This window comes from Carcharhinus amblyrhynchos, chromosome 26 (assembly GCF_965287045.1).
Source record: "Carcharhinus amblyrhynchos chromosome 26, sCarAmb.v2.hapA, whole genome shotgun sequence".
Classification (NCBI taxonomy): domain Eukaryota; kingdom Metazoa; phylum Chordata; class Chondrichthyes; order Carcharhiniformes; family Carcharhinidae; genus Carcharhinus; species Carcharhinus amblyrhynchos.
Window position 1 is genome coordinate 3,329,217 of NC_137349.1, and position 144,179 is coordinate 3,473,395.

The following is a 144,179-nucleotide window of genomic DNA, read 5'->3' on the forward strand; positions in this document are numbered from 1 at the left end:
GGATTTTGGCAGTGAGGGAATGGTGATAAAGTTCCAGGTCAGGATGGTGTGTGTGGGCTTGGAGGGGAACCTCCAGCTGGTGATGTTCCCATGTCTCTGTTGCCTTTGTCCTTCTAGATGGTAGAGGTCATGGATTTGGAAGGAATTTCTTTGGCCTTAACAGCTGTTCTTCTCCAACATCTCTCAGTTCTGATAAGAAGTCATCCTGCCGAAATGTTAACTCTGTTTTGCTCTCCACCAATGCTTCCTGATCTCTTCCATGTCCATTATTTTTTGTACTCCATTTAGTTAGCCTCTAATATACATCATCACTTAAAGTATAAAGAAAGTATCAGAAACAAGTACTCTTGTCACATGCAGAAAGGACCAATATAAAGATTTGCCTTGTAACAATTATCTTTGTTTATGTCCTATCTCCACAGATGAGATCACATAATCTATTGATTGATATGATCATAATATTTATTCAGGGAAAGCAAGTGTGAATACTTCCTGTCTGATAATAAAGAAGTCAACATTGTCATCACATTGGACAGCAAAAATATCTGCTCTAATAAACCATCTAATCACCAGCCAGAATCACCTGTCTGTATTTATTCAACAACTGAATCAATTAAAGCAACTGTTCCCCTTGGTTGAGGGTCAACGACGAGGGGGCAGAGTTTTAGGGTGAGGGGCAGCAGATTCAGAGGGGATTTGAGAAAACATTTTTTCACTCAAAGGATGAAGGGAATTTGGAATGCACTGCCTGGGAAGATAGTAAAGGCCAGAAACCTTACAAACCTTAAAAAAATATTTTGGTGAGCACTTGAAACATCATAACATTCAAAGAGATGGAACAAGTACTGGAAAATGGGATTAGTGTGACTTTAATGGTACTTATTGACAGTGTGGACTCGATGGGCCAAAGGGTCTTTCTTACTCTAACTTACATTTATACCACCCCTCTAAAGTAATAAAATATCCCAAGGCAGTTTATTGGAACATTATAAAGCAAAATATGATCCCAAGCCACATAAGAGATATTAGGGTAGATGACCAAAAACTTGGTCAAAGAGATAATTATTAAGGAGTATCTTAAAGGAGGAAAGTGAGGTGGAGTGGTGTAGTGAGGGAATTCCAGAGCTTGGGACTTAGGCAAAACACAAATGGTGGAGTGATTAAAATCAGGAATGCTCAAGAGGCCAGATTTGGAGTACAAGGTTTGGTGGTGGAAAGTGTGGAACTCTTTGCTGCAGAATGCTGTGGAGGCCAAGTCATTGAGTGTCTTTAAGACAGAGGTAGATATGTTCTTGATTAATAAGGGGATCAGGGGTTGTGGGGAAAAGGCAGGAGAATGGGGATGAGAAAAAAAAACCATCATTGAATGGTGGAGCAGACTAAATGGGCGGAGTGGTCTAATCCTGCTCCTATCTCTCATGGTCTATTTGGAGGTGATTACAGAAATGGGGAGGGGTGAGGCCAAGGAGGGATTAAAAGCAACAAGAAGAATTTTAATATCAACTCGTTACTTGACCAGAAGCCAGTGCAAGTTAATAAGCACAGGGATTGATAGTGGAATGGGTCACAGTGTGAGTTCAGTCATGGGCAGTAGAGATTTGGATGACCTCAAGTTTTCAAAGGGTAAAAAATGGGAGAGAAGCCAAGAATGCTTTTGAATAATCAAGTCTAGAAGGCTTGAATGAGGGTTTCAGCAGCAGATTAACTGGGACTAGGGTGACCTCAGGCGATGTTATAGAGGTGAAGTAGGCTAGTAATGGTATCGACATGAGTTGGGCAGCTCATGTTGGGGTCAAATGTGCCACAAAAATTACAAACAGACTGACTAAATCATATGTCATCTGACTTAATTGTAAGTCTACATAAGTGCTGTTTGCTTGGCTGGAATGGCCTGCTGCCCAGGGAGTTTTCACTTTATGTGGTGGAGATCGTGTGGATTCTCTGATGATTCACTGTGATTCGAAGCAACTGTTAGACGTGGGTTATTTGCAACCCATACATGGTAGGGAATAAAGGAAGGGGTTCCATTTCATAAAAATCTAATTACATTTTGGAACTTTTAGCTACAAATGTGAAATGTATTTTAAGGGGAAAGGCCAACCTATAACAATCAAATCAAAATGTCTCCATGGAATTCCTACAGTGCAGAAAGAGGTCATCAAGTCTGCACCAAATCTCTGGAAGAACATCCCTCCTTGGACCCCCCCTCTATTACCATAGCCTGCCTATTTACCATGGCTAACTCCCTTAACCTACACACCTTTGGACACTAAGGGGCAATTTAGCATGGCTAATCCACCCTTACACTGCACATCTTTGGAGTATGAGAGGAAACCCATGCGGACATAGGGAGAATGTGCAAACTCCACGCAGACAGTCACCCAAGGCCGGAATCGAACCCAGGTCCCTGGCGCTGTGAGGCAGCAGCACTCACCATGTTGAATTTGGCGTTTTTAACCAGCTACTCCCAATTTAAAAGTAAATTTATAGTTTCTGATCCGGTTTTAATCTTGTTAGTTGCACCTTCAATATTTGGCGGGATGCTCTTTCAGAGGTTAGGCACAGACTGGATGACCTCTTTCTGCACTGTTGGAATTAAACATAAGAACATAAGAAATAGGAGCAGGAGTAGGCCATCTGGCCCTTCGAGCCTGCCCCGCCATTCAATAAGATCATGGTTGATCTGTCGTGGCTCAGTTCCACTTTCCGGCCCTCTCCCCATAACCCTTAATCCCCTCTCTTATCAAAAACCCATCAACCCGCTTCTTGAAAATATTTAGCGAGGCAGCCTCCACCACTTCAACGGGTAGAGAATTCCAGAGATTCACCACCCTTTGAGTGAAGAAGTTCCTCCTCAACTCCGTTCTAAAACGCCCCCCCTTTATCTTGAGGCTGTGCCCCCTAGTCCTACTGTCTTTTTTGAGCGGGAAGAGTCTCTCCACCTCTATCCTATCCATCCCATTCATCATCTTATACATCTCAATGAGATCTCCCCTCATTCTTCTAAACTCCAACGAGTACAAGCCTAGTTTATTCAGCCTCTCCTCATAGCTCAACCCCCTCAACTCCGGTATCAGCGTTCTATGAGGATGTGTCTAGGGCTGTCGATAGAGGAGAGCCGGTGGATGTGGTCTTTCTGGATTTTCAGAAGGCGTTTGACAAAGTACCTCATAAGAGGTTACTGCAGAAGGTCAGGGGACTTGGAGTTGGGGGTAGGGTGTTAGCGTGGATAGAGGATTGGTTGTCAAATAGGAGGCAGAGAGTGGGGGTCAACGGGTGCTATTCGGATTGGCGGATGGTGACTAGTGGAGTGCCCCAGGGGTCGGTGCTGGGGCCTCAGCTTTTTACCATTTATATAGATGATCTGGAGGAGGGAACCGAGTGTAGGGTGTCGAAATTTGCGGATGACACCAAGATTGGGGGAACGGCAAATTGTGCGGAGGGTGTGGAGAGTCTGCAGAAGGATCTAGATAGGCTGGGCGAATGGGCCAGGAAATGGCAAATGGAATTTAATGTTGGCAAGTGTGAGGTGGTCCACTTTGGTAGGAAGAATGGTAGGAAGGACTATTACTTACGGGGCGAAAAACTGCAGCAGGCGACGGTGCAGAGGGACCTCGGGGTCCTTGTGCATGAGTCGCAAAAACCCAGCCTGCAGGTGCAGCCGGTGGTCAGGAAGGCGAATGGGATGCTGGCCTTCATAGCGAAGGGGATTGAATATAAAAGTAGGGAGGTCTTGCTGCAGCTGTATAGGGCATTGGTGAGGCCGCAGCTGGAGTACTGTGTGCAGTTTTGGGCACCACACCTGCGCAAAGATATTTTGGTCTTGGAGGGAGTGCAAACCTCTGCAAGATGTGCCAGATCATCGATACGGATGCCAACATCTCACAGGTAGCTAGAAATGAGTTAAAGAAAGGGCTTAGGAGAACTAGGAGAGGGCATGAGAAGTCCTTGGTTGGTCAAACAAAAGAAAACCCCAAGGCTTTTTATTCTTATGTGAGAAATCAAAGAATGATCAGGGTGAGGTTAGGGCCAGTCAAGGATAGTGGTGGGAACTTGTGCATGGAGTCAGAAGAGATAGGTGAGGCGTTGAATGAATACTTTTCTTCAATGTTCACTAAGGAGAGGTGATGTGGGTATGCCGGCGTTGGACTGGCGTAAACACAGTAAAAAGTCTGACAACACCAGGTTTCAGTCCAACCTGGTTATTTGACAATATAAGTTCCGCACACATGAGGACGGTCTCAACAGGGATCTTGGGTTAATGTCGCACTATCTGTAACCCCCGTGACTTGCCTGGGTTTGCAAAACCTCACTTACTGTATTGTCTGGAGACAATACACATCTCTTTAAACTGTGATCAGTGCTCCTTCCACTCACATTATCAGCCACTTCAGGTCTTGAACAGCAGGTTAGGTGTAAAGATTCGCATTCTAATCAGTAATCTCTAAACTGTCTGTGCTTTATATGCTCTGTCTGAGGCCAGAACTCTCCATTCACCTGACGAAGAGGGTGTCCCTCGAAAGCTTGTGAGTATATTATCAAATAAATAGGCTGGACCAAAACCTGGTGTTGTCAGACCCCTCACTAAGGAGAGGGCCATGTTTTTGAGGATGAGAGTGTGATGCAGGCTGATAGGATGGAGGAGGTAGATGTTCTGAGGGAAGGTGTATTAGCAATTTTGAAAAACCAGAGGGTCGAAAAGTCCCGTGGACCAGATGGGATACATCCTAGGATATTTTGGGAGGCAAGGGATGAGATTGTGGAGCGTTTAGCTTTGATCTTTAGGTCTTCACTGTTTACAGGGATTGTGCCAGAGGACTGGAGAGTGGCAAATGTTGTTCCTCTCTTCAAGAAAGGAAATAGGATTGACTCTGGTAATTGTAGGCCAGTTAGTCTTACTTCGGTGGTCAATAAGTTAATGGAAAAGGTCCTGAGGGACAGGATTTATGACTATTTAGGAAAAATGCAACTTAATCCGGGATAGTCAGCATGGATTCGTGAAGGGCAAGTCTTGCCTCACAAATTTGATTGAATTATTTGAGGAGGTAGCTAAGTGTGTGGATGAAGGTAGAGCAGTTGATGTCGTATACATGGATTTTAGTAAGGCGTTTGATAAGGTTCCCCATGGTAGGCTCATGAAGAAAGTAAGGTGATGTGGGAGAGGAAATTTGGGTGATTGGATAAGTAACTGGCTATCTCATAGAAGACAGAGGGTGGTGGTGGAGGGAAAGTCATTTTGATTTGGTTGTTATAGGTTGGCCTTTCCCCTTAACACGCATTTCACATTTGCAGCTACAAGTTCCAAATTGTAATCAGAGATTTTAATGAAGTGAAACCAAGGACCTTTTTTTCCCTACTGTGTGCGGGTTGCTAACAACCCGGGTCTAACAGTAAGTGGAACGTACTCAGTTTAATGTTTTTGTTCATCTTTATAATCTTGTTCTGTGTTGACACGGACATCCGCTGCGTTGCAATGTCATTCCTGGGTTCCTGTTTTCTAAGTTTTGTGAACTTTTGCCAGGCAGTTATTGGCCTGAATCATCTCATAGCATTCATTCATGCAACCACAAATTGAACAGAGTGGGAGTGTCACAGATTCTTGGCACTTTAGATCATGTCAAAACTCTGGCGGTTTCCATCCAATCCGAGACTTTTTAAGGAGATAGGTCCTTAATTTTTCTCTCTCCTTTTTAATACTGGGGATTTATAAAGTCGCTGAAGGGTGATGACGGTAGATGTGGAGAAGGAATTAAAGGGTCAGGTCTGATCTCTTGATAGGTCGGTGGCTTTTTGAGTTTAGATTTCAGGGAAGCCTCGCCTTTTGAGGTGTTTGGGTGAGTTTTTCAGGGAAGTTTCGCGTCCGGCGGGTCCTGGGTGAGTTTCGAGTGCACGGAAAGAAAGGACTCCCCAAGCCGGCTATGGCTTCATGTTGGCGACGTTTGTCTTTCTGCCGCTGCGTCTGCTGTCTGTCCGAGGATGAGAAAGTGGCGTCAGACATCAACAAAAAAATCAACAAGGCGTTACAGCAACACAAACAGCAACGGAAGAGGGAACTCAAACTCCTGCTCCTAGGTAAGCGAGAGAGAGAGAGAGAGAACACACTGTCGTTCATACAACCATTTCACCCCAAAGACTTAAAACGCTTTCATCTGTCCAATTAATCATCAATAATGCTGCTTAATTTATTTATTGGTGTCACAAGTTGGCTTACATTAACACTGCAATGAAGTTACTCTGAAAATCCCCCAGTTGCCACATTCCGGTGCCTGTTCATGTACACTGAGGGAGAATTTAGCACAGTCAGTGCACCCTAACCAGCACACCTTCTGGTCTGTGGGAGGAAACTGGAGCACCCGGAGGAAACCCTCACACACACACACACACACATGGGGAGAACGTGCAAACTCCACATAGACAGTCACCCAAGGCAGGAATTGAACCTAGCTCCCTGACATTGTGAGGCAGCAGTACTAACCACCCAGCCACCCAGAGGTACTTTCAAAAGGAGGTTTGAAATGTCAGCTGAACTCTTGTTTTCCTAATACAGAAAGGAGTTCTGCCACAAAGTAACTAAAAGTTGAAATGTAACGCGGTTATATTTGAATTTTAGACTTCTGCTTTGCAGCTGAGAAGTTGCGTTCCTGTTGTGAAAATTTTATGCTTGTGGGCAAATGCAGTGCAGTGAGTCTCAGGGGATGTTTATTTATTAATGTCACAAGTCGGCTTACGTTTACACTGCAGTGAAGTTACTGTGAAAATCCTCTAGTCGTCACACTCCAGTGCCTGTTCGGGTACACTGAGAGAGAACGTGGCCAGTACACCTAATCAGCATGCCTTTTAGACTATGAGAGGAAACTGGAGCACCTGGAGAAAACCCATGCAGACACAGGGAGAATGTGCAGACTCCGCTCAGACAGTGACTCAAGCCGGGAATGGAAACCAGGTCCCTGGCATTGTGAGGCATCAGTGCTAACCACTGTGCCACCATGCCACCCCACCTTGGATGGTCCATTCACCCCCCACCGTCCCCAATTATAACATTATTTTTGAATGGGTGGCCAACAAAAGGTGCCACAAGAAGATAAGAATTTCCATTCCTGCTCAGTGAAAGGCTTTTTGAAGTGTAGTCACTGTTGTGATGCTGGAAATGCAGCAGCCAATTTGCACACAGCAAGATCCCACAAACAGCAGGGTGATCGTGACTGGTCTTCTTGGGTGAGGGAGAAATATTTAGCTTGGGAGGTTTGCACTGACAGAGCAAACAATAGCCTTGGTTTATTGTCTCATCTGAAAGACGGTACCTCCAAATCCTTTTATTTTCTTCATTATTTAATGGGTGTCACTGGCTAGGCCAGCATTTGTTACCTGACCCTAATTGCCCTTGAACAGACTGGCTTGCTGGGCCATTTCAGAGGGCAGTTAAGAGTCAGGTAAACTGCTGTTGGTCTGGAGTCATTTGTAGGCCAGACCAGACAAAGTTGGCAGATTTCCTTCCCTGAAGGACATTTATTAACCATTCTTAAAGTTACAATGCTAATGCGCAAAGTGGGCCAGGCAAACACAAGTCCATTCCCTGCTTGCTCCAAACACCAAACTGAATTTTCTTCTCACTGGGAAGATGGAGGTTGAGGGGCGACCTGATAGAAGTCTGCAAGATTATGAGAGGCATTGACTGAGTGGATAGTCAAAAGCTTTTTCCCAGGGTGGAAGAGTCAATTACTAGGGGGCACAGGTTTAAGGTGCGAGGGGCAAGGTTTAAAGGAGATGTAACGAGGCAGATTTTTTACACTGAGGATAGTGGGTGCCTGGAACTCATTGCCAGGGGAGGTAGTGGAAGCAGATACAGTAGTGACGTTTAAGGGGTGTCTTGACAAATACACGAACAAAGAAAATTACAGCACAGGAACAGGCCCTTCAGCTCTCCAAGCCTGCACTGGCCATGCTGCCCGACTTAACTAAAATCCCCTACCCTCCCAGAGACCATGTCCCTCTATTCCCATCCTATTCATGTATTTGTCAAGATGCCCTTTAAAAGTCATTATCCTATCCGCTTCCACTATCTTCTCTGGCAACGATTCCAGGGACCCACCACCCTCTATGTGGGGAAAAAAAATCTGCCTCGTACACCTCCTTTAAACCTTGCCCCTCTCACCTTAAACCTGTGCCCCTTAGTAATTGACTCTTCCACCCTGGGAAAAAGCTTTTGACTATCCACTCAGTCAATGCCTCTCTCAATCTTGTAGACTTCTATCAGGTTGCCCCTCAACGTCCCATAGGATGGGAATGGAGGGGTATGGTCCCCGGAAGGGTAGGGGGTTTTAGTTAAGTCAGGCAGCATGGTTGGTGTAGGCTCGGAGGCTGAAGGGCCTGTTCCTGTGCTGTAATGTTCTTTTGAATTCAATTCATGGTCCCCACAAGAGAGACAAACCAGATTCAAGTTGACAGGGTGAGGCATTGCCTCCCATTTGGGCTTGATCCAGCACTCGATCTTCGCCAAAAGGCTGAACCAGATGGGTACTTACAATGAAGATGACAGTTTCATGACACCATTGATGAGATGAGCTTTACAATTCCATATTTAGTAACTGCATTCAAATTCTCCCAGCTGTTGGGATGTTCCCAGAACATTAGCATGTACCTTGATGACTAGTCCAATGACATTACCACTGCTCCACCACTTCATCGTCACTGCACAGGGTGTGTTAGCCTCAGCTGCGTGCTCAAGTCCCCAGAGCGGTGCTTCAATTCATAAGCTCTGAGACAGAGGCAGGAACGTTACTCACGGAGCCACTGCCGACATGTTACTGCGTGAATGTTGATGTGAAAATATTTGTGTAAGGCCAAGTGCCAGGTCCTGGCCCAGCCTTACTGGAATTAAACAGAATGAGATCGCAGAGGAGGAACTGTCTACAGCAATCTATCGACACTATAACCCTGTCTGGTATAAAACCACATGATAAAGATTTGATTTATTATTGCCACGTGTTGGGATACAGTGAAAAGTATTGTTTCTTGTGTGCTATACATACTGTTCATAGAGTACATAGAGGAGAAGGTCAGGAGAGCGTGCAGAATATATGTATTAGTACACAGTGAAAAGTATTGTTTTTTTGCACACTGTACAGACAAAGCATACTGTAAAATAAAGAAGGAAATGAGAGAGTGCAGAATGTAGTGTTACAGTCAGAGTTTAGAGAAAGATCAACTTCGTGTGAGGTAGGTCCATTCAAAAGTCTGATGGCAGCAGGGAAGAAGTTCTTCTTGTGTCAGTTGAAAAGCGATTTTAGACTTTTTTGTTCCTGATTGGAAGACAGAGTGTCTGAGGTGTGTGAGGTTCCATTAGATAAAGGGCACTGCTGAACCCGCTCCCCTGTATCTTCTGGCCTCACTGGTGGCGAACTTGGAGGTGGGCAGGACGTGTAATTGGGATGGTGACTTACCTGAAGCCTCCCAGCCATGCCAGAGTTACGTTCTGGGTGGGAAGGCCCAGGATCAGCCTTAAGTGGCCAAATAATAAAAATTTTCTTCGAGCGGGTTTTGATTTTTTTGGAGCTCTCTTCCCCTGAGAGCGGTGAAGACAGGATCAATGTATGTGCTTACTGCAGAAGCAGCTAGCTTCCTGACTAACACACCAGATCTGCCATGATTTAGTTGAATGGTGGAGCAGGAATGAAAGGGACAAATGGCCTATTCCTGCTCCTAATTTGTATGTTCTAATGTTCGTATATCTCACTGCTGCTGGTACTAACTGAGCTGCAGGTGGGCCTGTCAGGATGTACCATACACAACAGCTAAAAGGATGTGACTGGCTCACCACCTTCTGGGTTGGTGGGGGTTCCTCAATCAAAGGCACCCACTGGACTGAACAATGGACAGGGAGGGTACTTGTGAGAGCCACCCTCCCTGCCCTTGCTGTTGACTCCCATGTCTCCTCACAACATCTACTCTGCAAAACCCTCTCTGCTTTACTTATGTGTCCTGGGTCACCACTGCCTGTCCTTCCATCAGCAGCCACTGCCTCCTGGTTGGCACTGCTGAGCACAAGATGTGCTTGCTTCTGATTGGCTGACAGTATTCGGGCAAGACTTGGCGTGGAATTTTCCCATCCCGCTCGCCACAGGAATTGTAGTGGGCGGGACACGGATCGCGCAAAGGTCCGTTGAGCAAGGGTGGGATTTTCCGACCCCTGAGCTAAGTGTGATCAGAAAATCCCACCCTTGGGGTTGTGATTCCAGGTTAAGGCCTGCTATTGGACTCTGCAGTGCCTGATGGGCTTGTGGTTTGATAGGCCTTCCCAAACAGAGGCAGCGTGGGTCTCACCGGCTGTACAACCGGTTGGCAAGATCTCAACAGGATTCCGCCCATGGTATTGGATTTTCTTTTATTATTGAATCGAGTGGAATACACCCACCAGTCTCACATATTGAAACACATTAATCCACTGAGAAAATAAAGCTCCTTATCCTATAATGAGCAAACATTCACCTCCATGCTGGACAAATTGAGGCGAGTTTCCCTTTAGTTTGTATGGAAGGCAGTCAGGTACCAGTCTCTCATCAATAGCTGCAGCATAGTTACAGGCACAATTCCTGATCTCTCCAAGAAGCCAGATTGGAGCTTCGCAGTCCCATTACAGTGGGGGCTATTGGTTGTAGGAAGCACAACTGCCAGCTGTAACAGACTGAGGTGCCACACAGCTGGGTACCTGAGACTGTGGTGAGAAAGTCAGTTGAGCAGAGGTTTTCAGTGATTGTTTATTCTTTAGACACAGCGCTGGACTGAAACCCCTGATGAAACAGACATTTTCATTTCCTTATTTTGTTTCTTTAATCTAGTCACTTTTTTTTAGTCTTATTGCATATCCACATAGTCGAACTCTGCCTTTTTAGCCAGAACCTTTTGTTTATCTTGGAATATTAACCTTTAGAAATCCAACAAGCAAGAATCTGTAACTGCTGCAGAGTAAGCAAAAGCTTTAATTTTCAAAATATCTGATTTGTTTGGCTTCTCTCCACCACATCCTCAGGCCTTACACTCAGCCTGGGGTGTGGTTCCATGAGCGATCTCTGATATTTCAGTCTTCACGGCAGTGAACTTTGGCAGCAACCTGATGGGGTGGGAGTCACAAAGTGAAGCCAGACCCTGCCCAATGTTCACATGCATTTCCCAGCAGTGGAGTAGGGAGGGCTAGAGGGAACAATGAGAAACAAATGTTGGACCAATTTCCTGTCCTGTGTGGACAGTTGAGGCCATTTGGAATAGTCTAACAGCTGTTTGAGATAGGATTAGCTGAACTCAATCCATACTGGGATGAGACCCTGGCATCAATAACTCAATAATTGGGTTTTCAACCCTTGCAGATTTTCCTGCAGTGTTTTGGATTAAAAATTTAATCTCCTAGAGACAAATGCGAGCAATCTGAGAGGGTGGCACAGTAGTTAGTACTGCTGCCTCACAACACCAGGGTTCAATTCCCAGCCTTTGGGCACTGTATGTGTGGAGTCTGCATATTCTCCTCGTCTCTGTGTGGGTTTCCTCCAGGCACTCCGGTTTCCTCCCACAGTCCGAACGTCACGCTGATTGGCTGCATTGGCCACACTAAATTCTCCCTCAGTGTACCCGAACACGTACCAGACTGTGGCTACTAGGGCATTTTCACAGTAACTTCATTGCAGTGTTAATGTAAGCCTACTTGTGACACTGAAAAAGATTTGCTCCATTTTCTGGTTATATTGTCGATGTTTATGGCATAAGTATCACCAGAATTATAATTATATGTTTTACATGATCTTCCTGGTTATTTGATGTGGAGCAAAGTTGAACAAGGTACAGGGTGACAGTGTGCTCAGGGTGACCCTGGCACAGGCATGCTTTAAGCACAGAGTGGTTTCTGACATGTGGTTCATTCTATGTTTGTTTTATTTGTGCTTGGAATATTTGTACTTGCTAGTTAGGGCAGTATTTATTGCCCTTGAGAAAGTGATGGTGAGTTGCCTCTTTAGACCTGTGCAGTCAGTGCGTGTAGGTACACCCACAGTGCCATTGGGGAGGGAGTTCCAGGAGTTTGACCTAGTGACAGTGAAGGGATGGCAATGTAGCTCCAAGTCAGAGACCATGAGGGTAGATGTGTTGGCGAACTGATGGTGGAAACGCGTGGGGGTCAGTTGGGCAGAGCAGCTGAAGGTAGGAGGCCATGTGATGGATACCTCCTGGATTGCGTCTGTGTAGAGTTGGCAACCTAAACACCACACCTATGCCATGAGCCAGATTCTGCTATGAAAATAACAGTGTATCTTACAGCGTTCACCACTGTTCACACACACATTTAATGGCAGCTCTTAGCAAGCACACGTATGCAATTAAATGGGAAAATTAGAAGTTGCTGTCTAAGGTAGTGTTCCTTGATGTGCTCTCTCTAAATGGCACCTCATCATTAGACTTACCTTGCAACTGTATTCAACGATGTGCAGTTGTTGTTCTGACATTGTAGATAGGGACTAAGAGGCAAAGAAAGTTTGGGTTAGTCCAGTCCAGCCTAATTATACTTTTAATGGTGCAGTGAGTCTTAATTACTGCCCAAAAATTTCCCTGACATTGAAAATTAAATTTTATAAATGTGGGCCAAGATACTCCCAAAAAAATTCCAAGTCCCCAATTCGCATGAAAACAGGAGTAACTCTTGCTGATTTTTTTTAGTGTGATTTTCAGATTAAATCTCCCAAACTCTGGGCATCACACAGTGCCCTAGCGGGATTCTCTCTAAAAATCAGTGGGCAGAGCCTATTCCCGCCTGAGGTTGGCAGCATAGCACTGAGCGGGCCACTGTATATGTCAGAGTGGAGATCGGAGCACGCATACTGGCCCTGCATTGTCACTCTCCAGATCACTGGCCAGCCCACCATCACTAACTTGCCCTCACCCAATCCCCCTCTCGTGAACTTTCCTCCCGGCAGGCTCTGATCTCCTCCCCAAACCCCCCCCAATCTGGCCAGTTTGAATTGTCCGAGCTCCCCCTCACCTCGCAGCCCTGACCCCTCGGCAGCCATGATTCCCCAACCAGATGGCCAGCTCCGATTGCCATCTTCCCTCTGCCTGTGATCCAAATACAGAGTGGCAGCGAGCACCCTCCTTTTTTTCCCCCCCCCCCAACTGTGCCCCCAAATGTCCCTTTTTGTCCCTGCCCCCTTTGCACTGCCTAATGCCCAGTGAGCAGTGCCAGGGTGCCCCTTGGGCAGTGCCAGTTTTGAACTTCTATCAGCACTGAGGGTGGCCAGGACACAGAATATACCCTGGATGGGGGACTTACCATCACCACAGACCATGCTCCCCACCCCCACCCCTTACCTCTGACCTCCTGGGGGGCCTCAATGGATTCTCTTCACTCCAGGGGGGTTGGCCATCTGCTGGCTGAGGGGTGGGGGTTGGGGGTGGAGACACACCAGCGGGCCTGGAGATTCCGGATTTCCATGTGGTAATCAGCTTGAGCCGATTTATGGTGATTTTCTCTAGAAACCTTTGGCTGGGAGATGCACGCAGGTCATGGCGCCCAGTGGGGAGCTGGCTGAATGGCCTCCGCTGATGTCTCCCAGCCCACAGCATTGCTTGAGCAGAGCAGCAGGCTGTGAGAATTGCACCCCATGGAATCTCAATCTTGTAGTTTCTAATTATTGTTGGAGATTTTAAACTATGCAATTAGTATTTAATGAAATTCTACTTTGTCTTTTTTTCTCTCTCACTCTCATTGGGGAGGGAGTAGCACCGTGGTGTTGTCACTGGACTAGTAATCCAGAGACCCAGGTCAATACTCTATGGCAAATGGTGGAATTTGAATTCAGTAACAATCTGGAGTTAAAAATATAGTGACGACCTTGAAACTATTGTTACTGCCGTGCAGTCTGGTTCACATGTCCCTTAGGGAAGGAAATCCACCATCCTTACCTGACCCACAACAATGTAGTTGATGTTTAGTGGACTTACAAAGCCATTCAGTTGTTTCAAACCACTATAAAGTCAAGAACAATGAATGAAGCCAGATGCACCACCTGGCATCGATCTAAGCACCAGAAAGGATAAGGCGAACCCAGCCTGTCGACCCTGTAAAGTCCTCCTTGCTAACATCTGAGGGGTTTTGCCAAAGCTGAGACAACTTTCTGTCAAACCAGCCTTCCATCCATCGACACTGTCTACACTTCCCGTGCCTCGGCAAAGCAGCCAGCATAATTAAGGACCCTAGACATTCTCTCTTCCGTCGGGAAAAAGATACAAAAGTCTGAAGTCACGTACCAACTGATTTAAGAACAGCTTCTGCCCTGCTGCTGTCAGACTTTTGAATGGACCTACCTTGCACTAAGTTGATCTTTCTGTGCACCCTAGCTATGACTGTAACACTACATTCTGCACTGTCTCCTTTTCTTCTCTATGAACAGTATGCTTTGTCCATATAGTGCATAAGAAACAATACTTTTCACTGTGTGTTAATACATGTGACAATAATAAATCAAATCCAACAATCTGATGTAGATATACTCACAGGATCATGCCTTACAGACAATGGCCCAATTTTTACCGTTTTCATTCTAAGTGCTGAATCTGGGCACAATTCAGATCCGACTTGGAAATCTGCTCTCAGGTGCCCCCATACACACTCTGCCTGGAAAAAAAATCGCGGGTCTGAATCGTGTTGTGGGCAGGGCTTATCGCGCCCGAAACACTGTGGCTCTGATTGGAGCTTTGAACTGCGCATGTGCGATGAAATAAAATTGAAAAAACACGCCCTTAGCCACAAAAAGCAGATTAAGCAGCTCATGAGCAAAATGCAGGAGTGATGGCCCCCACAGACTTTGCCCCACCTCAAAATATAACTGTCCCCTTAGCCAACCCACCTCCCTCTTTGCCCCCCCCATCAGAGAATGATCCCATCTCCCCCTCCCCGCTCCCCCCCCAAAACCAGAGAATGATCAGACCTCTCTCCCCCCACACCCCTCACCCCACCAGGGAGTGACCTGGCCCCCCCCTCCTCCTCTCCTCCTCCTGCTGCCCCCAGTGTTCACATATTATTTAAGCAATTGGTTATCAAGTATCTGATAATGGATATTGCTGCAGGATGTAGCAGCAGTTATGGAAAAGCTTGTTCCTATTAGAGGAGCAGTTGTTAGGTGGTGTAAAACACTGTTAAAAAGACACACACAATTGGGGGCAATAGACACTGACCCTGTTGCCATTGGGAAGTTTGGTAATAATGTTGGTGATCCATTCGGCAGCTGGGAGAAAGGGAAAAATTGATTAACAAGGAGGGACCGAGAGGGTCACGGAAAGAAATGGGAGAAGGGAAATAACCAAAATGATCATGGATTCAAAATGTAATAATCTGACTGACTGATTTCTACAAATGGGAACAGCATCAACAATGGTCTTTAATCTCACAAGGCACTGTGATCTCTTGCTGAATGCCACTGCTGTCAGCTGTTTAAAGTGATGATCCACTGAACCAGAAATGTCAAGTCAATATTAAAATGTTTTATTTCAACAGTAGCTAAATCGTGACAAAAGGATTTTTAAAACATTAGGTGGTGGTTGCTGTTTTTGATAAAATTTAATTTGTCCTGGGGATCTTGAGTTTGGAGTGACTGTGACAGTGACTATTGGATAGCTGGAATATGTGAGCTTGATTGCGACAGCTTTTATAGGTGCTGTCAGAATGCACAAAGTTCTGAAAGGCTGAAATGTTTCAAGTCTGAACAGATAAATGTGTTCAGTATCGCAGATGGATTTAATTAATTTTTTTTGTTTATTCATTCGTGGGACATGGACATTGCTGGCTGACCAGCATTTATTGCCCATCCGTAGTTACCCCTGAACTGAGTGACTTGCTTGGCCATTTCAGAGGGCAGTTGAGAGTCGACCACATTGCTGAGGCTGTGGAGTCATACGTAGGTCAGACTGGGTGAGGGTGACAGCTTTGCTTCCCTGAAGGGCATTAGTGAACCAGATGGGTTTTTCTGACAAATCGACAATGGTGTCATGGTCATTAGTAGATTCTTAATTCCAGATACTTTTCATTGAATTCAAATGCCACCATCTGCCATGGCAGGATTCGAACTTGGGTCCCCAGAACATTAGCTGAATTTCTGAATTAATAAACTAGCGACAATCTCACCATGCTATCACCTCCCCACTTGTTAATTAGTATTCTCAGGTGAGTGAAAAGTTCACAGATCTTGCTGATTGAAGAAGAGACCCTTTTTCTGAAGTGTGAGGACCCTAAACAGGAATAGTCTTTAATACACTCCGCTGCACAGAGACAGAACTTTCTAAGCACAGCTCCGTGCAATTCTATAAAACACCCACTCACCAAAGACTCAATTACAGGAATCGGGGAACTCCTTGATTGACATGGGGAACACCCATCTACTTGAGAGCAACCAAACAAAGACAGAAAGTGCTGGAAATAGCTAGCAGGTTATGGCAGTGTCTTTGGAGAGAGGCACAGAATTAACTTTACAGGTCCTGAACGGTTTAAATTCTGATACAATGCTGTTGAACTGAAATATTAACTTTGTTTTTCTTTCTGTAGATGCTACTGGACTTGCTCAGTCTTTTCAGCATTTTCTGTTTATTGACTTTGGACTCCTGGTATCCGCAGTATGTTGCATTTGCCTTGAGGCTACTGGATTTGCTTGTTTTCTGTTCACATGTTTTGTATTTATTAAGTACCAGGAGCAGCTTCACTGCAGTAATCATAGAAACCCTACAGTGCAGAAGGAGGCCATTTGACCCATTGAGCCTGCACTGGTAACAATCCCACCCCATGCCCTATCCCCACAACCCCATACATTTACTCCATTAATCCCTCTAACCTACACATCCCGGGATGCTATGTGCAATTTACCATGGCCAATCAACCTAAGCTGTACATTTTGGAGTGTGGGAGGAAACCGGAGCACTCGGAGGAAACCCACGCAGACACGGAGAATGTACAAACTCCATACAGACAGCGACCCAAGCCGTGAATCAAACGCAGGTCCCTGGAACTGTGAGGCAGCAGTGCTAACCACTGTGCCACTATGCCACCCCAAATATTAAATATTATTAAATCTGAAGACACAGTTCCATGTGAAATCAAAGGGTACAAATACATGACCCAGCCCCCCTCTTGTGGCACAGTGGTTAGTACAGTTGCCTCACAGCTCCAGGGATCCAGGTTTGAGTCCAGCCTTGGTGTGGGGTTTGCACATTTCCCTGTGTCTGCGTGGATTTCTCTGGGTGCTCCGGTTTCCTCCCAGAGTCCAAAGACATGCAGATTTGGTGGATTGGCCACGGTAAATTGTTCCTTTGAGGTCCCAAGTTTAAAATGTTTATTTATTAGTGCCACAAGTAGGTTTATATTAACACTGCAATGAAGTTACTGTGAAAATCCCCTAGTTGCCACACCCTGGCACCAGTTTGGCTACACTGAAGGAGACTTTAGCATGGCTAGTGTGCCTAACCAGCACATCTTAGGACCATAGGACCCTACAGTGCAGAAAGAAGCCCTTCGGCCTATCGAGTCTGCACCAAGCACAATCCCATCCAGGCCCTACCCCCATATCCCCACATATTATTACCTGCTAATCCCTCTAACCTAAGCATCTTAGGACACTAAGGGGCAATTTTAGCACGGCCAATCAACCTAACCCACACATCCTTGGACTGTGGGAGGAAACCCACGCAGACACGAGGAGAATGTGCAAACTCCACACAGACAGTGGCCCAAGCCAGGAATTGAACCCAGGTCCCTGGAGCTGTGAAGCAGCAGTGCTAACCATTGTGCTACCGTGCCGCCCTGAGATGGATTGGCCATGGCAGATGTGTGGGATTACAGGGATGGAGGCGGAGGAGAGGGCCTGGGGGACTGCTGTCTTTCGGACTGTGGGAGGAAACTGGAGTACCCGAGGAAACCCACACAGACATGGCAAGAACAGAGCCTCACAGACAGTGATCCCAGCCAGGAATCAAACCCAGGTACCTGGCGCCATGAGGCAGTACTGCTAACCACTGTGCTGCCTTTAGATGGATTGGCATCAGTAAAACTTGGGTAAATTACTTTTTTCACCACGTGGATAGTAAATGTAGATGTGTGGGATTACAGGGATGGAGGTGGAGGAGAGGGCCTGGGTAAGATACTCTTTCAGAGAGTCATTGCAGACTTGACGGGCTGAATGGCCTTTTCTGTACTGTAGGATTCTATGATATTGATTCTCATCCCTCTTTTTCATTTCTTCCTTCTCTTGCATAATTTCTCTATCCTGTTTATTTCTAAATTAATTACTTACCCTTCTACAGGACTTTTTATTTTGCTGTTGATGTGTTTAACTCACCTTTCCATTGCAGCTGCAATAATTGCACAATACGCCTTAGAGCTGGATTAACTTCTGTTAAGAATGGTTCTATTTGTCTGAAAAATAGCTTTAAAGATCAGTTTCCCTGTCGGTTTGGAAGGTCAGCGAGGCCACAAAACCCTAATGGCAGAAGTGAACATTCAGCAAAGCAAGTGAATTTATCCATGGGCTGTGTTAATTATCACAAAAACAAATCCTGCAACTGAAAGTCCTTTAGATGTATTTGCAGATTGAATACATTTACCCAATATATTCTTTCTGAGACCACGGTGGGGACTTGACCTCAAAGGATATGTGGATAATAAATGCAGTTAAAACCACGGCGGCACAGTGGTTAGCACTGCTGCCTCACAGAGCCTGGGATCTGGGTTTGATTCCGGCCTCGGGTCACTGTCTGTGTGAAGTATGCACATTCTCTACGTGTCTGTGTGCATTTCCTCTGGGTGCTCCGGTTTCCCCTCCATACTCCAAAAATGTGTGGGTTAAGTTGACAAATACTCTATACAGACAAAGCATACCACTCATAGAGAAGGAAATGACAGAGTGCAGAAGGTAGTGTTACTGTTGTAGCTAAAGTGTAGAGAACAATCAACTTAGTGTATTCCAAAGTCTGGTAGCAGGGAAGAAGCTGTTCTTGAATCAGTTGGTACGTATCGTCAGACTTTTGTATCTTTTTCCTGACGGAAGAAGGTGGAAGAGAGAATGTCCGGGGTGCGTGGGGTCTTTAATTGTGTTGGCTGCTTTTCTGAGGCAGCGGGAAGTGTAGGCAGAGTCAATCAGAGTCTGGATTGTATGAGGGATTGGGCTACATTCACGACCTTTTGTAGTTTCTTGTGGTTTTCAGCAGAGCAGGAGCCATAACAAGCTGTGACACAACCAGAAAGAATGCTTTCTGTGGTGCATCTGTAAAAGTTGGTGAGGGTTGTAGCTGACATGCCAAATTTCCCTGGGTTCAGACGCTTCCCTTGTGGCAAAATTATTCCCCGATTGCTTGCCTGCCGGCAGCTCAGAAACTGAGTGAAAGGCATTCTGACTGAGACTGTCTCTCCTGTGACCATGTGAGCAAGAGCAGACATGTATTGGCAGCTATCTCACACAACCATCTTGAGCTGCTAAAGGAGTGTTATGAAATTTCTTAACATCCTGTCATCTCAAAATAGTTACTTTTTTCGTTTTTATTTCTTTCAAAATCACTTGAATTATGGTGCTCATGCAGTTTTGGTCAATGGATTTCTGTTCTTTGTCTAGATTTATAACATAAACATGAAAGAGGTTTAAAAAAAATCTAAATAAATGGAATTATCTTCATGTGCTGAACTGTACAATTGGTACTAGCCTTTAGACTTTGAAGAAAGGTTTGCATTTAGTTAGCACCTACTGTATCTCACAGAAATATCTCAAAGCATTCTGCATCTGTCACTATCATTGGGTCAAAATTCTGAAACTTCCTTCCTAACCGTGGGTGTATTTACACTGTAGGGACTGCAATAGGAAGGCAGCTCACCACCACTTTCTCGAGGGCAGTTACGGGTGGACAATAAATGCAGGCCTAGCCAGTGATGCCCACATCCCATAAATAAGTAAAGACATTTCAGGAACTCCTTTTCCACATCTCTGAAACAGCAGGAAGATAAAAGGGCCTGTTGACCTTTCTTTTGGGCAATTTTGATTGAAGTCGGAACGTTGATCAGGATTTAATCAGAGCATTCTGACCTTCGAAGGTGTCACGAGATCACTTTCGGCAGTACAGATTACACCGAGGCCTCATCCATATCTCATCTGGAAGACAGCAGATCTAAGAATGCTTCAAATCTTCCTGTATTGGAAAACCAGTCTAGATTATATGTGTTCAAATTCTGGTGGGAGACTTGAATCGTACAACCCTCTGAGTCAGGAATTTCACCAGCTGAAGCTAGCTTATGTACATGAAACACGCAATTAACTATTTTTTAGACCACAGATTCATTAGCATTCAACTTCTCCTATTTTAAACCTTTTTCGGTTCCTGCCACTTTGTGTGCTAAGGTCACGTTAACCTGATACAAGGCTCCGACAAATGTACCAAATATTCCCTTCATCATCATTGAGAAAGATGTCTGTTGTATAAATCAAACTGTAATGGATGCGACACTTGATTATTACTGTGCTTCTTCTCTGGCAACCCCTCAGGGTCGGGGGTGACTTGCTTCCACTCTGGGGAGGTGGGTTCTGCAGTGGCAGAATAGTCCAATCCTGGAGCCCCAGGTTTGGCAGGCAGTGTCCGATGGGGTGGGTAGGTGGGACACTCTGGATTCTGCACTCCTTTCTGCTGTTTACACTTGGCCTCCGCATGCTCCACCTGGTGACGCACCAGATGATCGGCACCTGGTTCTTCTCCAGTTTGTGTCCAGGAAAGCGATTCCCTCATGTCGATGGGTATGTTGTATTTATTTATTTAGGGAGCTCTCAGAAAAGCCTTGTAATGTTTCCTCTTTTATCTAGTGATAGCTTGCTATTGCTGTGTTCTGAATAGAGCACTTGCTTCACGAGTCTAGTGTCGGGCATGTGGAATATGTGGTCTGCCCATCACAGCTGGTCGAGTATGACCTGTGCCTTGATGCTGGGGATATTGGTCTGCGAGGGTGCACCTATCCTGCCAGTGGATTTTCAGGATTTTGCAGAGGCAATGTTGCTGATATCTCTCCAGGGGTTTGAGGAGTCTGCTGTACATTGTCCATCTTTCCGATGCATTCAGAAGGGTGGGGACCGTGAGCTTGGTGCTGGATCTGAGGCCTCGGTCTTCAAACAATGTGTTCCTCAGGCGTCCGAAGACTGACTTCAATGCGCCAGTGCAATGTTGAATTTCATCATCCATATCTGCGGCTGCTGAGAGGAGGCTCCTGAGGTTTGGGAAGTGATCCACGTTCTCCAGCTCACTGTGAAGCTTGATGGTCAGGGGGCAGTTTTGTACGGCAGGAGTGGGCTGATAGAGAATGCTTGTCTGAAGCCCATCCTTTCATTGATGATGGTTTGTAGTTTGTCTCTGAATGTGTGCAGACATGGGCATCATCTGCATACTGCAGCTCGATGACAGAAGTTGGGACAGTCTTGGCTCTAGCCTGGAGGTGTCAGACGTTGAACAGTTTCCCACTTGTCCAATACGTTAGCTCCACTCCAGTGAGGAGTTTCAGAGCAATGGAGTGGAGGGTTGCTGCGAGGAACATGGAGAAGATAATTGGTGCGATGACGCTGCCCTGTTTGACCCCAGTTTGCATTTGTATTATCATACAACAACACTGTCTGGTGTACAGGGCCCCCAGGAATCAAACACTAGCAACTGGACAACAGAAATGACTGATCGAGCTGGATGGATTTTAAGAGGACAAAATTTCCATTTGGATTCTGAATCATTGGGCTGAATTTGACCAATGCAAGTGGGCAAATGGACTTGTAGCGAATCAACAGCCTACTTCTTCTAATAGAATCCCAGCAGTGCAGAAGGAGGACATTTGGCCCATCGAGCCTGCACCGACAACAGTCTCACCTAGGCCCTATTCCCGTAACCCCCATCTGTTTACTCAGCTTATACCCTGGCACCACCGGGCAGTTTAGCACGGTCAATCCACCGAACCCACATCTAGAGCAAATCCCACACACACTGTCACCCGAGCTCAGAACTGAAGCTGTGTCCCTAGCTCTGTGAGACAGCAGTCTAACCACTGTGTCACCGATGCCCTTCTCTGTATTGGGATCGTAGCATCCGTGAGAAGAGAGTGTCTTTCCTGGTGTATCATTCCAAAGGCCTTCAGAGAGTGCGCTGAAATTGTAACCTTGAAGTACTGAACTGAGACGTATCCTTCTAAGCAAGAAGAAAGGTTACACAAGTTCAGCCAAGTTAACATCACTGAAGGAGTGTGGCTTTTATCTAATGCATAACTCTCATTCTACCAGATTTATCTTTTAAGAAGTCTGACAGGTTCTACAGGCGCCAACTGTTGCACATGCGGGTCAAGCAATATTCCAAGAAAAGTGAAACTGTTGAAACATTTTAATCTGTGTTATAAGAAGCACAGTGCTGTTAAAGTTGTGTTGAATGCAGCACATATAAGGATAAGAAGACTAGAGGCAGTCAGGTTGGAGATATCACTGTTTGTCTTGGCTCTCCATACCCTCCTTCCACAGTCAGAGTTTATGATAATACAAAATCAAAGTCCGAATTACATCCCCCTCTGTGGAATTTCAAAACCTCCCCCCACCCTCCCAGATCGGCAAATCATATTTCTATAGGGTCGTATTTTGTGTGATAACTTCACATGTGCTGTTTCTGAACCCATTTCCTGTCTCAAAGTTATGGCCAATTCTCAAGGGGGAAGGTCAAAGTGTCGCTTTTGCTAATCACTCCTCCACGGTTCAGCATTTTTTTTAAATAAAGGTGGTTGTTGCTGCCTTCCATACTTTTCAAAAAAATGAAAATTTAGGGAGTGAACGTGAAAATATACTTCGGAATAATATCACTGAAGTTTCAGTCAACTCCCTCGGAGCACAATGGACAGTCTGTGAAACAGGCTTGCAGGGAATCAACAACCAGTGTCTCAACTGTGTCAGTTTTTATTATCCTTGGAAAATGTTGCCATAATTTTTAAACAAGTAAAAGTGACTGCGAGTCTAGGAAACAAGTTGCCGAGAAGGTTTGAATCATCGTTCTATGAGCTTCAGTGGAAATAGCATCAAGCATGGCACAGTGGTTAGCACTGCTGCCTCACAGCACCAGAGATCTGGGTTCGATTCCCAGCTTGGGTCACTGCAGACTCTGCATATTCTCCCTGTGTCTACATGGGTTTCCTCCAGAAGCTCCGGTTTCCTTCCATAGTCCAAAGACGTGCTGGTTAGCTGAATTGGCCATGCTAAATTCTCCCTCAGTGTACCCGAACAGGTGCTGGAGTGTGGCGACTAGGGGATTTTCACAGTAACTTCATTGCAGTGTTAATGTTAGCCTACTTGTGACTAATAAATAAAATGAACCTTAAAAAAAAAAGCACAGTAATTGCCATTACCTGTCAATGCTGTTTGTGCATTGACAAGTAATGGCAATTACTGTGCTTTTTTTTTAAGGTTCATTTTTGTGTTTGTGGGGTTTCTTAGTGTTTTTAACATTGCTGCCACTTTCCCATACATTGGCCGAGATTCTCCGATCTCACCTGAGGCGGGATCTTCTGCGGGCAAGAACAGAAAATTTGGCATTTCAACCAAAACTCTCAGCAGCATCGGAAAATCCCAGCCGTGAATGAGGACAGACAGTTTCGGCCACTGTCCTTCAAATCAAAAATAGTTTCTTTTCTGTCAAGTATTTTGGAATGTGATCAATGTTATAGGAATTTGTATCACCTGATTGTGCAATGAACCAATGCTCAGGGAAGCAGCACCACATTTGATGGCAATCACTTTAATCCTGATGCGGGTGAACATCCACACTTCTCTGAGAATATAATGGGATTTTTTTCTTAATGTTCAACTGTACAGCACGTAATGAGGCCTTTCAGCCCATCATGTCTACACTGGTCCTTTTGAAAGAATTATTCAGTTCAACCCATTTCCCTGTTGTTTACCCTTTGCCCTGCAGATTTTATTCCCCTTTTCAATTATGTTGATAAAACTCCTGTGAAACCTTGGGATTCTTTACTACCTGAATCATAAATCCCTACAGAGCAGAAGGAGGTCATTTGGCCCATCAAGCCTGTACTGACAACAATCCCACTCAGGTTCCATCCCCATAACCCCACATATCTACTCTAGCTACTCCTCCTTACACTAAGGGGCAATGGACAATGGCCAATCCACCTAACCCGCACATCTTTGAACTGTGCAGGAAACCGGAGCATCCGGAAGAAACCCATGAAAGATTCAGGTCGATGGTATATATCAGTTTCCCAAGGCTGAGACCATAGAGTTACGTTATGTCCAGTGAAAAGTGGGACGCAGACGATTCTCCTCAATTAGGTACTCGCATTTTCAAAAATTGCATGTTTCAAATTTCATCCTGGACTGTTAATTAGAGAGAAATAGGCATTCATCCTTTGATTGTAGAAGGAATTTCATCCTCATTCCAATCATGGCTGGAATTTTCACACCTGTGGGATTCTCCTATCCCGCCAGCAGCGCGTCCCTGTCTGTGGGTTTCCGACAGCTGCAGGGTGGCGTCAATGGGAATTTTCATGGACAATGATGGGACTGGAGAATCCCACCGCCATTAAACGATGCGCCCCCTCCCACTGAGGGAAACACGCGGCTGGGAGGCTGGAGAATTCCTGCCCACATCTCCAAATCTGTACATATTTTTACATGTTTTGATAGCATTGATGGTTTTACCAACAGAAAGAATAAGCTGCTGGACACGAGGACATTGAAATAAGAACAGGAATTAACCATATGGCCCATCAAGCTCAATATGGTCCTGGCTGATTTTGGGTTCCAACTCCACTTTTCTGTCCCTTTCCCTTACTTCCTGGGGAGACCAAACTTCTGCCTATCCCAGCCTCCAATATATTCAACAATGGAGTGTCCTCTGGGGTAGAGAATTCCAAATGTTCGCCTGTCTTTGAGGAAGTTATTTCCCCTCATCTCAGTCCTAAATGATCGACCCACTATCCTGAGGTTGCACTCCCCTGTTTTAGACTCCCTGTAAGAAGTCCCACGACACCAGGTTAAAGTCCAACGGGTTTATTTGGTAGCAAAAACCAGTAGCTTTCGGGCTTCTGACTGTCAAGTGAGTGGAGAATTCTGATCACAAACAGAAGGTTGTAAAGACACACACTCGGTTTACAGAATACTGATTAGAATGTGAGCTTTTACAGCTAATCAAGTCTTAAAGGTGCAGACAATGTGAGTGGACAGTTAGACTCCCTGACCAGTGAAAACCAACACTCAGGGTCAAACCCCTTCAGAGTTTTGTTGGTTTCACTGCGATCACCCCTCATCCTTCTAAACTCCTGAGAATGTAAGCACAATCTGTTCAGCCTCATGGCATAGAATAAGTTTAAGTTTATTTATTAGTGTCACAGGTAAGGCTTACATTCACACTGCAATGAAGTTACAGTGAAAATCCCCTAGTTACCACACTCTGGCACCTGTTCAGGCACACTGAGGGAGAATTTAGCATGGCCAATGCACCTAACCAGCACGTCTTTTGGACAGAGCACCCGGAGGAAACTCGCGCAGACACAGGGAGAACGTACAGACACCACACAGTGACCCAAGCTGGGAATCGAACCCGGATCCCTGGCACTGTGAAGCAGCAGTGCTAACCACTTGTCACCATGCCACCATCTCACAAAGACTTTGGGAGGAAACCAGAGCACCCGGAGGAAACTTGTGCAGATACGAGGAGAATATGTAAACTCCATACAGGCAATGACCCAAGCCAGGAATCGAACCTAGAACTCTGGTGCTGTGAGACAGCAATGCTAACCACTGTGCTGCCACCCCCTTTATATCAGGCACCAATCTAGTGAACCTTCACAGTCCTGCCTTCAATGCAAGAATATCCCTTCTTAAACATAGAACATAGAACGCTACAGCACAAACAGGCCCTTCAGCCCACAAGTTGCACTGATCACTTCTATACCTACTAAGCCATAGACCTATCTATAACCCCCAATCCCATTAGATCCCATATACTCATCCAGAAGTCTTTTAAAAGACCCCAGCGAGTTCGCCTCCACCACCACCGATGGCAGCCGATTCCACTCACTCACCACCCTCTGAGTAAAAAACTTACCCCTAACATCTCCTCTGTACTTGCTTCCCTGCACTTTAAATCTGTGTCCTCTCGTAGCGACCATTTCAGCCCTGGGAAATAGCCTCTGAGAATCCACCCTATCTATTCCTCTCAACATCTTATAAACCTCTATCAGGTCGCCTCTCAACCTTCGTCTCTCCAGGGAGAAGAGTCCCAGCTCCCTCAACCTATCTTCATAAGACATGCCTCCCAATCCAGGCAACATCCTTGTAAATCTCCTCTGCACCCTCTCAATAGCTTCCACGTCCTTCCTATAGTGAGGCGACCAGAACTGCACACAGTACTCCAAGTGGGGTCTGACAAGGGTCTTATAAAGTTGCAGCATTACCTCCCGACTCCTAAACTCAATCCCTCGATTAATGAAGGCCAGTACACCATACGCCTTCTTGACCACATCCTCCACCTGCGAGGCCGATTTAAGAGTCCTATGGACCCAGATCCCAAGATCCTTCTGCTCTTCAACACTGCTAAGACTCCTACCCTTGATATTGTATTCCTTCATCCCATTGGTCCTGCCAAAATGGACCACTACACATTTATCTGCGTTGAAGTCCATCTGCCACTTCTCCGCCCAGTCTTGCATCCTATTTATGTCCTGCTGCAACTTTTGACATCCTTCCAGACCATCCACAACACCACCGACCTTCGTATTGTCGGCGAACTTGCTAACCCATCCCTCCACTTCCTCATCCAGGTCATTTATGAAAATGACAAACAGCAAGGGTCCTAGAACAGATCGCTGGGGCACTCCACTGGTGACCGACCTCCATGCAGAAAAAGACCCATCCACAACCACTCTCTGCCTTCTGCAGGCAAGCCAGTTCTGGATCCACAAGGCCAAAGCCCCTTGGATCCCATGCCCTCTCACCTTCTCAAGAAGTCTTGCATGGGGGACCTTATTAAACACCTTGCTGAAGTCCATGTAAACCACATCCACCGCTCTTCCTTCATCAATGTGTTCAGTCACATTTTCAAAGAACTCAACTAGGCTCGTAAGGCACGACCTGCCCTTGACAAAGCCGTTTTGACTATTTCTGATCATTCTAAACTTCCCCAAATGCTCATAAATCTTGTCCCTCAGAAGCCTCTCCATCAGCTCACCAACCACTGAGGTCAGACTCACCGGTCGGTAATTTCCTGGGCTATCCCTGTTCCCTTTCTTGAAAATAGGAACCATATGGAAACGTGGAGGCCAAACTGCATACTTCACTTCAGATATGTTGAATATGTTTAAGTCACGGGTAGATAGGTTTCTGATAGACAAGGGAATTAAGGGCTATGGGGAGAGGCAGGAAAGTGGAACTGATCCACTTCAGATCAGCCATGATCTTATTGAATGGTGGGGCAGGCTTGAAGGCCTACTCCTGCATCTATTTCTTATGTTCTTATATGGAGTGGGATCTTCTGGCTATTCATGCTGGTGAAGTTTTCCACTCTCATTGATGGCTCACCGCCACCGCAAGCTTCCTGGCAGCACGGGGTGGATTCAGCGGGAAATCCCATTGACAGCAGCGGGACCAGAAGATCCCATCACTGGCCAACGGCGAGCCACCTCCTGCCACTGGGAAACACATACAGAGAGCCTCCCTGTATATGTGAATATGGGAGTATCAGATCCACTGGCATTCCAGTTTCTGACTTTGTACCTGAAGCACTCTAGAAGTGGAATAGAGTTTGTAAATAAAGGGAATCTGGTGATGGAGCATCGACCTGTGAGGGGTTATAAAAGCAGCCAGCATAATTAAGGACCCCATGCACCCAGCACACGCTCTGTTCCATCTTCTTTCATTGGGACAGGGATACAAAAGTCTGAGAACACGTACTAACCGATCCCTGGAACAGCCTCTTCCCTGCTGCCATCAGACCTTTGAATGGACCTACCATCTATTAAGCTGATCTATCTCTACCCTAGCTATGACTATGTTCTACACCCTCTCCTCCCCTATGTACTCTATGAACAGTATGCTTTGTCTGTATAGTGCGCAACAAATAATACTTTTCTCTGTATACTAATACATGTGACAACTCAAATTATTTCACCCCAGAATGGATGATTCAGGCTGATTTAATCTGGGACAAAATTAATTCACGCTTGGAAAAATATGGGCTTATAAATGAAAATCAACATTGATTTATTAAAGAAAAGTTGTGTTTGAATAACTTGATTGAGATTTTTGCTGCTGGAGCAGAGAGGGTTGAAGGAATGGTGTCATTGTATGTATACACATTTCCAAAAGTCATTTGAGAAGCCCAAAAGATTCAACATTGGGCCTTGAGGAAATGGTTTTCGTCAGAAAAATGGCGGCAGCACTTTCAAACTCATCTGCTCCTGATCCACCTATCACCATATTCAAATAGACTTGGAAACGGGCAGGCTGAGTGGGCAGGCAGGCTGCCTGGGGTCTGCAGGACCCAGATGCCAGTGAGAGGGGTGTTTTGTTTTTGATCATTTGTGGGTTTAACTGGGAAGGCCAACATTTGCTACTCATTCTTCAGTGCTCTTAACTGAGTAGCTTGCTTACTTCATTTCAGAGGCAGGAATGTAAGTCTCGAGCGCATTTCTGTGGGTCTGAAGTCATGTTTAGACCAGACCAGAGAAGGACAGTAGATTTCCTGAGTGAACCAGATGGATTTTTAATGACAATCAGTAGTTGTAATGGTTGCCATTACTCTGTGAATTTTTCAATTGCAGACTCAAGAAATTAACTGCATTTAATTTTCAGAGCTATTGTGATGGGATTGGGACTCTGGTCTCCAAATCATTAATCTAAGCTTCAGGATTAATATTGATCCTCGTGCCCAGTTCACAACTCAGGAGTAGATGTAGTGCACACTAACCAGTGGCCCTTAAAGAAGTTTTGCAGATTGCCCTACAGAGCTCCTTTCAGAATGACTCCACCAAAGTTTCTTGACCCTCTGCTGCTTCTGTCATTTGGCACTCCATCTCACCCCCCTTAAGTTTGCTTTCCTCACTCTCAAACATTTTGTTTTTCAGTTTATGTTGTTTGCGCATTTTGATTTCCGTATCGAGCTTTGCTACTTTGTTCTGGTTTTAGTGTACAACATCTGCTTCTCATTTCATTTCAGGGCTGACTTTGATCTCTGGCATTTCATTGACCTCTGTCTTTCCAAATGCTTCTCCTTTTCATAACACCGTAACTAGCCTCTCCTTTTCTCTAATACCATTGGAACATAAAGTTTATTTATTTGTCACAAGTAGGCTTGCATTCGCACTGCAGTGAAATTACTGTGAAAATCCTCTAGTTGCCACATTCTGGTACCTGTTCAGGTTCACTGAGGGACAACTTAGCATGGCCAATGCACCTAACCAGCACATCTTTGCACTGTCGAAGGAAACCAGAGCACCTGGAGGAAATCCACGCAGACACGGGGAGAATGTGCAAACTCCACACAGACAGTGACCCGAGCTGGGAATGGAATCCAGGTTGCTGGTGCTGTGAGGCAATGGTGCTAACCATTGTGCCAACATGCCGTCCCAAAGGGCGAGATTCTCCGGCCTCCCAGCCACGTGTTTCCTGCCGATGGGAATGTGGATGGATTCTCTGATCCCGCAGCTGTCAATGGAAATTCTCACTGACATCACCCCATCCCGGCAGGAAACCCATGGACGGGGCTGCGCTGCCAGCTGGATGGGCGAATCCCGCCAGCGTGAACGGCCAAAGAATTCAGCCAAAATCCTTCTACAGACAGATCAAAGGCCACTTAGTTCAACAGATGCTATCCCTTTCCTGAGCAAAAACTACACCATTTCTCTCCAGATCTGGTTGATCCCTGAGCCCATTAGCACAATTCTTCTTTGACTGTCCTCTAACTTATTCCATTTGTATTATTGTTTTGTTAAAGACAGGCATTGCCGATTTCTTTCTTCACTCTTAACCTTTTTAATGTTTGATTTATTATCCCTATTATTTGTACCCTTCATCAGATTCAATTTAACTCTTTCTTGGGATGTGGCCATCACTGGCAAGGTCAGCATATGTTGGCCATTGCTAACTACCCCTTGATCTGAGTGGTTTGACAAGACCTTTGTTAGAGGGTAGTGAAGAGTCAACCACATTAAGGTGTATCTGGAGTCACATCTAGACCAGACCTGGTAAAGGCAGTAGCTTTCCTTCCTCAAACTGTTTTTATGACAATTGATAGTTTCATGGGCATCATCCAGGAGGCTAGATTTCAATGCCACATTTTAATTCATTGAATTTAAATTCCACCTACTGTTGTGGTGGGATTTGAACCCATGTCTCCAGGGCATTAGCCTAGGCCCTTTTCCCCAGTCTGCCTGAATTGCTTTTGCTAATCCTAAATTTCAATTAGATCATCTTCTTTTTCCAAAAACATACAGGGTCAACTTCCTTACTTTCAACACCCGACAACATCATCGTTTCCTTCTGTAGAGAAGTTTATTTATTAGTCACATTAACACTGCAGTGAAGTTACTGTGAAATTCCCCTAATCGCTACAGTCCGGTGCCTGTTCGGATCAATGCACCTAACCAGAATGTGGGAGGAAACCCACCCAGACACAGGGAGAAGGTGCAGACTCCACACAGACAGTGACCCAAACCGAGGTCCTCGGTGCTGTTAGGCAGCAGAGCTAACATCTGTAATATATTTTCAGCTCCTGCTAGTCAGGTGGCTAAGTTCAGAAGTTGGCCACATGAGGAATTGCTGGCACATACTGGCAACACAACATCCTCTGGCACAGCAGATTGGATCACCAATACCTCATTTTACCCAAATGCTATTCTAACCATCTTAACTAGAGATTGTGCAGGCCAATTAGAAACAGCAGAACTGGTTTGCAGTTCAACAAATGATGGGTATAGAGAGTATAAAGCTAATGGGAATTAAAGAAGCAGTTTAGCTTTGGTGGCTTGGGTCAGTTGAAACAAAACTGGTTCCAGTCCATTAAACTTAAAATCAGAACCAGAACAATCAGCAAAACTTGCACTGTTCATGACACGGTGTCATGGTGGTACAGTGGATAGCACTGCTGCCTCACAATGCCAGGGACACGAGTTCAATTCTGGCCTTGGGTCACTGTCTGTATGGAGTTTGCATGTTCTCCCCATGTCTGCATGGGTTTCCTCCTAGTGCTCCAGTTTCCTCCCACACTCCAAAGATGTGTAGGTTAGATGGATTAGCCACGTGTTGAGGTTACAGGGAAACAATGGGGATAGAGTACCTGTGTAAGATATTCTACCAGAGAGCCAGTACAGACTCAATGGGCTGAATGGCCTCTTCTGCACTTGGCGTGACTATGATTTTTTTTTGGCCAATCCTTTAGAGTTTTAAAGGCTTTGATAATTGATATTTCCAATTCCCTTCCCTCACCGAATGGTGTACTAAGGCAGACTTTCATCTGTTTCCATAGCTAGTAATTCTCAGAACAGGTCACTAGTCGGTCACCAGGGGTTTGTAGCCTGAGAGGTGTCAGGCGCGGCAGACCAGGAGTCTCTTCCACTCTCACCATCAGCTATCAGCATCCTCGGAAGGATTTGGCCATGTTATGAATACCTCGTGGCCATCAAGTACTCGGGTGGGTCTTGAATCTGGAGCTTCTGACTCAGAAGAAAGGATTCTATCCACTGCACCAAAAGACTTCCTGCTGATCTCAGTGCTGCCCCAGAATAAACCGAGGAGTTTAGCGTGGTCAATCCACCTAATCTGCACATCTTTGGGCTGTGGGTGGAAACCAGAGCACCAGGAGGAAACCCACTGTGTAGATTCCGCATAGACAGTGACCCATCTGGGATTTGAACCTGGGAGGCAGCAGTGCTAATCGCTGTGCCACGGTGTCGCCCCAGAGATTGGTCTCAAGGTATAATCACCTCGGTTAACTATAATCATTTCATTTTAGACTAGGGAAAAGTATTACTGGAATTCAGTTGGATTCACTTTTTTTGATACAGAAATAAATTCTTTGTTTTGAAATGATCCAAACTGAAGTTTTTTTTAAACATCCAAACCCATTAAGTTCTGGCCTTGTTGCCCGGCTGACCCTGTTTTGACCCAAATTTGCTCTGATCATTGGTGATTAATTGGTTGTATTTGAGGACAGACTGGTGTCCAGATGTTGTTTGGTTCTTGGGTATGCAGTGTGTGGCTGATAGGTATGATGATTGTGATTCAATTCTTGTGTTGTTCTGCCGGTCACTTTGTGTCTGAAACAGTCTTGAACAAGCGAGATTGTTACCAATGGCAGTGTTATTGATATGATATCATCTGTTGGACATCAGTCAAGAAGATGTAGTTAGAAGCTCAAAATTCCTGGAAACTTACTAAGTCTTTCTTACTATGAAGTGATTTGAGTACTCAGTCTTTGTGACTGGAAACATCGTCATCTCTGACAAGCTTAAGGAGTCATGATATGGAGATGCTGGCGTTGGACTTGGGTAAACACAGTAAGAAGTCTCACAACACCAGGATAAAGTCCAACATAAAGTCCAACAGGTTTATATGTTGGACTTTAACCTAGTATTGTGAGACTTCTTACTAAGCTTAAGAAGGACAGTAGTATCACTGGAAAGGTTATTAGACTAGTAGGTTTAGAGGCCCAGCTAAATACTATTGCCAGCTTATTTGGGGCGGCACGGTAGCACAGTGGTTAGCACTGTTATCTCACAGCGCCATGGACCCGGGTTCGAATCCTGGCTTGGGTGACTATTTGTGTGGAGTTTGCATGTTCTCCCTGCGTCTGCATGGGTTTCCTCTGGGTGCTCTGGTTTCCTCCCACAGTCCAAAGACATGCTGATTAGGTGCACTGGCCTTCTTAAATTTTCCCTCAGTGTACCCAAACAGGCGCCAGAGTGTGGCAACTAGGGGATTTTCACAGCAACTTCACTGTAGTGTTAATGTAAGCCTACTTGTGACTAATGAGTAGAGAAATAAAAAAAAATTGAGAGATGAGTTCAAATTCCACCGTGGCAGCTTGGGGGGGATTTAAATTCAATTAGTTAATTAATGTGGCACAAAATGCTGGTCTCATTCTCAATAACCATTATAAAACTACTGAGTTGTGGTAAAAAACCCAACTGGTTCACCATTGTGGCTCAAATAAAGAAATCTGTCTTCCTTACCCAGTTAGACCTACTTATGGCTCTGGAATTACAGCAAGGTGGTTGACTCCTGACTGCTCTGTGAAGCAGCTGAGCAATCGACCTGAAGGGTAATTAAGGATGGGTAATAATTCATGTCCCAAAAATGAATTTTAAGAAAAATTTCAACCTGCTGCTGTAGCCGTTCCAAATTCAGCAAGGGACTCTTCTTCTGTTATTTATTCTCAGAGGCTACTTCATTTTCCCCTCTTTAGTTGCCCGGCAGAGATTTTACAGTTGAATGATTTGGTAAGCATCACTCCTGAGGGGGTATAAAGTCAACCATTCAGCGTAGGAGGTGGCACGGCGGTTAGCATTACTGCCTCACAGCGCCAGGGACCCAGGTTCGATTCCAGCCTCTGTCACTGCCTGTGTGGAGTTTGTATTTCCCCCCCATGTCTGCGTGGGTTTCCTCTGGGTGCTCTGGTTTCCTCCCACAGTCTGAAAGACGTGGGGGTTACATGCATTGGCCATGCTAAATTCTCCCTCAGTGTACCCAGGCATTCACCGGAGTGTGGCGACGAGGGGATTTTCACAGTAACTTCATTGCAGTGTTAATGTAAGCCTGCTTGTGTCACTAATAAATAAACCTCATAAATTTAGATTTAGAGACACTTGGAAATCAGGATGGATAGAGGTGACAAGCTGCCTCCCCTGAAACTCTTTAATGTTCCAGCTGGGATCTCTGGCAATTTGAACAGCGTAGTCAAGTTGTTTGGCCATTTTGTTTGGTGCAAATCCCCAAATTAATGAACTCATAACCTGGATGTTGCGACTCAGATACCAGAACAGATACGCTGCTGTACCTCTCCAATCCATAGAATAGAATCCATGGAATCTTTGCAGTGCAGAAGGAGGTCATTTGGCCCATCAAGTCTGCACCAACCACAACCCCATCTAAGCCCTATTCCCACAACCCCACATATTAACCCTGCTAATCCCCCTGACACTAAGGTCAATTTAGCATGGCCAATCAACCTCACCCACAGGACACCAGAGCACCCGGAGGAAACCCACACAGCCAAGGGGAGAATGTGCAAACTCCACACAGACAGTGATCCAAACTGGGATTTGAACCCGGGTCCCTGGCACTGTGAGGCAGTAGTGCGCCACCGTGCCACCTCCATTCACAATGATCCTTCTGGTGTATATGCTGCTGAATACTGACTCTCCAGCAGGAAGTATTATTTGAGCTTCCAGTCAGAACCACAACTTCAAAAACAGCTTAAACACAAAGCATCTTTCCTCACATTTCTGGTCAACAGTGAACCAAGGAACTGAACTGTTCCACCCAGCTTAACCAGCAAAGTAGTTTTGGTATCATCAGCCAGTCAGGTGGGAAACTCCCAACAAAACACACTGGCTGGATCTCATCAGGCACGTTGAAGATAAACTCTCATTGTGCTTGCTGCCTCCATAGCATTCTGGGTTCCTCTTACTCTGTATTATAACGTTTGCCAGGGAAATTGGGTTTCTGTGTCTAGTCTGTTTCTGTTTATTGTTTGCTGCTAGTTGGTTTAACAAGACAAAGACACAAAAGTCTGAAAACATGAACCAACAGACTCAAGAACAGCTTCTTCCCTGCGGTCATCGGACCTTTGAATGGCCCTATCATATATTAAACTGATCTTTCCCTGTAACGGTAACACTACACTCTGCACCTTATCCTTTTCCTCCTCCCCATGTACTCTATATACAGTATGCTTTGCCTGTACAGCACTCAAGCAACAATACTTTTCATTGTTTCCCAATACATGTGACAATAATAAATCCAATTATGGCCAGGATTTGTAGGATGGTGGGGTTTTCTCTCCCATTATTATGAAGAGTTGACACATCCCCATCGACACGGTGTGTCCAACAGTGATTTCACGCTCCAGTGAGAGTTAATTGGTCGGAGGCAGGCTTTCTGCCCCTCACTCGGGAAGAAGACCCGCCTTAGAGAGCTGCCGGCCAATCAGCTCATGTCTAATGCAGCAGCAGAAGCTTCAGTGGCCAAGACCAAGCCAGCAAGCAGGCCCCAAAGCCTAACTCCTAGGATTGTTTTTTATCCCTTCATGGGATATGGGTGTCACTGGCTGGCCAGCATTTATTCACCATCCATGGGGGCAGTTAAGAGTCAACCACATTGATGTGGCTCTGGCGTCAGATGTAGGCCAGAACAGGTAAAGATGGCGGATTTCCTTCCCTAAAGGACATTAGTGAACCAAACAGGTTTTTATGTCATTTGATATGTCATCGTTAGCCTTTTTAAATCCAGATTTTTATTGAGTTCAAATTTCACCATCTGCCATGGTGGGATTCAAACCCAGGTCACCAAGGCATTACCCTGGGCCTCTGGATTACTAGTCCAGTGACAATCACACTATCCACTGCCTCTCCTTCCAGAATCAGGTAAGTTCGGGCATCTCAAGGTGGCGAGGCTAAGGCAGGCCTGGAGGTAGTGGGTGCTGGGCAAAGAAAGATTGTCACATTAGTGTAAAGGGTGGAGGTGGGTGGAGGCCTTGTGGTTTTGTTCCTGCTGTAACTTTCTTTGTTCTTTCTGGAAGGGTAAGGGATTTTAGTTCAGACTGGCAGTATGGTCGATGTAGGCTTGGAGGGCTGTTCCTGTGCTGTAATTTTCTTTGTTCTTTGTTGTTATTGGATTTTGACACGGGGAGGGGGAGGAGACAGTAAGTTTAAAGGGAAGCTGCTAATGGAGGGCCTCTTAACCTACCTTCCCACCTGAGACCTGATCCTGATTCATTTTTGGGTTTCTCTCATACCCTGGAACTCCTCTGGCCAGCCTGAAAGGTTGGGTGGGAAATGGCACTCCCTCAGTATTACACCGGAGTATCAGCCTGCGTCTTTGTGTTCAATACAATGGAACTCAAACCCACAGCTTTCTGACTGAAGTGAAAGTGTGATCCACGTAGCCACAGCTGGGAACTCCCAAGCTTGAGGCCTAGGCAAGGAAAGAGACACCACAGCCGTGGTTCGTTGAAGAACAGCCGCTAGACTGTTGTACTCACCTGACTTTGACCCGCAGGGTGTTAGGCTTTATCATTGCTAATGGTAATTGATGCAAGTGACCATGATTGGTCAGAAATGCATCCACAGAATGAATTTTTTTGAGGGAGGGGTGGAAATATACTTTTGGTAGTTTTGAATCATCCAGTGCAGAAGGAGGCCGTTTGGCCATCATATCTGCATCAACCACAATCCCACCCAGGCCCTATCCCCTTAACCCTTTGCATTTACCCTGGCTAGTCCCCTGACACCAAGGGGCAATTTAGCATGTCAATCCACTTAACCCGCACAGCTTTGGACTGTGGGAGGAAACCGGAGCGCTGGAGGAAAGCCACGGAGACACGAGGAGAATGTGCAGACTCCGCACAGACAGTGACCCAAGCTGGGAATTGAACCCGGGTCCCTAGAGCTGTGAGACAGCAGTGCTAACCACTGTGCCACTGCAGGATAGAACAAACTTATCATTTTTCACTGATATTGGGAATTTATTAAATAAGATGTTTTTAGGTTTATTTCAGGAGTGTTTTCAGAAATCAAGTTGCCAACAGAATTCTAGCTTTTAACCATGGGAAGAGAGACCTGATTATCATAGATATCATTATCATTTTGAAAATCACAAACATCTATTTTAGTTAGAACATATTCTTCTCAAATACCACAAGTCTGAAGATGTACAGTAACGTGTCGCAACCTGCAAAATCATCTCCGGAGTACTTGAAAGAAAATTATTTAAAACACGCACGTACCATAGAAAAACATACAAACCGTGCTATCTAATATGTCTGATTTCTTAACTTGAAATAAATGAATCATTGTCACGCGGTGGAAATTTGTTCCCTCACACAATGAATTTTTTGGGTGGTGGGGCGGGAGGGGGAGGTTGTTAGCCAGCCACAGATTCAACAGTAGGGATTGAACGAGGAAAAGTAACAGGGGGCGATGTGGTAGAGTTGGTGCATGGGGCTAATTGGATAGCTAATTCAAAGAGCTGGCATATAGAGTGTGTCGATGATGCTATCATCATACTATAGTCACTGTGTATCACAGAATCCCTGCAGTGTAGAAGAAGGCCGTCTGGCCCATCAAACCTGCACTAACAACAATCCCACCCAGGCCCTATCCCCACAACCCCATGTATTTACCCTGCTAATGCCCCTAACCTACCCATCTTGGAGCAATTTAGCACAGCCAATCAACCTAGCCTTAACATCTTTGGACTGTGGGAGGAAAGCCAGGTTGACACAAGGAGAATGTGCAAACTCTACACAGACAGTCACCTGTGGCCAGAATTGAACCCGGGTCCCTGGCGCTGTGAGGCAGCAATGCTAACCACTGTGCCACTGTGCTAAATGTTCCTATTTGTTTTTCCTCCCAAGCTCCATATACTCTATCCTACTTTACAGTATTACTATGGCACAGAAGGAGACCATTCTGCTCATCATGTCTGCACTGGCTCTCTGTATGTGCATTATGACTTAGTACCGGTCCCCTGCCTTTTCTCTGTACCCCTGCATTTTGTTTCTATTCAAGAAATCATTTAGTGCTGCACTGAGCGTCTCAATTGAACCTGCCTCTACCACACTTCCAGGCAGTGCATTCTAGACCTGAAACACTTGCTATCTGAAGAAGTTTTTTTTTCCTCATATCACATTTGCTTCTTTTATAATTCACCTACATCTGTGACCTCTAGTTCTTAATCTATGCCCTCTTGTTCTCTATCTTGGTGCCCTGATTGTATTGCGATTACATACATTGTACAGTCCATTATACTAGTTCTTCTTTCCCAGTATTCCCTCAATGCTCTCTTCCCCTCCCAATCTACAGACCAGTAAGACCCCTAATAGCGACTGAGTTGATTGGTATTTGTTCATTTGTCTCCTCTTCCCCTGTTAATATCACAATCTTGATGGTATCCTGCATCCATCAGTAGAGGCAGGCTTGGACCTTGAGACCTTTGAACAAAAAGAGATAGGAGGACGGAATAGAGAATTACAAAACTAGTTTGCACTTTTGAGTTGAATTCTGAGGCAAGTTGTGCATAGTTATATTCAATCTTCTGAATAAAATAAGAGATGCTTTAGAGTAACCCTTGCAACTGTTTTATTTTATTGACACCGGTGTTTATTAGTGTCATAAGTAGGCTAATATTAACACTGCAATGAAGTTACTGTGAAAATCCCCTTGTTACCACGCTCCGACACCTATTTGGGTACACTGAAGGTGAATTTAGTATGGCCAATGCACCCAAGGCCACATATCAACCAACTCAAGAACAGCTTTCTCCCTGCTGCCACCAGACTTTTGAATGGACCTACCTCGCATTAAGTTGATCTTTCTCTACACCCTAGCTACATTCTGCACTGTCTTATTTCTTTCTTTATGGATGGTATGCTTTATCTGTACAGCACGCAAGGAACAATACTTTTCACTGTAGACTAGCACATATGACAATAATCAAATCAAATAATCAGGTCTTTCATGCCTTTATGGGACAGGTTAAGTTTCACTCCTAGGTTTAAGTTGAATTCCAACCTCAATTGATGGCTTGCAATTTTTCTGACTAATGGTCTTAAGTGAAACCATTTTAGCTGTTGTTAACCCACATTTCACGAATCTGACTCCAAAATAGAAATTTATTATTTTGTGTGCCTGTCACACTCCAAAGATCACAAGAAGGCTTAATGCAAGAAATGGGGAATATCCCAGGAGAGAGGCGTGTTGTTCCGATATAAAGCTGGGAAGGGTTTTTTTAGTTCAGTGGGATTTTATCCTGCATCTAACTTGCGTGATAGACTGATGTGGATGTGGAAAATGTTTTATTCTTTGCTTTCATCCACTTATGCTTTGGATTATGCATTTTATCCAGCCGGGATGGAAATTGCTGAGCAAGCGCCTCACTCAGGATATTTGTATTCCCTGAGGATTTGTGGTGAGCAATTCTGCTCCATGTCCAGTGGCTGTTGGATGGTGATGTATGACATCAATGCTACAAGGTTACAGTCCTAACTTAAACCAGCACTCACTGGAAGTGTAGTTCGCTGGTGCAAGCATTATTTCAGTAATCCTCCCACATGTCTGCTAGCTGTATGTGTGTAACCATAGACTGCTTCTCAGCTCTCTGCTTTTGTGACTGGCACAATGTTTAATTAATCCTGAAGAAGTGCTCAAGGCTCTAATCATGAAAACTTTACAGAATACTCAACTTCTGAAGAATGGAGGGGGTGAAGTTGATCTGTGCCAGCAGTGCGGACAAAGCTGGGGGGAATTAGGATACAGTGGCACAGTACTGTACAGTGGACCTGCTACCTCACTACGCCAGGGACCGGGGTTCAATTCTAGCCTTAGGTGACTGTCTTTGTGGAGTTTGCACATTCTCCCCAAGTCTGCGTAGGTTTCCTCCAGCTTCCTCCCACAGATTTGCAGGTTAGGTGGATTTGCCATGCTAAATTGCCACTTAGTGTCCCAAGATGTGTAGGTTGGATGGATTAGCCATAGTAAGTGGATGGGGTTATGGGGATAAATGCTCCTTTGGAGAGTCAGTGCAGACTCAACTGACCCATGGCCTCCTCCTGCACTGTTGGGATCCTGTGGCTGCATAAGTCTCTTCCATCGTCATGTTTTTTCAGGTGGTTTAGCCATAGCAGATGTATGGGGTCATGGGGATAGAGCAAGGGAGAGGTCCATGGGTAAGATAGCCTGTCAGAGAGTTGGTTCAGAATGGCCTCCTTCTGCACTGTAGGAATTCTATTGATTCTGTGACACAGCTCAGGAGAACAAGAGGGGGGTGGAGGGGGTAGATGAAAAGCGCCGTGGTGTCCTGGTAACAGAGGCAGGTGACTGGGCCTGCCATGGGGATCAATGATATTGTCAGAGCACCATCAATGTGAGGGATCATCTGATTCGGGCTTGATTTTAACGGATGATGTCTGACTCCGAAGGAAAAGCATGCCTGGGATCTCACATAGACCCACCTTCACTAACACTTCCATTGAAGATACAATCTGGGATGTTCCGCCAATAAGGAATTCACATCTGTCCCAAGGTTTCACTCACCATAGGCAGTCTCTTAATCTCCTTCTCCACTATATACCTCTTGTCTCACTATCAATAAGAGGATTTTCACATGTGTGACTTCAAGTTTCATTATCTATATTATGTTCACCAAGGGGAACAGGGCACAGTAACAGGTTGATTCTTGAGATTGTGAACATTTCAACCATTAAGAATTTGAGAGGAGGCTGCAGGGTTCTTTGTCCTAGCAGACCAGGCTCTGTTGGCCTGCATTAGGAAACGTAGATGGCCTTTTGCATTTGAAATTGATTTCTGCAGCTCGCAGTGATAATGAGGTGTCATTTCTTGGGCAGATAGTCAGTCATTTGTGTGAAAGTCCCAGCCAGATTTGGCTTCAGGCACTTGTAAAGATTCTGTTCATTCAGTTTTATTAACAATGGATGTTGTGATCAAAATGAATGAATAACAGTGAAGAACATAGCTTGCAGTACAGCAATAATGTAAGAAACTTATAAAGAGAGAATTAAAAAGCAAAAAAAAGGACAAAACTCTACCTAGCCCCAAAAAGATAAATGAAAAGAAAATCAACAACAATCATAGGACAAATATAGTTTCACATTACGTAATATATAGAATCTAATTAGGGTTATATGAAAGTAGGGAGCAGTAGTTCCTCAAAACAATCTAGGGAAGGTTGCCAAGTTACATAAACACCAGCAGTGTTTGTGTAACTTATGTAACAGCAGCACTGTTATAACGTAGTCTATTTTCTCAGGTTTGAGAGTCTGTTTAAGATCACGCATCCAATCAGTAAATGTGGCAACCTGCTTCCAATCTAGTTGGTCAAGAGTCGAGCCTATAATTAAGAAAAGGCGAGTGCATCAGCCTGAGTCTTTGTAAGAGGGATGCTATTTGGTTCCTTGATAATGGGAGACAGTTAACTGTCACTGACAGAAAAATGTGGGAGTCAAAATAACTCCCACAAGGCCAGTGTTTCTTGACCAAATCCAGATTTATTTACAAGAGTTAGTAATAGTCAGGTACTTCCCAGTACAGAGTGTGCACCCTGAGTGCCAGTAACTCTGACGCACCACATTTAGAGAACTCCACAAGGCTCCCGGATTGGATAGCATTAACTGGTACAATCAGGGAGTTCATATCCTAACAGGTCAACCTTGATAAAGTCATTACAGAATGATGTAAAAATGTTTACCATAGAAACCATAGAAAATTACAGCACAGAAACAGGCCTTTTGGCCCTTCTTGTCTGTGCCGAACCATTTTTTTGCCTAGTCCCACTGACCTGCACTCGGACCATTTCCCTCCACACCCCTCTCATCCATGAACCCATCCAAGTTTTTCTTAAATGTTAAAAGTGACCCCGCATTTACCACTTTATCCAGCATCTCATTCCACACTCCCACCACTCTCTGTGTGAAGAAGCCCCCCACTAATATTCCCTTTAAACTTTTCTCCTTTCACCCTTAACCCATGCCCTCTGGTTTTTTTCTTCCCTAGCCTCAGTGGAAAAAGCCTGCTTGTATTCACTCTATCTATACCCATCAAAATCTTATACACTTCTATCAAATCTCCCCTCATTCTTCTACGCTCCAGGGAATAAAGTCTTAACCTATTCTGTCTGAAGTAAACCCATTTTAGGATTTGACCAGTACATACAAAATAGTGAGGTGACTTTTTTCTATAATTTCAAAGCCTTCTTCCAGTTTTTAAAGTTTATAAGTTAATCAGACATCTAGATATGTACAGATTACAAAAATGTAGTTTGAGGTCTTAGCTCCAATGTGGCAGTGTAAGACACGACATAAACAAACATCCCTAACCAGTGTACAGAAAACCTACAATAGCCGCCAGCAAAGATCACCAATACAGTGATGGTGGCACAGTGGTTAGCATTGCTGCCTCACAGCGCCAGGGACCCAGGTTCCATACCAGCCTCAGGTCATTGTGGTGTTTGCACTTTCTCCCTGTGTCTGCCTGGGTTTCCTCCGGGTGCTCCGGTTTCCTCCCACGGTCCAAAAATTGCAGGTTAGGTTGTATGGCCATGTTAAATGGACCCTAGTATCATTAACAGAGTAAATGTGGGGGGGTTATGGGAATAGGTCCTGGGTGGGATTGGTTGGTGTAGACTCGACGGACTGAATAGCCTCCTTCTGTACTGTAGGGATTCTGATACTAGGTCTGGACAGATAAAGAAACAACCGATACGTTTGTATAATGGTTTATTGGGACATAATGGATAGAATTCTCCCCAACTGAGACTATTTCCCATGGTGGGGGTGGGAACGTGGAGTCTTTCCCACCAAGAAGACCAGTAGGAAAACAGAACAAATCTTCTGGCCACAATCTCATTAATTATGTAATTCGATGTTTTGCGGCGTATTCTATGATAGGACAGGTCTGATGGTGCATAGTGCACCAGGGCGTCATATTGAAAAGATGCCCAACATCACTGACCCACTATTGAAAACAGATGGACTTCCTGAAAATGAAGATGGGTCCCCGTGGGAAAGGTGGTGGATCTCCAGTAACATTCTGGACCAGGGACCTCCTCCAGGATACTGAATCTGGAAGATCCACCTGTAGATCTACCCACTCCTCTCCTCCTCCTCCTCCTTCCCCCCCCCCCGCTCCCCCCACCAACCGCCTACACTGCTGTTGTTTTCTAGCGTCCAGGTTTGTTGGTGGCCTCCATCTGGAACTTTGGAGACAGCCCCATGTATTGTTTAGGTGAGTCCCAACATCTGCAAGCCACCTTGTTCCAGATGTGTTTTTGACTGGTGTGTTTTTTTCTGCTGGTGTCCCGGAGAACCCGCTGTGGGGGGAAGATTCCGATTGAGCCTCGTCTGCATTCCACAAGTGGGATGTAAGTCAGTTTCACGTTGGCCTCCAGGGGGATTTCCGATCTGCTGTGGTAGCCGCCAGTGGAAAAATTGGGTGAGAAATTCATGTTGGTGCAAAACTGATCTTTGGGCCTCATGCAAAATTAGCTCACCCCCACCCCCCACTACTTGCCATTGAGCTTACCCACAGGGACATGGGAGAAATCTACCCAATGTTTGATTCTGTTGTCATGTAAATAGTTTAATTCTTTAATGGACAATCTTTAGTAGTTTGAAATAGATGTTGTAATATGAGGCCCATGTACCTTTGAGCGCGCATACCTTAAACTGCAGTCAATACTCCCTCATCAACAAGATTGCTACATTAATCTAATGGTTTGTATTCAGTCCACAAGCAGCTGTAGTAGGAGTCTGATGTACTATACTTGGCCGTCTAGTTAACATTGTGTGCATTAAGTCCTATATTCAAATAAAAAACTCACATTGTAGTTTTACTGATCCATGTTGTGCAATTGGGCATCACAGTGGCACAGTGGTTAACACTGCTGTCTCACAGCACCTGGAACCCAGATTCAATTCCGGCCTCGGGTCACTGTCTGTGTGCAGTTTGCGTGGGTTTGTTCTGGATGCTCTGGTTTCCTCCCATAGTCTAAAGACGTGCGGGTCAGGTTGACTGGCCATGCTAAATCGATCCTACTGTCAGGGGGATTAGCAGGATAAATGTGTGGGGTCACCGGAATAGGGCCTGAGTGGGATTGTAGTTGGTACAGACTTGATGCGCCAAGTGGCCTCCTCCTGTACTGTAGGGATTTTATGATTCTAATTGGCATGGTTACATCGAAGAGAAGAATTCGGCATCTGCAAACAGCCTCGACTTTGGTTCCCTACCTTGAAAGGAATATCCACCCATCATAGACTTTAGCAACTATCCAGAAGGACTCTGGAGCATCTTTGACAATGTGACAGGCCTGGGTAGAAGCCATAGATTGATACAAACTTGTGGATATTTTTGATTAATTTCTTCAACATCCTAGAAAATCTGTTAAAACTGGGACAGATTTCCTCTGATATCAAATAAATTTGCCAATCGCTTTGCTCCAACAATCTTTCCTGAATCTAATCGGAAACTGGATAAGGGCAGTGGGATTGCAGGAGGATCATGTGATCTTGCCCAGGAGGGAGAAAAAGCAATAAAACGGGGAAATAAGAACACAGGTCTGAACTAGTTTTCTCCTTCTGAGAGAGTGTAAGAAAAGGAAACATTTTTCAGTAAGTCAACCCTCTCCTCTTCCTGAACCTTAATGACGTTTCTGATGGAAAGGTATGTGAACAATAAATAATATTCTAAGAATGAAGGACGGCATATTTTCTGTAACACTAGCACCTCACCGCTATGATTTAAGCAAAAGATTACATGAGCAGTAAATGCCTTTAACACTGTCGGTGTTATGTTTGAACTCCCTTTAATTTGACTGTTGGGAACACAATGCGGTTGAACAGGTTCCCTTGTCACGCGATTCTTTGAAGACAAAACGTCTGCTGGCAGTCCTACATTTGCTTCGAGCGCTGCTGTGACTTCCTGGCAGCTGAAATTAAATGCTATAAATCCTGAATCTGTTTCCCTCAGAATCATCTGACTGCTCTGCTGTGTGAATGCGAAGTTTTATGATGCACTTGACTATATTAGAAAAGCAGATCCCAGCGTGAAAACCCTCATAGAATCCTACAGTACAGAAGGAGGTCCTTCGGCCCATTGAATCTGAATCAACCACAATCCCAACGTGGCCCTATCTCCTTAACCCCATGCATTTACCCTAGCTAGTCCCCTGACACTAAAGGGCAATGTGGTGTGGCCAATCCACCTAACCCACACTTCTTTGGACTGTGAGATGAAACTGGAGCCCCCGGAGGAAACCCATGCAGAGAATGTGCAAACTCCATGCAGACAATGATCTAAGCCTAGAATCGAACCCGGGTCCCTGACGCTGTGAGGCAACAGCGCTAACCATTGTGCCACCGTGCTGCCTCAGCAACCAATGGAAATTAGAAGTAAAATTTTTAAAAACAGCACATGGGCACACAGGGGTAGCAATGGAAATCTGGAATGAGAAATGCCCTTTTCGGTTTCAGGCACCGGGGACCTGGGTTTGATACCCAGCTGGGGTCACTGTCTGTGTGGAATCTTCACATTCTCCCCGTGTCTGTGTGGGTTTCCTCCAGGTGCTCCGGTTTCCTCCCACAGTCTGAAGGATGTGCTGGTTAGGTGCATTGTCCATGTTAAATTCTCCCTCAGTGTATCCAAACAGGTGCCGGAGTTTAGTGACTAGGGGATTTTCACAGTAACTTCATTGCAGTGTTAGTGTAAGCCTACTTGTGACACTAGTAGATAAACTTCAACTCTTTCTGATAAGAATATTGAAAAAGTCAAAGACGGGGATTTTCAGGTCCACCAGGGGTTATTACAGGCCACCCCAAACGTCGTTGACTTTTAGTGGTGCCAGATGATCCCAATAGAGGACGGAACAGGAAATCCTGCCCAAAATCTCCACTGCTTGACCCTATCCTGCCCCCTTCTGCAGCCAACACTTTCCCCAACTGTAGAGGGAAATGATCATTAAATCCAGTGAAAGCTTTGATCATCTGAACTTACAGGCGTCACAATTCATTGCATGGTAGTTTCTTCCCAGAATGGTTAAGCATTGCAAATGTAACTTTATTTTTTATTTTTCATGGGGATCTGGGCGTCACTAGCCAGGCCACCATTTTGTTGCCCATCTCTAATTGCCCTTGAACTGCAGAGGGTGGTTGAGAGTTTGCTTTTACGGCTGGCACAGTGGTTAGTACTACTTCCTCACAACTCCAGGGACCCGGGTTCGATTCTGGCCTCGGATGACTGTGTGGAGTTTGCACCTTCTTACTCGTGTCTGTGCGGTTTTCCTCTGGGTGCTCCAGTTTCCTCCCACACTCGAAAGATGAGCAGGTTAGGTGGGTTGGACATGCTAAATAGTCCCTTAGTGTCCAAAGATGTGTAGTTAGCTGAGGTAAATGTGTGCGGTAGCGGGAATAGGGAGGGGCAGAGAACCTGGATAAGATACTGTGTCAGTGTGACAGCGCAGACCTGATGGCCTCTTCTGCACTGTAGGGATTCAATGCTTACAGGAAAGGCGAAAATAAGTTAGCGTCATTTAGGATTTGCTGCTGGAAAAACCTACAGTTTCACCATCATCCGTATCGAGTGTTCTAGAAGTTTGAAGACCATTATCTCTGATCATTATGCCTGCTGGAACTTCATCACATTATTCTGAGGAACAGTTTTGCAGCGTCAATTAACAATGGACTTTTGACCAATCTAAACCTGCCACCAGGCTCTACTCTCATTTACCATTTCTATATTCCGTGTTGAGAGAGTGTTAGTTACAGAATGGTGGTGCTTGAAGAAGGCTTCAGAGCCTTCAGCAGGTTAACCGTCAGCCTTTTTTAACAAGTAGGCAGGGTACAGGTTTGGATCTATCTCCATGCTTAGATCTTAACCCAGCTTGGTGCAACACCACACTGACCCCTGGGTCTGGGTCATGTGCCTTCTCGCATCACAGTGTGGCTGTTACTGTACTCAGTCCAGCAATAATCTTGTTTGTTCCAGACCCTTATACTATACTCTGAGGCTCCCCCATGTCATCTCCTTTCAAATATGAAGAGAACACAAGCTTCTGCAGTCTTTCAAAGTAACTGGGGGTCACCATTAACCAGAAATTGAACTGGACCAACCATATAAATACCAGGGCTACAGTGTAAGAGGCCGGGAGTTCTGTGGTGAGTAACTCATCTCCTGACTCTCCAAAGCCTGTCCATTATCTATAAGCCACAAGTCAGGAGTGTGATGAAATACTTTACAAATGCTTGGATATGTGCAGTTCCAACAACACTCAAGGTGATTGAAACCTAGCAGCTTGCTTGACTAGAATCCCATCCACTACTCCCTCCGTCACTGACACACGGTGGTAAGGGTATGTATCATCTACAAGATGCACTTCAACTCATCAAAGCTCCTTCTACAGCACCTTCCAAACCACAACCTCCAGCAAGTAGAAGGAGTGGGGCAGCAGATGCATGGGAAGCTCCTGGTTCCCCTCCTCCAAGCTATACACCATCCTGACAGGGGACTACATCGCCATTCCTTCACTGTCACTGGATCAAATCCCACCCGCCCCCCCCTGCCCCAACAGCACTCTGGGTGTACCTACACCACATGGACTGCATTAATTCAAGGAGGCAGCTCACCACCACCTTCTCGAAGGCAATTAGGGATGGACAACAAATGGCAGAAGCACCGAGTTGATACTGTCGGCCTGGCGCTCACATCCTGTGAAAGAATTAAGAAAAGAATGAATCTTCTGGGGCAAGGAACCAGCATTGTTGCTGTAAATTTTTGAATCATTAATAAAGGCTGAATATTTTTCTTGTACTACCTTTGCAAATAAGACACAGCAGCATTCACAGGGTGGCCTGACCACAATACGGCACCGTTTGAACATCACGTCCTCCATGTGGAAGTAAGAGACTAAGACTATATCATGTGAGCAAAGATCTACTGTGTTTATGCAGAACAGTGGCACCAAATACTAAACCACTTAGCCTGGCAGTGGCAGAGAAACGTGAAAAAGAGGAAAGCAGAATGTTAAAAAACGGGAAGTGATCCATCACGTAAAAATCTCTCTCTCTCTCTCCCCCCCCCCCCCAACATTTAGAGAAACTATGGGCAGGAATTTTGGCATTTGTTCTGGCAGGCATCACTGCAGGTGGGATGGGAAGATTTGGAGCGCTGTTAAAAATCAACAGCTCTCCAAGTTTTCCTGTCCCGCCCATGATGATGGTGGAATGGAAAATCCCAGCCACTGTTTTTGTTAAGTAACCATTGTTGCCCTTTCCTGCAGTTTGGTCACGTTGTCAGAGCTGATTCAGGCCAGAATTGACCATAAGGGAGCTACAGTTAACCACAATTGTAGATACGTACAGGCGAGATGGCTGGTTCATGACACAGAGCGATGCCAACAACGTGGGTTCAATTTCCTCACTGGCTGAATTTATTCATGAAGGCCCCACCTTGTCAGCCTCACCCCTCGCCTGAGGTGTGGTGATCCTTTGGTTAAATTGTCACCAGTCAGTTCCCCACCTCAAACATGAAAGCAGCCTATGGTCCTCCGGGACCAAGGCCGACTTTAACTAGAGGTGGGTGGCCTGGTGGCACAGTGGCTAGCACTGCTGCCTCACAGCGCCAGGGACCTGGGTTCAGTTCCAGCCTTGGGTCACTATCTGTGCGGAACATAGAACATAACAGCGCAGAACAGGCCCTTCGGCCCACGATGTTGTGCCGACCAGTTAAAAAACAATGACCCACTAACCTAAACCAATCCCTTTTCGTCCATAAACCTATCCACGGATCTCTTAAACGCCCCCAAACTAGGCGCATTTACAACTGCAGCAGGCAGGGCATTCCAATCCCTCACCACCCTCTGGGTAAAGAACCTACCCCTGACATCCGTCCTATAACTACCACCCCTTAATTTAAAGCCATGCCCCCTCGTGCTAGCTTTCTCCATCCGAGGAAAAAGGCTATCACTATCCACCCTATCTAAACCTCTAATCATCTTATATGTTTCAATAAGATCCCCTCTTAGCCGCCTTCTTTCCAGCGAAAACAACCCCAAATCATTCTTTGTACATTCTTCTCATGTCTGCGTGGGTTTCCTCCAGGTGCTCCGGTTTCCTCCCACAGTCCAAAGATGTGCAGATTAGGTTGATCGGACAGGGTAAATTGATCCTAGTGTCAGGGAGATTAGCAGGGTAGATGTGTGGGGTTGCAGGAATTGGGCCTGGGTGGGATTATGGTCGGTACAGGCTCAGTGGGCCAAAGGGCCTCCTTCTGCGTTGTGGGGATTCTACAGAATAAAGCACATCATTAAGTTGTATTTACTCAACTGTATAGTATTATGGTCTAAGTCCAAATGTATGAGGTAATGAAAGTTACTTGTGTGCTTTGGAGAGGAGTTTTGAATTGGAATTCAAAGCTTAATAAATGAGAGTGCATTGAGAATGCATTCATTTCCTTTCCTTGTCAATCTCAAAGGTGCAGCAGATGATGGCCCAGTGGAATTATCACGAGACTATTAATCCAGAAACTCAGATAATGTTCTGGGGACCAGGATTTGAATCCCGCCACAGCAGATAGTGGAATTTGAATTCAATAAAAAATATCTGGAATTAAGAATCACGTAATAATGCAGAAGAGGCTCTTTGGCCCATTCAGTCTGCGTCGACGCACGAAAGGCCCTGACCTGCCCATCTAATCCCACTTGGCCCATAGCCTTGAATTTATGGCGTGCCAAGTACTCATCCAGGTATTTTTTAAAGGATGTGAGGCATCCTGCCTCCACCACCCTCCCAGGCAGCGCATTCCAGACCCTCACCACCCTCTGGGTAAAAAAGTTTTTCCTAAATCCCCCCCCAAACCTCCCAACAATCACAAGTTAAAAGTGAGGGGTGGTGAGGGCCTGCAATGCGCTGCCTGGGAGGGCGGTGGAAGGCCTCACAGCCTTTAAAAAGTACCTAGGTGAGCACCTGACACACCGTAACATTCAGGGCTAGGGGCCAAGTGCTGGCAAGAGGAATTAGGTGGGCAGCTCAGGGCATTTCATACGTCGGTGCAGACTTGATGGGCTGAAGGGCCTCTTCAGCGCTGTAGGTTTCTGTGATATTGACTTGTGACCCCTCGTAACTGATCCTTCAACTAAAGGGAACAACTACTGCTGCTGGTGACCATGAAACCATTGGCAGTTGATGGAAAAACCCATCTGGTTCATTCACCAGTCTCATTTAGGGAAGGAAATCCGCTGTCCTTACCTGGTCTGACCTACATGTGACTCCAGAGCCACACCAATGTGGTTGACTCTCAACTGCCGTCTGAAATGGCCTGGCAAGCCATTCAGTTCAAGGGCAACTAAGGATGGGCAATAAATGCTGGCCAGCCAGTGATGCCCATGTCCCATGAATGAATAAAAAAACAATGTTATCCAAACCCAATCCAGCCAATGCTCCAAATAGTAATTTGTACGTATTATAGTCATGGCACAGCTGATTAACCACAAAATGTTCTCCTTTCTTGAAATGGAAGAAGTAAAGTTATGAAACAGCTATTTGCTTCAACCATTTGATTTGATTTATTATTGTCACATGTATTAACATACAGTGAAAAGTATTGTTTCTTGTGCGCTATACAGACAAAACATACCGTTGATAGAGAAGAAAAGGAGAGAGTGCAGAATGTAACGTTACAGTTATAGCTAGCGTGTAGAGAAAGATCAACTTAATTCAAGGTAAGTCCATTAAAAAGTCTGACAGCAGCAGGGAAGAAGCTGTTCTTGAGTCGATTGGCATGTGACCTCAGAGTTTTATATCTTTTCCCTGAAGGAAGAAGGTGAAAGAGAGAATGTCCGGGGTATGTGGGATCCTTAATTATGCTGGCTGCTTTTCGGAAGCAGCGGGAAGTGTTGACAGAGTCTGATTTGCGTAATGGATTGGGCTACATTCACGACCCTTTGTAGTTCCTTGCAGTCTTGGGCAGAGCAGGCATCATACCAAGCTGTGATACATCAGAAAGAATGCTTTATATGGTGCATTTGTAAAAGTTGTTGAGAGTCAAAGCTGACATGTCAAATTTCCTTAGTCTTCTGAGAAAGTAGAGGCGTTGGTGGGCTTTCTTAACTGTAGTGATGGCATGGGGGGACCAGGATAGATTGTTGGTGACCTGGACACCTAAAAACTTGAAACTCTCAACCCTTTCTATTTTGTCCGCATTGATGTAGACAGTGGCGAGTTCTCCTTTACACTTCCCAATGACAACCTCCTTCGTTTTGTTGATATTGAGGGAGAGATTATTGTTGACGTATTAATTGACATTGTGAGAGGTGCTTGGGAGTCTACCGTCCTCCACTGCCCTTGAGTTTGAAGGGCTGTGATGGGAGGAGAGTCACTGTCTTGCTCTGCTAGTCTATGTGTGCTGTTGTGTCTTCTTTACATTGCCCTCACTTTTGTTTTCTTTCCTCCCCCTGGGGTTGGCACAGTGGTCGAAAACCAAAGTAAAAGTCACCTACATTTTTATTTTATATTTCCTCTCAAGAAATAATGAAACAAAGGAGAGAACTGCATTTCTATAGTACCTCTCATGACCTCACAATGTACCAAAGCTCTTCGAAGCCAGTGAGCTTCTAAAATGTAGTTCCTGTTGTAACACTGGTTCACGCAGGAACCAATTCACACAAAGCAAGCCCCCAAGAAACTATGATGTGATAAGGACCAGGTTATTTGTTTATACTCTTCTGATATTAGAAATGGGCAAATTAACCAGATAATTTAATCGATAGCCCCTTCAAGGGGTATTGTAACTCAGGAAAAGGTTTAAAAGGAACTGTACCAAATTAAATCCAAATGTGTTTTTGGGGGGTGATGAAGCACTCCAGACCCTAGGTTTTCCAGTGGGTGCAGAAAGCCTTGGGAATATCACAGGATACTTTATGCTCCCTTTCAAAGGACGCCCAGCTATGAAGCTAGCTGCGGAAGAGGGACAGACAGTCAACCTGGATGGTCCCTTTGCTCACCCCTGCCTGGACCTGGCAATGACCAGCTTTGGATAGGCCTGGGAGCAGTCTGGCAAGCAGATCCTCCCCCTTGACCAGCCCCCCCTGTCTCTGCACGGGGTCGCAAAAGATCAGGAGCATTGTGCTGAAGTGCAGCCAACATTTCAGAAGCTTTATTTGTTGATCAGTGTTATTTGAGGGTTAACTCCCAGCCTGGACACTGGGGAGAATTTCCAGCCCTTCTTTGTAGATTTCCATGGGATCTTTTACAACCACTTGAAAGGAAGGACTTGGTTTAATGTCTCCACTAACAGTGCAGCATGTCTTTTGTACTACACTGGAGCATCAGGCAAGGATTTTCTGCTCAAGTCCCTGGAGTGGGACTTGAAGACTGCTACCTTAGGCTGGCAGATTTTGCCCATTTATGGTTGCCCTGAAAAAGTAGCAGTGGGCCTTATTTTTAAATCAAGGTCACTTTGAACTGGAGTTGGCTGGGCTAGTAGCTGTGGAACATGTGTTCCAGACAATCTAACATCTTTTGTGGTTCATTTTTCTGGAGCCAACATGCAAGTTATGGTTGAGTTGCAAAACCTGCCATGATATAAGTTGAACATTTGACTTTAGGATTGTTAATCCAGCACCATTACCACTTCACTAAAGTACACTGCAGCAGTTGGATTTAAGATTTTGATTCTGGTCAGGTCAGCCTAACACCCCAGAAATAGATGGGGGGATTTTCCAGCCAACTTGGTCCCAAGGTCGGAAATGAGGTTAATGGACCTTTGTGTGCTCCGTGTCCCGCCCATTATGATTCCCGTGGCAGACAGAATGGGACCATTCCGGCCAAAGCAGTTCACGCTGCCACTATAAGCAAGGATGGAAAATCGGCCAATTCTTCGTTCACCGCAGTGAGAGCGGAGAATCCTACCGGCATGAAGGGCCAGAAAATTCCAGCCATTGTGTCTCAATCCCTACCCATAGAGAGAGTCTCTGCCTATTTATATTCTGAGTGCGCTATACCTCTGTTATCTCTTTAAAACGGTTGCAGGGTTGGTTTAAGAGCTGATTACATGATTTGATGGTGATGTAATTAAGATGTGTGCTCAGGCTGTTGGTTTACTTTCAGTTTTGTACTTGATGCAATGCAGAGAGCAGCTCCTCAATAAAACCTGCAGAGTGTTTGTTTGAATCTAAGCATGCAAACATTTCTTTCTCTGTTAAAATCCACAACACGGAACATAGAACATTACAATCTCCCACCTCTCCTCACAGAACATTATCAAACCATGTACCTTATCCAGTTAATACAAAATGCTGGAGACAAGCATTAAGGTTTCAGTTTGTACTTCCCTGAACTTCCCAATCCATGGGGAAACACTTCCCTTTTCGATCACGTCCTTCCAGTGAAAGGATGGATTTGAAATCAGTGACTCACTGTGTAGTAAGTTGGGCTGCAAGACAATATAGAACTCCAATGTTCCTCACGGTTACTTTGGCAGTTTTCCTTATTCTGTAACAATTGAGCAGTCTAATCTGTACCTTGATGTTTCATTTAAACCAGGCACTGGAGAAAGTGGCAAAAGCACATTCATCAAACAGATGAGAATCATCCATGGGTCTGGATACTCCGAGGAAGACAGGAAAGCCTTTGCAAAGTTGGTCTACCAGAACATAATCACCGCAATCCAGTCCATTGTAAGAGCTATGGACACCTTGAATATACCATACCAACAACCGGGAAATAAGGTAAGATCTAAAGGAATGTGTAAAAAAAATGGCCAAAGTAAATCTCTCAAGTTAAAGTCTTCCTTCTTAGGATTAAGTTTTTTTTTAAGTCAGCTTATATTAACACTGCAATTAAGTTACTGTGAAAATCCCCCAGTCTGTTCAGGTACACTGAGGGAGAATTTGGCATGGCTCATGCACCTACCCAGCACAACTTTTGGACTGTGGGAGGCACACCTGGAGGAAACCACACAGACTCGGGGAGAATGTACAGACTCCACACAGACAGTGACCCAAGCTGGGATTCGAACCTGGATCCCTGGCGCTGTGAGGCAGCAATGCCAACCAGTGTGCCACCATACAGCCCTATTGGATATATTGTCTCCATGTGGCTATATTTAAGCAATTTCTATTTCATCACCTGCGTGAGTCCCTATGAAATAAAAATGGCAAGGGATGAATTTCTGAGCTCAATCTATTGACTGAGAGCCGTTGTCTGTCAGCTGCACCTGCTGAGAAGCTGCCGTGCATGAATATTGGCACAGTGCTACAATTCATTCAAATCATTGTCAAAAGGTAAACACGGTGGTTATGTCTTACAATCACCGTTTCACAAACAACAAATAATGAGTGAAAGATTAATGTTTTTTGCTGGTGTTGTTTGAAGGAGGAATGTTGGCCAAACACCAGGGGAATTTGTTGCTGTTGATGAAGTAATCACATGACATTTTTAACATTAAAAGCAGACAGGAGCTTAGCTTACTGTCTTATCCAAAGGGCGGGACTCTTCCATCTACAATACTGAGTACTGAGCAGTTTGATTCATTGATGCTTCAACCAAAGATGTGGAAGTTAGGTGTATTGGCTAAGCTAAATTGCCCCTTAGTGTCAGGGGGATTAGCAAGGTAAATGTTTGGGGTAATAGGGGTATGACCTGGGTGGGATTGTTTTGGTGCAGACTTGATGGGCCAGTTGGCCTCCTGATGTACTGTAGGATTCTCTGATTATAATGGACTCCCACTCCATCCACCAGCGGTCTGCTATGTCTATCATATCTGTGATCTACAGGATACACCAGCCAAGGTTGCTTCGACAGTCCATCATTCCCATTTAACCTCTCCACCAAGAAGGCAATGCGGGAACATCATCACTACCAGTTTTCCCTCGCTCATTATCCGCACTGTTCCTTCATTGTTGTTGGATCACTGTTGGGCCTGGAATTCGTCCACAGAATCCCTGCAGTGCAGAAGGAGACCGTTCAGCCCATTGAGTCTGCACCGACAACAATTCCATTCTGGCCTGCCTCTGTCATGCCAAGTATTTACCCTGCCAATTCCCCTGACCAGTTTACCATGTCCAATCAACCTAACCTGCAACTGGAGCACCCGGAAGAAACCCACACAGACACAGGGAGAAGGTGCAAACTCCACACAGACAGTCACCTGAGGGATTGAACCCGGGTCCCTGGCACTGTGACGCTGCAGTGCTAACCACTGTGCCACCATGCCACCCATTGCCTGACTAGACTACGGTGGCACAATGGTTAGCAAAGCTGCCTCATAGCACCAGGGACAGGGTTTGATTCCTGGCTTGTGGGTTCTTGTATCTGTGTGGGTTTCTCTGGGGGCGCCAGTCTCCTCCCGCACTCTAAAGATGTGCAGGTTAGGTGGATTGACCAGGCTAAATTCTCCCTCAGTGTACCCAAACAGACTTCGGACTAGGCGATTTTCACATTAACTTCATTGCAGTGTTAATGTAGTCTACTTTCAGCAGTTTAAATAACAAAGAACAAAGAAAAGTGCAGCACAGGAAAAGGCCCTTTGGCCCTCCAAGTTTGTGCTAATCATGAAGCCCTAACTACAATTAAAAAAAACTTCTGTCCTTGGTCCGTATCCCTCTATTCCCTCCTTATTCATGTGCTACTTGATCGAGACGCCTCTTAAGTGTTGCTAATGTGCCTGCTTCCTCCACCACCTCTGGCAGCGCATTCCTGGCACCCATCACTCTCTGCATGCAAAAGCTTCCCCTGCACATCTCCCTTAAACTTCCCCCCTCTCACCTTGAACCTGTGCTCCCTTGTAAGTGAAAATATGTAGAAGGCCCAGCTGTACATTGTCAGAGCAACTTGGACGGGTGTTAAATGAGGCCCACGGGCGAAACAATTGGTGGTGAAAGTGCTGCATTTTGATTCATGTGGCTCAGGCTACAGGTTAAAATATTGGACCGCTCTCCTGAATTTGGAAAAGAATGATGTGCAGTGGAGGGTTCGCCTTTCACTGCAGAACGTATCTAGAAACAAGAGGGAGTTGGAACGAGGAGGAAGATGAGGTCAGGGACTTTCATATCAACAGGCATTGTTGTTTCAGTATTAATTTGCATGCATAAAAAGGAACAGGTGACTGACAGGAATATTACCTGTTTAGCTGAATGAAGCATTTGCTCCGACTAAATTATTTTCTTGCCGGACAGTCTTCAAGTGGGTAATCTCACACCATTAATCCTCCATCTGCTTTCGCCAGCAAAGTGTATTAGTTCAGGTAGCCAGCATTTATCAACTGTGACAACAAGCAACATGGAAAGGGAGATATAAGGGAAATATTTCATTTGGACCTTATTAATAATGCATTTCTCTTACAAATTCTACACAGCCACAGTAAGGTTCTGTTCAAATATTATCCCAGAAGAGTGAAGGCCATTCTTGCTTCGTTTCTGATATTATTCCATTCCTTAAGGATTGTGATGGAGATCACAGCAAGATAAAATACTAAACATCTTGAAAGGTTATCAGAGCTCTTTTATTCCCTTTATAGTGAGACTAGACAGTGTTGAATAATTTCTTTCACACGTAGCTCTGTCAGACATCTGAAATCTCCATTCAAAGAGCGAGAAATGATTTTACAGTAGGGTCAATAAAGCTTTTCCTGTTTCTCTTCAGGGTGCGTTTGATGATGCCACAGCTGCACCACTTGTACTTCCTGACCATGTGCAGTTGCAGTTCCCATATTAATATTTCCCACACATTACATACTATGCTTAATCTCCAACAGCTGTCTTTCCCTGGCTGTACTTAATTTACATTAATCTATAGTTCCTTATACCATAATATACCAGATTTAACACTCATTTAATCTGCATTAATCTATAGCTCCTCATACCATAATATACCAGATTTAACACCTGGCATATCAGTTAAGACTCTCACCAACTTTTACAGATGCACCTTAGAAAGCATTCTTTCTGGCTGTGTCACAGCTTGGTATGGTTCCTACTCAGCCCAATACCACAAGGAATTACAAAAGGTCGTGAATGTAGCCCAATCCATCACGCAAACCAGCCTCCCATCCATTGACTCTGTCTACAATTCCTGCTGCATCGGCAAAGCAGTCAGCATAATTAAGGACTCCATGCACCCCGGACATTCTCTCTTCCACTTCCTTCCTTTGAGAAGAAGATACAGAAATCTGATGTCAGGTGCCAACTGACTCAAGAACAGTTTCTTTCCTGCTGCTGTCAGACTTTTGATTGGACTTACCTTGCATTCAGTTGATCTCTCTCTATACCCTCACTGTGACAGTAACACTACGTTCTGCACTCTCTTGTTTCCTTCTCTATGAATGGTATGTTTTGTCTGTATAGTGTGCAAGAAACAATACTTTTCACTGCATGTGAATACATGTGACAAAAATAAATCAAATCAAATCACTCAGTTATATGTTTTCCACTATATCATTACAGTCTATTCTTAATCCTCATAGACCTGTAATCAACAAGAATCATAGAACCCCCTACAAGTGCTGAAGGAGGCCATTTGGTCCATTGACCTTGCACCGACATCAATCCCACCCAGGCCCTATCCCCCTAACCCCACAAATTACCCTGCTAATCCTACCTGATACTAAGGCTGGAATTTTACCACCCCACCCACCACAGGAATCAGAGAGAGTGAGGGGTAGAACATAGAAAGGTCCATTGACCTCAGGCGGGTCTTCACGATTATGGGACAAGTGAGGCCTTAAAATCAATTTTAGCGTGGCCAATCAACCTAACCCGCACATCTTTGGAGTGTGGGAGGAAACAGGACTACCTGGAGGAAGCCCATGCAGGCATGGGGAGAATGTGCCACTGTGGCGCCCAATATTAACTTTGTTTTCTTTTCTCATCTGTTTCCTGTCAGAAAAAATACTTTTGTGGCTGGTAAGATACCCTTAACCAGCTATTGAATGGCACATTCTGCATAGATTTTGGTACCGTCATTGATTAACCCTCTAATAATTGTTCAAATTTGATTAGTGCTTGATCGTTTGAAGATTTATTTTCAGCCTGGGATTGAGGTAAATTTGAATTTCTCTTAGCATTAATGTAAAGCATTGAAATGAAATCATAGAATCCTTACAGTACAGGAGGAAGCCTTTCCGCCCATCGAGCTAGCACCACAACAATCCCACCCAGGCCCTATCCCCATAAACCCATGTATTTACCATTCTAATCCCCATGCCATTAAGGGGCAATTTAGCATGGGCAATGCAACTAACCTGCACATCTTTAGACTGTGCGATGAAACCGGAGCACCTGGAGGAAGCCCACGCAGACACGGGGAGATTTGATTTGATTTATTATTGTCACGTATTAATATACAGTGAAAAGTATTTTTTCTTGCGCGCTATGTAGACAAAACATACCGTACTTAGAAAAGGAAAGGAGAATGTGCAGAATGTAATGTTACAGTCATAGCTAGGGTGTAGAGAAAGAACAACTTAATGCAAAGTAGATCCATTCAAAAGTCTGATGGCAGCAGGGAAGAAGCTGTTCTTGAGTCGGTTGGTACGTGTCCTCAGACTTTTGCATTTGTTTCCCAACGGAAGAAGATAGAAGAGAGAATGTCTGGGGTGCATGAGATCCCTGATTATGCTGCCTACTTTTCTGAGGCAGTGGGAAATGTAAACAGTGTCAATGATTGGGAGGCTGGTTTGCCCAATGGACTGAGCTTTGATCCCGACCCTTTGGAGTTTATTGCGGTCTTGGGCGGAGCAGGAGCCACACCAAGCTGTGATACACCCAGAAAGAATGCTTTCTATTGTGCATCTGTAAAAGTTGGTGAGAGTCGTAGCAAACATGCCAAATTTCCTTAGTCTCCTGAGAAAGTAGAGACATTAGTGGGCTTTCTTAACTATAGAATTGGCATGGAGGGACCAGGACAGGTTGTTGGTGATCTGGACACCTAAAAACTTGAAGCTCTCAACCATTTCTACTTCATCCCCATTGACATAGACAGGGCACGTTCTCCACTACACTTGCTGAAGCCGATGACTATCTCCTTCATTTTGTTGATATTGAGGGAGAGATTATTGTCGTCACACCTGTTCACTAGATTCTCTATGTCTTTCCTGTACTCTGTCTCCTCATTGTTTGAGATCTGACCTGCTGCGGTGATGATATCAGCAAACTTGAAAACCGAGTTGGTGGGGAATTTGGCAGCACAGTCATAGGCTTATAAAGTGTAGAGTAACAGCTTGTGGGGCACCGGTGTTGAGGATGATCGTGGAGGAGGTATTGTTGCTTATCCTTACTGATTGCAATCTGTGGGTTAGGAAGTTGAGGATCCAGTCGCAGAAGGAGGAGCTGAGCCCCAGGCAACGGAGTTTGGAGATGAGTGTTGTCAAAATAATGGTGTGCAAATGCCGTCCAAGGCTGGAATTGAACCCGGGCCCCTGGCACTGTGAGGCAGCAGTGCTGATCACTGTGCTATCGAGCCCATGTACACCAACATCGCGGAAAAAGACCTGGGCAGGTGGATGCAATTGTACATGTATAGGGTGCCTTCAAGTCATGTCAGGAGATATAGTGCTCTTGGCTTCTTCATTTTTCATGCTCATCCTAGTGGAGGAACATTGGTCCTTGCTGCACCAAGTACTTGTCAAGCTGAGTTGGATATAGTACAACTCAATGCAGAATAAAACCTGATCTCATGACCTCAACAGTAGGCCTCAGAAAAGCATGAAGTGCTTGAAATTCACAGTGGGTCCAGAGGCATCTGAGAGGGGGTGGAAGGTTATACCTGCTCAACGTTAAAGAGAATTGTCTAGTTTATCTTTCAGGCTACTGTTAAGGCTCTAAAAGTGAAAATCTTCCTGTTGATAATTGGACTGGGAAAAGTAGTCGTTGCAGGAATTAATATTAATGCACATCTGCAATTTTATATTCAATTATTTCTGACCACAGTAATTCCATTGTCTGTGTAACCTATAGAGAATTACAGTAAGTCCCTTTGTCTATTCAAACTTCTGTAAACATTTTGGTTAGTAGTTGAAGAATGTAACTGTTTAAACACAGAAATACTTTGGAAAGCTTCTGTTGGTTAAGCAAACATAATCTTTTGATGAAAAGAGTAAAATATTGACAGGAAATTTCAATTCTGGAAAAACAGCCCTTTTTTTAAAATTGTGTACTTTTCGATTGGACTTCCTATACTTGTTCTTTAACAAAATCATGCTTGCCTCCAAGCCAATAGCAATACGGCAAGAAAACTGCGTGAAGTATTGGTTACCTTATTTAAGGAAGCAATTATAGAGTCATAGACTTTACAGCATGGAAGTAGGCCCTTTGGCCCAACTTATCCGTGCCCCCCGCCCCCCAATGTTTACCATTAAGCTGGTCCCAATTGCCCAACTTTGGCCCATATCCTTCTATACCCATTTTATCCATGTATCTCAATGCTTTTTAAAAGACAAAATTGTACCCACCTCTGCTACTACCTGTGGCAGCTTGTTCCAGACACTCATCACTCTTTGAGTGAAAAAATTGCCTGTCTACACCCTTTTGTATCTCTCCCCTTTCACCTTAAACCCCTGCCCTCTAGTTTTAGACTCCCTTACCTTTCGGAAAATATATTGACTATCTACCTTATCTTCGCTCTTCCTTATTTTATAGACCTCTATAAGATCATCCCTTATCCTCCTGTGCTCCAGGGAAAAATAGTCCCAGTCTATCCAGCCTTTCCTTACAACTCAAGCCATCAAGCTCTGGTAGCATCCTAGTAAATCTTTTCTGCACTCTTTCTAGTTTAATAATATCCTTTCTATAACAGGGCGACCAGAATTGTACACAGTATTCCAATTGGCCTTACCAATGTCTTGTACAACTTCAACAAGACATCCCAACTCCTGTATTCAATATTCTGACCAATGAAACCAAACATGCCAAATGCCATCTTCACCACCCTGTCCACCTGTGACACCATTTTCAAAGAGTTATGAACTTGCACCCTCAGATTTCTTTGTTCTGTAACTCTTCCCAGTGCCCTACCATTAACTGAGTAAGTACTGCCCTGGTTCAATCTATCAAAATGCATCACCTCGCATTTATCTAAATTAAACACCATCTGCCTTTCATCAGCCCACTGGCCCAATTGATCAAGAACCCATTCCAATTGGAGATTACCTTCTTCACTGTCCGCTATGCCACCAATCTTGGTGTCATCTGCAAACTTACTAACCATGCCTCCTATATTCGCATCCAAATCATTAATATAAATGACAGTGGACCCAGCGCCGATTCCTGAGGCACACTGCTGGTCACAGGCCTCCAGTTTGAAAAACGACCCTCTACAACCACACTCTGGCTTCTGCCATCAAGCCAACTTTGAATCCAGTTGGCTACCTCACCCTGCATCCCGTGAGATTTAATCTTATGCAACAACCTACTGTTTAATATCCTGTCAAAGGATTCATTAAAGCCCATATAAATAACATTGACTGCACTGCCCTCATCTACCTTCTTGATTACCCCTTCAAAAAACTCAGTTAATTTTGTGAGACATGATTTTCCACTTACAAAGCCATGCTGACGGTCAGTAACCAGTTCTTGCCTCTTTAAATGCCTATAGATCCTGTCCCTCAGATATCAACTTACCCACTGCAGACATTAGGCTCACTGGCCTGTAGTTCCCAAGCTTTTTCCTGCAGCCCTTCTTAAACAAAGGCACAACATTTGCCACTCTCCAATTTTCAGGCAGCTAACCTGTGGCTGTCGGTGATTCAAATATTTCTGCTTGAGGACCCACAATTTCCTCTATAACCTCCCACAACATCCTGGGATACACTTCATCAGGTCCTGGGGAATTATCTACCTTGATGCACTTTAAGATTTGCAGCACCTTCTTTTCGAATATGTACGCTCCTCAAGACATCGCTATTTATTTTCCCAAGTTCCCTCACATCCATGTTTTTCTCAACAGTAAATACCGATGAGAAATATTCATTTAGGATCTCCCACATCTTTTGTGCCTCTGCACATAGATTACTTTGTTGATCCTTAACAGGCCTTTTCTCTCCCTAGTTCTCTTTTGCCCTTTATATATTTGTAGAAGCTCTTTGGATTCTTTGTTGCCTTACCTGCCTAAGTAATTTCATGTCCCCTTTTTGCCCTTCTGATTTCTTTCTCAACTCTACTTCGACACCCTCTATACTCTTCAAGGGATCCACTTGGTCCCAGTTCACTGAAAGCTTACCAGATTAATACCTGGAATGATTGGGTTGTCTTTTGAGGACAAGTTGGCCAGTCTAGGCTTGTACCGACTGGAGTTTGGAGTCAATCTCAGGGTGGCTTGATTGAAACATGTAAAATTCTAAAGGGTTTTGACAGGACAGATATGGGGAGGATGTTTCCCCTTGTGGGCAAACCTAGAACCAGGTGTTTAAAACTAAGGGGTCATGGAGATGAGGCAATTTTCTTCTTTGAGGGTGGTGAGTTTTTGAAACTCTCTTCCTGAAAAGGTGGTGAAATATTTTCAAGGCACAAGTAGTTACATTCTTGGAAAACAAAGGGGTGATAGGCTATCAATGATAGGCCGGCTACAGATTTGAGGTGACTATTAGATCATCCATGAATTTAGTAGAATCATAGAATTCCTACAGTGCAGAAGGAGGCCATTCAGCCCATTGAGTCTACACCTGCCACAATCCATCTCAGGACCTGTTCCCGTAATCCCCCACATTTACCCTGCTAATCCTCCTGACATTAGGGTTAATTTAACGTGCCTTTTCAACCTAACACACACATCTTTGGACTGTGAGAGGAAACCGGAGCACCTGAAGGAAACCCACGCAGACACGGGGAAAATGTGTAAACTCCACACAGACAGTAATCTGAGGCCAGAATTGAACCCGAGACCCTGACGCAGTGGGAAACTTCTTAAATGGCAAAGCAGGCTCGAGGGGCTGAATGGCCTGCTCCTGCTCCTTCTCAGTATGTAAGAATTAGTTGTGCAGCAGGTGTGTTTGGAAAGGAAAGGTAGCTTAACGTGAATTCCAACATCAATTTTCCAAATTCTGTCCACTTTCAGCAGTAATTTCAACTCCGATTCCCAGGGTTCGTTTTCACTTTAGCTAAAACAAAGTGATTACACATCAGGCATAGTTTCCACAAGAGGTAAGCTTTCGCTTGCAGGGGAAGACCAATGGAATTTTAGGAGCCTCTTCCATTATTGTCTCATAGCCCAGCTGCAGGGAGTAACCAGTGCCTCATACTCCAGGTGTGGGGAGTGTGCTTCTTAGATATTCAGTGCCAGAGATATTTAGATCATAAGGCTGATTTCAATTAGCAATATCCATGCACATTCACTGCTAATTACATTAGCATCGCGTAAGAATATGCATGATTAGACTTAACATGCAAAAAATACCAACAGAGCTTTACTAATTGGAGGAAAGAAACTCATACAATATTAATGACACATACTAGACTTCCTAAACTTAATAAACATGTGCATTAATTATCAGGTAATTGACTTGCCTGCTCCTATTGTGCTTATTCTTAAAAGTTAATTTTTACCAGACTGCCCGTGGCTCAGTGATGTCGTCACCATTGCTGAGGCAGGTTTGTTCCCTGGTTCATGTTGAGTTAACTAAAATTAGCTGGAGCAATGCTATGGGAGTGACAATTAGCCACCATATTGGTATATAGAAAGGAAAATGATGGTTTTATAGCACATTTCAATGTGTGTATATGAGTCAGCTGACAGCAAGGCTGCATTCAGTAGTGACGCCCTCTACATTGGGACATTCTGCCTACACTTGCTGTGAAGGCTCACATGAATCTTAGGTTTGGGTGAGAGAGTGGAGAGTAACTGCTGCCCGTGCATTCCAGTGAGTGACCCGGCAGTAAAGGTCTCACAGCCTGAAAAGGAATGAAAAATACTTCCTGGTGTGTTGCCCTCTGGATCACTGTGGTGCGACAATTCATTACGTTGCTGCAAATGCTCTGTATTGTGTTAGGATAACAGCCAATTCCCAATCTAACTGTCTTTTCAGCCTGTATATTTAACGCTGACAGGGACCCGGGTTCCATTCTCGGCCTTGGGTCACTATCTGTGTGGAGTTTGCACATTCTCCCCGCATCTGCATGGGTTTCCTCTGGGTGCCTCAGTTTCCTCCCACAGTCCAAAGGTATGTGGGTTGGATTGATTAAGCATGCTAAATTGACCCTTTAGTGTTAGGGGATCTTGCAGGGTAAATGTAGGCTATGGGGACAGGGACTGAGTGGGATTGAGGTCGGTGCAGACTCAATGGGCCAAAAGGCCTCCTTCTGTACTGTAGGGATTCTATGAATCCCAAAAGATCCATACTGATAAGGAATGTAGCTGAATGAATGATAGAATCATAGAATCCCGACCATGGAGAAGGAGGGCATTCAGCCCATCGTTCTGCACTGGCAATAATCCCACCAAGGCCCTATCCCCGTAACTCCTCATATTTACCCTGCTACTCCCCCTGACTCCCCTTGGACACACGCATCTCCATCAAGGACGGTCACCTCAGCACCTCACTGTACCGCAAGCCCACAGATAACCTCACCACGCTCCACTTCTCCAGCTTCCACCCTAAACACATTAAGGAAGACATCCCCTACAGACAAGCCGTCCGTATATACAGGATCTGCTCAGATGAGGAGGATTGCGACAGACACCTCAAGATGCTGAAAGATGCCCTCATAAGAACAGGATATGGTGCTCGACTCATCGAATGACAGTTCCGATGCGCCACAGCGAAAAACCGCACCGATCTCCTCAGAAGACAAACACGGGACACGGTGGACAGAGTACCCTTCACCGTCCAGTACTTCCCCGGAGCGGAGAAGCTATGACGTCTTCTCCGGAGTCTTCAACACATCATTGATGAAGACGAACATCTCGCCAGAGCCATCCCCACACCCTCACTTCTCACCTTCAAACAACCGCACAGCCTCAAACAGACCATTGTTCGCAGCAAACTACCCAGCCTTCAGGAGAACAGTGACCACAATACCACACAACCCTGTCACAGCAACCTCTGCAAGACATGCCGGATCATCGACATGGATGACATCATCTCACGTGAGAACACCATCCCCAAACCCCCATCCCCAGGTACACGGTATGTACTTTTGCAACTCGGCCAACGTTGTCTGCCTGATACGCTGCAGGAAAGGATGTCCTGAGGCATGGTACATTGGGGAGACCATGCAGACACTACGACAACGGATGAATGAATATCACTCGACAATCACCAGGCAAGACTGTTCCCTTCCTGTTGGCAAACACTTCAGACCTCATGGGCATTCGGCCTCTGATCTTTGGGTAAGTGTTCTCCAAGGTGGCTTTCACGACACACGACAGTGCAGAGTCGCTGAACAGAGACTGATAGCCAAGTTCCGCACACATGAGGACGGCCTCAACAGGGATCTGGGGTTCATATCGCACTATCTGTAACCCCCATGACTTGCCTGGCCTTGCAAATCTCACTTACTGTACTGTCTGGAAACAATACACATCTCTTTAACGTATGCTAATGCTATCTCCACTCACATTGTCTGCATCTTTAAGACTTGAATGGCAGGTTAGCTGTAAAGACTTGCATTCTAATCATATTCTGTAAACTGTGTGTGACTTTATATCCCCTTCTCTGATCAGAATCTTCCACATACCTGACGTAGGAACACCGTTTCCGAAAGCTTGTAGGATTACTATCAAATAAACTGGTTGGACTCTAACCTGGTGTTGTGAGACTTCTTACTGTGTTCGCCACAGTCCAATGCCTGCATCTCTACATCATGACTCCCCCTGACTCTCAGGGATAATTTAGCATTGGCCAACGCACCTAACCTGCAAATTTTTTGGAGTGTAGGAAGAAACCGGAGCACCCGGAGGAAACCCATGCAGACATGGGAAAAACATGCAAATTCCACACAGACAGTGACTTGAGGCTGGCAATGTGAGTGGGTCCCTGGCACTGTGAGGCATTGTGCCGCAATGCCACCCATGAGGAAAAAGATTGATGGGTGAAAGGGATTTATTTTTGGACAAGTTGGCAGATAAAGAATGGCAGATCTGCAGGCATCACCTTAAAATATGGTGGGTCAATTTCAGCTTCAGTGGGGCAAAGAGTGGCATGAGTGGATTGGCCACAAGTTGGACACCCAACTTGATGTTTTCTTCCAAGGAAAGGAATGTTGAATCTCAAGCTACAAAGGCATGAGTAAGGATTTCAGCAGCGGTGAGGGAAAGAAGTGTAGACTCTTTTCAAGATTGGAACTAAAGGGTGATGTTCAGGTACTTTGTAACGTTGACATTTAGAGTTGGTCATTGACTGCAATAGTTCTCACTGTGAAATGGTTCCGGGGCAATTCTCCCAGCCAGGAGACTCAAGCGGAGGCCGTTTCGCGGGTTCCCCGCTGGGCACCACAGCCTCCGCAAGTCTTCGGCCGTCGGATTTCTGGCATCTTCAGCTCCAGAAAACAGCACTGAGCTGTATAAATTACTTAAAGTAGAATTTGTATTTTGTTATTGGGCCCAGGATTGAAATCTCTGAGTCCACTAGCCTCTCCCACCACCCCGTCCCTGCCAGGAGTGATTCACCCCAGCAGTGTTTACAATAGCCTTCCAAAAATGTGTGGGTTAGGTTGATTAGCCAAGCTAAAAAAGTTGCCCCTTACTGTCCTGAGATGCGTAGGTTAAAGGAATTGGTGGATAAATATATAGGGATATGGGGGTAGGGCCTGGGTGAGATTGTGGCCAGTGCAGAGTCGATGGGCCAAATGGCCTCTTTCTGCGCTGTAGGGATTCTATGATTGATTCTGTGTTTGGTGGGGAGCTGGTAGCCCAATCTCGCTGGAGTGAAGGGAGGCCATGAAAGCTCCTCAGAGGGTCAGGGAGAAGGAGGTCTGAAGACTGGGCATTGCCAGCTTGGCAGTGCCAACCTAGCCACCTGGCATTGCCCAAGAGGCAAAGTGGCAATGCCCAAGGGGCACCTTGGCATTGCCCACCAGGCATTGGGCAGTGCCAAGGGGATGGGGGATGAGGGAATGAGGTCTATCGGGGTGGGGCCTCAGAGCACAATCAGTGGAGATAGGGAGGGGTCTGGCCGTCACTTTGTACATGGCTGTGACCGTGGACAGGAGGCCAGCAATTGGTGCTGGATGTTTGGGTGGGGTCAACCTGATGGAGAGGGTTTGGGGCTGTGGGAGGGGCGGTCAAAACTGAGGGGAGGGGAAGGTCGGGTGGGTTGGGGCTGGGATGGGAGTGAGGGAGATGGGGACTGTGGGGGAAGTGATGCTTCGAGGCTGACCCGGACACATTCAGGGGGCCAGCAATCCGTGGTGGGAGTGTTGATAGGGCAGCAGTGCGGGGTCATGGGCCTGGCTAGTGATCGGTTGCACATAAGGTGGCACAGTGGTTAGCACTGCTATCTTACAGCACCAGTGGCCCAGGTTCAGTTCCCGACTTGGGTGACTGTCTGTGCAGAATTCGCACATTCTCCCCGTGTCTGCATGGGTTTCTTCCAGGCGCTCTGGTTTCTGCCCACAGTCCAAAGATGTGTGTGTTAGGTTGATTAGCCATACTAAATTGCCCCTTGGTGTCAGGAGGTTAGAAGTGTAAGTAAGTGGGGTTACGGAGGTAGGGCCTGGGTGGGATTGTGATCAGTGCAGACTGGAATTGCCGAATGGCCTCTTTCTGCACTGTGGGATTCTATGATGCTGTGTTTCTTTGCGCCGATCTCAATGCTAACAGATTGGAGCTTGCACAGTGGTCCGCTGATGCTGTCGGCCTCTCCAGTGGGAAAAAGCCCTGCTCCCTGAACTTTTGCGAAATTCACGCTAGTGCACCCTGTAGTGCAGAGTGTGGGAGGTACATTTTGAAAATCCTGCTTAAAAAACCAGCATGATTTACTCCAGTTTTCGTGTGAATTCGACACTTAAAAAATGTTTTTGGGAGAATCCCACCCGTTATTTTTGTGAAGCCGTCCCCTTTGCAGCCGAGCGTAATTTTACAAGTTGACTTTGGAAATTTCCACTTTGGATATGGCAATAAGAATATAAAAGAGAAGAATGGACAAGAAATTCTCCAAATGTGCGATGATGTAGCTAATTGCACTAATATAAGGATGTGGGTGCTTTGGAAAGGGTGCAAAGAAGGTTTACCGGGATGTTGCCTGGTCTGGAGGATCCAGGTATGAGGAGAGATTGGAGGAACTCAAATTGTTTTCACTGGAAAGACTGAGGGGGCGACATGATAGAACTTTTCAAAATTATGAGAGACACTGATAGGGTGGATAATCAGAGGCTTTTTCCCAGGGTAGAAGGGTTGACTACAAGACGACACAGGTTTGAGGTGAGAGGTGATAAGTTTAAGTGAGATATGCAGGGAAAGTTTTCGCACAGAGGGTGGTGGTGCCTGGAACGCACTGCCAGTGGAGGTGGTGGAAGCAGGCACATTAGCAACGTTCAAGGTGTATCTTGATAGAAACATGAACGGGCAGGCGAATGGAGGGTTAGAATTGTGTATTGGCGCAGGTTTGGTTGGCTGTAGGATCTGTTCCTGTACAGTATTGTCCTTTGTACTTTGTTCGGACTACTAGTTGACATCCTGGATCATTTGTTAAGAAAAATTGAATGAATTATAATTATAAGAAATAAGAACATAAGAAATAGGAGCAGGAGTAGGCCATCTAGCCCTTTGAGCCTGCCCCGCCATTCAATAAGATCATGGCTGATCTGTCGTGGCTCAGTTCCACTTTCCCACCCTCTCCCCATAACCCTTAATCCCCTCTCTTATCAAAAACCCATCAACCCGCGTCTTAAAAATATTTAGATGCTGGGAGATAATTGGCCAGGGGGTATGGCCATAATTCAGTCCCAGTTCTAAGGTTATACATTCAATTCTTATTTTTATCTTGGCACACATTATGCCCACAATGGAAATGCTAATGTAAACTTGTCATGCTGTAATTCTATCCTCCTTCCAGTGATGGTGCTGTACCAACTCCTTCTGTTAAACACTTGCTGTTGAATTTGGTGAACATGCTTCATAACAAGCTGAGGGGTAATGGTCAGGGAATCGAATCTACGCTGTTTCTACAATCTACATTCTTATTTAATTCAACAGGAAAAGTCTCAGGTAATCAAGGAATTAGAAGCCTATAAAATCACAACACTTGAAAGACAGCATGCGGATGCGATTAAAAGCTTATGGAATGATCTAGGAGTAAGGACATGCTATGAACGGCGCCGGGAATTCCAGTTGCTTGACTCAACAAATTAGTAAGTTTTTATTATGTTTTCAGATAGTCCCTTGTGCGCAATTCAATTAGAATGAACAATATTGTCAGCCAATGCTTTTTAATTCTGTTTTTCCGTTCTGTCTGTTTTGGTTATTCAGGAATGTAGGAAATGTGCCTCAGGAATTCCATTGTATTTTTATTTGATATCAGCTTCCAGCTGGCTGCCTCTCAATCCTGTCATTCTCCAGAATTACACCCTAGTTGCCTTCTGAATTGACCTATGTGGTTTAATGACCTTCCATTGTAACTATTTCATCATAGATCTCTATAGTGCTGAAGAGACCATTCAAGCCCATCGTGTCTGCACCAACTCTCTGAAAGATGAACATAGGCCCTCTTCCTCCTCTCCCCGCAACTCTATACATTTCTCATGGCTGATCTATCTAGCCTACACATCCTTGGACACTAAGGGGTAATTTAGCACAGCCAGTCCACCTAACCTGCACATCTTTGGAGTGTGGGAGAAAACTGGAGCATCCAAAGAAAACCTGTGCCGACACAGGGAAAACTTGCAAACTCCTCACAGGCAGTGACCCGAGCCGGGAATCAAACCCAGGCCCTTGGAACTGTGAAGCAGCAGTGCTAACCACTGTGCTACCGTGCTGCCCTTTATAATGTATATCCATTTTAATGTATATCACTGCTCTGAGATTGAGAATGTTACACCACTGCTACACATTTGAAATCCTGATTCACACTAATCTGTTCATTTTTTTTGCAGTTACCTGACTGACATCGACCGTATTGCAGCTAATGATTATATACCAACAGACCAAGACGTACTGAGGGTTCGAGTACCAACAACCGGCATTAATGAATATTCATTTAATATGCATCAAGTATCCTTAAGGTATGCAGAAACTATTCTGTGGGATGAGGAGAAAAGCCTCAAGTCATTGGGTAGATATGTTCCTGGTTCAGTGCTGTCCACAGAATTAACTCTTCAATCACACCGATTTGTTTCTTAAGAGGAATGAATAGAGGAAAATACACCCCCCAGCCCCGAGCTGGCCAATGTTTCAAGAACTGGAAGCATTTGTTGTGCAACAATGAAGTTATATTTTAATTCTCATTTTTCAGGGTGGGCACTGGCCACTTCCACAGTGATTAATCTGCAAGGAGCTTGACATCCAGCCCAGCAATGTAACTTTTAACTTTATTTCCATTGACCTGGAGGTTGTATTTCCTCTCGCTTTCATTCCCCTTCCTCCTCACTCGCTCATGCATTCTCCTTGCCTCATTTCAAAGATCCTAGAATCCTTACAGTGCAGAAGGAGGCCATTTCGCTCATTGAGTCTGCATCAACCACAACCAGGCCCTATTCCCATAACCCCATGTATTTACCCTAGCCACCGTTCCCCCCCCCACAAACACTAAGCGGTAACTTAGCATGGCCAATCCACCTAACCCACACATCTTTGGACTGTGGGAGGAAACCAGAGTACCCAGAGGAAACCCACGTAGACACAGTGAGAACATACAAACTCCACACAAACAGTGACCCAAGCCGGGAATTGAATCCTGGTCCGTAGCGCTGTGAAGCAGCAGTGCTAACCACTGTGCCATCCTTTCTCTGCTTCTCACCTTGTTAACACAACTCTCTTTCTCTCTGCTACCTCATTCACAATCTTCACTCTTGATTCTTGTCCTTCCATCCCTCACAATCCTCTTTTGCTACCTCTGACTCAAGGGGTGGGATTTTCCAGTCCCACTTGCCCCGAGACTGGAAAATCCTGAGGTCAATGGACTGTTGCATAGTCCTGTCCCACCTGCTGTGATACCCATGGCGGGAAAATTCCACCCTTCATTGCTCACAGGGAGCAGAAGAAGTAACATGACCAGACTGTGTAAGGATTCAAACAGGATATCATAGGAAAGCAATCACACAGCAGGGCATTGACAAATCCTGGTAGCTGTAATTAACAAGCTTGTAAAAATGGGGGCTGTGGTAGGCATTCAGCCCATTGAGCCTGTTCAATAAGATCTGGGCTGATCTGATTGTAGGCCTGAACCCCACTTCCCGCCTGTTCCCCACAACCTTTAACTCCCTTCCTGATCATAAATCTGTCTAACTCGACCTCAAATATATTTAAAACCCAGCCACGGCCAGTGACTGTGGAGGACAGCTCCACACAATAACGTCAGTAGTTGTTGAGGGTCTCTGCTCTTTTTAAAGATGTGAAACATTTCATCGGCCCGGTTACTCTCGGGACAGGAATATTTTATAATCAAAGAAGCACAGACTGTTTTACATCCAGCGAGAAGGGTTCATTACTGGAACTGAAAGGATTAGTAAGATCAGGAAGTTAGGGCCAAATCCATGATTTTTTTTGTCCATGTGTTTTGCAGGGTGGAAAGTCAGAGCTGCCAGTCTGTGATTTTCCAACCTGTGCTTCCTGAATTCATTGGGAATGTCCCATCACGGAATCAGGCTTCCTGGCTGGTCCCAGGCCATCTGCAATCCTCAATTAAACTTGCATCAAATTAACTCTTGGATTTATGTTAGTGAATATTGGATAATGTTCTACTCAGTCTGACTGGAGTCATGAAGTGGAATTTAAGGAGCACTGAACATACAGAGGAATGTATATTCGTTTTTGTTCTTAGGGCAATTTGATAGCCAACAAAGTATCCTATGGAAATGAAAGTATTCTATGGATTCGCATTTATCCTGTTATTTGTGGCTATCTTTGGAAACAATATCATAAAATCCCTACAGTGCAGAAGAAGGCTATTCAGCTCATGGAGCCTGCACTGACAACAATCCCACCCAGGCCTACTCTAACCCCACATATTTATGCTGCTAACCCCCTGATACTAAGGGCAATTTAGCATTGCATCTAACCCACACATCTTTGGACTGTGGGAGAAAATCGGGGCACCTAGAAGAAACCCACGCAAACATGGGGAAAACATGCAAACTCCACACAGACGGTCACCCGAGGTCAGAATCGAACCCGGTTCCTGGCGCTGTGGGGCAGCACTGCTAGCCACTGTGCAGCCCATAATGTGACGTGTATTTTTTTTTAATGATACCTGGTTATTTTATACGCTATGAGCAATTGTTATTCCTGATTGAATCACTGGTCTTTGAGGTTTCTAAGTCCTTCTGTAATTCCTAGAATTGTGGATGTTGGAGGACAGAAGTCTGAAAGGAGGAAATGGATCCACTGCTTTGAGAGTGTTGTGTCCGTTATCTTCCTGGCTTCCCTCAGCGAATATGATCAAGTCCTGGAAGAGAGCGAGAATGAGGTAAGACTCCTTGGGCACTGGGGAGTTCCTTGTGTGAAGTTAACTTACCCGAGACCTCTGCTTTTATTCATTTAAAGTTTATATATTGATTATTATCAGAAGTAGCCTTACATTAACACTGCAATGAAGTTACTGTGAAAAACCCTTAGATGCCACACTCCAGAGCGTGTTCAGGTACACTGAGGGAGAATTTAGCATGGCCAATGCACCTAACTAGCTCATCTTTCAAACTGAGAGAGCAAACCAGAGCACCCGGAGGAAACCCATGCAGACACGGGGAGAACGTGGCTCAAGCCAGAAATCATTTTTTAAATTCATTCGTGGGATATGGGTGTTGCTGGCCGGCATTTATTGCCCATCGCTAATCATCTGAGGGCAGTTGAGGGTCAATCACGTTACTGTGACTCTGGAGTCACATGAAGGCCAGACCAGGTAAGGACAGTAGATTTCCTTCTCTAAAAGGCCTTATTGAATCAGATGTGTTTTTCTGACAGTTGACAATGGTTTCATGGTCATCAATAGATTCTTAATCCCAGATTTTTTTCACTGAATTCAAATTCCACTATCTACCATGTGGGATTCGAATCCGAGTCCCCAGAACATTAGCTGAGTTTCTGGATTAAGGGTCTAACGATAATACCACTAGGCTATCGCCTCCCCAGTGCTAACCACTGTGCCATCGTCCCGCTCTGCTTCTCTTTTGAACTGTTGGGAATGAACTGATGAAGGAGATATGGAGAACCTTTATACGTCTGTCCAGCCAACAGGGTTTTAAGTTTTGACACATGCAAAGTATGACTTCCTGACCATTTGATTTTAATGGAAACTCATGGCCAACATGTCCTGTAATGAAAGTAAAATGCTGCAGATGCTGGAAGTCTGAAATATAAACAGAAAGTGCTGGAGAATCCCAGCAGGCATTTGTGGAGAGGGGAAGGGTTAACATTTTGAATCCAGTATGACTCTTCTTCGGAACTATTTGTTCAGCACTTACCCTGTTCTTCACAAACAGTTAGATTATTACAAACAAATCTCAGAGGAACTTGCTGTGCACAAATTGGCTGCTGCATTTCCTACAACAGTGATTACACTTCACTGTCTTTAAAGGATTTTGCAGCATTCTGGGGTTCCGGAAGTGGGTATCTAATGTGACGTCAGTGTACCTTTGAGACTTTTTAAATTCATGCTCACAGCCTTAGCTGATATTATTGTTGGGCGTAGAAAAAACTGTGTATTGCTCAGGTGACAGGGATTTTATTTGTAGTTTCAGTTTGGTTAGAGTTGAGTTTTAGAAGGGACAGCAAGCTAAAAGGAAGCGTTTTCCCTCTCTCCCTGTTTCGAAAGTTCTGTTGCTTTACTGAAGGATGAAAATTTTCTGTTCTCGTGGGTTGGACCAGAGTCTCGCTGGTGTTTTGGAAAGCTGTCTTGTCTTCAAACTGTTCTGAATCTCAAAAGCATTGGACTGCAGAATTTAACTAATGGCCTTGATTCCAGTATTGAGTGAGCATTAGTCTTTTCTGTGTTAAACCTGTGGAAAGAGTTTTTGTTGTCTATCGGTTGTGGTTTTAATTGGAACACATTAGAGATATTCACTAAGAGTTATACATTATAGTCGTTGTTTCATTTCTTGTTTGTAATTGATAAAAGTTCTTGCTGATTTTCTTACTATACATGTTAACTATATTCTTAAATAAACCTTGTTTGATAAAAGCTCCCTCATGAGTCTTTTGAATCACAGCTGGTGTGGAACATCTCATGCTTATCCTGGCCAAATTCAAGATGCAAAACTTATGGTTCAGGTGGGTTTTATAAAACATTTAGGAGTTTCCGACCTGAACCATAGCGTTAAATGAGGTAGATAATGTAGATACAGTGTTCTGGCAATCTCAGAACTGTGCTCTCTGAACCCCGGTGACACCACCTTAAATCCTTTTCAGATTTAATGGCAGCGTAAATCATGGCACAGAATGTTCAAAACTTAAATTTGAAAGCAGTCTCTATAATTACAATTTCTTTGTTACAGAATCGAATGCGGGAGAGTCTTGCTCTTTTCCATTTTATTTTGAAATCCGACTGCTTTGCAAATTCATCCATGATTCTTTTCTTAAATAAAAAGGATATTTTGGAGGAGAAGATTCTTAAGTCACATTTAGTGGACTATTTTCATGAATTTGATGGTAAGTGGAAACCCATAATTCTTTAACTCTGCTCTTTCTCCCTTCCCATATAAGGGTCCTCAATGTTTAATCTTTTTTAATTAAAATAAGTTTATATCTGTGCACATCAAGTTAAAATGAAAGACATTCATTCCAGGGAATGGAAGAAGCATGGGATGTATAATGGGCTTTGGAGGTTGGGTTGGGAGACATGAGTTGACAGGGAGGGGGCATGTGTACGAGGTAGTGTGGGTGAGGCATAGTCCCAGAGATTAAGATGGAACTTCTAACTCTCCTCTGGGGACCAATGGGCATGACTCAATCCTATCCCCATCTCCACCAGAGTGAAGGTTTCATGTGACGGGGGACCTCTTTATTTCGAGATGCGTCTGTTTGGGAATTTTCTGACTTAAAGCTACGCACCTTGGTAGCAAAAATCCTTCTCTGAGAGTGGGATTTTCCAGTCCTTCCCACTGGTGGGATCTTCCAGTCCCACCAAAGTCAAATTCCACCCCCCCACCCCACCGCAGGAGAGCAGGTAAGCTGTACAAAATGACATAGACTTTGGCAGAAGCAGAAGATGCCGCCAACAGCTAATGGCAAGCTACCTCCGCCAGGGGAAAACCCACTATTTGTGGGGATTTGGAGGTTGGGGGGGTGACGGGAGAGGGTTTGGAAAATTTCAGTCTTAGATTTACTAATGGCTGCCTGATACCCGGAAAAGTCCCTCTCTCTCTAGGGGTTATACTAAACTTTGACACTTCCTCCTCCTCTGCCTCCTCCTCCTCCTCCTCTTCCTCCCCCACCCCCCCCCCCACCCCCCCAAGAGTGTTTCCCTCGACTGCTTCACGTTTTTAAGTATCTGGGTGTAAATCTCACTGACATGACATCACACTGGTGAGGGGAAGTTCTTGCGGGGGACATAAGGGGAGGGAGTCACTTTGAGTGTATGTTAGTTTATTATAATGGATTTAAATGAGACTCCCAGCCTTTCTGGTCACTGGTGAGGGGCGGGGAAATCAGAGAACGAGGCCTCACTGCTGAGATTCTCATTCCTGAGGTCTGGTGAGATTTTCCACCAACATAGCCATGTTCTCCAGCATGATCACTGCCATGCTATTGAAGCTTTTGCTTTTACATTCATCAGGACAGCTACGCAAGATCCGTGCCTTTTCCAACAAGACAAAAGTTTGGGGGAACCATTATTCCCTGTTTGATTCCCCCATGTCAATGCCTTGACCAATCAGAGTTGACTTGCCTGATTTAAAAGGTTGGCATTTAACCATTAACTGTTTTCTGTTGCATTCTCCATGGCGACACCTCTTCCAGTCTGAATCCACAGCTAATCCATCAGCACCATCTTCTGATGCAGCTTAAATTATCATTCCCTTTACTGTTGCTTTATGCTGCAGAGCTGTCCTGATGATTGCAAAATGAAAAACTTTTAATAGCGTGTCGCTTTTTTCAACAATACTCTAGAATTATTTTCTCAAACCTCCTTGCCTTTCTGCTCCTCTCTCCTTTAAAGAAGTTTCTTAAAACTTGTTTCTTTGCCCAAGCTTTGAGCCTCACCTTTAGCTTTGCTAATGTCCCCCTTTGCGACTCCATTAGACCAGAAGACCATAAGAAATAGGAACAGGAACAAGCCATTCAGCCCTCCAAGCCGGCTCCACCACTTAATAGGACTGTGGCTGATCTAACATCCATTCAGTCCACTTTTCTGCCTTCTCTCCATAACCCTTAATTCCCCAACTGATTAAAAGCCTATCAATTTCATCTTTGAAAACGTTCAAGGACTCGGGCTCCACAGCTTCCTGGGATAAAGAATCCCAAAAATTCACCACTTTTGGACCTGGGTTCAATTCCCGGCTTGGGTCTCTGTCTGTGTGGAGTTTGTACATTCTCCTCATGTCTGCGTGGGTTTCGTCCAGGTGCTCCGGTTTCCTCCCACAGTCAAAGATGTGCGGGTTAGGTTGATTGGCCATGGTAAAATTGCCCTTAGTGTCCTGAGATGTGTAGGTTAGTGGGATTAGTGGGTAAATATGTAGGGATATGGGGGTAGGGCCTGGGCAGGATTGTGGTCAGTGCAGACTCAATGGGCCGAAGGGCCTCTTTCTGCACTGTAGGGTTCTATGATTTCTATGAATACACTTCAAGGGGGAAATCAGCAGGGCCGTAGGGAAGGAGATGTGGAATCGGACTAATTGAATAGCCCTTTGAAAGAGCCAGCACATAAACAAATGGGCCAAATGGCCTCCTTTGCTTTAAATGGATTCCCATTAAAATGGGATAACTGAGTCCTGAGAGTCAAACTCTCACATGTTCCGCCCTGCTCGAGTTCACATGATATCCAATTTGACAAATCTAATTTTTCTTCATCTTCAGGCACCAAAAGAAATGCTGGGGCTGCCATGAGCTTTATCTTAAAAATGTACCTGAGGCAAAATGAGGAGAAGCGGAAAATCTACTGGCACTTCACCTGTGCCACGGACACAGCAAATATCCGCAAAGTCTTTCTGGACGTCAGGGACACGGTCTTGTTGCGGAGCTTGGAAGAACTGGACTTATTGTAGAAAGGGATGAGAGCACACCAGCAAACAAGGCGCTCAGTGTTGTACTTCGGGCAAAATGCCGACTTAAGCCTTCCGTATGCAGCACAGCTGAGAATGGGACAAAACCACATGGCTGCGTTTATCAAAGGCACGGGTTTCTTCAATCCCTCAAGCTGTTGCTTCACAGTTTTGGAAAGGTTTTATCACCAAAATCAACCATTTTGCAGAATGTTTCCTTGATCATATTAACACAGGGCTGTGCACAGCTCCCTAGAAATGCTGGGATTCAGGAAAGCCTCAACAGAAGATCAACCAGGGACAGATAGTCAAATGATGAAGAAACTATAATGTAGCTTCATGAGTTTGCTAAAGAGATTGTTCAACCGTTGCAATGTCCTGAAATTTGCTTTTAAAATGATCCGGGGGTGGGTGGAATGTGGAGTTGAGGCCACTGTCAGATCACCGATGATCTTACTGAATGGTGAAGCAGGCTTGAGGGACTGAACGACCAACTCCTGCTCCTAATGTGCACGCCTCTTGTGTGTTGGAGGGTGTTCTATCAATGCAGTAATGGCTGGGAAGAGTATCCGGAAGATACAATATCAAGGAATTATCGTAAAATCGTAAGACCAGAAAAGAACAAGTTGTCCGCCTTCAAACTGTGAGCAATGTTCACAATAGAATCAATAAAATACCAACAGTGCAGAAGGGGGCCATTCAGCCCATCATGCTTGCACCAGCTCTCTGACAGAGCATCTTACCCAAGTCCACCCCCTGGCTTATCCCTGAAACCCCACAAATTTATCCCACCAACCCCTCCCTAACCAACATAGTTTTGGAAACTAAGGGGCAATTTAGCATGGCCAATCCTTCTCTGCTCCTGGTATGTGAAGTTCCTCACTGCTCTCATGTGGGATAATGACCTCCCTTGAAACTAGTGCCATTCCGATTCTGGGATCAGTCACAAGGCAAAAGCTCATTGTGGAATATGTAAAGTAACAAAGCAACCCAGCTTTTTTTTATGTTTATTCATGGGAAATGGACGTCGCTGGCTGGCTAGCATTTATTGTCCCTCCTCCGTTTCCCAAGGGAAGTTGAGAGTCAACCACATTGCTGTGGTTCTGGAGTCACATATAGGCCAGATCAGGTAAGAATGGCAGATTTCCTTCTCTAAAGGGTATTAGTGAACCAGATGGGTTTTTCCGACAATCGACAATGGTTTCATGGTCATCAGTAAATTCTTAATTCCAGATTTTTTTTATATTGAATTTAAATTCCATCATTTGTCGTGGTGTCTGTTCTGCACTGTACGCGTTCTGTGATATTCCTGTAGATGTCATCACAAGGCACCAATCACCCAGCCCCACACACTCATACCACTTACCATCTGACACATCCATTCATGCACACCAATTGGAAAGCAAACACTATCCATACCCAACTAGGTGATTCTCCAGTTGTGATGTGGAGATGATTCTCCAGTGTCAGTCAAACAGTTTGTTTTTCCTCCCCACTCCAAATATTTCTAGAATTCATAAAGTTCTTCAAAGAAAATAAACAGCGAGCATTGTTAAGTGGCTTGATGTGAGATATTTCTCATGGGTACATGATTCCTTTGCGATAAGAAGTTGGACTTGTAGATAATTTGAAATAAACTCTCAGCGCTTATGAGGGTTACATCTAAAAAATGTGATATTCTTCCAAGTTCCACAGGTGGCAATGCAAACATCACAAAGAGCTGTCTGTTTTGTTTGTACATCTGAGACAGATATAATGTTGAGTGGATATAAATATCTGTCTCCTGACATCGGAAAGAATTAATTGAACTTTCCTCAGCCTACAAAGATAGAAATGTTGTAAAGAGAACACAGTCTTCAGTGTACAAAAGCAGACTACATTAAAGACCTGGTCTTCAGTATTTATAGGGGAATAATGAGTACTTTTAAAGACAGTTTCTTCCAGATACATTACCTGTCTTTGATGTATGAGATCTTCCTGAAAGTGCTACTTTGTACATCATAAAACTAAACAGGAATTAACTTTGTGCAGATTTTGCATTGTCACTTCAATCTTTAATCTGACAATCTCAGTTTAATAGATTCATTAGCACAGCACGGGGCTTTTATATTCTCATTCCTGGAACTTCCTTATGACAAAAGAAACCCGAGGATCAGCATTAATTTCAACATTATGAACTCATACATTTTAATATTTTAATATTTGGTTTAGATTATTGTGCCCTTTCTTCGCCCCATCATCAATTTTCCACTTCTGCTGCCTGAGCTATGGTTCCATGGACACCAACTGGCCTTGAGCTGCCTTGGCTTGCTTGTTCATTTGTCAGCTATGACGGGGTCTGTGTGTGCAGGCTGTTCAATTGTAGGGCATTACAAGCGGCCAGATCTTTTCCTTATCCGATTGCCCACACAGTCATACAGGCAGCATAAGTGGTTCGCACAGCTGCATCACAGTGTCAGAGACTTGGTTTCGATTCCCAGCTTGGCTCACTGTCTGTGCAGAGTCTGCATGTTCTCCCCGTGTCTGCGTGGGTTTCCTCTGGTGCTCCAGTTTCCCCTCACAGTCTGAAATACGTGCTGGTTAGGTTCATTGGCCATGCTAAATTCTCCCTCAATGCACCCGAACAGGTGCCGGAGTGTGGCGACTAGGGGATTCTCACAGTAACTTAATTGCAGTGTTAACGTAAGCCTACTTGTAACACTAATAAAATAAACTTAAATTCCAGAGGGGAAATCAGTGCAAAGCAAGCTGGGCAGATGGGGAAATTTGATTTCAATAAAAAACTGGAATTAAAAGTTTAGTGATGACCACAAAACATTGTCAATTGTCATAAAACCCCATCTCATTCCCTACTAAAGTTAAAATAAAGTACAATTTATTTATTAGCCACAAGTAAGGCTTACATTAACACTACAATGAAGTTACTGTGAAATTTCCCTCATTGCTGCAGTCTGGCGCCTGTTGGGCTCAATGCTCCTAACCAGCGTATCTTTCAGAATGTTCTTTAGGGAAGGAAATCTGCCATCCTTACCTGGTCTGGCCTACATGTGATTCCAGAGCCACAGCAATGCGATTGACTCTTAAATGCCCTCAGGGATGGACAATAAATGCTGGCCCAGCCAGCAACACCCACTTCCCATGAATGAATAAAAGAAAAAATAATAGTGCTGATTTTCATCGCCTTAGCAACGGAACACTGGAAAGTAAATGAATTAGCCAGCCAATCTGCAAAGCCCGTTTTGGATGTGGCTGCAGTCACTAACAGTTTGTGATGATATTATTGGACCACAGTGTACAAGAGGACGTCTTCAAAATGATGTAATAAAAAAAACCCGGACTTATTAATTTTACTGTATTGAAGGCACTAGTTGTTGCTATTAACAACTGGTAGAGGAATAAGATAAAGGAATTTAACATGAGGTGAAACAAAATCCGAAATGTTGGAAAATCTCAGCAGCTATGACAGCACCTGTGGAGAGAGAATAGAGCCAACGTTTCAAGACAGGATGACCCATTGTCAGAGCTGAAGAGTAGGAAAATCATACAAGATTTACGCTGTGGGGGTGGTGGGGAGGGGGAGGGGTGGCGTTGGTTGGTGAGGGTCAATTGGTGCATTCCTACCCTCTGCATCTTTACACATTCCAATCTCTTAATGGACGCTCCTAGCACCATTCCCAGTCTTTATCATCACCGTTTACACCCTCTTTGTCTTTTCTATCAGTTACAGCCCCCTCCCTCATCCTCACAGTTTAAATCTTGGCCTATTTTCAGCTCTGACGAAGGGTCATCCACACTTAACGCTGGCTCGATTCTCTCTCTGCAGATGCTGTCAGATCTGCTGAGAATTTCCAGGATTATCTGTTTTTTGTTTCAGATTCCAGCATCCGCGGTATTTTGCTTTTACCTTAACGTGAGGTGATCCCAAACTGATGTGACAATTTAAAAGATTGATGCTACTGTCTCCCCCTCCACCTTGTGTTGCTCAGTAGGTCCCTCCTCCATGTTGGTACGCTAAAATCCCTGATGGGGCCCTGCACCTTGTTATCGCTGTAAACGTTTATAACAAGATTGTGTAAGGTCTCAGTTTTGTGTTTATTGTGGTGCAGACTCAGCATGGGAGAATTAGGATTGTGAAGCACACTGCTGGTGACTGTCCCAGACTCCTCATCATGGTGGACGGGCCCCATTTTAATCGGATCTGCACCGCCTAACAGCCCACCTTATAGTGAAACATATAGAAAAGGTTTGGTGCACAGAAAGGATTGTGATTTTATTACTTACAGTAAACTGTGGCAATGCTGCTCATTCATAAACAATAACCTGTGCATTATATAAATATGGTAAAATATAAATAGCATTTTGTAAAATGCGGTTTTGTACACATTCCCCTCATTGTATTCTTGGATTAAATGTATTTCTGTACAATCTGTGTGACTTTGAAAGATTCTATTGTTTGTGAACCATTCATATTTGGACAGGATGCTGAAGGGACCAGGATTCTGGGGCTAAATATAGGCCTGGAATCTCCATGGGCAGGAATGGGGCAGAGAATCCATTTAAGTCCCCCATATGGCTCTTCCGCCAGTGGAATTTCCTCTTCCCATTCTCCCAAACCCCCGCTGATGATGTAATGGGGTTTCCACCATGAAAGGTCAGGAATCCCATTGTCATACATTTACAGGTCATTCACACACTTCCCCGCTGTATTGTCCCCCCCCAATGTTAGGATTTCCTCCCCTCCTCTAGCGTGACGTCACATCAGCAGGGTTTACAACAGCTTTTGACAGATGGTGACCTGGCAAAGGGTCCCTGCTGGAGATGCGCAGGTTAGGGCGGCACAGCGGTTAGCACTGCTGCCTCATAGAACCAGGGACCTGGGTTCAATTCTGACCTCGGGTGACTGTGTGGAGTTTGCACATTCTCCCCATACCTGCATGGGTTTCCTCCGGGTGCTCCGGTTTCCTCCCACACTCCAAAGATATGCGGATTAGGTTGATTGGTCATGCTAAATTGCCCCTTTGTATCAGGGGGACTAGTAGGATAAATACATGGGGCCTGGTTGGGATTGTTGTTGGTGCAGGCTCAATGGGCCAAATGGCCTCCTGCACTGTGGTGATTCTATGATTCTGAAGTACAGCCCCAAAGGGGGAGAGGGTCATTTCTGGACAGTTCCCTGGAACTAGGGCATTGACTGGGGTGGTGGTGCCAGGGGGCACTGCTGGGGAGGGTGGGCTTCTTTTGGGGACCATCCATGAGTGGGGTGGCTTCCCATGTCCATGGGTTGGGGGGGAAGTTTTCCATGTCCAAAGAATTGGGTTTTCCCTGGAGAGGTTAGCATGTGCATGGGGGGGTGGAATTCCTATGTCTGTGGATGGCGGGGGTTGGGGAGCGGGGAGGGTGATCCCTGGGGGAGATGTCTCCATGAGGAGTTGTATTTCAATTTTTTTTTGATCAGGGCACCCCCAATCATTTGAAAACCTAGCTTGTTGGCAGGACCCCCTTCAGAATCTCCCCTTCAGCGTAACGTCATGGAACCCCACCTCCAGGACTTTTCCTTTTAGTTAAAAATATGTCTGGAAAATCTGACAGTAGAGTGAGTGGGATGCACACTGCTTTTCCTGGCTGAGTTAGCATTTAGTCAAAATATAATAAAATTAGCAATGCTGTGACACATTGAAGAAAATTAACTCATAAAAGAATCAAGCCTGGCAGTTCACAAATAATTTTTAAATTATTTTAACTAATTCTTTCGCAGGCCAAGAAACCTGCAAATTCTAATTTCAGACTTTTAACGTTCCGAGTGAGCTGATCAGTATTTTCTGATTTACTTATTTCTTAAATTTTTTTATCCTTGTTTATATTCCGCATTTAGAAACAACACTTTTTCTCTTAGGTTTTGCAGTTAAAGATATTCACTGCTGGTCTCATTCTTCTCCTCACCAACACAGGCTTTGAATTTGTGCAATCATTCGATAACCAAGAAGAAAATTTGTTTTCCACCTCTCTGGGAAGGTTATGTTTTATTGCGGCAGCCTACATGATAACAGGGATAAGCAGCAAGTGTGACTGAGAGAGGGAAGGTGGCTTTTTTTTCACTAGTGTCAGAGGTAGGCTGACATTAACACTGCAGTGAAGTTACCGTGCAAATCCCCCAGTCACCACACTCTGAAGTCTGTTTGGGTACACTGAGGGAGAATTTTAGCATAGCCAATTGACCTAACCAGCACGTCTTTTGGATTTGTGGGAGGAAACCAGAGCACCCGGAAGAAACCCATGCAGACATGGGGAGAACTTGCAAACTCTGCACAGACAGTGACCCAAGCTGGGAATTGAACCCAAGTCTCTGGCACTATGAGGCAGCAGTGTTAGCCTCTGTGCCTCTCAGCTGTGGGGAGAGTAATGGAGTTTGAGGATGTGAGTAAGAGCAAGCAGGAGATGGTGTGAATTATTCCTTGTGGATTTAGGTAGAAGATGGGAACATAGGAATTAGGAGCAGAAGGGGGCAATTCAGCCCTTGGATCCTGCTCTGCCATTCAATCAGGTCATAGCTGATCTCTCCCTGGTCTCAAATCCACCTCCCCACCTGTTCCCCATATCCATTTAACCCTTTCTCAATTCAAAATATATCTAAATCTCCTTCTTGAAACCATTCAATGATTCAGACTCCACTGCACCATGGGTAAAGTTTATTTATTAGTCATAAGTAAGGCTCACATTAACACTGATTGAAGTTAGTCGTCATAATCCAGCACATCTTTCAGAATGTGTGAGGAAACCGGAGCACCTGGAGGAAACCCATGCAGACATGGGGAGAATGTGCAACCTCCACACAGACAGTGACCCGAGCCGGGAATCGAACCCGGGTTCTTGGCGCTGTGAAGCAGCAATGCTAATCACTGTGCCACTGTGTACGGGGGCAGCGAGTTCCACAAATTCATCACCCTCTGCGAGAAGTAGTTCCTCCTCATCTCAGTTTTAAATCTACCGCCTCTCGATCCAAGTGGAGAAGGGAAGGATGGATAGCGCTGAGCTGAATAATATGGACGTACGGGGTTGTGCACAGATTAGGAGTGAATGGGGTCCTGTACAGATCATTACACTGATTCCTATGTTGGAACCCGTTCCAGGGAACAATGCTTGTAGTATTTAGATGTTCTGTCATCTCTCTCCACAGCCCTGACTTTGTTTCTGTGCATGATGCTGACACAGAGGAAAAGGATATCCTTTCTGTTATTTAGTTAATCAATAAGAGCTGCATTCATGAACTGTGGATCCTTGGTCCACAATAGCTCACTACCTCTCTTCACCACTGAGAAATGCTTCTCCTCATTATTGTGCCATTGGCTGCTATACTCAGAATTCCCAATATCTCTTTAACTTGATGAGCTTCCAATAAGGAGTGGGTATCAGTCTGGTCATTATCTTCAAATGATACCAATTGGAAGTGTAATGGACCCCTTGCTGAATCCTAAGGGTTGGGTGAGAGGAGCAGTGTACTCAAACAGCCAACTGATCAATGTTCTGTTCAGAAATTAAAATAGAATAGAATCCCTACAGTATAGAAGGAGGCCATTCAACCCATCAAGCCTGTACCAATTACAATTCCACCAAAGCTCTATCTCCGTAACCCCACATATTTTCCTTGCCAAAGTCCCTGAAACTAAGGCCAGTCAAGTGGCCAAGGTGTATGTGCTTGGCTGAGGAGCCAATTGTGTGAAGCTACCATCAGTGAGATTATGACTAAACGCCTCTAAATCAGAATAGAGCACATTTTGGGAGTGTGGGAGGAAACTGGAGCTCCTGCAGGAAACTCACACAAACATGCAGGGAATGTGCAGACTCCACACAGTCACCCAAGGCTGGATTGAATCCAGGTCCCTGGCCCTGTGAGGCAGCAGTGCTAAGCACTGTGTCACCATGCCTCCCAGTTGCCTTCATTAAATTGAGGCCTATCTACCCTTTAGGTGGGTGTTGAAGGATTAATCTCCAGAATCACTAAAACTTTGAAAGTAAACTTCTTCCCCAACTAGCGACAAGCTTAAGAAACAACACAAAAGTTATTCAGCATCATTGTAACACAAGGAGCATGTTTGTCCTGAATGGACATTAAGTTAACGTTAGTTAAGGTGACCATTAATAAGTGATGTGAAGCTACCTCCAGGTGACATTTTCTACCTGTTTCTGTTTCAAGGTATAATTGTAACCTCAGTGAGTTCAGCTTTCGAAAGGCTCCAGGCTGTCCACTGATAACTTTCTAAGCTTCAGAATTTTTATGTTAAGTATCCTGTTGGCATACTGTCAACTTTGGATTCAGGCAGTCATCTACTCAGGTGCCTGCCCTGCACAGGTTTACAAACTCAGATTTCTGCTTTCTTTGGTAAAAGAATGGCACTGGGTCTCCAACCATGCAGCTCTGAACCATATAGGTAGCAGCCTGCACCTTAATGATATTATTAGATATCCCTCTTTGGTACTTTACACTTCAATATCTGATGTTACGCAAAGACACATAAGTTGCTGAGGGGTGGTAGTGGATGTGGAGAGGTTACCTATTATAAGAAAGATGTGGAAGCATTGGAAAGGGTGCAGGGGAGATTTACCAGGATGTTGCCTGGTATGGTGGGAAGGTCTTATGAGGAAAGGCTGAGGGACTTGAGGCTGTTTTCGTTAGAGAGAAGGTGGTTAACAGGTGACTTACTAGAGGCATATAAGATGATCAGAGGTTTAGATAGGGTGGACAGTGAGAGCCGCTTTCCTCGGATGGAGATGGCCAGCACGAGGGGACATAGCTTTAAATTGATGGGTGACTGATATAGGCCAGATGTCAGAGGTAGGTTCTTTACTCAGAGAGTAGCAAGAGCGTGGAATGCCCTGCCTGCAACAGTAATGGATTCCCCGACGTTAAGGGCGTTTAAATGGTCATTGGATAAGCATATGGATGATATTGGAATAGTGTAGGTTAGATGGGCTTTAGATTGGTTTCACAGGTTAGCCAACATTGAGGGCTGAAGGGCCTGTACTGCACTGTAATGTTCTATGTTCTACTGTGGGAGAATCTGGAACTAGAGAGTCACTGTTCAAAAATAAGGGGTCGTCCAGCTAAAACGGAGGTGAGGGGATTTTTTTCTCTAGATTGTAAACATTATTAGGAAAATGTGGCTCTTCAAGGAACTGTGCAACAACATATACAATATAACATGGATATTACAGTTTTGTGCATCTTGCAATTTAGGAACTTTAGGAACTGTAGAAGGCCACTTAACTTCTTGAGCCTGTTCTGTAGTATAATGGTGTTTGGCATAGCAAGGGTTAATATGGAACTGAAGACCAGCACTGCCCATAATATGATGTAGAGAGACATGTGACAGTTGACAGAGTTGTTTAGAGTGACTCAAGTAGAATCTGTCGGATTGTCTGCCCCTCTACCGCAGCTCTTTTCACGGCCAGGTGTCCCTGGAAAGTTGATGCCTTCCATGCCTGCTGGGCACTGTAGGGACTGGAGTGCGTTACCGACCCCATTAGTCACATTTTAATTTGATGTTTTAAGTTTTCTTTCCACTTTGTCTTTTGTTTCGGGCAGTTCTGCTCCTCTTCGGGAGCAGTCCTTTTTGAGGTGTCCTTAAGTTAATTTGATTTCATTTATTTGGTTCAAGAAGAGAAAATGACCCTGATTAAGGATCCAGTTGGTGGGCCAATCAGGGAGTCTTTGCCTTGTACTTAACTAGAGTGTCAATTCCCCTGACACCCCCGGAGAAAAACTGTGTGCTGCTGTTTGTAAATAAAGGGATTTTGGTGAAGAGATTTCTGCCTCTGAAGACTTATTACAAGATTAACATGAAGTTAGCTCCTTGTTTAAGGGGCTATGCTTTGTCAATGTTTATGTAGTTATTTGTTACCAATAAATACTACAGTTCAATCTTATAAGCCTCTGAACCTCTTTGTGAAACCCATTGAATAAACCTTCGCAACATATTTCATCATTCAGTTTGGCCATGGCTGACCTGTACCTTAACTCCATCTGCTCAACTTGGTAATGTCACCCTCAATACTTTTGCCGAACAAAACTTTCAGCAATCTCAGTTTTGAAATAGTCTGTTGAGCCGCAGTACAGTTTTTTTTTCAGGGAGCGAATCCCACATTTCATAGAAACCTTGATTTCAGTTCATAGAATCCTACAATGTAGAAGGAAGCCATTCGGCCCATCGAGTCTGCACCAGCAACAATCCCACCTAGGCCTTATTCCACTAACCCCACTTATTTACCCTGCTAATCCTTCTAACCTATGCATCCCAGGACACTAAGGGGCAATTGAGTATGGCCAGTGCACCTAACCTGCACATCTTTGGATTGTGGGAGGAAACTGGAGCACCAGGAGGAAATCCAGGCAGACAGACTGTGACCCAAGCTGGAAATCGAACACAGGTCCCTGGCGTTTGAGACAGCAGTTAATCATTGTACCACTGCGTGGTCCATTGTGCTTAATGTGAAAATGTACCTTCTGATATCGCTCCTGAATCGAAGAAACCTAAACCAATTTCACCACTCAGGTTGTAGCCAAATCTCCATTCAAACAGCACAACATTACATAGGAATTGCTACTTGTGATATTAAAGGAAAGGCTGGCTCATTTGTGTCAAATTGGAAGATTCCTCTGCCAATATAACAGAAAAAAGAATGTTCTAGAATGGAGTGAAGCACACATACAATTAAATTACAGAGAAGAATTTCCAAGATTGTTTTGTTTTGCATAAAGCTATGAAAACAGCAAGATTAGGAAGATCTCTATGCTTTAGAGAACAATTTGTCTCGATTATAATCAAGCACTTGATTAGCGGAAGTAATTAAAAAGAACCGAGTGACAGAAACGAAACTGCACAAAAGTACCCTCTTCATTGTTGTGCTACAGAAGTGGCAATTTATGGATCAGATCCCCTTCGATTCCCTTAATTAACCAAAGCATTAATTAGAACAAAGTCATAATGATGTTGCAGAAGCAAGTAGTTCTGTGTCAGAGAAGACTACGTCAAAGTACACATTCTCCTATTAATGCTTGGTGTGTGTATTTACAATGCAGGGAGAATCTTAATATTGCAAGCAAGTGTATCAGTATTCATAAGTCTTGATTCTCTAGGGATCGAATCCCGCCATGGCAAATGGTAAAATTTAAATGCAGTATATTGGAAAAAAAGGTCTGGGATTACAGATCTACTGAAGACTGTGAAACCATTGTCGATTGTTGTAAAAACCCATCTGGTTCACTAATGTCCTTTCAGGAAAGAAATCAGCCATCTGGTAATTAAGAAGGCAAATGGAATTTTGTCCTTCATTGCTAGAGGGATGGAGTTTAAAAACAGCGAGATTATGTTGCAGCTGTATAAGGTGCTGGTGAGGCCATGCCTGGAGTACTGTGTACAGTTTTGGTCTCCTTACTTGAGAAAGGATATACTGATACTAGGGGGGGGTACAGAGGAGATTCACTAGGTTGATTCCAGAGTTGAGAGGGTTGGCTTATGAGGAGAAATTGAGTAGACTGGGGCTATACTCATTGGAATTCAAAAGAACGAGGGGAGATCTTATAGAAACATGTAAGATTATGGAGGAAATAGATAAGATAGAAGCAGGGAAGTTGTTTCCACTGGTGGGTGAAACTAGAACTAGGGGTCATAGCCTCAAAATAAGGGGAAGCAGATTTAGGACTGAATTGAGGAGGAACTTCTTCACACAAAGGGTTGTGAATCTGTGGAATTCCCTGCCCAGTGAAGCAGTTGAGGCTACCTCATTGAATGTTTTTAAGGCAAGGATAGATAAATTTTTGAACAGTAAAGGAATTAAGGGTTACGGCGAATGGGTGGGTAAGTGGAGCTGAGTCCACAAAAAGATCAGCCATGATCTTATTGAATGTTGGAACAGGCTCGAGGGGCCAGATGGCCTATTCCTGCTCCTAGTTCTTATGTTCTTATCCTTACCTGGTCTGGCTACATATGACTCCAGAGCCACAGCAATGTGATTGAGGCTTAAATGCCCTCTGAAATGGTCTAGCAGATCATTTAGTTAAAGAGCAATTGCGGATTGGCAATAAGCGCTGGCCCAGCCAGTGATGGCCACGTCCTGCGAGTGAATCATTTCTTCAAAGTGTTTCAGTGAAGCATTATCAAGAAAATTGACATTTGAACTGTGCAAGGAAGCATTAGGACAGATGGCCAAATGGATGAGTTTTAAGTGTCTTAAAGAAGGACAGAGAAAGTTAGAGAGGTGGAAAAGTTTAGCAAGAGAATTCCAGTCTTTAGCATCCAGACCGCGGTCAGCTCCAATGCTAGATTGATTAAAACCGAGATTATACAAGAGGTCAGAAGTGGATGGAAGTCCAAGATGTCAGACATTTGAAGAATTGGAAAACGTTACAAGGATAAGGAGAAACAAATCCCCCCCAATCAACTTATGTTGGTACTCCCGTCCCTCTCTCCCTCAGTCACATAGGAACATAGGAACAGAAGTCGGCCATTCAACCCATCGAGCTTATTCTGCCATTCAATGAGATCATGGCTGATAATGCCATATATCTTTAGCCATATCCTTTAGGTCTTTACTTAACAAAAGTTTATCTATCTCAGATTTAAAGATAGCAACTGATTTATCTTCAACAACATTTGTGGAAGAGAGTTCCAAACCTCTCCCAGTCTTTGTGTAGAAATGCTTCCTAACATCTCTCCTGAATGGCCTGGCCCTAATTTTTAGACTATGCCCCTAATCCAGAATCCCCAACCAGTGGAAATAGTTTATCTTTATGTACCCTGTCTTTTCCTGTTAGCATCCTGAAGACTTTGATCAGATCATCCCTCAACTGGATAGAGGATTGGTTGTCAAATAGGAGGCAGAGAGTGGGGGTCAATGGGTGCTATTCGGATTGGCGGTTGGTGACTAGTGGGGTGCCCCAGGGGTCGGTGCTGGGGCCTCAGCTATTTACCATTTATATAGATGATCTGGAGGAGGGAACCGAGTGTAGGGTGTCGAAATTTGCTGATGACACCAAGATTGGGGGAAAGGCAAATTGTGCGGAGGGTGTGGAGAGTCTGCAGAAGGATCTAGATAGGCTGGGCGAATGGGCCAGGAAATGGCAAATGGAATTTAATGTTGGCAAGTGTGAGGTGGTCCACTTTGGTAGGAAGAATGGTAGAAAGGACTATTACTTACGTGGCGAAAAACTGCAGCAGGCGACGGTGCAGAGGGACCTCGGGGTCCTTGTGCATGAGTCGCAAAAACCCAGCCTGCAGGTGCAGCAGGTGGTCAGGAAGGCGAATGGGATGCTGGCCTTCATAGCGAGGGGGATTGAATATAAAAGTAGGGAGGTCTTGCTGCAGCTGTATAGGGCATTGGTGAGGCCGCAGCTGGAGTACTGTGTGCAGTTTTGGGCGCCGCACCTGCGCAAGGATATTTTGGCCCTGGAGGGAGTGCAGAGGAGGTTTACTAGGCTGATACCGGAGTTGAGGGGGTTGAGCTATGAGGAGAGGCTGAATAAACTAGGCTTGTACTCGTTAGAGTTTAGAAGAATGAGGGGAGATCTCATTGAGACATATAAGATGATGAATGGGATGGATAGGATAGAGGTGGAAAGACTCTTCCCGCTCAAAAAAGACAGTAGGACTAGGGGGCACAGCCTCAAGATAAAGGGGGGGCGGTTCAGAACGGAGTTGAGGAGGAACTTCTTCACTCAAAGGGTGGTGAATCTCTGGAATTCTCTGCCCGTTGAAGTGGTGGAGGCTGCCTCGCTAAATATTTTTAAGAAGCGGGTTGATGGGTTTTTGATAAGAGAGGGGATTAAGGGTTATGGGGAGAGGGCGGGAAAGTGGAACTGAGCCACGACAGATCAGCCATGATCTTATTGAATGGCGGGGCAGGCTCGAAGGGCCAGATGGCCTACTCCTGCTCCTATTTCTTATTTCTTATGTTCTTTCCAAATACTAGACAAAAATAGGTTCAATTTATATAACCTTTCTTCATAATTAAACATTTGAAGTCCAGGTCTTCTTGTAAATTAAGTTTATTTATTAGCCACAAGTAGGCTTACATTCACGCTGAAGTTACTGAGAAAATCCCCTAGTCGCCACATTCTGCGCCTGTTTGGGCGCACTGAGGGAGAATTTAGCATGGCCAATGCACCGAACCTGAACACTTTTTGGACTGTGGGGAGAAATTGGAGCACCCGGAGGAAACCCAAGCAGGCACAGGAGGAATGTGCACAGACGATGACCCAAGCCGGGAGTCAAACCTGGGTCCCTGGTGCTGTGAGGCAGTGGTACTAACCACTGTGCCACCCCCATACGCTACATACACTGCACTCACTCCAAGGCCAATATATCCTTCCTATGGTGTGGTGGCCAGATCTGCTCACAGGGCCTTCAAGTGGGGTCTAATTAGGGTTTGTATAGCTGCAGTAAAACATTTACACCCTTATATTCCAGTCCTTGAGATATAAAGGCCAGCATTCCATTAGACTTCTTGATTATTTTCTGCATCTGTTCATGGCATTTTAATGACCTATTCTCCTGATGGCTCTTCGGATAGCCACTGTATTTAACTTCATACCATCTAGAAAGCACTCTGATCTATACTTTCTCGGTCCAAAATGAATAACTTCACGTTTGCTTAGACTGAAATCCATTTTGGCCCACACATCTAGTCTATCAATATCCATTAGTGCTCTCATCTACACTGTCCAGAATGCTGTTATAACAATCTTATTCCCTTTAGTATCCTTCAATGACATTCAGGCTGGCACTTACTCTGCAAGTTGCCTCAGACCATGTTAGTCACTCCTTTTAGGAGACATTGGGAGTGAATGATAAAGAAAGAAAGCTTATCACTTTGACACTTAGATGTAGGTTTGCCAACCCTCTTGGGTTTGCCCAGAAGGCTCCCAGGACATGGCACAAGTCTCCTCAGTGCTGCTGCTATTAGTGCCTGGGAGATCTTTCAACTTTAAGTTTCTCACCACAGTATCACCCGCCCCTGCTGTGTGGCAGCACCAGCTGTCACTTCAGAGCCCAGGAATAATACACAGTTGTTGTGAACCTGCTACTCGGTGCCTGAAGGTACAGCAGTTATATCTGATGAGGTGCACAGAGTCGAGAGGGGAGAGGGATTGGGAATGGAGGTTGTAGGATGGAATGAAGGCTGGGAAATGGAATTTTAAAGACAGAGGGAAACCAGAGAATGGGATCAGGGGGAGAAACCAGAGAATGGGATCAGGGCAAGAGAAAAACCAGGGAATGGGATCAGGGAGAGAAGGAAACTAGGGAATGGAATCAGGGAGAGTAGTAACAGAAATGGAGGTTGGGACTGACAACAGACAGAGACTGAATGGGTGAATTAGTGCCTGGCAGATAAGAGAGAGAGAGATTGAGGGTAAGGGGTATTTCTGGGAGTGTCGCTGGCAAGGCTGGCATTTGTTGCTCATCTCCAGTTGCCCTGCATTGCACAGTGGCATTCAACTGCCATTTGAACCATCACAGTCCACCTGATTTAAGTACAGCCACAGAGTTGTTAGGGAGGGAGTCACTTGTCTAATTCTCGGTGAGAGAGGCCATGGATTTGTGGGAGAGAGATGCAACAACTTGTACAAATGTTACATAATCAGACATCAGATATCAGCTGATCAGATGGGGTTAGAATGTCACGTAATCAAACCTCCAGGAATGACTCCAAGCGGAATCGGCAAACATACTTACATGTGACAAGCTTAATTCACCAGGATACTGCAAACATTTGCCACATGAGCGTTCATTTTGAACTAACAAAACCAAAATGCCACCAAGAGATGGCAGCATTGGTTCACTCAGCATTCGAGTAAATAAGTTTAAACTGGCTCACTAAAGTAGAAAGTTACATCCATGTTGGTTTTCCAACAATGTTTAATTTTTAGTGGTTGTTTGGGCACAGTGGGGTGCCAGATACCATTGGTACTGTGGGGCAGTTGTAGGGTTGCCATGAAGAGTCTGAGGTCACGTACCAACCGACTCAAGAACAGCTTCTTCCCTGCTGCCATCAGACTTTTGAACGGACCTACCTCGCATTAAGTTGATCTTTCTCTACACCCTAGCTATGACTGTAACACTACATTCTGCACTCTCTCCTCTCCTTCTCTATGAACAATATGCTTTGTCTGTGTAGCACACAAGAAACAGTACTTTTCACTTCATGTTAATACATGGGACAATAATAAATCAAATGAAATCAAATCAAAGGGCAAAGCTACAATTGTACCCCAACTATGAAACTTAACCCTGATTTTAGAGTGCTCTACTCAGTGCTCTTGTGGTCTCCACAATCTGAATGTTCAAATCCGCTTCAATTGGGTGAGCATTAAAATTCAGAATGGTGCCAAACAGAAAATTTTGGCTCACATGAGTGAAACTGGCAACTTGTGACAAAGTGAGGGCAGTATTTGAATTGTGAAACCACAAACAGGAATTGGATTGAGGTCAACCCAAACCAGCTGACAGTAAGGAAAGAGACAATTCCGATTATTCTGGGCAGCATTGAACACTGGGTCCAAAGGTAAAATGACAAATCTCAATCTGTGGTGTTTGTCCCTTTGAGGGCAACACAGCAGAGTAAGGGCCACCTAGCTTGGTAGACCAGTTGGGACTAGGAGTGGGTAATCACCCCAGGGGCGGAGTCCTCTTTGGCAAGGATACATGTAGGGAGAAAGTTGAAGCTACGAGGCTGCTGAAAAATTCTTATTAATAAATCTGTTTTATGCTTACTTATGGGGTCTCTCTGAAAGTACATCTTGCTCAATCCCAATGCAGATACAGCAAAATTCAATAAATCATTCAACAGTTGATTAAAAATGAAGACTTGCACTCATTTCACACCTTTCATGAACTTAGGGTGAATTTCCCCTTAGCTAAATTAGCTAAATCGCTCCTTAGTGTTCTAAAATGTGTAGATTAGGAATTATGAAGATTGGCAGGTGTGGTGTTGGGGTTGTGGGCCTGTGTAAAATTCTGAGTCAGTGCACATTCGATGGGCCAAGTGGCCTCCTTCTGCACTGTAGGGATTATAAAGCCGGGATGAACTGCTGCTCATGCTGGTGGAATTTTCCCATCCCGCTGCAGTGAACGAAGATTTGGCTGGGTGCCAAATTCTCTGATGTCACTACAACAGGAGCGTGGTGAGAATGGCCAGTAAGATCATACCCTTTGTTTCTACGATTCTATGATATTCCTAAGCACTTATAGCCGATTGAATACATTTGACGTAGTCACATAATAAAAATTTGCCCACAGCAAGCTCTTGCAAACAGCAATGTGACAATGAGCAGATCATCTGTTTTGTTTGGTGATTGTGGTTAAGAGATAGATATTGGCCAGGACACTAGGGAGGGACACTTTCTTGAACGGTGTTGTAGCATCTTTTTCATCTACCTGGGATGGGCACTAGCTCCCATGCACTGCGTTGGAAAGCCAACCTTGATTGTGTGATCAAATCTCTGTGGTGAGATCTGAACTCATAATCCATTGACTCAGAGGTGAGAAAGCTACCAATTGAGTCAGAGATGGAAACTGAGATATCAAATGGGGAACACTAGCCTGCAATTGTGAAAGTGGAAATCTGGCAGCTTGGAGTATTATGTTTAATAAGAATTGTAAACCTGCAACAAAAGGAATATTTCTGTGGCAGTCTCAAGTACGCCAATCAGCCAACCAAGCTTCAGACATTAACACTCACACGTTAATGATCTGTGTGAAAGACAGCACAAGTTAAATCCCAGTCAGAATCTGCATGATTGAAATGAGGGCAAGTGGAGTTGAATAACGTTTCTGATGGAATTGAAAGCTAATTAATGCAGTGTGTGATTGGAAGATCAATTAACTATTCATTAGGGATCAGACGGCCAGCTCCAGTCTTGCTACATTTACTTGTCGAGCCCAAAGAATATTGAAGGAGGTTTGGAATGAAGCCAGAAGCATTAATCATCATGTTCACTGGAACTGGGACTGGAGGCTGGGAGGCCCCTGTTCAAAAACAGAAATGATAATCCAGGAAATAATAGACCGTTTGATCTTTAGTTAGTTTGAGTGTGAGATCTGAGGGTGGATTTTATGAATTTGCTTTCTTTTATTTGATTTGATTTGATTTATTATTGTCACATGCATTGGTGTGCAGTGAAAAGTATTGTTTCTTGTGTGCTACACAGAGACAGCATATCGTACATGGAGAAGAAAAGGAGAGTGCAGAATGTTCGTCACAGCTAGATTGTAGAGAAAGATCAATTTAATATAAGGTAAGCCTATTCAAAAGTCTGATGGCAGCAGGGAAAGATCACCAAATCTACAAGAGATTGAATTAAAGCATTATTTGAGAATTTATAAGAATTAGAGTTTTAGAAGTGTAGAAGGAGAGTAAAAGATAGTGTTAAAGGGTATGCTGAGAACAGCTTGCAAAAGGTCCCCTCACTCCGGTGCCATTTTGAAATAAATACGAAGCTTTTCATACCTTAAAGAGTGAGGGTGCACGGAGGAAGAGGTGTGCAGTTCCTACATTTTATAAAGGTGGTGATGAGCTGCTCCCTTGAACTGCTGCAGTCCTGTAGGTACAGCCCCAGTATGGTTAAGGCTGTTGTCTTTTCCTGTGCCCAGGTCGATGTAAGGTGGTCTGCCTGGTTTCATTCCGTTTTTGTTTTCTATGTAGCTGTTGAGTACAACTGGGCGTGTAAGAGCCAACCATGTTGTTGTGGGTCTGGAGTCACATGTAGGCCAGACCTCAGGTAAGGATTTCTTTCCCTAAAGGACATTAGTGATGATTTTTCACAACAATCAATATCGTTACTCTTGTAATTCCAGATGTTTTTTTGAATTTAAATTCCACCATCTGCCTTAGTGTGATTCAAACCTGGGTCCCATAGCATCATGTTGGATTATTACTCCAATGGCAATGCCATTACACCACTGCTTCCCCAAAGAGATGACTGGGACCTAGTCCACTGAATCCTGTGCCATTATATATCATGGAACCATAGAATCCCCACAGTGCAGGGGAAAGCCATTCAGCCCATTCAGCCTGCATTGGCAACAATCCTATCCATAACCTCACATATTTACACTGCTAATTCCTCTGACACTAAGCTACAATTTAGCATGGCTAATCAACCTAACCCGCACGTCTTTGGCTGTGGGAGGAAACCGGAGCACCCGGAAGAAACCCATGCAGATGCAGGGAGAATATGCACACTCCACACGGGTGGTTACCCGAGACTGGAATCAAACCTGTGTCCCTGGCACTGTGAGGCAGCAGTGCTAACCACTGTGCCACTGTGCTGCTGTAAACAGAACTACCTGAAATACTTCCAAATCAAAAAACTGCACAATGACAGACATGTGCTCAATCTGCCCGTCAACTTGGTCACTGAGTGAAGATGCATCTAAGTTATTTTACAATAGTTGAATGCAAAAACTGAGTGCAACAAGGCTTTCAATTGTAAGTTGCATCTTGAAAGTGTGCCCTGCTTTAGTATTCACAGTAACATCATTGCAATTTTAATGTAAGCCTACTTGCAACCCTAATAAATACTTAAAACTTATGAGTACACACGTGCAGTAACATCATGCGAGAGCTTGTTATGGGGGAGCTGTAAATGTGGAGTAAGTTGACAGGGAAAATTTTGTGACGTGTAATCTTGGGTCATCTACAAAGGAGTATTAGCAAAATGTACTGGCCTGTTAGACATGTTGCATTCTCCTTTATCCAATCCAATCTCTACAGAGAAGACCATCCTTTAAATTGGCCCTGTCTTTGGCAAGGTTTGATACATTGACACTCTCTGAGGAGAATGTCCTGTAGTTCCAAACAGGACATTCCTCCTCATACCCACACAGGTCCACTTTGTCAGACATCAAACAAGAGGTTTTGGCAGTGGTTCCAGTCTGCCCCTAAACCTCAGAATCTGATTTTTAACATCCAAGTTGAGTTTTCTGTCCTTTTGTTCATGATCTTTTCTTCTTCCTACTCTACAGAGGCCAAACATTTACCAGAAGTCCCTTTGAATCACAGAAACTCTACAGTGCAAAAGGAGGCCATTTGGCCCATCAAGTCTGCACCAACAACAATCCCACCCAGCCCTTATCTCTGTAACCCCACATATTTACGCTGCTAATCCCTCTAATTTATGCATCCTGGGACGCTAAGGGACAATTTAGCATGGCCAATGCACCTAATCTGCACATCTTTGAGCTGTGGGAGGAAACTGAAACACCCGAGGAAAACCACACAGACGCGGGGAGAGCATGCAAACTCAACACAGAGACTGACCCAAGCCAGGAATCGAAGCCAGGTCCCTGGAGCTGTGAGGCAGCAGTGCTAACCACTGTGCCACTCATAACCCTTTGGAGCCATTAAAAGGTTGCATTATTTTTGTGTTGCATGTTCTAAATTTCATTCAAGTGGTGCCATCCATTAATGTTCAGCAACACCATGGTGGGTATTTATCCCACCTGGCACACATTGCGCCAATCCCGGAAAATTGTCTCTGGGCCTAAAAATGGCCTTTGTGCCCACAGTTTGCAATTGGCCTGGTCCCTGTCTCCTGGTACAAACCAAATTGCACCTGATTAGTATATTTAAAATGACATTGAAACAGGCTTAGCCCATTCGATGCTGGATCCTCCAAGCTCCCGAGATCTTCCAACCCTTTGGTGCAGTGAAAATCACTACTGGTCTCTACTAGCGGAGACCAGGAGTGATGGCCAGGTGGGGGGCTCGAAGGCCATTGAAGCACATGGGTGGTCAGGGATAAAGCTGGGCAGTGCCAACCTGGCACACTGGCAGTGTCCACCAAGCTATAAGCTAACTCCATGATTGCTTCTACACAAGTTCAGTCCACAAGTGATCCTAGTCTCAGGTTATATGTCTCTTTACATTGCATTGTGGACAACAACATTGTGGCCTTCATAGCGAGGGGGATTGAATATAAAAGTAGGGAGGTCTTGCTGCAGCTGTATAGGGCATTGGTGAGGCCGCAGCTGGAGTACTGTGTGCAGTTTTGGGCGCCGCACCTGCGCAAGGATATTTTGGCCCTGGAGGGAGTGCAGAGGAGGTTTACTAGGCTGATACCGGAGTTGAGGGGGTTGAGCTATGAGGAGAGGCTGAATAAACTAGGCTTGTACTCGTTAGAGTTTAGAAGAATGAGGGGAGATCTCATTGAGACGTATAAGATGATGAATGGGATGGATAGGATAGAGGTGGAAAGACTCTTCCCGCTCAAAAAAGACAGTAGGACTAGGGGGCACAGCCTCAAGATAAAGGGGGGGCGGTTCAGAACGGAGTTGAGGAGGAACTTCTTCACTCAAAGGGTGGTGAATCTCTGGAATTCTCTGCCCGTTGAAGTGGTGGAGGCTGCCTCGCTAAATATTTTTAAGAAGCGGGTTGATGGGTTTTTGATAAGAGAGGGGATTAAGGGTTATGGGGAGAGGGCGGGAAAGTGGAACTGAGCCACGACAGATCAGCCATGATCTTATTGAATGGCGGGGCAGGCTCGAAGGGCCAGATGGCCTACTCCTGCTCCTATTTCTTATGTTCTTATGTTCTTATGTAACTGTTTCCCAGTTCCACATTAACCCTTGCTATGCCTGATGCTTGTATATACAGTAGCCATAACTGTCTTTCAGAAGTTAGGGCAAAGAGTCCTCAGTGCATTGCCAACATTTGCAAAGTGTTCTCCACAAGAGTATCAAGTTAATACAAGGCTTCAGTTTCCTTTACTGTCTTTTCCTGTTTGTGATATATCCAAATAACACAAAACCTTCAATTTTCAGTTATGTTCCCATTGGTTTCAGTCCGGTGGTTAGGAATTTCCTCATAGAATTGCTACAGTGCAGAAGGAGGCCATTTGGCCCATTGAGCCTACACCAACAACAATCCCACCCAAGCCCTATCCCTATAACCCCACAGATTTACGCAGCAAGTCCCCAATACTAAGGGACAATTTATCATGGCCAATCAACCTAACCCACATATCTTTGGAGTGTGGAAGGAAACTGCACTCTTTCCATCTCAGTTAATAGCTCAGATATTTTATACACAAGTTTGAGTTGAATTTTTTAAAAATAAGTAAATCGATGTCTTCAAGACATGTGAGCAGCATAGAATTATAGAGTCCTTACAGAGCAGAAGAGGACCACTCGGTCCATCAAGCCTGGTTTGACCCTCTGACAGAGTATCCCACCCATGCCCTATCCCCATAAACCCATGCATGTAGTTGCTAATTCCCCCTAACCTACACTAAGGGGCAATTTAGCCTGGTCAATCCACCTAATCTGCACATTTTTGGACTGTGTGTGGGATTAAACCAGAAGAAACCCAGACAGATAGATAGATAGGAGTCTCTCAGATCCCAGAGATGAAAGTAATGCTGATCCTTGCACTACCCCTCCCCAATCCTTTAAGCAAATTTTCTTTTAAGAAACTGCAAACAAATTTCACTTTCAAGAGGCGTTGGTGAATTCAATGAAAATTTAATGATCTGCATGGCACTGCAGTTCAATCAGCAGTGAATTGGATTTGTGAGTGGGATGTGTTAGCAAGAATACCATCTCATATTTTACAGGATTACATCAATAGTAATGGACTGTTATTTTCTAGAGAATAATTTTCTAGACAGGAGGAAGATTCTTTATCCTTCCCAATTAAAATTAGATGTTCCTCGTTCTGGGGGATTGTTTCACAATTCTTGGTTTGACGTGGAGTGTCATTTTTTTTGTTTACATCCAATTCAACCTAATCAAAGCCCAATCAAGTGAGACATTCCAGACCCAAGCTGACATGACAGGCTTCCCACTTCCTGTCTTGGGCTTGATTTACATGATCTAAGTTGACTGGAGCAGGCCTCACACCTCCTCCAAGGCTTGATCTCATTTGCATCTCAGCCAAAAGGCCTAGATGCCCCTTTAAAAAATTGCTTCAAATGAAGCCTCCTTTTAACCTCATGACTTCAACTAAGTGCAGGATGCCAAAACTACACATGATCTTAGCCAAAACGCCAAGGAGCTTGCAATGCAATTGCTTACTTCACACATTTTGCTGTCACATGTTGAAAATGAAGTACGGAGAAGGAATGGTGGATAAAAGATCACAACAGTTTGTTGCTGTACTCTGGGGAGTTGAAGGAAGAGTGGAGACAAGTAAGGTAAAGCATCCCACACTTGTCAGGAAGGTATCTAATAGTGTGCCTTTTTAATAATTGCTGATGCTGTCAACAGAAGCCTTATAAAATATTCAGGTTGTGTTATTGCTGATCGCTCAGCTGCTTGCAAATCACTGGGAGATTTAATAACTTCAAACTCCATCATGTACTTTGACAAATTTTAAAATGATCGAGGTATGCAGCAATAAAGTATGTTGTCTGGGCTGATTCCTGTTTTGTATGCACAGCACCATCGCTTTCCACTTCAGCTGGAGAATCAAGCAGAACTTTGTACAAAGCGATGCTCTGAAATATTGTGTGGCATCGCTCAAGCACAGTAGCCGAGGTTTGATGGTCAGTCTGATTGCAAGTGAGAGAGAAGGAGCAGCAGTGGCAACCATCAGGCGGGGAGTGAACTGAGTCTCGTGTACTTCCAGGATCGTCAATGGGTGAGCCCCAGATGCACAAAATGACCAAAGATTACACACATCAGATTAATTAGGTTATATAATCACAGCAAAAGGCCATTCGGCCCAGCCAGCCCCTGCTGGTGTTTGACCTTCCACCCATCTTCTCTCATCGAAATCTACCCTCTATTTCTTTCTCCCTCACTTGCTTGTCCCGTTTACCCTTAAACACAAGAGTGAGGAGCTGTAGTTGTGCGCCCTCATTGTGCAACATGTAAACAGCCAGCATTGTTGATGTATTCATGAACAAAGCATTAACATGCTTGTATGACATTCTTCGATCCACATTCTCCCAGCAGCTATTAGTCACGCTAAGTGGGTTATTTGCTCCACTTGAATCGCTGATAAAGGAACATCCTGTGAACGCGCTAGTAACTTCTAGGTTGTAATGAGTGAAAACACAACATGGCATTATAACACAAACCACATTGCTGTTAGATAGCCACTTTAAATTCTGTTTGCAACAACAATATGCTGTGTTTGTAAAGTGCCTTTAATGTGGTAAAATGTCTCAAGGCACTTCAGCGACAACTGAATGACAAGCAGAGAGGCCTAATTTCCTCGCCTTTGGCTGAAACTGTGCTCTTTCCATCTCAGTTAATAGTTCAGATATTTTATACACAAGTCAGAGTTGAATTTCTAAAAAATAACTAAATTGATTCTTTCAAGGTACATGGGCATTATAGAATTGACAAGCCCCTACAGTACAGAAGGAGGCCATTTGGCCCATCCTGTCTGCACTGACCCTCCTACAGAGCACCCCACCCATGCCCTGTCCCCATAACCCTACGCATGTAGTCACTAATCCCCCTAACACACACTAAGGGCAATTTAACATGGTAATCCACCAAACCTGCCCATCTTTGGACTGTGAGAGGAAACCAGAGCACCCGGAAGAAACCCACGCAGGCACAGGAAGAAAGTACAAACTCTACACAGTTACTCAAGGCCAGAATTCCCAAGCCAGGAATTGAACCCAGCTTCCTGGTGTTGTGAGGCAGCAGTGCTAACCATTGTGCCACTATGTCACCCATAAATTGCCTATCAATATATAGGTCGGACAGTCTCAGATCCCAGAGATGAAAGTAATGTTGAACCTTGCACTACCCCTCCCCAATCCTTCAAGCAAATTTTCTTTTAAGAAACTACAAACAAATTCCACTTTCAAGAGGCGTTGGTGAATTCAATGAAAATTTAATGATCTGCGTGGCACTGCAGTTCAATCAATGGTGAATTGGATTTGTGAGTGGGATGAGTTAGCAAGAATACCATCTCATATTTTACAGAATTACATTAATAGTAATGGATGGTGAGTGACACAGGGAGAATGTGCAAACTCCACACAGACAGTCCCCCGAGGCTGGGACTGAACCCAGGTCCTTGATGTTGTGAGGCAGCAGTGCTAGCCACAGTGCAACTGTACCACCCACTGGCACATCATTGGCAAGGTCCACATTTGTTGCCCTTCACTATTCACTCTTGAGCTGAATGGTTTGTAGGCCTTTGCAGGGGGTGCTTAAGAGTCCACATTGCTGTGGGTCTAGCGTCACTTGTAGGCCAGACCAGGTAAGGACTGCAGATTTCCTTCCCTAAAGGACATTAGCGAACCTGATGGGTTTTTTATATAATTGTTGTTAGTTTCATGGTCATCATTACTGAAGCTAGGGTTAGGATTTTCTGCTCCAGGTCCTATTAGGTGGCACAATGGTCAGCACTGCTGCCTCTCAGTGCCAGGGGCCCAGGTTCGATTCCCAGCTTGGGTCACTGTCTGCGCGGAGTCTGTATGTTCTCCCCGTGTCTGCTCCAGTTTCCTCCCACAGTCCAAAGATGTGCGGACTAGATTGATTGGCCATGCTAAGTTGACCCTAGTGTCAGGGGGATTAGCAGGGTAAATGTGTGGGGTTACAGGAATAGGGCCTGGATAGGATTGTGGTCAGTGCAGACACGACGGGCCGAATGGCCTCCTTCTGTACTGTGGAGATTCGATGATTGGCAATGTGACGGAAAATCCTGCAAGAGGCCAAATCACATTTCATGGCAGTGTAAAAGTGTGGTGCGATTTTCCCTGAACTCCTCTCTCCCCACCCCCGGGCACCAGTGACAAAGTAGAATTCCCGGTGTTCAAAGTCAGGAACCCCGTGATCATAAATTTGAATAAAATTATCAGGCTTTTACGCTTCATGATCCCCCTTACATTATCCATCACAACTGTTCTCCCACAACATGCCCCTGACAGGTAGAGGAAATCAGGTCAGAGCATTGCTCTGGGGAAGAGGGCCATGCCTGATCAGTACCTGGGCACTGCACCCTGGCACATGGATTCATTCTGGCACTGCCCAGGAGATGTTGGGTGGGTGGGCGCAGGTGGTATTCTATTTTTACTTCTGTGCAACGGGATGGCCTTTACAAATTGTGTCCCGATCCTTAAAAAACAAAGTTGTTGAGAGGCTGGGTTCAATCTGATGGATGGATGTCATGGGGCCCACCCCTTGGATTTCTTTCCTAAAGATCTAGCAGAGAGAGACTCTATTCCTGCCTGCCGTCAGAGAAAAGATGGGAAAATTCTGCCCTAGCTTTATAATTCCCGATTTTATTAATCAAATTCAAATTCCATCAGCTGCCATGGTGGGATTTGAACCCATGCCCTTGATTACAGGTTCAGTGACATTCCCACAACAGCACCACCTCCCGCTGATAATGAAAATTGTGGAGAGTAAGATCAAGACAAGTAAGAATTCAAGATTTAGATTTTGCTGTGTATTCTGTTTTATTTGAGCAGTTTGTGTGGTACAGTGGCACAGTGGGTGGCACTGCTGCCTCACAGCGCCACGGACCTGGGTTCAATTCTGGCCTCAGGTCACTGTCTGCGTGGAGTTTGCACTTTCTCCCTGTGTCTGCATGGGTTTCCTTCAGATGCTCTGGTTTCCTTTCACAGTCCAAAGATGTGCGGGTCAGGCAGATTGGTCATGTTAAATTGCCCCTAGTTTCAGAGGAATTAGCAGGGTAAATGTGTGAGGTTACAGGAATAGGGACTGGGTGGGATTGTGGTCAGTACAGACTCGATAAGCCAAATGGCCTCCTTCTGTACTGTAGGGATTCTATGGTTCTATGAATACATTGAGTACAAATTGTATTTATATGTCTCTACCCACCGTTTTAATAGATGTGCCAAGGAGCCTTCATAAAAATGGCAACACTGCAATGTTATATGAATATATTAGTTCAACTGTTACTAACATCACATTATAAACCCCATGGATTACAGACAGAGTTCCTGTTCCTTGTCATTACTCAGTTGTTGCTTCTTGGAAAGTGTTTGTGAGCAGGCGTTGGAATCGTAGGGTTTGCTATTATAAACAAAATACTGCAGACACTGGAGTCTGAAACAAGAACAGGAGACTCTGGAAAAAACCCATCAAGTTTGGCAGCACCTATCAGCAGAAAAACAGAGTTAATAACTGGATTCTCCGGTTTCACATGCTCTGCTACCACTGCCAGCGAAAACAGAGAATTTGGCACTCAGTCAAATCTGCATTTACGACAACGGGACCAGAGATTTCCAGCAGTAAGCGAGATCGGAGAATTCCAGCCAACATATTGAGTAACAGACCTTTTGTCAGAACTGAAAGGAGGGAGGACATTAGAGCAAAAGAAACTGTAACAAAAAGAAGGAATTTTAAGAACAAAGGACAGATGAGTTGGGGTGAGAGGGGGATGGGGTGCTTTCATTGAGGTAATACAGTACTTTACCCCTTTAGCCATTTTCGTCTTGCATTTTAAAATGTTCACAAGTCCCATTCAATATTTCCAGATGTAATTCAATGTCTTTCCTTCATTGTTTTGACATAATCCATGGTTTAGGCCGACATTCAGAGAATATCCTCCCAGGATAAGGTATTGGAGGGTGCCAAGGACCCAAGGGTCCTTAATATGGAGCTCAATTCCATTCATTATGAAGAAGAGAGTAGAAAATTGAATGGAGGAGAGTAATAAATTATAACTCCTGCTGGATAAATCTCCAGAGCCTCATAATCTTCATCTCAGAATACTTAAGGAATTAAATCTGGAAATAGTAGATCCATTGATGATCATTTTCCAAAATTCTTTGGGCTCTGGACTGGTTCCTACAGACTGGAGGGTTGCTAATGTAAGTCCGCTATTCAAAAAGTGAAGTAGAAAGAAAACAGGGAACTATAGACCAATGAGCCTAACATCAGTACTGGGGAAGTTGCTTGAATCCATTATCAAGGATTTTGTAGCTCAGAATTTGGAAAGCAGTGGTATAATCAGACAAAGTCAGCATGGATTTACAAAAGGGAAAATCATGCTTGATGAATCCATTGGAATTCTTTCAGAAATCTATCTACCTGTGACTTAAACACATTTAACGAGGTAGCCTCCACTGCTTCAATGGACAGAGAATTCCAAAGATTCACTACCTCTGGGAGAAGAAGTTCCTCCTCAACTCTGTTTTAAATTGACTCCCCCTTATTTTGAGGCTGTGCCCTCTAGTTCTTGTTTCCTTTCCAAGTGGAAATAATCTCTCTGCTTCTATCCTGTCTAGCCCCTTCATTATCTTATATGCCTCATTGTTTCCAGAGAAGTTGGAGTGGAGACTCATTACAAAAAGCTTGAAGATAAAAAGGATTTTTACCTAACTTTTTTTGGAGTTTTTTTTAAACTGTGGGTGTAAAACAGGAAGTAGGTCCCAGTGACCCCTGGAAGGTTTTTCTTCCCCAATAAATTTGAACGGAGAGGAAACCCGAGACACCCCCCACCACTCCCCCCTTCTCTAAACTAAAAGAAAGCTTGGAATGAGAGCAGGTAAGCTTAATTTTTTTTTCTCTTGGGACTGTGCAGGCGACTGACATCAGCCAGTGGTGAGCGGGAGGTATAAAGAGCGGGCAGCAGAGTGAGAGGGAGCAGAGTGAAGGCTGAAGGGCTTTGGCTCAAAACAAGCTTCGGTGGGAACAAGTAGAGGCGAGAGTAGTTTTTTTTCTTTTCAGATAGTTTATTCTTGTTACTCCCCAGAAAAAATGCCAGGCAAGATGTTGGAATGCTCCTCTTGCAGGATGTGGGAGATCAGGGAGACCTCCGGCATCCCTGACGACAACACCTGCAAAAGGCTGTAAAGACTCGCAACCTAATCAGTATTCTGTAAACTGTGTGTGCATTTACATGCCCTGTTTGTGAGCAGAACTCACCACTCACCTGATGAAGGAACAGCGTTCTGAAAGCTAGCAGCGTTTACTACCAAATAATCCTGTTGGACTTTAACCTGGTGTTGTGAGACTTCTTACAGTGTTTATCCCAGTCCAGCGCCGGCATCTCCACATCATGGGTTTCTTACCGCAGTCCAAAAGATGTGCAGGTTAGGTTGATTGGCCATGTTAAATTGACCCTAGTGTTAGGGGATTAGTGGTGTAAATGTGAGGAGTTATGGGGATAGGGCCTGGGTGGGATTGTAGTCAGTATAGACTCGATGGACCGAAAGGCCTTCTATACTGTGATTCTATTATTTTAACTTTTCACTATTTGATGTCTCCACCTGTAGCTGAGATTGTGCATGTGAAGTGGGGGAGGGTGGAAATGGGAACCAAAGAGCATAATAGTACTTCAAACTTTGCATCATCACATGTCCAGTTCATGTTTATAGACAACTCATTTGTTGATTGAATTGAGTTGATTTATGAGTGTCACTAGTAGGCTTATATTAACACTGCAATGAAGTTACTGTGGAAATCCCCTCATCATCTTGTGGCTTTGGCCAAGACCGATTCATAGAATCCTAGAATCCCTATAGTACAGAAGGAGACCATTTGGCCCATTGAGTCTGCATCAAATTGCTGACATGAATCCCACCCAGGCTCTATCCCTGTAATCCCACATATTTACCTCACTGATCCTCACCTACACACCCTGGGACAGTAAGGTGCAATTTAGCATGGCCAATTCATCTATTTGAAGCGTGGGAGGAAACCCACAAACACGTAGAGAACATGCAATCTCCACACGTAGAGTCACCCAAGGCTGGAATTGAACCCGGGTCCCTGGTGCTGTGAGGCAGCAGTGCTAACCACTGTGTTACCATGTCACTCACAAAGAATCCCACCATGTGAATGGCTGGAGAATTCCAGCTTATATTTTTTACACAACGCTTTTAGCATGAAATATACTGTGTCTATAAATTCTCTGCATGGTTTTAGTCACTGACAAAGAGGATTTTGGCTGATTTATAATGGGAATATAGACCTGGTCAAGGTATCCTGTTGTTGCCATCTCTCATCGCTCATTCAGTGGGTGAGATGCAAAAGTGTATTAAGTATTTCTCCAAATTGATATCTGTATAAAAACAAATCTACATATGGAATTGGTTCATTTTTCTAAGGCCTGCAATAAAAGCGATACCGACTATAGCATCATTACTAATGATTTTGTGTGGTTAACTGGAGCTGCAGCCTACCCAGTTCAGTCTCCTAGTCATTTGCTAGTGTCACATTTTACTGTCAATTTGCTTCAGACACCCCTGCAAATAGCATCATTCTTTTCTATTTTTTCATGAGATGGGGGGGGAGGGATGTCACTGGCAAGACTAGCGATTTCTTGTCCATCCCCATTCCCTCGAGGAGGTGGTGGTGGTGCACTGCCTCCTTGAAGCGCCACCTTCCGTGTGGTGTAGGTACACCCATAGTGCTGGTAGGGAGGGAGTTCCAGGATTTTGGCCCAATAGCAGTGAAGGAACGGCGATGTATTCCCAAGTCAGGATGGTGGGCAGCTCAGAGGGGGCAGGTGGCAGGTTTGCCCGATGTCAAAGGCGGGCATTTTTGGGCTAAACCATGATGCCTTCATCATCAAATAACCTGTTAACAACCTTGGGGGAAAAAAACTCAACAGGGGCAGAATGGGAATTTGGAAAGGCACCAGAGGGATCCTGGCACTCATGGTGCAATATTGATTAAAACTTTAGAACATAAAAGATAGAACAGTAAAGTACAGGAACAGCCTACAATGTTGTGCCAAACAAATCCCTTCTGCCTGCGCTTCCTCCGTATCCCTCTATTGCTTGCATAGAGACGTATTTAAATGCCCCTATCATATCTGCCCCCACCACCACCGCCCCTGGCAGTGCATTCCAGACACCTACCACCCTCTGTGTAAAAACCTTACTCCTCACATCTCCTTTCCCCCTCTCACCTTCAGTGCAAACAGAGAGAAGGAAGAAAATGAAGAAGAGAAATATATTTCCAGAACTATTTAAAAACATTTTTAAATAAGATGTCGTCACATGAAAATAGCAGTGTGCATGTCCCATTTGATGGAGCATATTGAAACACAAATAACATCATATTTATTTCTGCTTTTTCATTTATAGCATGGGAATGAAGTGAACAAGCTGAACAACTGGTGACACTTTCATAGCCAGGTAATTGCACCCAGATGCTAGTCTTTGTTACCTTCGCTCCGTGCGGAGCTCCATCAATCCAAATTAATTCATCCCATTGCCCAGCTGAATGTCACGGATCCTTTTCCCTTTAATTTCTTTCAAATGCCATCTATTGAGTGAGATTGATAACAACATGGAGCTGTTTTTACACAAAAGAAGTTGGTGCAAAATTGTATTCAGATACTGAGGCTGTAAAACTATGATTGCAAAATTAATAGTCATGTTTTTGGGGACGCAGGGAGACAGACTGTGCAAAAAATTTATGAATCCGTCCATTTTTTTCTCCACTGAGCCCCAGCTCTCGGGGGTTGGAAATTGACAGAGCACAATTAATGTTTAAGCTTTAAAGTTTATTTATCAGTGTCACTAGTAGGCTTATATTAACACTGAATTGAAGTTATTGTGAAAATCCCCTGGTTGCCCAGCCTCTGGCACCTGTTTGGGTACACAGAGGGAGAATTTAGCGCGGCCAATCAACCTAACCCGCACATCTTTGGACTGTGGGAGGAAACCAGAGCACCCGGAGGAAACCCACGCAGACATGAGGAGAATGTGCAGATTCTGCACAGATGGTGACCCAAGCCAGGAATTGAACCACAGTCCCTGGTGCTCGGAGGCAGCAGTGCTAACTATTGTGCTTCCATGGCTGGGAATTGAACCTGGGCCACGGCGGTGAGAGCGTCGAAACCTAACCACTTAACCATCAGGGAAGGCATGGAGCAGCAAGGACTTTAACCCGACCCATTCAATGGTGTTTGGAGGTTGGTTGAAAACTGCAGTTTTGAATTTTACACCTTTTGAGTTTTAACTCCAGCAAGTAACACTTCCTCAAATACAGTTTCGTTAGGTTCCAAAATCTCCCTTGCCTCGACACTATGCCCCGTGATGATTTGCATGTGAACATTTGAACTCATTCATATCAAATTCACTTAGCCGCCATTTTAATGATGATGTTATGCTTATTGCATCAGGTGACACCTGGTGGTCATGGCACTGGGTGGGCAACTCAGAGGTCATGGGTTTACAGTTCCTCGCAGTATGGCAACGTTGTGAAATTAGGTTGCGGAATTCAGGGCTCTTGTAGGTCAGTACCTGGAGGACTTGAGTCTCAGATCTGTTAAACCAATCTAGCCCGGGCCTGTTATAAATTTTGGTTTCACTCCAGTAATGCCTTTAGGCAGGATAGACACTGCCACCATCCCACAAATTAGTTCAATGTTTGTACACTGATGTCACACAAGTAAACTTCAAGCCTCTGGCCATTAATATTGCTGTAACTTGTGCTAAATAAGAGTATCTGGTTATAATGACTCATTAGGCAGGAAAGTCCACGGATTTAGATTAGTATTCTATTGAAGGGTGCACACTAGTAGGTGGGTTTTACTAAAAAGACTAAGGTTAAGTTGCTGTCGACCTGAACTGACAACTATATAATTAACTCATTATGTTTTCCTGTAAAGGCTTACTGGTAAAGAAATTCATTCATGCTTTGTATTCAGGTTTCCTGAATAGAACCAATAACCGGAATGATTCAGATGCTAAAATAACTGAAAGGCCATTAAAGAATGTAACTCAAGTATAATGATTGACATATTACTATATATAATAGGAACACCTATTCAATGAACAAAATTACCCCTCGCTGTTTGGTCATTTGAAACGCCTGCCATAGAGACCAGGCAAAGCTCTAACGTTGATCCTTGGTTTCTGTGCAGTTAGTTTATCACAGTCAGGACAGCAATCGCTGACCTTCTGAAAGAATAAGAATAAAAGCTGGCAATCATTCTTCAGGAAAGGGTAGATGGGTGTATATAGGATGAGCTTATTCCAGACACTGATCCCACAGATCCCAAGGTTGCATAGCTGACTTTATCTCACCCTCCTGGTCCCTTGATTATCGACTGGCTTCCCATGGGGAGGTATCAAAAACTCAGAACTGTGTGTCAAGAGAAAAAGGCTCATGCTGTGGAGTAATGAACTCTGAGAGTGAAATTACCCTTCGCCAGTGGCTCAAAACAATGAGCTGGTAGCCCATTCTATAAGAAAACTGGCCATCATAAGATTGTCTGACCATTTACTAAGAGCCAATTAAATGCAAGTAACATTCAAACCACAAAAAGGCCAGTCAATGACTATCTCCAACAAGAGAGGATCTCACTATCACCCCATGACAGTCAATGGCATTAACATTGCTGAATCTCCCACGATCAACATGCTGGAGGTTACCGTTGACTAGAAACTCAACTGGACTAGCCATATGAAAATTGTGGGTGGAATTTTCCCACACCACCTGCCACAGGAATTGGAGTGGGCGGGAGAAGGGCCATGCAAAGGTCTGTTCATCTCAGGCAGGATTTTCTGGCCTTGGGGCAAGAGAGGCCAGAAAATCCCACCCTGCGTCTACAAAAGCAGATCAGAGGATAGGAATCAGCTCCTGACTCCCCAAAGCCTGTCTGCCATCTACAAGGCACTCTCCACTTGCCTGGATGAGTGCAGCTCCAGCCACACTCATCCATTGAGATAGACTCAATGGATGGGAGGCTAGTTTGCGTGATAGATTGGGCTACATTCATGACCTTTTGTAGTTCCTTGCGGTCTTGGGCAGAGCAGGAGCCGTACCAAGCTGTGATACAACCAGAAAGAATGCTTTCTATGGTGCATCTGTAAAAGTTGGTGAGAGTCATAGCTGACATGCCGAACTTCCTTAGTCTTCTGAGAAAGTAGAGGCATTGTTTGTTTTTATGTGTTTATGCACGTTCCCCTGAGATGCATCAGTGCTATTCACCTCAGCTATTCCCTATGTGGTACACACTTCATATTCTCACTGCTCTCTGTTTCTCCTGGATTGCCCATTAGATTTATTAGTAACTATGTTATATTTATGAATTCTAGTTTTGGTTTCCTTTACACGGCAATACGTTTTCTCCGGGCAGGATTTTCCTGTCCCCCCACAGTGTATTTTCCAGCAGTGGAGACAGCCTGTCATTTTCCAGCAATGGGGTTTTCCTGTCCTACAAAATCCTGTCCTGTATTCTGCATGCATTGTACCCACTCTCTGCCACCAGGAATTCACCACAGGGGAATCACCATCTACGGGACTCACTGTCAAGAAAAGCTGGGAAATTTTGTCTCGGCGTCTACCTTAGACATTGAGCACTTTGCCATTTTTTTCCAAAAACTTTCAATTTTGTTTTAAGGATTATTACCAATGTTCCAATCTTACCAAACATTCAAGAGGCAAGTAGATAATATTCAAGACACAGCTAGATATAGCAGTTGGGATGAATGGGATCAAAAGTTATGGGGCGAAAGCAAGATTAGGCTGTTGAGTTGGACGATCAGCCATGATCAGCGGAGATCTTCTTCTGCTTCTATCTTCTACGTTTATATGTTTCACTTCAAGCTGTGTGAATATGTAGCAACTTGGAAGGCCTTGTTCCATGCTAAAGACCACACTTACAAGGCTGCCCCAAACATTAGAAGTATTTTGCATTGTTACAATCAAAGCAGATGAGTTATCCCCAATGCTCCAGCCAATTTTTATCTCTCAGTGAAAACCGAATATCTGGTAATTATTGCGTTGCTGTTTGTGGGCATTTGCTGTATGTAAATTGGCAGCTGTGTTTCCTGCATTACAACGATTGCACTTCACAAAGTACTTCATTCTACACGTAAGACATCCTAGGGTCATGAAAAGACGCTATAAAAATGCAAGCCTTTCTTTCAGTATTGGAATCTTAGAATCCCTCCAGTGTAGAAGGGGGTCATTTGGCCCATCGAGTCTACACTGACCCTCTGAAACAGCATCTTAGCCAGAACCTCCCCCATTCACCTTATTCCCCCCACGCATTTACCATGGCTTATCCACTGAATTTGTGGTAGTAATTCGTTACAGATGGCAGCACTAGTGGAATGTAAAGTGTGTGAAGCATCTTTATTTATTTCAGTGGATGCTATCAGTGGACCAGTCTTTCTGATGCAATAATCCCTGGATAATTTTAGCTCATTGTAATTGCATAATTGCTAATAGACACTTAATTGACAAAGTTTTGTGAAGAAATTACATTAATGCCCATTTAACTGTGCCAACTGGAGCTGCTTTTCTTTTAAGGCGTATCAGCGTTAATGCAATGCCTTCAGCTGCCAATAGTAATGGACATTCTATTTTTGGACTTCCATTAAAAGCTCCATCTTTTCATTCCTTTTCTTCATCATGGCAATACCGCTTTTACCAGGCAGGCTGGAGTCTACTTTCACTTTCACAGATATGAAAAGAAAAAGTCTTCCCCAGCTGTGAGGAATGATATTTTCTCTCTGTTAAACTAAGACACGAAATGCCCCCTGCCCCTCACTCCTCCGAAGAGATACCACTTACCTGATCTTTTAGTTCTTAACCTTGCTGTGTCCAAACATGTAAAGGTTGTATTTTTCTCATTGTGACTTGCAGCCTCTTATAGTGTGGAAGTAATCAGAGGATTCGAATACAGGGGCAAGGGTGTCTAGCTGCAGTTATATAGGGCTCATCTGGAATATTGTGTGCAGTTTTGATCTCCTCATTTAAGGAGGGAGGTTCTTGATGTAGAGGGAGTGGCACAGAAGGTTTACCAGACTGATTCCTGGGATGGTAAGATTGATGTTTGAGGACAAATTAAGTTGGTTAGGATTGTATTTGCTTGAGTTTAAAAGAATGGAGGGAAGAGGGGGAACGATCGCCTATCAACCTATAAAATTCCAACAGGACTCGACAGGGTAGATGCAGAAAAGGTATTCCCAATGGTGGGGACGTCCAGGATCAGGGGTCACAGTCTGAGGATACAGGGTACACTGTTTAGGGCTGAGATGAGGAATAGTGTCTTCACCCAGAGAGTGAATTCTCTACCACAGGAAGCAGTTGAGGCCAAACAATTGTAAGTTTTCAAGAGGAAGCTAGATATTGCACTTGGGGTGAGAGCGATCAAGGGGGAAGGCCAGATCAGGCTAATGAGTTGGATGATCGGCCATGATCATAATGAATGGCACAGTAGGCTCAAAGGACTGAATGGCCTCCTCCTGCTCCTATTTTCTATCTTTCTATGAGAAGGAGCGAAGCAAAGACTTTAATGCCACTCCTATTTCAGACAACGGTCTCTATTATTTTAAACTAAGGTGGCATTGGTCACTTTTTAAAACTTGTATTCAGGGTATTGGTGATGTTGGCGAAGGTTTTTTAACCACCCATTCCTCATTGCCTCCAATGGTGAACCATTGAGGCCATTGACAAGTGGATAGCTTGAAAGTTTCCTGGGAATTATTTTTCACAAAGGATTGACTTGCTCGGTTGATCGGAGGATTCCAATTTACAATTTGGTGGAATGGCAGGGTGGCACAGTGGTTAGCACTGCTGCCTCACAACACCAGGGACCTGGGTTTGATTCCAGCCTTGGGTTGCTGACTGTGTGATGTTTGCACATTCCCCCTATGTCTGCGTGGGTTTCCTCCGAGTGCTCTGGTTTCCTCCCACATTCTAATGATGTGCAGGTTAGGTGGATTGGCCATGGTAAATTGCCCCTTAGTGTCAAGGGACAAGGATGAATACACAGGGATAGGGCCTGGATGGAATTTTTTGTCAGTGCAGGCTCGATGGGCTGAATGGCCTCTTTCTGCTCTGTGGGGATTCTATGATTCTAATGGTATTCCAGATAAGAATCAGGAGCTTGAAAGGCTTGTGTGTTGTATGTATATTTATATTGTATGTTGGGATTTGGGGTGCGGACTGCCCATTTAAGAGTCAGCTGACCCCTGGGTATTAGCTCCTCCTGGTATGGGACCCTGTTGGGCAATCCTAGACCTCACTGTGAATAAGCAGACCTTCAATAAAGAGCTTTCAGTACTGAAGTTCATGCCTCCTTGGTGATTCTTTATGCTCTTTATCCACAGCAGCATACACAATAGCCTGGTCCTCACCTAACCTGAGGTTATCTGATCAGGTTTGTGAAGATCAGTCCTTGCAAGACCTGATGAGCATGAGGTAAAACTAGAGCCAGACCAAGGATCCTTTCCTCTGGGAGTTGCTGCTTCTCAGGTTTATATTAGACCCATTGGTGCATGTATGTAAACCAGCACAGAATGAGTGAGTCATCCCTGTTTCCAAGAACAGCAGCAGGATTAGACCACAAGGCCTGTAGATCCTGCTCCACTCTGCAATGAGACCATGGCTGATATGGGACGGCACTTGCCTGTGTACTTTCCATATCACTTGATTCCCTGAGAAACAACAACTCTGTTTATTGCAGTTGGGATGGAGGATCCACAACTGTCCAGGGTAGAGAATTCCAACGATTCACAACACTTTGAGTGAAGTAATTTATCCTTGTCTCAGTCCTAAATGATAGGTGACTTATCCTGAGACTGGATCCCCATGTTGTATCATAGAACCCTACAGTGTAGAAGCAGGCCCTTCGGCCCATCGAGTCTGCACCTAACACAATCCTCCCCCGGGCCCTATCCCCATATCCCTACACATTTACCCACTAATCCCTTTAGCCTACACATCCCAGGACACTAAGGGGCAATTTTAGCATGGCCAATCATCCTAACCCGCACATCTTTGGACTGTGGGAGGAAACCGGAGCACCCGGAGGATACCCATGCAGACACGAGGAGAATGTGCAAACTCCACACAGCCACTGACCTGAGCCGGGAATTGAACCCAGGACCCTGGATCTGTGAAGCAGCAGTGCTAACCACTGTGCTACCGTGCCGCCCTGTTGTAGATTCTCCAACGAGTGGAAACAATCTCTCAGAATCTACCCTATCATAGAATCCCTACAATGCAGAAGGAGGCCATTCAGCCCATCAGGTCTGTGCTACATCTCTGACAGAGTGCCTTATCCAGGCCCTATCCCACACTTTTATCCCGTCAATCCACCTAACCTACACATCTTGGGACACTTAGGGGCAATTCAGCATGACTAATCATCCCAGCCCACCCATCTTTCAACTATGGGAGGAAACTGGAACACCCAGATGAAACCTATGCAGACTCAGGCAGAATGTGCAAACTCCACATAGACAGTGACCGAAGGCTGGAATTGAACCCAGGTCTCTGGCGCTGAGGCTGCAGTGCTAACCACTGTGTTACTGTGCCACTCAATCAAGCCCCTCCAGAATTTTGTATACTTCAAGGGAGTTGCTTCAATGACTTTCTACATTCCAGGGAATGTGGAGCTAATTTACTCAATCACTCATCATAGCATAACCGTATCATCCCAGGAACTAATGTACTGAAACTTCACTGCATTGCCTCTTCCTTAATTATGGAGACTAAAACTGGACACAGTATTCTAGGTTGGTCTCACAAGCACCCTGCTCCAGAAGGCCTGGAGGTTACCCTATACACTGAGTTTTATAGCAGTCCAGAGTAAGAGAGCCAAAGAGATTTCTCTGTCGGTGGAAAGAGGAGAGAGGGACAGAATAGGCTCCATCTCAGAAATTCTGGCACTTACCTGGGGCTGGCAGGTCTCTGAGCTGCGACTGAGGTGAGAATTACCTTATAACAGTTCCATGTAAACGTATCATAGAATCTTACAGAGCAGAAAGGGGTCATTCGGCCCATCGAATCTGTACCAACCACAATCCCACCCTGGCCCTATCCCCATAACCCCCATGCATTAATCCTAGTTAGTGTCCCTGACACTGAGGGGCAATTTAGCATGGCCAATCCACCTGACCCGCACATCTTCGGAGTGTGTGAGGAAACCGGAGCACCCGGAGGAAACCTACAGGAATGCGGGGAGAACATGCAGACTCCGCACACAAAGCCGGGAAATGAAGCCGGGTCCCTGGCGCTGTGAGGAAGCAGTGCTGCCTCTCTGACTCCACCCATCCCAGTTTTGCCTGAAGGTTGTTTCCTTCCAGATTTGCTCCGAATGCTTCTTTTACCGAGTTGAGTAGCTGTTGCCTGGCGTGACTCTGTTCACTGGAATGGCCTTACTGAACACTCAAGTCACAGAAATCGCCAAATCATTTGGGTTCACAAACAAAACGTGAAGCTTAGCAGATATTGACAAAAAAATGCGCCGGGGTCGGATCGAGGAACCAGAAAATGTACGGAATCGGGTGATTAAAAAGGGACATTTTCATGTGGAAATATTACGACTCTGTCCTGAAAATATGTAATTTTATTCCTTAAGTAAACACATTTCCTTTCAGTAATTTTTAAATCGATATCTGCACCAAATGGGTATCCGGCGCATGGTACTAATTACAGTCACAAAAGCAACTTATATTTATTAAATATAAATATAATTAAGCTAATATGTTATTAATGTCAGAAAATATCCTAATCCATTTCACAGGAAGATGACATCAAAGCACTTTACACGGCAACTTCATTGCAGTGTTAATATCAGACTATGTGTGACACTAATAAACAAACTTTAAACTTTAAGGGGATATTAAGTCAGATCACCAAAAGCGTTTGTTCAGAAAGGTGAATTTTAGGAATGTTGTAAAAGTGATAGTGAGACGGGGAGGTGTACGGAGGCGATCCCAGAGCTCAGGGCCAAGCCAGCTGAATATGTGGCCACTATTGATGAAGACATTAAAATTAGAGACGCACAGGAGTCCAGGATTAGAGGGTCACTGATATGCTCAGAGGGCTGTGAGACTGGAGAGGTTTATAGGGAGCAGCAAAAGCAGGGAGGGATTTGAACATAAGGAATAGAATTTTTAAAATCACTTGAAGTAATCATAAAATCCCTACAGTGTAGAAGGTGGCCATTCAGCCCATTGACTGTCCAAAAACGCATCTCACCCAGGCCCAACTTGTGCCCCATTTCCATAACACCATGCATTTACCCTGCTAATCCCTCTGCCCCACAGATTTTTGGACACTAAAAGGCAATTTAGCATAGCCAATCCAGCTAACTTGCACATCTTTTGGACTGTGGAAGAAAACTAGAGCATGCAGAGAAAACCCACTCAGACATGGGGAGAACATGCAGATTCCACTCAGAGGTCATCCAAGAATCACCGGGTCCCTGGTGCTATGAGGCAGCAGTGCTGACCACTGTGCCACCATGCTAGTCGGCTGCCTTAGCATAAATGAATACCCGCTTTGAGACTATTGCCTCAACAGGGTCATGGAAATCTGCAAGTGTTTGCAAGTGCCAATGTGACAATTCAAAACAACCTTTTAAAAATGCAATCTATATTACATCGATTAACAGATGTGAGGACTTGAGCTCAGGGTTCTAATCTATTCTTATGTCCAGTTGCCACAGTTGATTATGTAGTCTTAATTAGGTTGGAGTTACCGAGCAACAGTCTGAGTATTGATCACTTGCTTTTTGGTCTGCTTCCCACTCTAATTGTTTTCTTCGGGTCAATTAAGCTCAACCACAATATGTCACTCCCTACTAAAGTCCAACTTCGGTTTTGTATAAGGTTTGGATGTGGGATCCGTTTGACTGTGCCTGCTGTGTTGCTGCTGTTGCCTTCATGTGACTGCCCAATATACACATGCCAGGGATTAAATAAACTATAATGTGCCAGTGTACAGCAAAACATTGCCTGCTTCAGATTGAAAGAGAAGTTGACATTTTCCTCCACATTTAACTGCACACTGTAGAAATAACCCCAGCATCTTTAAACTGCTGTGTAAAAAATTGGCCCCATGTAGTAGTCACATTAAAAAGTAGCTCAGATGCTTTCCCACTAATGGAAGGTGGAGGAAATACCTCAGCAGGAAGTTAAAATGTCAGTGTGTAAGGATGAAAATAAGGAGTAGAGCAAGAGAAAATAAAATGTTCATGGCATAAAGCCAAGAATTGTTCAAAAAGAAAGGGCTTACATTTATATAGCACCCTTCACAAAATTAGAATCATAGAATAAAATCATAGAATCCCAACAGTGCAGAAGGAGGCCATCTGGACCATTGAGGTTTCACCGACCACAATTCCACCCAGGCCTGATCTTTGTAATCTCAAGTATTTACTAATCCCCCTGACATTAAGGGACATGGGAGCAGCACGGTGACACAGCGGTTAGCACTGCTGTCTCACACTGGGTTCGATTCCTGACTTGGGTCACTGTCTGTGGAGCTTACACACAGTCTACAAATCTACGTGGATTTCTTCCAGGTGCTCCGGTTTCCTCCCAAGGATTAGCCTTGGTAAATTGCCCTTTAGTGTCAGGGGATTAGCAGGGTAAATACATAGGGTTATGGGGATAGGGCCTGGGTGGGATTATGGTCGATGCAGACCCAATGAGCCACATGGCCTCCTTCTGCACTGTAGATCCTATGATTCTATGAATTTAGCATGGCCAATCAACATATCCTTCCCATCTTTAGACTGTGGGAGGGCATGCTATATCATCGCTTGCTGTCCAAAGATGTGTAGGTTAGGGGGATTAGTGGAGTAAATCTCTCTGGGATATAGGGGGAGACTTGGTTGGAGAGTCAGTGCAGACTCGATGGGTCCCATGGCTTCCTTCTGCACTGTGTGAGGTGGGGGGTGTTGTGTGGGATGGAGGGGGTTGTGTATGGGGTAGAGGGGGCTGCGGGGGTAGAAAGGGTTATGTGGAGTGGAGGGGTTTGTTTGGGGTAGAGGGTGTTGTGCGATATAGAGGGGGTTGGATGGTGTAGAGGGGATTGGGTGGGGTAGAGGGGGCTGGGTGGAAGACAAGAGGTCTATGGTCATGCCAGGAGCAGTTCGCACTCCATGTGAGGTTGAAGAGGGATCTGAGAAGATTCATAAGACTGGAATATTGCACCATCTTGAATGTTCTTGGTGATGCTGACTGCAATAGTCTCTGTCGTGGAAGGCCAAATAATTTGCAGCATCATTTCTCCAAGAAGTAGATGTGCCTATCCTGTCTATTTCCTGCTGCTTCCTCCTGTTATGTTTCCTGCAAAAGAGTGGAAGAGAGGGTGTGTCGCAACATGAGGTAATGTGCCTGGCTAGCTAATATCTGGCAGCATGTGAAAGTAGCTAGGTGTGGGTGAAATATTTGCAGCAGTGGAAAGTGTATGGAGGTGAGGTAGTCCTGATTTTTTGTTTAGTTAAGGCATGTGGGCATTCCTGCTTGGTCCAGCACTTATTGTCCATCTCTAAGTATCTTTGAACAGAATGGCCATTTCAGAGGGCATGTAAGAGTTATTACATTGCTGTGGATTTGGAGTCACATGTAGGCCAGACCAGGCAAATCAAGCAGGTTTTTACGACAATCGACAATGGTTTCATGGTCATCATTCGATTTTGCATTCCAGATTTTTATTGATTTCAAATTTCACCCTCTGCCGTGGTGGGATTTGAACCCAAGTCACCAGAGAATTATCTGGGGCCTTTGGATTTCTAGTCCAGTGACAATGCCAATGTGCCACTGCCTCCTCAGCTTGCTCATGCGTGAGTGATGGCGTGTGGAGCAGTGAGTGGTGTTGAGAGGTCAGTGAAACTGAGTAGGAAATGGCATTTTAAGATGGTCACTTGTGTAAAGTTACTGAAATTTTTGCGCTACTGCACCCTTTGGACCGGTGCTCCTATTCCCGTCGCAGTTAATGCTTCTGTCACGATGCACAGTGAGTACTCAAAAACTACGCCTTTATTGCTTGTGCACAGGAGAATAAACACAGTGAATCTCACTGTGATGTTCTAACAGAGTCCTGCAAAACAGTGTCATTGAGGGCACGCCAGTCAAAGCACCAATAGCCTTACAGTTTGGTGTGTATTTTCAACCAGTAGAATTCAGCATCATTTCAATCCTTCATTTGAATAATTATCACTCTACATGCAGCTGTGTAGAATCCTTGACACTTTTAGCAGACAATTTTCAGTAAACATCCCTATTTTCTTTAATCTCAATCAGCACTCGGAACACACTATGATGTCTCAACGACTCACTCATGCTGTAAAACAGACTCAGACCCTTTGCCTGCTGATGGCTGGTTCCAACTTTCACACCTCCAGGATCTCCTACAGAAACGCAACCTCTCTCCTCCATTCCAATTCCTGGACTAAGGCCTCCAATGTCACATCAAGGAGTCTGGAGATTCTATTTCTGGTGTGCTGCTTTATTGAGCTTTGATTCCTCTTGAGAAACATTTCTGGATGTAGTTCTATCACCTGCTGTGGCAAGAATAGATCTATCTTTACTGAGAAAATTATTAGAAACCGAAACTGACAAGTCTTCAGGTTTTGATGGATTTCACCCTAGGATCCTAAAAGAACAGCCGCTGGATTTTAATTTTCCAAAATTCTCTACATTCTGAAAAGGTCAGATTGAGAAATAGCAAATGTAACTCTATTTAGGATAGGAGGCAGTAATCTACAGGCCAGTTAGCTTGATATCTGGCATAGAGAAACTTCTGGAATCTATTTTTGTTATTCATTCATGGAATGTGGACATCACTGGCTGGTGAGCATTTATTGCCCATCCCTAGTTGCCCTTAGTGGGCAGTTGAGAGGCAAACACTGTGGCTCTGGACTCACATGTAGGCCAGACCAGGTAAGGACGGCAGATTTCTTTCCCTAAAGGACGTTAATGAACCAAATGGGGGGGGGTTTCCTGACAATCGACAATGGTTTCATGGTCATCAGTAGATTCTTCATTCCAGACGTTTACTTATTTTTTGTTAAATTGAAATTCCACCACCTGTCATGGTAGGATTTGAAACTGGGTCCCCAGAACATTAGCTGAGTTTCTGGATTAATAGTCTGGCAATAATACCACTAGGCTAAGGAGTTTATTGCAGGACTTTTAGAAAATTTAACTGTAATCAGGCAGAGTCAACATGGTTTTGTGAAAGAACAATTGTGTTTGACTAAGAGGAACATAGAAGCAGGAGTAGGCCATTCGGCCCTCGAGCCTGCTCCACCATTTAACTAGATCATGGCTGATCTTTTACTTCAACGCTATTTTCCCGTACTATCCCCATTCCATTTGATGTCACTGCGATACAGAAATCTTTCAACTTCTGCTTTGAACATACTCAATGACTGAGGCTCCACAGACTGTGGGGTAGAGAATTCCAAAGATTTACCACCCTCCGGGGTGGAGAATTCCTCATCAACCATCTCCTAAATGATCTACATTTTATTCTGAGGCTGTGTCCTCAGGTTCTAGATCTCCCAACCGGGGGAAACATTCTGCTTGCATCTATCTAATCGAGCCCTGTAAGAATTTTGTACACTTCAGTCAGATCACCTCTCCTTCTTTGAACTCAAGAATACAGTTCCAGTCTCCTGAATCTATCTTATAGGATGATCCCTCCATCATGGGGCTGGTCTGATGATCCTTTGTTGCACTTGCTCCAAGGCCATTACACCCTTCCTTAGGTAAGGAGACCAAACCTGCATGCAAATATTTCAAGTGAAGTCTCACCGAAGCTCGAAACAGCAAGACTTCCTTACTCTTGTACTCAAATCCTCTTGTAATAAACACTAGCGTACCACTTACCTTTCTAATTGCTTGTTGCACCTTCATGTTAGCTCTCAGTGACTTAGGAACAAGAACTTCCAGGTCGTCAGCACTTGGACACCAGCACTTCCTAATCTCTCCCCATTTAAGAAATACTCTGCATTTCTGTTTTTCTTACAAAAGTGGATAGCTTCATATTTTTCCCCATTATGTTCCACCTGCCAACATTCCATTTCAGTCTGTCTAAACCCCCTTGAAGCCTTTTCATATCCTCCTCACAACTCACATTTTAACCAAGTTTTGTATCATCAGCAAACTTGAAAAAGTTACATTTTGTTTCCACATAGCAGTAAGCCGCTGGTCACAGACTGCCAAACTGAATTATCTCTTTATCCCTTCTCTCTCTGCTTTCTGTCCAGTAATCAATCTTCAATCCATGACAATACATCACCCCAATCCCCTGAGCTCTAATTCTGCTTTGCCAACCTCTTGTGTGGAACAATATCAAGTCTTCTGAAAACCCAAATATAGCACATTCACTGGTTCTACCCAACTGTCCTGTTAGTTAAAAAAATCTCCAAAGGGTCTGTCAAACAGGATTTCCCTTTCATAAATCTTTGTTGACTCTGCCCCAATCGTACTATTTCTTTTTATCACATGCTATAACTGGGATGTGATAGCCCAGTTATCAATCCGTTACAATAGATTCCTGTATTTTCACTACTACTGTCAGGCTAACAGGCAAAATCTCTGGATTTTCTCTCTCTCCTTTCTTAAATAGTAGAGTTACATCTGTTACCTTCCAATTTGTAGGCGCTGGGTGGAATTCTCCGTCCTGCTCACAATGATTCTCGTGGCGGGCAGGACAGGACCATGCAAACGATTGACTTCAGAGGGTTGGGGGGGGGGGGGGGGGGGGGGGAGGGGGGATGGGTTCCAGTCTTGGAGAGAGTGAGACCAGAAAATCCTACCACTGTTTCAAAATCTATAGAATTTGGGAAGATGATAATCAGTGCATCTACTGGCCAGAATTTTCCAGTCCTACCCTGGTTGGAATCGTTACGGGGGGGGGGGGACAGAAAATTTGTCGGACCAGCCAAAGCTCTGTTTACTTTGGGCATGAATTTCCAATCCTGAAAATCCTAGCCATTCTCTTTGCAACCATCCCTCTTTCTACACTCTGGGATGTAGATCATTAAGTCCAGGGAATTTATTAACTTTTTCCCACTAATTTCTCCAACGCTACTTTTTTTTTTACAAATGCTACTTTCTTTCTAATCCTCAATCTCACTAATCCCTTGGCTCTGCAATATTTCAGGAAGGTGTTTTGTATCTTCTCCCCAGAGACAAAATATTTGTTTAATTTCCTTGCTGCCCATTACAGATTCTCCATTCTCTCCCTCTAATGGGCCCATATTTGTATTTACTAATCTTTTCCTTTTTACCGACTTCTACAGTCCCGTTCCTCACTAGTTTCATAATCTATTTTCTCTTTCTGTACCAATTTTTTGGTTCTCCTTGGCAGCACGGTGGTACAGTGGTTAGCACTGCTGCCTCACAGCGCCAGCGACCCAAGTTCAATTCCAGCCTCAGGTCACTATCTGTGTGGAGTCTGCACGTTCTCCCTGTGTCTGCATGGGTTTCCTCCGGGTGCTCCGGTTTCCTCCCACAATCCAAAGATGTGTGGGTGAGGTTGATTGGCCGTGCTAATTTGATCCTAGTGGCAGGGGGGTAAGCAGGGAAAATATGTGGGGTTGCAGGAATAGGGCCTGGGTGGGATTGTGGTAGTGTGGACTTGATGGGCCAAATGGCCTCCTTCTGCACTGTAGAAATTCTAATGTATGGGAAGTTTGAAATGCTCCTAACCCTGAGCCTTGCCATGATCTGGAGGAGGGAACCGAGTGTAGGGTGTCGAAATTTGCTGATGACACCAAGATTGGTGGAACGGCAAATTGTGCGGAGGGTGTGGAGAGTCTGCAGAAGGATCTAGATAGGCTGGGCGAACGGGCCAGGAACTGGCAAATGGAATTTAATGTTGGCAAATGTGAGGTTGTCCACTTTGGTAGGGATAATGGTAGGAAGGACTATTACTTACATGGTGAAAAACTGTAGCATGCGACAGTGCAGAGGGACCTTGGGGTCCTTGTGCATGAGTCGCAAAAACCCAGCCTGCAGGTGCAGCAGGTGGTCAGGAAGGCGAATGGGATGCTGGCCTTTATAGCGAGGAGGATTGAATATAAAAGTAGGGAGGTCTTGCTGCGGCTGTATAGGGCACTGGTGAGGCCGCAGCTGGAGTACTGTGTGCAGTTTTGGTCGCCGCATTTACGCAAGGATATTTTGGCCTTGGAGGGAGTGCAGAGGAGGTTTACTAGGCTGATTCTGGAGTTGAGGGGGTTGAGCTATGAGGAGAGGCTGAATAAACTAGGCTTGTACTCGTTAGAGTTTAGAAGAATGAGGGGAGATCTCATTGAGACGTATAAGATGATGAATGGGATGGATAGAATAGAGGTGGAGAGGCTCTTCCCGCTCAGAAAGGATAGTAGGACTAGAGGGCACAGCCTCAAGATAAAGGGGGGGCGGTTTAGAACAGAGTTGAGGAGGAACTTCTTCACTCAAAGGGTGGTGAATCTCTGGAATCCTCTGCCCGTTGAAGTGGTGGAGACTGCCTCGCTAAATATTTTTAAGACATGGGTTGATAGGTTTTTGATAGGCAAGGGGATTAAGGGTTATGGGGAGAGGGCGGGAATGTGGAACTGAGACACGACAGATCAGCCATGATCTTATTGAATGGCGGGGCAGGCTCGAGGGCGCTAGATGGCCTACTCCTGCTCCTATTTCTTATGTTCTTATGTTCTTTTGGCAACTCTATATGCCTCTTCCTTTGATTTAATAGAATCTTTAACTTCTCTTGTAAGTCTTAGTTGGGCCACTTTTCTTGCTACCTTTTTTATCTTCAAAGAGTATAAAATTGTTGCAAAACGTGTTAATTCTTTGAATGCTCATCAATGCTTTTTATCATCATACCTTTTAATTCAATTCCCCAAATGACCGCAGCCAAATTGACAATCATATCTTTGGAGTTTCCTTTGTTTAGATCAAAGACCTAGTTTCGGATTGAATCACATCACTTTCAAACTTATTGTAAATTCTATCATATTGTGATCACTCTTTCCCAAAGGCTCCTTTGCAGCAAGAATTTTAATTATCCCTTTCTCATTGCATAGTACCAAATCTAGAATTGTCCATTATCTACTTGGTTCCTCAAAATACTGTTGTAAACCCATCACATATGCAGCCAGGAATTCATCTTCCTCAGCGTTAGAGCTAATTAGGTTTACCCAGACTGTATGTGGATTGAAGTTCCTGATAATTACTGTATTACCTTGGTTACCTGCAACTCTAATTTCCTGATGTGTGTCAACCTACATTGCCATTACAATTAACAATTATAACCAATTACTGTGCCTCTTGATGTTTCTTAGCTCAACCCTACATTTCTTGCTGCCCATTATAGATACTCCATTCTCTCCCTCTAATACACCCACACTTATATTTCCTAATCTTATCCTTTATACCTATCTTTTACAGTTCAGTTCCTCCCTGGGTTTACTTTGGTATTCTAGTTTCTCTTTCTTTACCAATTTTTTGATTCTCCTTGGCAGCACGGTGGCACAGCGGTTAGCACTGCTGCCTCACATCACCAGTGATCTATATTTTTCTCTTCCAACTAAGATCTTCACTCATTTAACAAAGGGTCATCTGGACTCGAAACGTCAGCTCTTTTCTCTCCTCACCGATGCTGCCAGACTTGCTGAGATTTTCCACTGTTTTTTCTCTTTTGTTTCAGATTCCAGCAACTTTATTTTATCAGTACTCATTATGGTGCTGACCTCACATTTTAGTAACAATGCAACCCCATCTCCTTTTTCTTTTTGAGGATCCTTCCTAAATGCCGAATATCCATGAATTTTCAGTTCCAACCCTTGGGCTCCCTGCAGTCATGTCTCCGTCTCACTGGGGCAGCATGGTGGCACAGTGGTTAGCACTGCTGCCTCAAAGCTCCAGGGACCCTGGTTCAATTCTCAGCTTGGGTCAGTGTCTGTGTGAAGTTTGTATGTTCTCCCCGTGTCTGCACGGGTTTCCTCCCACAGTCTGAAAGACGTGCTGGTTAGATTCTCCCTCAGCGTACCCACACAGGAACCTGAGTGGGTGATTTTCCCAGTAACTTCATTGCAGTAAGTAAGCTTACTTGTGACACTAATAAGTAAATTTAAAAACTAATTAGGTCATGTCTGTTTACTTCTACTTTTACCATCATTTCATCTACCTTGTTATGAATGCTATGTGCTTTCAGATAATTTAATATTGTTATCTTATTTTCACAATCTCTACCCTTAATGTTGATGAACTCTATGTCTGTACACTCTGTCCTTTCCTGCCGTAGCTGGATTACTATTTCCCTATTACTACCCTGCTCTCTTACCTTCTGTCTCTTTAGCTTATCACATCTTCCCTAGTTTAAAAGCCTCCTCCGCTGCCCGAGTTATATGACTCAGCAGAGCACTTGTCCTCGCATGGTTGAGTGGACAACTCCCACTTTCCCAAATACTGATGCTAGTGCCCCAGAAATCAAAATCCGTTTCTCCCACTGCAATCTTTGACATGCATTTAACTCTTTGTTCTTATTTAATTGACACCAATTTGCTCATGGCTCAGGGGATAGTCCAAAGATTTTTATCTTTAAGATTCTGCTTTTTTAATTTAGCTTTTAGCTGTTTATACTCTTTGAACAGAATCTTCTTTGTAGTTCTACTTATATCATTGAATCATAGAATCACAGAATCCCTTCAGCACAGAAGGAGGCCATTCTGCCCATCGAGCCTGCACCAACAACAATCCCACAATCCCAACAGTCCCATGCCCTAACCCCGTAACCGACATATTTCCCTGGTAAGGCCTGTAACCCCAGATATTTACTCCTGACACTAAGGATCAGTTTAGCATGGCCAATACACCTAACCTGCACATCTTTGGACTGTGGGAGGAAACCAGAGCACCCGGAGGAAGCCCACACAGACACAGGGAGAATGTGTAAATTCCACACAGTCACCCTAGGCTGGAATTGAATCCCGGACTCTGACATTGTGAGGCAGCAGTGCTAACCACCCATACTGCCCCATGGAGCCTGATCACTGGATCCTACCTCTTCCATTGCAAGTTCCTCTCCAGGCTAGAGCAGATGTCCAAACTCTGGCACCAGGCAATGTACAGAACCTTTTAAACACTCACGCTCAGCTACAGAGAACTATGTCTATCCCCCTCGCTGTACCACTTCCTACCACCACTACATTCCTGTTAGCCCCCCCCCCAGCTTGAATGGCCTTCTGTACCACGGTGATATGATCAGTTTGCTCAGCAATGCCGCAGTCCCCATTCTCCTCCGTATAGGTTGCAAGCACCTTGAACTTGTTGGGCAATTGTAAGGGAGGAGTCTCCTTCGTTCTACCTTCTCAAACCCTTTACCTGACTATGGTGGCACAGTGGCACAGTAGTTAGCATTGCTGCCTCACAGCACCAGGGGTTCGAGTTCGATTCGAGCTTTGGGTGACTGTATGTGTGGAGTTTGCACGTTCTCCCCGTGTCTGCATGGGTTTTATCCAGTTTCCTCCCACAATCTGAAAGACGTGCTGGTGACGTGCGTTGACCCAAACAGGTGCCAGATTGTGGTGACTAGGGGAATTTCACAGAAACTGAATTGCAGTGTTAACGTAAGCCTTATTTGTAACTAATAAATAAGCTTTACTTTCACTTGTAGTCACACCCTTTGGCGCCTGACAACTGGACAGACCGGAAGAGCAGATGTTAAGGAGAATGACAGCCTCCTTGAGCAAAGTGTGCAGGTAACATTCCTCCCTCTGGTGTGTTGCACTGTCCACAGCCCAGCCTCCAGCTCGATGACTCTGAACTCAAGCTGCAGACGTGTTTTCACAGCAGCATCCAGGAACTCCCAAATGCTGCAGTCACAGCACGCCACCTGCCCTTTCCTCCTTATTCAATCTTAATTAAGCAATTAATTAATTATCTTCTTCATTAGTTTTGAGCTAATTTAATGACTCCTCTCACCTCAATCACTCAACTAATTTCAACCTTGGTAATCCAAATAATGCCATCAATTAAAAATAAAATAAATAATGGATTCATGAATTTCTTTGTTCCCTGGTGCCTCTAAGTTAATTATAAACGGGTTGTTAAAAAGTTAACATTTTTCTGAATTTTAGCTCTGTCCAGACAGTCCGGAGCAGCATTTATTCATCATCCAGCTGACTTATGGCTTTCCCATGAGTTTACTGTTTAACTTTTTTTCTCAAGGGCGGCACGGTGGCACAGTGGCATTGCTGCCTCACAGGGACCCGGGTTCCATTCCCAGCTTGGGTCACTGTCTGTATGGAGTTCGCACATTCTCCCCATGTCTGTGTGGGTTTCCTCCGGGTGCTCCGGTTTCCTCCCACACTCCAAAGATGTGTAGGTTGGGTGGATTGGTGATGGTAAATTGACCCCAATGTACATTGGTTAGGGGGATTAGTGGGGTAGAATATGTGCGATTACAGGGATAAGTTTTGGGGATAGGGCTTGGGTAAGAGTTAGTGCAGAATCAATGGGCCGAATAGCCACCCCCTGCACTGTAGGGGTTCTATGAAACTCAGAGTGCGCTGGTTGGTGAAGTTATTCCTCTGCAGATTCCAACTAAGTTCACTCTTTGCCATTGCTTTCCCCAGCTCCATCTGAGTAACTGACGTCATCTTTCCAGCCCCACTCTCCTTGCTGAAGTCTCACACTTTATACTTCAATTTATTAGTGTTCTTAGAAGAATTAACAGGCAACATAGTGGTGTGCCTCAGGGTTGGTGTTGAGAGACTCGTTATTTGTTATTTATAGAAATAATTTGGATGCAAATGTACAAGGCGTGTTTAGTAAGTTTATGGATTACACTAAATTAGTGTAACTAATATCATTAATAGCGAAGAAGGTTTTAAAAATTACAGGGGGAAGCAGTTCGGGAAGTGGGCCAAGGATTGGCAAATGGAGTTCAATACAGATAAGTGTGAGGTGTTGCATTTTGGAAAGTCAAACCACGGTTGGACTTGTAGAGTGAATTTGATTTGATTTGATTTGATTTAATTTGATTTATTATTGTCACATGTATTAACATACAGTGAAAAGTATAGTTTCTTGTGTGCTATGCAGACAAAGCATACCGTTCATAGAGAAGGAAAGAAGAGAGTGCAGAATGTAGTATTACAGTCATAGCTAGGGTGTAGAGAAAGATCAACATAGTGCAAGGTGGGTCTATTCAAAAGTCTGTTGGCAGCAGAGAAGAAGATGTTCTTGAGTCGATTGATACATAACCTTAGACTTCTGTATCTTTTACCTGACAGAAGAAGGTGGAAGAGAGAATGTCCGGAGTGCGTAGGGTCCTTAATTATGCTGGCTGCTTTGCCAAGGCAGTGGGAAATATAGACAGAATCAATGGATGGGAGGCTGGTTTGCGTGATGGATTGGGCTACATTCACAACCTTTGTAATTCCTTTCAGTCTTGGGCAGAGCAGGAGCCATACCAAGCTGTAAAACAACCAGAAAAAATGCTTTCTATGATGCATCTGTAAAAGAGTGAGAGTCGTATCTTACATGTCAAATTTCCTTAGTCTTCTGAGAAAATGGAGAAGTAGAAAGTAGACTAGAAAGTAGAATGACAGGGCTCTGGGGAGTGTTGAGAAACAGGGACCTAGGTGTAAATGTACGTAGTTCACTTGAATTGGCATCACAGATAGACCGAGTGGTGAAAAGGCATTTAGCATGTTGGCCTTCATCAGGGTATTGAGTATAGGAGTTGGGGCATATTATAGTTGTATAAGTCATTGGTGAGGCCATACTTGGAGAATTGTCTTGGTCACCTTATTATCGGAAAGACAATGATAAACTGGAAAGTGCAGAGAAGATTTGCGAGGATGTTGCCAGGTTTAGTGGGCCTGCGTTATAAGGACCAGTTGCCAGGCTAGGGCTTTGCTCTTAGGAGCATAGGAGAATGCAGGGTGACCTCATTAAGGGGCATAAATAGGATGAACACACATAGGGCTGGATTTTACTGCTTCGCTCATTCCGAAACCGTAAAATTCCACCCAAGATGATTGGATCCTTCCATGTTCCACCCCTCACCCATTTCGATTCCCATGGCAGGCAGGGCAGGAAAATTCCGGCAATAGTCGTTTTCCTGGGGAGGCGAATTGAAAACTAGATAGTATAGGTTTAAGGTGAGAGGAGAAAGATTTAAAAGGGACCTGAAGGGCAACTTCACACAGAAAGTAATACGTATGTGGAATGAGCTGCCAGAGAAAATGGTCGAGGCAGGTACAATAGCAACATTTAAAAAGCATTTGGATAAGTGCATGGGTAAGAATGGATTCGAGGGATATGGGCCAAACGTGGGCAATTGGGACTGGCTGGGAGGGCACTATTGTTGGCATGGATAGTTGGGCTGAAACATCTATTTCTGTGCTGTATTAATCAATGACTATGACTCTCTTTAACCTGGATAAAGGGGAATCAGTGGATGTAATTTACTTAGATTTCTAGAAAGCATTTAACAAGATGTGATATTAAGGTTACTACACAAAATATGTGCTCAAGGTGTAAAGGGTAACATATTACTATGGAATGAGGATTGGTAAGCTAACAGGAAACAGAGAGTAGGCATAAATGGGTCATTTTAGGTTGACAAGATATCATTAGTGGAATGTCGCCAGAGTCAGTAATAGAGCCTCAACTGTTTTCAATCTATATTACTGACTTGGATGATGGGACTGAATGATAGTTGCTAAATTTGAAGATGATGTAAAGATAGGTGGGAAAGTAAGTTGTGAAGAGGACATAAGGAGACTTTAAATGATATTGATAGGTTAAATGAGTGAGCAAACATTTGACAAATGGAGTATAATGTGGAAAAATGCCAACTTGTGCACTTTGGCAGGAAGAATAAAACAAGCAGCATAAATAAATAACCTCTCCCCATTGAAATAGCAGCACTATTTAAATGGGGAGAAGTTGTAAAACTCTGAGGTACGAGGGGATCTGGGTGCCCTGGTACAGAAATCACAGAAAGTTACTATGCAGGTACAGCAAGTGAATAGAAAGGCGAATGGAATGTTGTTAATTATTGCAGGGGGAATGGAATATAAGCATAAGGATGTTTTGCTCCAGTTGTGTTGGATATTGTGAGATCACATCTAGAGTACAGTGTACAGCTTCAACCTCCTTGGCCCAGGTCTTATAGCCCTTCTTGCCTGGTGAGATCCCACCAAATTAACTGTCAGTTTATATGGCCCACTACATTTGGAGAGACATGCCATGGAGAAACCATAATATCCTTATGGGTTGCATGGTAGCACAGCGGTTAGCACTGCTGCCTTATAGTGCCAGACCTGGGTTCGATTCCCGGCTTGGATCACTCTCTGTGGAGTCTGCATGTTCTCCCCATGTCTGCATGGATTTTCTCTAGGCGCTCCGGTTTCCTCCTACAGTCTGAAAAATGTGCTGGTTAGGTGCATTGACCATGCTAAATTCTCCCTCAGTGTACCCGAACAGACGCTGAAGTGTGGCAATTAGGGGATTTTCACACTGACTTCATTGCAGTGTTAATGTAAGCCTACTTGTAACGCCAATGAATAAACTTTAAAACTTTGTTTAAGAAAGGGACATTATTGCATTAGAAGCAGCTCAGAGAGGGTTCACTTGGCTAAGTCCTGGAATGAGAGAGTTATCCTATAAGAAAATGTTGGACGAATGTTGTGTCAATGAGTTTGGAAGATTGTCAAAAGACTGAAAAGACATAGGGTGTAGGAAGGAAAGGAGTTAAGGCCACAATCAGATCAGGCATAATCTTGTTGTAATCTTGCAAAGCAGGCTTGAGGGGCCGAATGGTCTACCCCTGCTCCTAATTGGTATGTTTGTGTGCAAGTGGAAAAGGCTATAACTCAGGCTATAGTTCCTGTTCACAGTCTGTACCTTTGTTCCACCATTTACACTTTCCAATCATTTAATGGATGCTTTTAGCACCTTTCTCAACCTTTATCGTCATCTTTTACATTCCCTTTGTCCAATTGCAGTTCCCCCACCCCATCTTCAGCTCTACTGAAGAGTCATCCAGATTCTGTTGGATCTGCTGAGTTTCCCCAGCATTTCCTGTCTTTGTGTAAACTGTAACTCAAGCCAGTCACATTTGCATCTGGATGCCTGGCTGAGCGTGCAGCCTCTCATTGGAGTACTTAATGATGGTTTACATGCCGTAACCATGTTGATGAGAAGACAGCATGAAGTTTGTGTTCTGCCTCCAACACTTCAATTGGGGCAGGGCAATTGCGCATTCTTGAAAACCGGCACTCTCCAATTTTTAGCCCGAGGGGAGGTAAGGAATCCCATACTGAGGTCCTGGAAAATCACCTCCGACCTGGCAGGGCTTGTTGCTGACACCGAGTGTCAAAAAGTGAAAGTTGTCTAGCACAGATATCCTTAACTTGATGACTATAAAATTTCACACCTTTTTTTATTAATTCCACCAGCCTCTGTCTATCCAGCTGGCTGCAACATATGTGATCCACAATTGTGACATTTAGCACAGTGAGGGGGCCTCCTCTGTGCCTGAGTAACACTGGGAGACTTGCCCACTGCAGCTTATTTGCATCATTCCTGTACTGGAAAATGCCGAATCCTGACTAATTTCAACCTTTAAGAACATATTTAAGAAAATGCATCACTTGGAGAAGGCAATGAGAAGAGCAGAAATCCACAGCACAGGATAACAGCAAGGATGAAAAGAACAAAGGCAGGAAATCCCTGTTCCTGGAACTAAAGGGTGGACCTCCCAATTGGCAGAGTTTAGGTGCCATGTTTAATCACCTGTACCATATATCTGTGCGTGATATCCAGGTGCATGAATTTTGTTTTATTAATTCATGGGACGTGGGCATCACTGGCTGGCCAGCATTTATTGCCCATTCCTAGTTTTTGATTTGATTTGTTTATTATTGTTACATGTATTAACATACAGTGAAAAGTATTGTTCCTTGTGCTCTATACAGACAAAGCATACTGTTCATAGAGAAGAAAACGAGAGAGTGAAAAATGTCCGAATGGGCACTGATCATTGGAATAGGTCAATGCAATATAGGGATGCAAATAATGACAAAGAGAGATTTTTTGGTTGTGCCCCGACAAAGAGAGGGATTAACTATCCGACAGAAAATGCTTTTATTTATATCTAGTCCAGGATTCTGAGGCAGTTGTTAACGAAATGATTTGATTTATTATTGTCACATGTACTCATATACAATGAAAAGTATTGTTTCTTGTGCATTATACAGACAAAACATACCGCACATAGAGAGGGAAAAGAGAGAGTGCAGAATGTAATGTTACAGTCATAGCTGGGGTGCAGAGAAAGATCAACTTAATATAAGGAAGGTCCATTCAAAAACCTGATGGCAGCAGGAAAGAAGTTGTTCTTGAGTCAATTGATACGTGACCTCAAAACTTTGTATCTTTTTCCCAACAGAAGTAAGGTAGAAGAGAGCCTAAGGTGTGTGGAGTCCTTGATAATGCCGGCTGCTTTTCCGAGGCAGCAGGAGATAAAGTCAATCCATGGAAGGCTGGTTTGAGAGAAGGCTGGGCTTCATTCACAACCCTTTGTAGTTTCTTGCAGTCTTGGTCAGAGCAGGAGCCATACCAAGCTGTGAAAGGATGCTTTCTATGGTGCACCTGTAAAAAGTTGATGAGAGTTGTAGAGGATGTGCTGAATTTCCTTAGCCTTCTGAGAAAGTAGAGACGTTGGATGTCTTCCCAGATCGGGGGGTAAATTTTCCAGTTCCGCCCGCCATGAGAAACTTGACAGACCACTTAAAGGGGAGGTAGGAACTTCCAGTCTTGGGACAGGTCCAACTGGAAAATACCACCCATGGGAATTGTAATCATGCCTGGCCTTGGGGACTTAATTTTGTTTCCTATGCAACTTTCCAGTGTTACATTTATCCTCGGAAGTCACACACCAAACACGTTCTCAGAAATTTCAATCCGCCCCCAATGTTGCTGTCATTATTTCTGAGGACAAAGTCTCTTTAATAGTCGCACTGACTGATTTTAAAAAGATAACCAATCCTTGTTCCAGTGAACCGATAATATGGAGAGCTATTGTTTGAGAACGCGGCTTTGTTAAAACTGATTTTGAAAGTAATGAAAATGACTTTTACTTTGGAGCAGAGAGGACCCCCTCGTTCATCTGACCATTAGTTTTGCTGAAAGCTTTTCTTGAAATCTTTCTTCAGCTTTGACCTTGACTGAAAGGGTTCAGCCAACACAACACATCTAAACAGGGGCTGTGAGAGCTGAGAAGATGTATTCATCAATATGTGGTATTGGGGCATCATCTGGCACAGGAAACTCTTCCCCATGGGTTTAAAAACTCCTTAAAGCTTTAATTCTGAATCTATTACAAAAAAAACAGTTCTGTGGGAGGACATAAGGTGAAATTCACCCGATAATTGCAAAGCCAGTGGCAGTCACCTGGCTTCTGCAATATGTCAGGATTCATTTTCTTCGCTTGACAGAACACAGACTGCATGGCTATGGACATGAAAAAAACTTCCCACGTACGCTCGTGACTTGCTGAAAGAAAAAATAAAATCTAAACATAATACCCATGAAAGAAGAGAGACCGAAGGGGATAAAATGAAAAGAAGGGAGGGAGGAAGAAAGGGAAGAAATAAAAGTAAGGAACAAGGCAGAAGAGCGATAAAACCAATGGTTAATTTTAAAGTTTACAGTTAAAGTTTATCTGTTAGTGTCACAAGTAGGCTTACATTTACATTGCAAAGAAGTTATTGTAAAAATCCCCTGGTCGCCACACTCTGGTGCCTGTTCGGATACACTGAGGGAGAATTTAGCATGGCCAATGCACCTAACCCATCATATCTTTTGGACTGTGGGAGGAAACCAGAGCATCCAGAGGAAGCCCATGAAGACATGGGGAGAATGTGCAGACTCCGCACAGGCAATCACCCAAGGATTCGATCCCTGGCACTATGAGGCAGTAGCGCTAACCATCGTGCCACCGTGCTGCCCCCTTAACATCTGGCCAGCATAATTGAACTGATGAAGTGGACAGAAATTAGATAGAGGTAAAATACTGCAAAATATTTATTTACCTGCTGAGTTTCTCCAGTGTTTTCTGTTTTTGAGATAGAAATTAGATGGGGGGGCATAACTTTTCCATTTCTGCACAAAGTGCTGGCTGAGGTGGGAAAGCTGGCGTGTAGCTCACCGGCAGCGCAGCTGTCCTCTCTCTCACATTGTGCAGTGATCTGTGCCAAACAAAATAAAGGTGTGGCCCACATCGTTAGGCTGACATTGGGGTGGGACAGAGGTGATAAAATAAGAACAGGAACTCCATGCACATAGAGATCCCCATTCGTACATGATGATACCCCCACATGCACATGGGCAACCCCCCACCCACCCCTTTCACAGGCCATCACCCCCCTGGGTCAAGGGAGCTCCTCCATTGGAGCTCCCCAGTGAGGGTCCATGGCAATGCCCTTTGGCCCTGCCTCCTGGCACCCTGGCATTGCCCCCGGCACTGCCCATTAGCATTACCTCTGGCACTGCCCCGGTACTGCCCCCTGGCACTGCCCCTTGGCACCACCAGGCAATGCCAGAGGGCAGTGCCAGTGTGCTAGGGGAATGCCAGAGCTCTACCTCCTGGGACGTATTTTTATCTGTGTGCCACTGGCAGGTTCACTTCACCAGGTTCACATTTTTAATAATCTGTTGTGAAGCTCGCCAATGTGATGTCATGGCGGCGAAGAGAGGTGGGGGGGGGCGTTCCATATGTGGGGCAAATGATACAGAGGCGAAACCTGCCTAATTATACTGCAATATACTGAAATGAGGCTCCCAAACCTTCCTGGGAGGAAACTTAATTACATCACTTGCAGTGGGCGCACCAAATCTGAAAATAAGATCCCACCAGAAAGATTCTTGTTTTCCAGCTTCTGCCAGGATTTGTGCCCACGTTTCCATTTGCAATCACAGCAAACACAAAATCTCCACCCCATCCCCACCTTCCGTGATCATGTCAAAGACTCTTCTGTGCTCAAGAAGAATCTTACTTGACTTGAAATGTTCGCTCTTTTCTCTCTCCATAGATATTGCCAGATCCGTTGAGTTTTTCCAGCACTTTCTGTTTTATTTTAGGCCAGAATCTCACCACCCCTCACACCGGTGGCATTTTTCCATCCCACTGAAATGGTTCCATTGGCCGAGAAATTCTCTGACTTGGCATGATCATGCCTTTGGACTTTCAACATCCGCAGTGCTTTGGTTTTCCACTGGAACTCTCTATTCCCTTTCTAAATTTAAGTTTATTTATTAGTATTTTAAATAAGCTAACATTAACAGTGCAATGAAGTTGCTGTGAAAATCCCCACAGTCTCCATACTCTGGCACCTGTTCGGGCACACTGAGGGAGAATTTAGCACGGTCAATGCACTGTAACCAGCGCGTCCATTGGACTGCGGGAGGAAGCCAGAGCATCTGAAGGGAACCCACACAGACACGGGGAGAATGTGCAAACTCCAGGCAGACAAGGCAGGAATCGAACGCAGGTCTCTGTCAGTGTGAGGCAGCAGTGCTAACCACTGTGCCACCCTTCAGATTTCCACCCCTTTCTCCTTCAGATGTTTGCCTGGTTTCCTTTTAAATGTATTTACATTATTTACTTCAACCACTCTCTGTAGCGGCGAATCCACATTCATACCACTCTGAGTAAAAACGTTTCTAATGAATTCACTATTGAATTTCTTGGTGACTATTACTTTGACAGCCTTCGGTTGTGCTCTTACCCACAAGTGGAGGCATTCTCTCTTTTTCCACTCTGTTAAAACCTTTTTATAAATTTAAGGATCTCTATTTGTACTCAATATTTAGCCTTCTATTTTCAAGGGAAGAGAGACTAAGGCTGTCTGTCCTTCCCCGATAAGTATAGCTGGTATTATCCTTGTAAATCATCTCCGTCCCTTCTCCAATACCTCTATATTTTTAACAAAATGACAATCAGAATTATACGCAATTATTGTGGTCCAAAGGGGTTTAGAAAAGCCTCTCAGCTTTTTCCTACTTTCACAGAGCAAAGATTGAGCCAATTTTTCGAAAGCCTGCTGATGTTATGTGCAAGTGTGTTCCAATCTGAAACACTGGTTTTGTACGGTGCATTGTTTTATTTTGGATATTAATAAGGAACGTTTGCAGGAGAAATGAGAACTCAGACCCGCCTCTTTCTTTAAACAACAATAAAAGTATTTATTAAAGTAAAGTTTATTTATTAGTCACCAATAAGGCTTACATTAACACTGCACTGAGGTTGCTGTGAAATTCCCCTAGTTGCCATCTGTTCGGGTCAATGCACCAACTGGCACATCTTTTAGAATGTGGGAGGAAACTGGAGCACCTGGAGGAAACCCATGCAGACATGAGGAGGATGTGCAGTCTCCACACAGTCAGTCATCTAAGTTGGGAATCGAACTCGGGTCCCTGGCACTGTGAAGCAGCAGTGCTAACCACTGTATTACCATGCTGCCCATAGAACATAGAGGAGAGAAAAGTAAAATAATAAAGAAACTATTTTATGCTGCAGAAAATTTTCACAATAACTTCGTTGCAGTGTTAATGTAAATCTATTTGTGACACTAATAAAATGAACTTTAAATTATCTGTAAACCTTTAGCTGCTCACAGACTATAAACCCTATTTTCCCCATATTCCTGAACTACGCTGAGACCTGTCTGTTTCCCAAACTATACCCATACATCTATTGGTTAAATCTAGCCCGTGTCTACCACACTGTACAGCTTAAGTGACCAAGACTAGGGAATGGTTGTCAATTCGGTATAGAAAATAATCCTTTTCACATACTGGCTTCTGCTTTCTCTGCTTCGGTTAGCTGAGCTGTTTGCTGAAAAAGGTTGACTCTCTATCTCTGGGCACCTGGGTGAGATGTTCTCTCGAGAGTCGGTGTCGACTCGATGGATCAAATGGCCTCCTTCTGCACAGTGGAGATTCTAATCCAAACGTTGACCATTTACATTGTTATTTTTGTAGCATCTTTATCCATTCATAGTAAGAAATTCATAGTAAAGGGATAGCATGGTGGCACAGCAGTTAGTACTGCTGCCTTACAGCGCCAGGAACCCAGGTCCAATCCAGCCTCGTGACACTGTCTGTGTGGAGTTTGCATGTTCTCCCTGCGTCTGCATAGGTTTCCTCCGGGATCTCTGGTTTCCTCCCACAGTCCAAAGATGTGTGGGTTAGGTTGATTGGCTATGGTAAATTGTTCCTTAGTGTCCAAGACCACAAGAAACTATACAAGGTTGTGAATGTAGCCCATCACACAAACCAGCCTCCCATCCATTGGCTTTGTCTATGCTTCCTATTGCCTCAGCAAAGCAGCCAGCATAATTAAGAACACCACGTACCCCAGACATTCTCCCTTCCACCTTCTTCCATCGGGAACAAGATACAAAAGTCTGAGTCACGTACCAACCGACTCAAGAACAGCTCCTTCCCTGCTGCTATCAGACTTTTGAACGGACTTATGCATTAAGTTGATCTTTCTCTACACCCAAGCTATGACTAACGCTACATTCTGCAATTTCTTGTTTCCTTCTCTATGAACGATATGCTTTGCCTGCATAGCATGCAGAAACAATACTTTTCACTGTATGCTAATACTTGTGACAATAATAAATTAAATCAAATCAAAAAGGTTGTGTAGGTTGGATGGATTATCGATGGTAAATGTGTAGGATTACGGAGAAAGGATGGGGAAAAACAGTTTGTGTAAGATGCTCTGTCAGAGTTGGTGCAAACTCAATGAGCCAAATGACCTCCTTCTGCACTGTAGGGATTCTATGATTCTATGACCTTGGATTACAGGCAGACAATGGGACTCTGAGGGTCCAATGCAATGGCAAAATTATCTGCTCTCATTCCATGGTGGAAGTGCAGCACCCACTATTTTGGATTGGGCTGCCCAGTATGTGATCACAGAGCACAGTGGATCTATTAAGAAGCCTCAGGTTAATATAAATCCTATGTGTGCTGGAGGACATATCTGGGAATTCTGTCTGTCCCAGTGCCTGACTTGCCACATGTCGGGCTCACCTAGTAACTTACGTCAGCAACCACAAGCCAGCAGGCGCACAATTTAAGGAGTTCACCCACCCCAAACTGGTTAGTCCTCAATCTACTAGTTGACCTTTGGACCCTTTGTTTTGTGGTTCTATAAATGAATCCCATTCCACAAGTGAATTGTGACTTCTGGGAACAGCTTTGTGCTGGTGATGCATTGCTTTTGCCTGTTTTATTGGCTTCATTGCCATTGTGAGCCGTCCGGTCAGTCTTATTCTGTGGTTGGACACTGAGGGGGAGCAGTGAAGTAACTGAGGGAGGAGGAGGAGGAGGAGGCCAGGCCTATTTTGGGTCTTTAGGGTGTATTTTCCATACCACAGCTTGAGTGAAGAGTATTGGGTGAGGTGCCTATTCTTCGTTAAGGAGGTTGTCACAGATTGTTGCTTCCATAGCTTGAACCTCAAACCAGGGCAATTGTTGGTTGGGGACCTTATAGGTGACACCAGGAAATATCCCCACAGTTTGCTGTGCAGCACATGTTACAGTGGTCACAAAGGCTCTCTATGCGGGGAAGAACACACATACCACATTCCATGTGGAAAGTGTACAGTAGGATGAGAGAACACCAAGCTTTGCCCATATTGGAGATCCCTGCAAGGTCCAAGTCACCATGCCACAGTCAAATCAAATCAAATCATATCAAACCAATAGCTATTCCTGCAGACTATACGGTCCTTTCCTTCAATATTAACACCAATATTACATTTAGAAATCAATTCACTCAACAGCAGCACAGTGGTACAGTGGTTAGCACTGCTGCCTCACAGCGCCAGGGACCTGGGTTCAATTCCGGCCTCGGGGCACTGTCCATGTGGGTGGACATTCTCCCTGGGTGGGTTTCTTCCAGGTGTTCCGGTTTCCTCCCACAATCCAAAGATGTACAGGTTAGGATGATTGGCCATGTTATATTGGCCCTAGTGTCAGGGGGATTAGCAGGATAAATATGAGTCCTTAGAGAAATAGGGCCTGGGTGGGATTGTGGTCGGTGCAAACTCGATGGGCTGAATGGCCTCCTTCTGCGCTGAAAGGATTCTATGATTATATGAATTCTATTCTCAACAAGGATAGACAGTGGTGTCGTGGTAATGTAACTGGACTGGTAATCCAGCAACCCAAGGTAATGTTCTGGGGTAAAGGCAAATTCTGGCAGATGCTGGAATCTGAAACAAAACCAGAAAGTGCTGGAAAATCCCAGCAGGTCTGACAGCATCTGTGGAGAGAGAATAGAGCCAACGTTGTGAGTCTTGATGACCCTTTGCCAGAGGCCTGGGACCTGGGTTTGACTCCCACCACGGCAGATGGTGGAATTCCAATTTAATGAAAAGAAAACAAATCTGGAATTAAGAATCTACTGATGACCATGAAACCATTGCTGATTGTTGTAAAACCACATCTGGTTCACTAACATCCTTTAGAGAAGAAAATCTGCTGTCCTTACCTGGTCTGGCTACATGTGACTCCAGACCCACAACAATGTAATTGACTTTCAACTCAGATCGAGGGCTATTAGTGATGGGCAACAAGCACTTGTAGATACTTTAAACAATTAAGGGAATAATTAAAAATCACCATCAGTGCCTTTGTTGTATACTTGATAGCCTACCCTAAGGTTTTTATGAGACCTATCAACCATTTGGAGGATTGTAAGGCTGCTGACATTTAATTGACAGCATTTCAGATGTCTTAGAATTGTAGAATCCTACAGTGCAGGAGGAGGCCATTTGGCCCATCAAGTCTGCACCGACAACAATCCCACTCAGGCCCTATCCCCATAACCCCATGCATTTACCCTAGCTAGTCCCCCGAACCCTAAGGGGTAATTTAGCACGGCAAATCCACGTAACCGGCATATCTTTGGAGTGTGGGAGGAAACCGATGCAGACTCCACACAGACAGTGACCCAAGCTGGGAATCGAACCTCGGTCCCTGGTGCTGTGAGACAGCAGTGCTAACTTCTGATGCCACTGTGCTGCTCTGGTTATGACCTCAAAATCCTGTAGGCCTTGAGGGCGAAATTGAAGGGTATTATCCATAAAGCACAAGTCCATCTTCAGTTGTGAACCAATTTCTCAATGATGATTCTCAACTCTTTCCAACACTTGAGGCGGGGAAGGATTTTTTTTCACTTCACTTCTGGGTTTTGTTGTTAACGGATTAATTGATAAGACATAACTGCCAAGATCAGTCAATAACTGCCGTGTTGCTGCTTCACGTGACTATCAGCATGCTGGACTTTGAACGAGATGGACTTTCTCTCCAGCCGTTCCCCCGTTTCGATCACTAAAGATTCCAGCAGCGTAACATTTGCAATCTCCTCCTCCATTACCCAGGCGGATCAATGTTAAATCGAGGATAACGCCCAGTTAGAACAATGATCTTCTTGTCATTTGGTTAATTGAAAAATCTCTGCAGGAGGACGGCTAACCCTTGTGAGTCACCCAGCGCCTTCTTACGAATGAAATAAAATCTAGATAAGCCAGCTTAACTGCACTTTACATTTTTCATTATGTGGTCCTTTTGTGACTTTGTGCTTGGAGAAGCAGAATCCTTCTGGTATATTAAAGATTTATATTGTAATCTAATAAGCATTAGGGAGCACAATGAAGTGTTGCCAGTATCAAATCCTCCTTTATTGCTTCCCGGAAGGTAGGAAAACTCCATGCAGGGAAAATGTTTCACTGTGTTGCAACTGGGTCAGCAGTGCATGCCCTAGTTTCTGATATAGTCTACTGGGGAATAACATTCCCAGCTAGAAGTGCAAAGTCGGGCAGTTAACTCCCAGGCATTAGAAACAGAAGGCTGTGTGAGAAATGTGGATTTCCGGTATGCAAAGTAATTAAAAGGAGCAACTGATAATCCGATTCCCACTTCTCGGAAAACTCAACTCTATATAGGGCACGATCTTATGACCTTCTTGCCCGACTTTCAATGAGGCAAGGTGATAAGACTGGCTGAGAGGCGAAAATTGAGAAATGTGCCTGGTTTCTTGCTTCCCCCAACAGGTTGGCCCTGTTTTGGGGGTGAAATCAGATTTACGCCCAGGAAGGGCGCCCTAAGAGCTCAGCAGCCTGTTTCACCAATGAGCTCAGGCTCTGCCTCCCAACCCACTGGCAAGAATTGCATCCTGGCACTTCTGTTGCACCAAATGCCACAAGTGTCACAAGACTGTGACTTGCATCCCGCTCAAAAAACCAGCACAATTCTCTCTCACTTTCTCGTGTTGAACACTTTATTTTCATAAGATCTCGCCCTATGTTCCCTTGACGTGTTTCCTCTCCCTTTCAATGTTCCTGGCAAAATTCCTTCGCATGAGATGTACCAAATGTTTAGCAACCTGTGGGGAAAATGGGGGAAAATGTTTCAGTGCCAAAACATCAGTTCCCTCCAAATACATTTACACTCATCAGCTGCCAGTTAACTGACAGGTCAATTTGGCCAAGCTCCTTTTAAAAATGCAAGGAGCAAATAAAGAAGCAAAACTATGGTTATCTTTCAGAACTTCTTTAGCCTTGGACAGAGTGCGAAGAAGGTTCACCAGGATGTTGCCTGGTCTCGAGGCCGTTGGCTATGAGAAGTTGAATAAACTAGGATTGTTTTCACTGGAAAGATGAGGGGAGACCTGATAGAGGTCTACAAAATTATTAGGAGCACAGACAGGGTGGATAGACAGAGGCTTTTTGCTAGAGTGCAAGTGTCAATTACAAGGGATATGGAAACGCCAGCCTTGGACTGGAGTGGGCAAAGTGAGAAATCTCACAACACCAGGCTAAAGTCCAACAGGTTTATTTGGAATCACAAGCTTTTGGAACATTACTCCTTCATCAGGCGAGACCTTTTACGATTACAAGGGGGCACAGGTTCAAGGTGAGAGGGGGAATTTAAGGGGGATGTGTGGAGGAAGTTTTCACGCAGAGGGGGTTGTGGGTGCCTGGAATGTAGTGCTGGAGGAAGTGGTGGAAGGAGACACATCAGCAATGTTTAAGAAGCATCTGGATGGCTGCATGAATAGGGAGGGAATAGAGGAATACGAACCAGGTAAGGGCAAAAGGTTTTTATTTTAGTTTAGTTAGGGCATTATGATTGGCATAATGTGGAGCTGCTGGCATTGGACTGGGGTAAATACAGTAAGAAGTTTCACAATACCAGGTTAAAGTCCAACCAGTTTACTTGGTAACGAAAGCCACTAGCTTTTGGAACATTGCTCCTTTGTCAAGTGAGTGGGATTTTAGTTCATAAACAGGGTATATAAAGACACAAACTCAATTTACAAAATAATGGTCAGAATGCGAGTCTTTACAGGTAATCAAGTCTTAAAGGTGCAGATAATGTGAGTGGAGAGAGGGTTAAGCAAAGGTTAAACAGATGTGTATTGTCTCCAGCCAGGACAGTTAGTGAGATTTTGCAAGCCCAGGCAAGTCATGGGGGTTACAGATAGTGCGACATGAAAACAAGATCCCGGTTAAAACCATCCTCGTGTGTGTGAAACTTGGCTATCATTCTCTGCTTAGCGACTCTGCGTTGTCATGCTGCCTTGGAGAATGCTTACCCGAAGGTCAGATGCCGAATGCCCATGACTACTGAAGTGTTCCCCAACAGAAAGAGAACACCCTTGCCTGGTGATTGTCGAGCGGTATTCTTTCACTCATTGTTGCAGTGTCTGCATGGTCTCCCCAGTGTACCATGCCTCAGGACATCCTTTCCTGCAGTGTATCAGGTAGACAACATTGGCTGAGTTCCAAGGGTATGTATTGTTGTACCTGGCGGATGCTGTTCTCAATCATTATTTTGTAAATTGAGTTTGTGTCTTTATATACCCTGTTCGTGAACTGAAATCCCACTCATCTGATGAAGGAGGAGCACTCCAAAAGCTAATGGCTTTTGCTACCACATAAACCTGGTACATTATGATTGGCACAGGCTTTACTTTACTTTTCTTTGGAGATATATTAGAATGCACAGAGCCAAATTCTCCCCTAAGCAACATTCGACTAAAAGGATTCCAAAATTTCCAAAACAAAGAAACATTTTATTTTGCATCAGCATGTCTGAACCTGTCACAATAAGGTGCACACTGTGCTGTCCATGCCATTGATATAATGCATTGTATTGTGATTCCAGCCCAAGAAGCTGTGACAGCTGTCACTGCAATATTGTTCAGGAAATGTGAAGTACTGTTCTGTACTTATTTTTAAAAGACTCTTGTACTCTTCAAGGAGGTTGAGTACGTCCATTATTTTAATGCATCTTGCGAGAAAGTAAATTTAGCCCACTGGCTGCGCCTCGAGCTTTGATTATACTTACCTCCCCAGCTACATCTAAAGATACAGAAT

The 144,179-nt window shown here is 44.5% G+C and overlaps 1 protein-coding gene across 1 annotated transcript; it reads left to right on the forward strand.

Annotated features, from left to right (window-relative positions):
• Positions 1-5,691: 5,691 nt before the first annotated feature.
• Positions 5,692-80,320, forward strand: LOC145358792 (guanine nucleotide-binding protein subunit alpha-14-like). The gene is made up of 7 exons (XM_080213084.1): positions 5,692-6,072; positions 53,341-53,525; positions 68,920-69,074; positions 69,816-69,944; positions 72,217-72,346; positions 74,370-74,523; positions 76,888-80,320. Exons 1-7 carry the CDS (start codon positions 5,919-5,921, stop codon positions 77,073-77,075), a joined length of 1,095 nt encoding a protein of 364 aa, XP_080069210.1. The 5' UTR covers positions 5,692-5,918; the 3' UTR covers positions 77,076-80,320.
• Positions 80,321-144,179: the final 63,859 nt, after the last annotated feature.

Excerpts from the sequence above, each read along its gene's own strand:
- LOC145358792 (XM_080213084.1), top strand. The coding sequence starts at position 5,919 with ATGGCTTCATGTTGGCGACGTTTGTCTTTCTGCCGCTGCGTCTGCTGT. Across the intron at positions 6,073-53,340 it reads ACTCAAACTCCTGCTCCTAG|GCACTGGAGAAAGTGGCAAA; the intron begins GTAAGCGAGAGA and ends CATTTAAACCAG. Across the intron at positions 69,945-72,216 it reads ATGCATCAAGTATCCTTAAG|AATTGTGGATGTTGGAGGAC; the intron begins GTATGCAGAAAC and ends TGTAATTCCTAG.